Source organism: Durio zibethinus, chromosome 13 (assembly GCF_047325235.1).
Source record: "Durio zibethinus cultivar Kanyao isolate XHJ-2024 chromosome 13, ASM4732523v1, whole genome shotgun sequence".
Taxonomy (NCBI): domain Eukaryota; kingdom Viridiplantae; phylum Streptophyta; class Magnoliopsida; order Malvales; family Malvaceae; genus Durio; species Durio zibethinus.
The window spans coordinates 23,350,813-23,486,421 of NC_143174.1; the positions used below are offsets into that span (position 1 = coordinate 23,350,813).

The window sequence follows — 135,609 nt, forward strand, 5'->3', positions numbered from 1 at the left end:
TTGCTGTATGGTTTATGTCAAATCTTTCAGGGAGGAATTGGCGATGGGGTCTATCATTTATGTAACTTCATTTATGTAACTTCCATGGTCGGTGACAAAGTCCATCACCAGATTCTGCAAATTCAAGCATACGGCTTTCGCATGCATCCTAATGAACGTAAGGAATCTAGTACTATATATATGGTAAAATCAGCTCAATATTTTAATTTAGTTTACATTATGCATTCGTATAATTTTGTTTTTATTGAAAACAAAATTACAGTTTTATCACCCACTTTTAACGTAATACGTTATCCACGCTTGAACTTAAATATTTTTTATATAAAATTATATATGTTGCAAATAAAAATTATAATTACAATTAAATAACTTTTAAATATTTATTAAATAGTACATGATCATGAAAGAAATCAATGAAATATTAAGTACAATCAAATTAACTTTTAAATATTCATTAAATAGTACATGTTTAGATAACTGGGTATTTTCTTAATAATTTATACATCTGTCAATGAAATCTTGGTTTAATAGTAAAGATGAAACCCTAGAATCATAAGATTTTATGTTTAAATTTTATTGTGTTTGTAGGTTTAATTATTTAATTAAATTATAATTTATTAATTGATTATTTAATGATGTAATAATTTATTAAATAAATGTTAATATTTTAAGTTTAATATTCAAATATATTCTCAATCTTTTATACAAAATAAATTTAAATTTTCAATATTTAACATGCAAATTAATTTATATTATTTTATTTTTATGTAAATAAATTCATAAACTTTCAAAATTAATGTAATTAAATAAATTTTTGTTAAATTAAACTAATTTTAATAGTTAATCCGGGGACATGGTAAGTGATATCCACGTGGTATTTTGCTAAAAAAATATCTTTTTTTTTTCAAATCTATAAAAGTTTTTTTTTTCTTTTGTCATTTCATTATCCTTTCTTAATAAACATAACATTTTCTCTAAAAAGAAAAACAAAGCTGACAAGTCTCCCCTAAACCCACATTCCGGCGCGGTTCGCTGCCGGCCCTGCTGTCGGCACAGATTAACTTCTAAAATTTTGCCGTAGCTTTTCCTCAGCCCACTGATCACAGATTCGAGCTTGGATTTCCCAAAATCAAACCACAAAATCCTAAATCTAAAGTTGAAGAAAGTTGAAGACCAAAACTTTAGAGCCCTGAAAATTTCTCCTCCAACGTCCGATTTGGCCCAAACCAAGATATGTTCTTCCCCTTCCTTCGATCTTCTTTTTTACTATTGCTGGTCGTCCTAAAATCTCCCCATCGTACATCGCCGCTACTCGTTCCGTCGACGGTGGTGGCTTCCTTCCCCCCTTTTCGTTTTGTTCCTCACCACCTCTTTCTTTCTAAATCCAAAAGCCCCAAATCCCAACGTTCGGCCACCTACTTTAGCTCTTGTTCCTTTGTTTTGGTGTTGTTTTTTTTTTTCTTTTTTGTTTTTTCGACGTTGCTTCTTTCTTAATCCAAGGGATGTGGAAACTTAAATATTAAATTAATATCTTATTATGAGTGTAATTTCAAAAAAAAATTACCGTATCCATGTGGAAACTTCTTACTCTAGTACTCTGTGACTATCAACATCATTTCTTTTACTGAATAAATAATGGCATAATTAAATCTATTATTATCAATGTTTTTGCTACAAAATAAAATAAAAAGATTAAGACAATATAAAAAAAAATTCAGTTTCCATGCTTCTAATGAACAAAAAAGAAAAACGCATTAACAAAATTTGGAAGAAATTAAAAAATCTAATTAAATCTATTATTATTAGTCTTATTACGACTTAAGTAAACATATTGAAAATGATGTAAAATTGAAATTAATTAGCTAAATAAACCAAAACTAATTAATTAATTAATCATATTGGCCAATTCACTTACTCCCTTGAAGGACAATTTGCACTTTGTCTGAAAAATCAGTTGATGTCATCGAACCATATGTAGGACCTACCAAACCTTTATCAAAACCAAGATTTTTTGTTTTGTCTTGGTTTTTTTTTTTTTTTTTTGATACGTGTCTCTCGTCATTTTCCAATTTAATTTAGCTATTGAGGTCCGTGTGGGGTTGAAGCTATCATTATTTGTCCATTGTTCGATGAGTCCGTATATACAAAATTATAAAAAAAAAAACAAAAAAAAAAACGAGAAACATGTGAATAAAACTCAACCTGGGAAGTTTCACTTTTTTTAATCTTTTTTTTCCCTGTAAAATAAATAAATAAATAAAAGAATATAAAAACATGAAATTAAGCAACATGTGCATATAAAGTTGATACAAATCTCAAGTGATTTTTTTAATAGGTTCTATATCTCAAATTATAAGTAATTTTTTGTAATTTATTTAATATTTTAATAATAATATTTTTATATTTAAATTCTATCAATGATTATTTATTAAAATTATTTTAAATACACGATCTATAATCATTTATCTTAAATTATCAAATATGATATATTTTACTTTAATTTAAAAGATTGAATAATATATTTATCTTCAAAACTTTTTTATAAAAAAAAATCATTTTTAATTTGTTTCTAAAAGAATAATGCCTTGATATATAGTATATAATTAGAGATAAAAAAAAAATGTTTACAATGATTGATGACATACATATAATTTTTGTTTAGACAGCAAAATTCAATGTCCAAAATAACAGTTACAACTTTGCTAAAGCAATTATAACAAAACAAAAGGCCTTTGATAATTATTGGATGCTTTTATCATAGATAAGCATCGATCAATTTCAAAGCAAATTGAATTATTACTTACTGCTTAGAGAAATATTTATACAAATCTAATGATGCCTTGTTGCCTTTGGCCTTTCTTTAAATGATATTTGGAGGTGTTACTATATACACGTGCTGTGACCATAGTGAGCCGACATTCACTGTTCATTTGTCATCTCCTGCCTCCTTTCAACGCCATCACTTCCCTTCAATGGATATTTGTGCCATTTTAGACAGTGACAGCTTATCTGTCACCACCCCCAAACCACTGTTCCCCGGCGGCGGCGAGGCCTCTCTTGTCGCCGCTTCATCATGGAACTACACCATGATTATCTCAAATTTGTTATATTTAATTGAGAAATAAGATGAATTTAAGAAAATGGGTTTAATTTGATGATCACCATAAATCGATTTACCAAAAGTGTTGCTGTCCATCAGTAAAACATAAGAGGACAGATTTAAAAAGAGGAAAGGGACACTTGGTGGAGTCCGAAATTGGTGAGAATTAATATGCTTTTCGTCTCGGATCGATTTGGATTAGTTGGCTGTCATTGAGTACTTGATTTTTTTTTTTTTTACGAGTTGTCTTTTGTCATTGCAAGTTTTGTAACAACAGGTGTTAAGGTTTCCTTGTCTAATCAGAAAAATTACTCGAACTCCCTGTTTAACAATGTCGGCCTAATTACTCAAATATTGCCTCATTGGAATGACATAATTAGCAAATTTTTTTTTTTGCCACAAATATAATTAATTACACTTGAAGATATATATATATATATATATGGTTCTATTTTTTTATAACACAATCAAAGTAATTTTAGATTTTAATAATGTTTAATTTTTTTTCTAAAAATTTTTAAGGTGTATTTAGACTTGATATATTTAAAATTTTACTATTGAAATGTTTTTTTTTTTTTATAAGAATCGAATTTTGATTTATATATATATATTTTGTTTTTTATCAACTGGACAATTAGCTTCGTTGATATATATATATAAATATATATAATACTCTAAATTGCAAATTATAACCTTTGCTTTTCTTTTTCTTTTTCTTGGATATTTGGACACATTCTTTAAACTAAGAAAAGAATATTCATTTGAATCAAAATCTTAATTTGTGAAGAAACAAACACCAATAAAAAAAAACTTGTGGTATTTTAAAATTTATTTTTATAAAACACATGTAAATTTTGTCATCATACTAATTAAACAATGAAATTAGTTTTCCATAATTAATTATTATACATGCTACTGCATTAATGGAAACGAGAAAATAAATTTCAGGAAACGAGATAAGAAAAGTTAAAAAGTGAGCACTTTAATTTTTAATTTTGTATAACTTTCAAGTTTTCAATGATTTGAGAGAACCAGGTTTGCTAGAGTCTGTTCCTATACATTTTTATTTTTAGGGATTGACTTTGCTGCCTGCCTCTCAAATTTCTCTTTAGATACTGTGAATGCAAATTGGGAAGTATGCAAAGCACACGTTTTTCTTTTCTTTTGGTTAAAGCATATAGCTTTTTTGTAACTTCAAAATTCCAATCATTTGAGCATGCATGTATTAAAATTGGCCTTTAGAGTTAAAAAAAAAAAAAAAAAGAACTACGAATCTTATCTATTAATTAAAATTTTAGTCAAATTGAAGCAAAATCTGAAAATATCCTTGATGGTATTATACAAAAAAAAAAAAAAAAAGGGTTTTAATCAAACTGCCTTTGCAGCTAATTAGTGATTATACAATTGTAAATTTGTAATGCATATAGAAAAAGATTAGCTGGTAGGCATTATTAGTGAGAATGATTATGCTTGAGAAAAGTCTTCAAGCGCTTGACACGAAAAGGAGGATAGCCATTGCTGAATTGTGAAGTTGACACCCATGGGACAAATGACAACTAATTGATACTACTAATAATATTTAAGATAAATAATATTTGCATGATCCGATGATAATGCTGATCTCTTAATTTTAAAGATTAAAATTAAAATTTTAATAATTTTAATTACAAAAAAAATAATTAGCTACTATGCATGATAATACAAGTAAGATAAAAAGAAAGATCAAATATCACTTCCATCCATTTATTCAATCAAATTGAACAAAAGGAATAAGATGGAACTGTTCTCTTGGGCCAGAAGTAATGATAACTAAATATTTAGTTGGTTTATAGATGGATGAAATGCATTGGTTCATGGTTCAAATCAAAATGTTATGATTAGAGAAGCTAATGTTCGATCAACTTTGGGAACAAAGAACTGTTGCTTAATTGTTGTTGTTGTTTTTTTTTCCTTTTTAGTATAGGCCAAAGATTTAAAGTTATTTCCTTTTACATATGCGAAAAGCCCAAATTAATAATTATTAATTTTAATATAATTTTCGAGAAGACAGCTGAGCTTCAATTTCCATCATTGATGATTCTAATATTAATTCAATTATGAAATATCAATGATGAATTTTAATATTAATTAGTTACTCTTTTTAGTGGTTTTATATTCGTAATTAATGATTTTAAAAAAAGTTATAATTAATTAATGCTTGCAAGACATTATTAGAGAAAAAAAATAATGGCATCACACTTCCAAGGTTTTCATTCTTAAATTATCATTTCTAATAATTCTCGTTCGTCGCTCTGATTTATACAATTTGACATTTGTAATGACTTATTGAAAATGAAAGAATGAGAAAGAAGTACAATATATAAGAACTTAATTTAAATTCGAGATATAATTTGGTTGATTTATATAACTTTTTGATGAGACGATTTTTATCGAATTTAAATTTCAAATCCCATAATTTATAATTTTTTTCATCCATCCAATTGCTTTGACCTACCTACAATAAGCAAAAACAACAAAATTTGGCTTTGAGAAATAATAAATTATTCTTTTTTATAGTTTATTATTAGAAAAAAAGAGTTAAAATAGGTCAAATTTATTCATCTCAAATCTCAAACATTTGAGATGTAACTTTAAGATTTCAATTTCAAATACTATAATATGTGTGTTTAATTAATTTTATTTAAATTTACTCAATTATATGTTAGTTAGTGATTGGTTTCTAATGTGATTTGATTTATCAAAATTTAATTATATGCAATATAATTTTAATTATAATTGTAATTTTAATTTTGTATTAATATTTTATAAAAAAAAAACTATATTAATAAAATACAGCTTAGAAAGTGAAAGATGGAAAACCAATCATTCAAGGAAATACTCACTAATTAAACATGCAATTCCAAAAGTACTCCAATTAATGTGTATTTATCTAGGAATTATTAAACGATAGGGAACAAGCCACTGTTTATAATTTTAGGCCAGAATTGTAATGATAACCAAATACTATGTGCCACTTGATTTTGTTCGTGGGGTTGAAGCCAAAATGCTATGATGATTTATTGTGTATTGATAACTCTAGATTTTGTATCGTTTAATCGGTTTCATAGAAAATAAAATGTTATGATGAGAAGCTAATGATCGATCAATCTACTTTAGAAAAAAGAACGGTCACCGATTTTTTCCTCTTTTGATTGTAAAATTAGTATATATGCTTAATTTATGTTTGGAACTTAGTTACTTTTTCTTGTGTAATAATATGGATCCTCCAACTCCAACTAAATCATTAAATTTTGTATTATTACCATTTAATAATCTCTCTCTCGTATTTATATTTGAATGGCTCAACCAATTAATTAATCTTTATTCATTTTCCCTTATATTTGTTGAGTCTAAGACTTCTCTCTCTACATATATATTAGATGATATGGACAAAGGCAGAAAAAAGGAGAAGGAATTAGTATGTGAAATTAGCATCATGCGCCATAGGTTGGGACGGATCCATAATTTTTGGTTAATGTGGACAAATATTTTAAATTAATTTAAAATTTTTTGTTGAAATACAAATTAATATAAACAAAATTATAAATAAAATCAAAATGTATAAGATATTTTCTGTAAATGAAAAAAAAATTGCCATAAAAATAATGTTTGTATAGTTAAAATTAATTATATGATTCTTAACAAATATAACCTAAATACTATTTAGATAAGTCAAATTTCAATATAGAAATATATATATATTAATTTAATAAAATTTTATTTTTAAAATTCTTAAAAAAATATATAATATGTGAAAGAATAATATAAAAATTAAAATATATAATTTTATTATTCACGTTTAATATGTCTAGTTTTATCATTTACTTCAAATAAACAAATATATTTTATTTCTTATTCATTATAATTTAAAGAATAAAAATATCTCTTTTCTTACATACAATGAAAAGAAAAATGAAGATATAAATCTAAATAAATTTTTTTAATTACTTCAAATTTTATATGTTACTTTTTTTGTGTTAAAATAGTAGTTAAAAACATTTAAATAGTACAAACTCTAGGTTTCGTTACTCTTATAAGATTATCTTACATCAATATAAAAAATTATTATGAGAAATTTAAAATTTAATAATTTCAAATTTTTTAAAAGTAATTTATTTTTATTTTACAAACTTATATATATTATAACAAAATTGTTTAACACCCAAAAAATTAATACTCAATTTCTAAATAAACAATAAAATATTTTTTTGTATGAGCCTTAAATTAATAAGGGTAAATTTGATAAACTATTTTTAGTGGGGGCAATATTTTAAAATTTCAAAACTTTAGATAGCTTCTATGTACATCCGTCCCTAACCATAGGCCATAAATGTAGCGGCCATCCCTTTTTTAGTGCCTGCAGTGCCTCTTTGCCACGATAGTGGTACCTTCCTGGTTTAAGCTAGTACCTCTTGCTACACGTTAGCTGATGTCGGCCGGAAAGAATTTTGCTTAATAATATTAATTGAAACACGTTACTTTAGCTAGCTATATTTGAATTATTTTTAATACTTGATGCTCTCATGATTTAAATTTTAATTATTAAAATTTAAAAAATTTATTATTTTATTAATAAATTAGTTTTTTTAACCCGTATAATGTACGTAATTTTTTATTAAATTTTTCATAATTTTAAACTTATTTTTAATTATTTATCTAATATATAATTATATATTTATAAATATTAAGTTACAATTAAATAATAATTTATACATAATATATTATAAATGATATTATTCATCTAAAAGAAGTCTAAATTTTTGTAAATTTTCAAGAATTATAAAAAAAAAATTTTCATTAAAAAATATTTTCTTCAATTTATTTGCTAAATACTAAAAATTTTGCTGCTATTTTTTTTTTTGTTTGATAAAAAATCAAGAATTAATATTTAAATAATTAAGATTAATAATTATTTTTATCATAATATTGATTGGATGGTGTATATATATATATATATATTTGATTGAACAATAAATCACAATTATTACTTTTGTTATAATTATTTGCTTTTTATTAGTTTTTATTTTTGACATACTTCAAGTAATTAAACAAATATATTGGGCTAACAATTATGTCTATATATGTCAACAAAATAAAGTTATTTTTTAGATAAAAGAAAAATAATAATTTTTTATGTTATGCTTAAAAAATTTTTTTTAATTTTTTTAAAATTTTTAATCATTTTTAACATAATTGATAGTATTTTTTGTGAGTTAAATATGGTAGTAATAATCATTTTTCTCGTATCATTCATTATAGGCAAAGAAATTTAATAATAAAAAGTATAGCAAAAAGAAATAGAGAATATAAATTTACATATTAATTTGTCAAGATTAAATATATACAATAATAAAAGCAAATATGTTAATAAATTAACAAAAAATAAAAACATTAAAGAAATGAATAAAACAAAAAAATATATAATACAAAATGTTAATTATAATCAATATAAGCAAAATTAAAAAATGTTATGGACTAAAGAGAAACAAATAAATTAACCAAATATATAATATAAAAATATTTGAATTAGAACCTAAACAAAACATTATATTTGTTTTCAAAGTAAAAACATATTTTTATCTAACTTTTTTATTAACATTTAAATGTATCATATTTTTATATAATGATGTAAGCTTTTATTACTTTAAAAATACATGTTTTATAGTCAATAATTCATTAACCTGTCTAAAAATATTAAATTTAAATAATTTATTAAATAATTTTTAATTTTTTTATAGATTTTGATTTGAATTTAAATAATTATCTAAAAATATTAAATTTAAATAATTTACTGAATAGAATTATTTGACAAAAATAAAATTTTATTAAGTATATATATTTGGAACCGTTGTTAAATTTGAAAAGAAAAGATAAATTATGATTTAATACATTTCAATTCAAATCTTATGCAAAAATTTTAATGTTAAATAGATTTTGATTTAATTTAAATAATTATCCAAAATATTTAATTTAAATAATTTATTAAAAAATTTTATATGATAAATAAAATAATACAAATATTATCCTATACGTCATTAAAAGAGATTATTCACTTAGACATTCACATAAGCAATTTTGATTATGTAATCTTGTATGTTGTGGCATTCACATAAATAATTTTGATTATGTAATTTTGTATGTTATAATACAATATATATTAGATTATGCTTAGAGATAAAAAAAAAATGAGTTATAAGTGTTGAGAGAATATATAGAAAATACCAAAAATTAATACCCTAAAGTTTTGGGAAACGTATTATTAAATTAAAAATTTGGACCACATTGCAATTGATATAAAGGAAAATTAATTAAGCTTTCAATCCTTAAATATCATAACCAAAATTTAAAGAAGGCCGGTGATCAGAAGCTAATAGTATTCCTGGTTGATGCTAAATTATTTTAATGGCTGAAAGGCTAATGTCTTTGAAGCTCCAATATATATCTACTTCACCTAACGTTATTTTGTCATGCAATGCAGGTGGAAACCTGTTTAATGTTTTAAGAAAAAAAAAATAACAGCAATAATTAAAACCAAGAAATTGGGAACTCTGCTCAGCCTCGCATTTATAAGAACAAGAACAAGAACAAAAATATGAATATTACTGTTTCACTTTGCTGATGGCCCCTCTTTCTACCTCGTAGAATGGTTTCGACCCCTCCTATATATGTAACAGTATACTGAGTCATGAGCTATTTTATCCAGTTTAAGGCTGGTAAGGAATTTTAGGTTTTATACAGTTCATTTTCTCATCGAGTCGATCAGAACAAATTTATGAAAAAAAAAAAATTATCTTGTTACGATTAATTTAAGTTTGAATATTTTAATATTAGACTCTCAAACCAAGCTTAGAATAAATTTTAGTGCCGAGATTAGTTTTGTAATGAACTTCAAGCTTTCCATCGTGCCAACTTAATAAAATGTTACACATCTAAAGAAATTAGGTGGCAAAGCCTTGTTTCCAAATGAACCACCAAATTATCACAATTACCCAGAAAGCCTACCAAAAATTCCGACCAAATAAATAAGTGATCATCAATATTGTCCACCGAGAAAAATTATTATAAACCATTTAATTATTTCATCCAATTGCATCTAGTTTATTCTTGTGCATAATTTTTTTATAACATGTGGGAGTAGCTCCAATTTATTTGGCCACATAATTAATAGAGAATCAATCTGTTAGAGAACGAATTTAGATATTAGAATCCAAGCTCGCAGCTGGAAATTTTGTACAAAATATCTCTATCTGAAATCAAGTTGATACGTACCTGGCAAAAAAAAAAAAAAATCAAGTTGATAAGAATCTCTTAGTTTTGCATAAATGTTGTATTAATAAAAATTTCAATAATTTTTACTGTTTAATATTAATAATCGTGTTTGTTAGGCTAGGCTTTTCCTATTTCTTTTAGTTAATATGTGATTAACATATTATTATTTTAGATCGTTGAAAATTAAATTTTGATTGATTATTAAAATTAAAATTTTAATAATTTATCAGTAAATCATATGATTGTAATCGGTTAATATATTATTATATGTTGCTAATGTAAACTGCTAAACTAATTACCCAATTGATCAAATAATTGTGGTCCAACCTTTTGCTGACCATGTGAAGCATGCCAAAATAAAAATAAAATTAAAATTAAAAGGGCAGGGCTCTACTCATACCTATGTACGATGATTAGGAATTAACTATAAGAAAAAATAATGATTAATTAGCATATTGATATTGACTAAGAATCATGGAAAATGGTTATTAACATTGACATTTTTTTTTGCAAGAAACACTAATCTTCTAGGCTTAGGGCCCAAAACGAGGATTATTATAATAAATCACATGATTTTCATGTTTTATGGTGCTGATTAATGGTTAATTTGCTAGCTTAAACCAACAACTAAGGAACATTAGTAGTAGCTGGCTAGTTCACATCTGACCATCATGCTTTGGAGTAACAAGTTTGACACTTAAAATTTAATATATTCTTCAGTTTTCTATGAATTTGAACATGAAAAAAATTTGCTTGAAATTGTGATTCCCTAGTAATTCCACTTAGAAACTAAACGTCAACTATCTAATTAAAATGCATGTGTGACTGATTACGAGAAAAAATCACAAAAACTACAACAGAAAGAAAAATTTATCTGCATCTAAAACAAATCTACAATATTATTTACAATTAATGACATCTTATTGCTAGATTTAAGGTCTCCCAATTTCCAACCACATAAAATAGTAATAATTAATTTTTCACAAAAATAAAAAAATCTACAGTATGAATTAAGATATTATATCAGTACCAAAGCACATATACTGAGAGCAAAATGGGGTCCATCATTTATATTATTGTCTTTGCTCTCACGTCTTCCAGCTAAGAAATGGGTCATGGATTTTTTATTTCTCCAATGCTTTTCTGTACATTTTTAAAACAAATATAAGAAAACTTCCAGAGGTGGATATACGAGCCATGATATGGTGGATGGTCTTGGTTTTTTTTTTTCTATTTTGGTGTTTGTCAGTTACTGAAAAGTTTCAGTTTGTAATGGAGTAGTAGTACTCCACCAAAGCTTGCCTTTCTCTTTTTTTTTTTCTCGAGAACTTGAGGCTTTAGTAGACAGGAAATGACAAAAAGTCTAATGCAGTAGCTGATTCTTGTGAGCTCGATAATGAGCATGTAGGGAATGCTAATTATATTATTTGCAAGCTTGAAATTTCATTACAAAAAAAAAAAAAAGAAATAACAGGACAAAAAAAATTGTGGGTTTGCATTTGCCTGTAAATTATTGGTCAAAGTTTTCCAGCCATGAACTACATGGGACTTTACTGTTTCTTTGGCACTGCACATATGCCACCAGGAAAATACTGTACTTCGCCTTTTTTTCATGAACAATTTCATATAGATATTTTATAGCAGTATTATTTATTTTATTACTACTATCAATAATTATGTGATTTATTAAATTTTAAATATAAAAAATATTTTACTATAATGATTATTAGCTTAACGAGAGATACTAGCTAAAAGAATAAAAAAAACAAAATAGGAAAAGCTAACAACCAAACCAAGCATAGTTGAAGGGGTAAAAAGAAACAAAAAAGAAATCCTAACAAACCTGTTAGAAAATTCAAATGACATATGGTGTCAGCTGAAATTTGTAATAGGTTGCCAAAGGACAGTGTCTTTGGCAATTGGCATCATTATCTACGTCACAATTTATTATTGGTTTATTGCTAATAATTTAAGTCTTATTTCTCACATATAATCATAGAAGAAGTGGAATGATATATATATATATATATATATATATATAAATACAATTTGTAAGGACCTGCGAGAAGTATACGAACACGGTGGTTGAAATGCAGCTGTCAAAGGAATAAGCCTCTGCAACAGACCATTTATTATACTATTTTTCCTTTTAAATTTTTTTTTATAATAATAAAGAAGAGCAATGGGTTTCTGTTCCCAGTGTTTGCTTAAGTTTTGGGTGAGATTTATGAAATTTTTTTATTAAAATGTATTACATACAAATTAAAGTTGAAAATACAAATAAATAGATCAAAATAATTCATTATATAAATCAAATATATAAAATTTGATATATTTTTAAATAAATTTTTTATTATAAAAATTTTATCATTGAATAAGTATTAATAAAATTTTAATTACAAATGATGTTTTAATAATTTATATTATATATATTATTGATCATTTTATTAAATTTTATCAATTTATAAATTTTAATTTTTAAAATAAATTTTTATGTGTAAGAACTCCAGCTAACTCTTGTTCCGTACTGTGAGTTAGGTTGATACTTTTTAAAGAGGAAAATGTAGATTGGGAGAACATATTTAAACCAATTAAACCCAGACCATTATTTTGTAAATTTTCAATTTCCATGGCCAGATTGTGACAGATGAAATAAAACTTTTCTAATTGGTTTGGTTCTTTAATATTTCAAGGTACCCAACCTCTTTGTTTTTTAGGGCGAAGAGGAAAGACGGGGAATCTTATCAATCTTTTAAATTGTACATCACAATTTCCTTTCAACATTGCATTCTTTTCTTTTTTCAATAGTACAAAAAAAAAAAAAGAAGAAAAGCACAGTTTGTTTATCAATCTAATGACAGAACCCATCGTATGCATAACCCATGGGAAAATTTTTGACTTTATGCCTGTTAATGTTTCAATGGTTTTATCAAAACCCATTGAAAGAGCCCTGAAAATTAAAGGACTACAACCAGGAACATATGAGCTTTAATTACACCACAGCACTTGTCAATCCCAAAATCAACACAAAAGCTAGATCAAACAAAGAAAAAATTACTTCAAAGGCAAAAGAAATAAGAACCCATTGTCTTTGACCTTTTCTTTATTCTATTGAAAAAAAAATTAATTGTTCTTCAATCGTTGTTAACCATTTTTTCTTACCACATCCATTATTCTTCTTTCTCTAAAAAGTAAAAAATTTTGACCAATTGAAGCAAAGCAACTGTCATGCTAGATTGATAGAATATTAATCTCAAGCATAAAAAAACTGCATGCCAAAGCTCAAGGCCTTTGATGAAATTTACCATTTTTCTTTCAAGGGCTTGGTTCACCCAAAGGGACTACTGCTGAAGAAACAGGCCAAAATGGTGTCTTTTGCCCTTTCCTAGAGAAAAAATTTGCAAAAGGGCAATTTCGTAAAATAAAATTGATCATTTTTTTTAAGTAAAAAAGGGCAAACTTGGATTTTTATTTTCATATTTTTGGTCATGCATTAATGATCCCATAGTAAAGGACCAAACCAAGTTGTAATCACAGTTTGTTGCATTTGCATCGAAATTTCCTCCCCAAAATACCCACAATTTTCTTCGTTATACCAAGGCATGCCACTTGGATTGAAAAGCCACCCATCAACCGTGTCCACGTACACGAACTCGCTCCCTGACTCCGCAGATTCGTAGCTCGTCCCAAGACTCGGCAGCTCCACTATCTCGCTCAGCTCCTCCGGTGTCGACACGTCATCTACATTCGATGATGATGACGTGGAAGCTGATGAAGATGATGATGACGATGTGGCGTTGCTGGTGTTCCCATTACTTAGGTACTCCATCGAGGCAGCTTTAGCAGCGGCGGCTTGGACGTCACGGGGCGAGTTGGAAGCTGGTCGAGGCAGCGACTCGGCGAGTTCAGGGAAGTTGAGAATCGCCGAGTTACCTTTGATGCTTAAGGCTGCCACGTCATGGGCTCGTGCCGCCATTTCGGCAGTCGAAAAAGTGCCTAACCAGATCCGATTCTTCTTCCGGGGCTCTCGGATTTCGGATACCCATTTTCCCCACGTCCGCATACGGACCCCACGGTAATCCGGGTGCTTGCTATTATCCCTCGGACGCTTTGGTCTCTTCGGATCGGACGTCAGGTCAGTATCTAATTTCATTTTACCACCGTAGGAGGATGTTGAAGGTGGAGATAAGGCAGAGGCGTTGTTGCCGAGAGTGCTTGACTCCGTTTCCGAGTTTGGTGGGTCACCCATTGCCAGTTTCTGATTCAGGGTTTTCCTCAACACACTTAAAAACTGAAAAAAAACACCTATTCAATACAATGGTAACTGCTAACCAAGCAGACTGACAAACTATGTAAAGCAAGCAACTTTACAGAAGTTCATAAACAGAGCATGCAAAAAGTTAAGGTTTTTGCTTGTTTGGTTTTCTTATTTTGTTGTTAGTTTCAGCAGAAGGAAGAGACGAAGTAAATGAGAGAAAAGAGGGAGAGCCTTGATGTGTGGAGAGAAAGGGATAGAGGAGGAGGGGTTTTAAGTAAGGGAAGAGCAAACGAAAGACGAAGGAAAACGTGGGGTATTTAAGTGATCCCCACACTGATATACACACGAAAGGCCACCGGCTTTTTTAACCTCATCATTATCACCTATTAATGACTACATTTACTCACATTAACACATTATTAAAGTTAATATAGGATCAAAATATTATTATTTTAATTGAGAGAGAGAAGTACAGCCTAGAAGTTTAGGGGCGTCAAAGGCTACAATGTAAAGTAGTCTTAGGGCATGGGGGGTGGGGTTTTGGGTTCACAATTAAAACAGCTGGCACAGCCGCCGCCTGAGGATGCTGCGTGGTGGTAGCTAATTACGTACTTGAATGGGGCAGTTAACATTACTTATTGTTAGTTACTCTTTTCGTTAAAAAAAAAAACCTAAAGTTAAAAAAAACACATAAAATGGGAAAAAAGTACTATTTTTCTTAATTTAGTTTAATTGCATTAATATTTGATTGATTGATAATATATGGTTATATTTTATATATAAAATTATGATAAAATAATATTATAAATAAGATTAAATTAAATAATATTATTTTATTTTATATTTGATATATATAAATATTATAATAAAATAATTTATTTATTTGTCAAAATTTTTTTTTTTAAAGTTTATATAATCTAAATTATTAATGTAATTTTTAAGGGTATAATTTGACATTTAAATTTAATTTTATGGATTAAAAATAATCTTTTTCACTTAAAAAAGATTGAATAATCTTATATCAATAGAATATTAATTCTCTTTATAATCTTTATATTTTTTTAGATACAAATTTAATATGATATAGAATAATTATTATCCTATCATATTAATAATTTTATGAATCAAATATGATCTATGGTTATATTTGATACATACTATTATGATAAGATATGATAAGATAATATTATAAATCAGATTAAATTAAATAATATCATTTTATCTTATGTTTAATGTGTGTAAAGATTAAGATAAGATAATTTATTTATTGATCAATATTATCATTTATCAAAGTTTATACAATTTAAATTATTGATGTAATTTTTAAAGGTATAATAAGATATTTAAATTTAATATTAAAAATAATTCTTACTTTTTCAAATAATAGAGTTATCTTATTGGCATATGATATCTAATCATTTCAATAATCTAAACTTTTTATTCAAGTATATAACAAACATGTGATATGATGATTAATATCTTATCCTTTAATTAGTCTTATGTGTCAAACATAACATTTAAATATTATATATTATTAATAAATCATATGGTAATATTTTATTTATAAATAAAACATGATCAAATCTTTAAAAATAAATATTAATAAATTACATGATAACTTCATTCATAATTATTTTTAAGGATTTAATATTGTTTATTTGATTCATTAATAAAATATTAGTTTATAATTAATTGATAATATATCTAATATTTATTTATTATCAATACATCAAAATATTAACTTAGCGACGCTGACCTTCTTTTTTTTCTTTCTAAAATGTAAACGTTACCCAATAGGAATACCCTTTTTAGTTTTTGGCTTTCACCGTTCTAATCGTGTTTGTTTTAGTTTTTTAATTTCACCAACATTTCCTGTCCAGTATGTATGGTGATAATACTATATATATTCTTGTTCCAAGCCAAACCCTAAACGGATTGACTAATTTATCCCACACCTAGCTTTGGAGTTTTATATTTTTTTCTAGCTTCCCCATATTCCACTCACATCCTTCTTTTGCTATGTTACTCTTTTCAATGGAGACAAATATTGAGCAATTTGAACAAAATTTGCCGTTCCTGCATTTGGATCGGGGTCCCATATGATATCATATGACAGTGTTGATATCCCCAGTAATTCAGATCATCGCCTGGGGCTCTGCTTGGTATTTGCAAAGGGTCTTGGTTCTCTAAACCTTTGGATGAGATGGTGAATTCTCCCACAAGCTGTCAGTTATCATCTGCAAAATTCTGAATGCCTCCATCCCCCCAATTTTTTTCTCTTTCAAGAAAATATTATCAACAGGTTTGATTTTGCAGTTGTGATTAGAATTGCAATGCAAAAAGTTGTTATAGTTGTGATTAATCGTCAACTATTATGATCAAATTTAGCATTAATATTATTGATTCATAATACTAAAGGGAGTTCAAATATATATGTCCCATACAATGCTAAACTCTTTTATTTTATTTGATGTTTTTGAGCATCATGGTGAGCTCAGGCTCTGCTATCTGTGACTTAATCAATCAAAATTCATAATCTACTTATTGTGCACTTAACAAAGTTTTGAAAAAGCTTACCCACCATGATCCCCATTTTTTTAACTTAATAAATTACAATTAAGGAATACTTGAAACAATAATACAATTGAGAGGGTTGCAATCACAGATAATAGCATTTTAATAAAGTTCTGTTATTTTGATAATTATAATCCTTTATATATGTTCAAGAAATGATATTTTAAATGATCATATAGTATTTGTATTTTGAGAAACTCACATTCTTAACATGTATAATAATAGCATATATTTAAAGGTAAATTACAACACTCTCAACATCATTAATAATGAAAGTTGATGTGATCAATTTGTTTCATCCTTTATTTAATTTGCTCTCATTATCATTTTGTTACCATCATTTGTCCTGATTTGACATTTTAGTTATTCTAATGTGATAATGACATTATTGGAGGAGATTAATTCTGATTTATTTGTTTCTCTTTTTTTTTTTTTTCATGCTCACTCTTATTCTTCAAATTTTTTTTTTATCTTTATATTATAAATTATATAAAAATAAAATAATTTGTTAATAGCTATAAAATTTATTGATAAAGTATTAAAATTTTAATTTTAGTGATTAAAATTTAATTTTTAAAAATTTTAAATACAAAATAAAACAAGATATTCAAAACTTATGCAAATTATAATGAACTTAATTACCCATTTGACAAATCCTTTTTATTTTTCTCGTGAAAGATGTTGAAGCCTACTATAGAAAACCCCAATTTTTTGGTCTTTGACTTAAGCAATAAATAACAATGGCCCAATTGCTCTTATCTAAAGTCATGTTTTTCCACAATTAACATGTCTTGAAAGAGTACTATATTTATGAGCTGTCAAAAACCAAGATCTAATTTGATGAATTAAACTAGTTTACTAGGCCCTTTCCATTGTTAGGGAAATTTTTGAACAATTGATTTCCACACATTTCGAGCACGCTTTTGGTCCACAAATTGGCTGGCTAATTTTATCAAACACTTTATGTAGACACAGATTAATTTATATTTTAAAATTAAGTTTTAAATTTTTTTATATATAATATTGTATTTATTTTAAAGTTATTATTATTATTTAAAAAAAGATTTATTTTGTTGAAATTTAAAGAGGATTTAATTTTAATTGGATTGTTGAATTGAAAGTATTCTAATTAAAAAAAGGATTGTAATAGAGAATTGGTTTGAGATGTATATTTAGATTAAAAATCAAAAGTTTAAATGGATTAGGAGATTCAAACAAAAAAAAAAACTTATTTTTTTATTGTTATTGGGATTGGAGGCCTATAAAAAAAAAATCCAATTAGGATCACTTAAAAATAATCAAGAATCAATTAGAAAATATCAAAAAAGAAAGAGAAAAAAAAAAAGAGCAACAAAATTAAGAGTTTTTTTATAGTTTTTTTTTTAATTTTTTGGGTTTAGATAATTATAATTTTTTTTTTTTGGAGTTTTGTGTTAAGAAAAGAAGTTGAGAAAAAACACAAAAGGGAGGGAATTAACAAAAAATTTTGGAAGCAAAATATTCAAAGATTTCAAGTACATATATTTTAGGTTTCTATTTGATTTTTGTTTAAACTAGAAAGAAAGATAATCGTCATAGGCGAGGGGCATTAGCGAAGGCTTAGAATGTTTTGTAGAGAAATAAGAAAGAAGACAAGATAATTTTTATTTTTTTCTTCTTTATTTGTATATTTATTTATGTTACTTATTGTTTCTCTTCTTTTTTTTTATATATTTAAAATAAAATTTGTATAATAAATTTATAATTCCTACCAAATGATTAGAGGATTTAAATATTGAATTATGAATTCTATCAAACGATTAAAAATTTTCATAATGAATTTTCGAAAACTAATTTTTCAATCCTACCAAATGATTAGAGAATTCAAAATTTCGTTAAATTTTACCAATCTATTGGATAATTTAATGATTTTTTTCAAAAGAAATTTTCGAGGTTTTCAAATAAAAATCTCACAAAACGATTGGAGGATATGCATTGATATAAAATCTTACCAAATGATTGGATGATTTTATTGATTGATTTCCAAAAAATGATTTTATAAAAAATATGTTAATGAATCCGATGACAAAGCCTTTTTAAAGTAAGACATGAGTCTCTATAAATACTCTTAAGGTGAAAAAATTATCTTAAATTACTATCAAATGATTGAAGTAACTTAAGACCAATTTCTAATATTAAATTTACTTGGTAAAAATATAAACATATTCAAAGGCTTGGATAACACGAAATCAAACTGGTACTATCTTTCGATGAGCGTTGTGAGGATGTTATAAAATTTTTCATATGTAACTATATTCTCGGATCTAGATCTAATTTTGTAGACATGAATTTATCTTTTAAAGACACCTAAGTCAAGTTTGGGATTGTTTTTTAAAATGAGACAGATTCAATAGATAACCAATCGCACTTAAATAATGTATAGATCCATAGAGTTATCTCTAGATCTGAAGCTATTGCTAAATCTGATTTTAGGGAGTCGCTACTAATATTTTTTATTTAAGTGTAATTGGTCACCTACTGATTCTATCATATTTTAAAGAATAATCCAAAACTTGACTTAGATATTTTTAAAAGGTAAATTCATGTCCACAAAACTAGATCTAGGTCTGTGAGTACAGTTACATATGAGAAAGGTTATAGCACCCTCACAACGACTATTGAAGGATGGTATTAGTTTGATTTCGTGTTTTCCAAGGCTTTGAACATTTTTATATTTTTACCAAGTAAATTTAATATTATAAATTGGTTTTAAAATTACTTCAATCGCTTGGTAGTAATTCTAGATAATTTCTTTACTTCAGGAATATTCATAGAGATTCATGTCTCATTTTGAAGAGGTTTCATCGTCAAATTCATTAACTTATTTTCTAAGAAATCATTTTTTTTAAATCAATCAATAAATCCCCTGATCATATAGTAAGATTTTATATCAATGTATATCTCCTAATCATTTGGTGGGATTTTAATTTGAAAACCTCAAAAAATTCTTTTAAAAAAAATCATTAAATCATCCAATCGTTTGATAGGATTGAAAAATTATTTTTTGAAAATTCATTATGAAATTCTCCAATCGTTTGGTAGAATTTATAATTCAAGATTTAAATCTTTCAATTATTTAGTAAAAATCATGAATTTATTATAAAAATTTATTTTAAATATGTAGAAAAGAAGATAAAGAAACAACTAAGTAACATAAATAAATATACAAATAAATAAGAAAAAAATAGAAATTACCTTGTTTTCTTTCTTGTTTCTCTACAAAACAGCTTAAGACTTCGCTAGTGCCCTTCGTTTGTGGTGATTACCTTTCTTTTTTATTTAAACAAAAATCAAATAGAAGCCTAAAATATATATACCTAAAACCCTTGAAAATTTTGCTATCAAAATTTTTTGCTGAATGCTTCCCTTTTATATTTCATCTTAACTCATTTCCCTAACACAGAACTCTCAAAAGAAAATCCTAGTTATCTAAACTTAAAATATCAAAAAAAATTATAAAAAAAACTCTTAATTTTTTTGCTCTTTTTTCTAATCTTTTTGCTCTTTTTTCTACTATTTCTCTTATGATTTTTTCTTATTGATTCTTGATTGTTTTTAATTGATCATAATAAGGTATTTTTATAAGCTTCTAATCTCAATTACAATAGAAAACATGAGTTTTCTTGGTTTGAATCCCTAATCCACTTCAACTTTGGATTTTTAATCTAAATCCATCTCTCAAACCAATTCATTTTTACAGTCTTTTTTCACTTAGAACACTTTCAATTCAACAACCGAATTAGAATTAAACTCTCTTTAAGTTTCAGTAAAACAATTCTTTCTCCCTTTTTTTTTAAATAATAATAACTCTAAACTAGATACAATACAAAAAATAAAAAAAATTCAAAGCCTATCTTAAAATATAAATTGACCCCGGACTAAATGGGGGTGTCTACAATTGTCTTTTTTTGCACATTTTTTGTATAGCAGGAATTGTGCAAAGATATTGACATCAATTACGTGTGGATTTGACACAAAGAAAAAAAATCTAAAGATTCTCATCTAAAATAAAAATTTGTAATTCGCAACTAAAATTCGAAAGTTTGCAATTGAAAAGTCAAACATTTGCAATTTAAAATTCAAGGATTCCCAACTTGAATTTTAAAGGTTCACAATTAAATTCAAATATACTCAATTAATTTAAAGACTTGTAAAACATTCAAGGTTCTCCAAAAAGTTTACAAATTCACAAATAAATTGAATTCAAAGATTCACAAAACTTCAAGGTTTGCAAAAGATTCAAGACTCGTAAAATATTCAAGATTTACAAGAGTTTCACAATTTGCAAAGATTTAAAGATTAAAAAAAAAATTCAAGATTCACAAAAGATTTAATATTCGTAAAAATTCAAAAATTCGTAAAAGTTCAAAATTTCACAAGTTTCAAGATTTGCAAATGATTCAAAGATTCGTAAAAAGTTCAAGATGTACAAAGATTTTAAAGATTTGCAAGTGATTCAAAGATTTGCAAGAATAATCAAATTCATAAGAATTTTTAAATTCATAAGAGTTTGTAAGACTTTTCAGTTTTGCAAGAATTTCAGCTTTGCAAGAACTCAAATTCATAAGAATTTCAGATTTGTAAGAGATTCAAGATTTGTAAAGATTCAAGTTTCTCAAAAGATTTCAAATATTCACAAGTTATTCAAAATTCGTAAAAATTTTCAAAGATTCACAAAAGATTCAAGATAACGATTCAAAAGTTCACAAAAGATTCAAAATTCGCAAAACATTTAATATTTACAAATATTCAAATATTCACAAGAATTTAAAGATTCAAAGATTTGCAAGTGATTTCAAAGATTCAAAGATTCGTAAGTTATTCAAGATTCACAAAGATTTAATATTCAAATCCAAGATTAAGGTTTTCATTCAAAAGTCTTAGAGATTCACATTTAAGATTCAAAAGTTTATATTCAATTTTTTTTTAAAATTCTCATCAAAGATTCATATTTAAAAAGATTTTTTTAACAGTTTTAAAATTTCATCCTAATAAAACCCAATGGATAAAGGCTTAACAACTTTGAAAAATTTAAAAAAAAAGGCTTTTTTTATCAAAGGCTCAACAACTTTTGAAAATATAAAAGGCTTCTGTCAATAGAGGCTTAACAACTTTTGAAAATAAAAAAGACTCATTTAAACAGAGGCTCAATAATTTTTATAAATATAAAAAGCTCCTATTACTAGAGACTCAACAACTTTTAAAAAATGTAAAATGTTCCTCTTAACAAAGGCTCAATTAGTTTTGAAAAATATAAAAAGCTTTTATAAACAGAGGCTTAACAACTTTGAAAAATATAAAAAAGAATTCATATTTGAAAATGATCAAAGGTTATTCAAATATTCAAATCGAAGATTCGAGATTCTCATCGAATGGTTCTTGAGATTTACATAATTTTTTAATATTCGCAAAAAAAATTCACATTTGAAAAATTCAAATATAGAATTCAATATCTCAAAAATTAACATAAGAGATTCTCATCTTGTGATGAAAAAACTCCTCTAAATAGAGGTTGTGAAACTTTAAAAATTGGTAGAGCTATTTAACCAAAGTTTACCAACTTTTTTTGAAATCATTTCTTCATCCATAGGTTTCAAACTTTATCTTCACAAAGTTTTCTTCATTTAAGGATCAAAATATCATCAAAAGATCTTATTTTTGCAAAAATATTTCCTCAATCGAGGATTATTACCTTACTTATTTTTTTAAAAAATTTTCATCAAGAATCAAAATCTTATTTTTGAAAATTATCCTTCACTGAGGATTAAAATTTCATCTTTGAAAAACTTATCATCAACCAAAAATATTTCACATTCTCACCATTTCAAGATCTAAGATCATAACTTTTTACCAAACAAATTACATGAGTGTAATGCTTATGATGCAATGTATGAAAGCAATGCATGAATGCAATGTTTATAAATGCAACTCTAATTGTAGTAAAAAAGGTCTCAAGATCATTCTAGTGTCTTCATTTTTTAAGTTCACAAATATTTCTTTTTCAATCTCTTAAATGATTATAATCGCCTTATGATTTTTTTTTTTAATTTCATCATTCAATCTCATCATTCATAATTTCTCTTTTCAACTTCTTAATAATAATAATTTCAAAATTAACTTACAAATTCCATCAATTAATCCATTTTCATAATTTGCTTAAAACTTACAAACTCGATCGACTAATTTATTGCTGTTTTCATCACTTGGTTGCCATATATGCAAAATATTTTTTTTCTTCTCTTTGTCATTCTAGATTTCCTTTTAAATGGATGTAAGAATCTTTTATGAATATTATCATTGTAAGAATCTTTTATGAATATTATCATTCATTTATTTATTATCGTTTTAACTTATGACAAATATAATGCAATCATACATCTACTTAATTGGTTTTAGGGATGCAAAAGTGGGTAGAAAACAAAAAAAAAAAAGAGAAAATACGTATTTATTATTGAAAATAATAAAAAAATTCGATCAAGAACAAATCAAAGATGAATAATAACAAATCACTGTAATTGTTTAGGTGGGATATCAATATCTAAATAATGAATGTTAAGACAATTTTAAATTCTAATTAAAAAGTCTTTCTCAAAAACTCATTCCATTGAATTCTCAAATTATTGAGCTTATCAAACTTTGTCCTAGTTCAGTGAAATCACTAGTTGACATTGATCTTTTTGCTCAATTTTTTTTACCCAAATCGTCTTTTCGGGTTTTTAATTTGAGTTTTTCTTTTTTCTCATTTTTTGTTTCACATCTTTCACATTTTTTTTATTCTTTATTCTTTTCATTTCTTTTTCACTTCATTCATTATTGACATCCTCAACTAATTTCAAATCAATCCCAAAACACTGAAACAAAATTGTGGTCTCATTGTTTTATCACAAGCATGGCTTAGTTTGATATTTGACTTTTCAATTCAAGCATTCATATTTGATTAAAATGAATCTTTAAGAAACATAATATATGCTAAGGTGAAGGGTTATAAAGAAAAGATTAAATAGGCTTAAAATATATGTTTGAAGGGTATGAACCAAAAGATCAATTCATCATTTTAAAGCACATTGGCATTTTACCCCATTTTTTCACATTTTTTTCCTTTTCATTTTTTTCATCTTTTTATTTTTTCACATCATTTCTCTTCAAGAAGAATTTACTCACAAAGAATTCTTTCTACTTTACCCCTTAAATCATTTGTGGCATTAATTTTTCTTTTAATGAAGGGTTTTTTTTTTCAATCTTAATCCTTAAAATATTTTTTGATATTTTCTTTTTTTTTTTTTTTTTTTTTTTTTTTGCAAACAAATCTTTCCCAAAACTTGCTCCTAAATATGGAGAGTGATTTTTAGTTAGAGTTTTTTTTTTTTTTTTTTAAATCATAATAGACTAAAAGGGGTAGCAATGGACAAATTTCATTTTCTTGAAAGTTAAAAAAAGATGATCATTTCTTATCTCAAATATGAATATTTTCTTTTAAGATTATTTATTAAACATAGACTTACTTATGGATAAATTATCAAAAAAGATCACATGCTTATGAGACATCTCTATTTTGCTTTCTAATAAATAGTCAAACAATCTTCACAACTTGCTTTTGAACTCCTTTTACACAACTTGCACAACTAATCTTCATATATCAAGTTTATCAATATGAATGAGTTTTTAAAATTGAATCTCATATTTTAATCATTATTGTCTGAATATTCATTATTTGAAATATGAGAATGGGTATAAAAAAAGATATGAAAAGATAAAAGCATAAATGGTGATTCACATAAAAGAGAAAATATCATAAAAATGTATCATATTTATCATTTTTATTAAAATGATAAAAAATAAAATAAAATCCTAATACATAAAAGAAATCTTAGCATTATTCTAAAAGAAATCCTAAAATGACAAACAATTTTTAACCAGGCTTTTTGCATCCTTATCAAAATTATGTCCCTTTATGATCAAACAAAAAGCTTTCGTTGAAACTCATCAAGCCTGCTCAAATTAAACTTTGCACCTTGTGCTTCAAAGCAGTGTATGTTTTTATAAAGTGACCCATATTCCATTTATGATAATCACATATAGCATTAATATTATATCATTGGAAATATGGTGACTTCAATGATACCGATTGAACTTTAATTACCAGGTTATTCTTGATCAGTTTTAGGAATAACTTAGTGTAAGTCATAAGGATATGATCAATGCTAATCTTTTCTTGATTATTTCGAGATTTTTTCAAATCATTCTCTTGATTACTAGGCCTTAAAATTGGCATAGTGGTAGGACTAGACTAATATGCAGGTGTCTAAAAAGCTCGTTAGTAAGTGAATGGGTAAACTGATGGTGGAATAAGTTGGTAAGGGACAATAATATTAATTTTAGGGTAGAAAGCAAGGTAAATATATGGTGGATATAAAGTATAACTTCTAAATTGTTGCCCTTTATAAATCACAACTTGAGCATCTCCTTCATTTTTCTTTGGTGCATCATTTCTCTTTGCATCATTTGTATCACTTCCCTTAAGTTTGTCATTCTTGATTGTATTTTCTATCATCTTTTTAAAAATCACCATATCCAAAATTTTTAGTGGCATTTTCAATCATCATTTCATAATATAGAGCTTTGAAAGTATTGATAAACGAAACTGTGGTCTCTTTGTTAGAGAACGGTGGTTGAACTTGGGCAACAGTGTCCCTTCACCTCTGGACATATTCTTCAAAGCTTTCAGTGTCTTTCTTTTTCATGTTTTTTAAAGACAAACAATTTGGAGCCAAATCTATGATGTACTTATATTGTATTATGAATGCCTTAGCTAGTTTTTTTTAACCACAGATGTGAAACCTATCCAATTGGACATACCACTTAAAAGTAGATCTAATAAGGTTATCTTGAAAATTATGGATGAATAACTTTTCATCATGTATATGTATGTTTATCTTGTAACAATATACAATGATATACATTATGAGGCATTTGGTACCATCATACTTTTTAAATTTAAAAATTTTAAACTTAGATAAAATAACCAACTCAAGAACCAAACACAGTTTAACAGCATCCATTAAATCATAAAAATCCATTCTTTCAATAGCTTAAAGCTTTTTTTCAATAAAAATCTATTTTCTGTTAAGATTCAACACTTTTTTTGGTTTCTACTATGTTTGTCATCAATATTTCTTGTTCTTTTGGATCATCTAGATTAATAACTTTAGTTGGATCAAGAATAGGAGCTAAATGAGTAAGAGCAGTAGTTGCAAGCATGTCATTTTGCATGTAGGGGCAGCTTATAGTAAATGGCATTCGATATTAAATCTCTTGAGATGTCTGTTTGAAATATGTGCTAAAGCCCGACAAGTATATTGGATCATTAATATGTTTGGCCACTGTTTTCTTTTTGTTCAAATTCTTAGACAATTCAACCATATTGTCTAATTGCCTTTTTATCTTATTTTGTGCCTTTTCATCTTTTGAAAGTGAAAAGCTTGTTTTTCAGCCATAATTCTGGCTTGATAAGAAAATTGAGCTATCCTAAAACTTTTTTATCACAATTAGGATGATATGTTAATAAATGCCAAGAATCATCCTAACTTGTTGAAAACATTCTTCTATATGCATGAATGAATAAATGAATGCACATATTGAATATGGACACAACAATTTAATGATGTATAAATAGATAAATAAATGCATTTACATAACAATTTAATGATGCATGGATTGAAAAATGACTGCATGAATGGATGCATAAGTTAATGTTTGTCTTATAATGATGTATAAATGAATAAATGACTACATGAATAGATGCATAAGTTAATGTTTACCCTATAATGATGTATGAATGAACAAATGACTGCCTAGGTTAACATGATTATGTTATGATGTATGAATGGATGAATCATGCATTAGATGCTAGATACATAAAAATTCAATGATGTATGGATGAATAAATGTATAAATGCTACACAACAACGCATAAAAGAGTGAATAAAACTCAAACTCTTTCAATTTTATCACAAAATTCATACAAATGAAAATACAAAAGTTTGTTCATGTGTTTTAACTTGGGTTACATTCTAATAATGGGTGGATATGGTTTTCACCTAGGAAAGGCTTTTTAGGGTTAATTACATATGGTTTAAGTTAAATCTAAATATTTAAAAATTATTTCTTACATTATTGTTTATTACAGACTAGTAAGACACTTCAATTCTTGCTTATCATAGGCTATAAATAAAAAATGTTTAATTTGAGTGAGAGTATTTCGTTAGCCTAGGTAAAGATATGAAATCTCATAAAAGTATAGGTACCTTACTCTCTTATAAGGGATGAAGCTGAGGTATAGAGCTCATGTTATACACATGTAAATGGATGACAAAATATTAAAAGCTTGAAAAATAAATCATGAAAATAATCTTTTTAGGGAAAACATTCAGCTTGGATGACACAAATTCATTTACTGGCCTGACTTTTGACTTTACCAGTAGAGTTGTCAAACTATCATAATGTATACATCGATAGAGCTACTGCTTTGTCTGACTTTAAGGAGTCGCCATCAATATTCTTTATTTAGGTGTAATTGATCACTTACTAAATCTGTCTCATTTTAAAGAATAATCCCAAGCTTGAATTAGGTATTTTTAAAAGGTAAATTCATGTCTACAAAACTAAATCTAGGTTCGATAGTACAATTACATGTGAGAAAGATTATAGCACCCTTACAATGTCTATCAAAAGATGGTACCGGTTTGATTTCATATTATCCAAGCCTTTGAACATGTTTATATTTTTACCAAGTAAATTTACTATTAGAAATTGGTCTTGAAGTTACTCTAATTGTTTAGTAGTAATTTAAAATAATTTCTTTATCTTAAGAGTATTCATAGAGACTTATGTCTTATTTTGAAGAGGCTCCGTCTTTGAATTCATTAACATATTTTCTAAAAAATTATTTTTTTGAAATCAATCAATAAAATCCTTCAATCGTTTGGTATGGTTTTATATCAATGCATATCCTCCACTCGTTTGGTGGGATTTTTATTTGAAAATCTCACAAATTTCTTTTGAAAAAATCATTAAATCCTCCAATAGTTTGGTAAAATTTAATGAAAATTTGAATCTTCCAATCATTTGGTAAGATTGAAAAATTATTTTTTGAAAATTTATTATGAAATTCTCTAATCGTTTGGTAGAATCATAATTCAATATTTAAATCCTCCAATCATTTAGTAAAAATCATTAATTTATTACAAAATTTTATGTTAAATATGCATAAAAGAAGAAAAAGAAACAACTAAATAACATAAATAAATATACAAATAAAGAAGAAACAAAGTAGAAATTACTTTATCTTTTTTCTTGTTTCTCAACAAAACAATCTATGGCTTTGCTAGTGCCCCTCACCTATGATGATTGCCTTTCTTTTTGATTAAAACAAAAATCAAACAGAAACCTAAAACATATATATTTGAAACTTTTAAAAATTTTGCTATAAAAACTTTTTGTTGAATGACTCCTTTTTGCATTTTTTCTCAATTCCTTTTCTCAACATAGAATTCTCAAGAGAAAATTTTAATTATCTAAACCCAAAACACCAGAAAATATTATAAAAAAAACTCTTAATTTTTTTACTTTTTTTTACTCTTTCTCTCTTATTTTTTCTAATTGATTATTGATTGTATTTAATTGATCCTAATGGAGTCTTTTTGTAGGCTTCTAATTCAAATCACAATAAAAGAATATTTTCTTGATTTTAATCTCCTAATCAAAGTCAATTTAAAATTTTTAATCTAAGTTCACCTCTCAAATCAATATATTCCCTTTTTTAATTAGAACACTAGACTTCAAACTGAATCAAACTTTTCCTTTTTCCTTTGAAAAAAAATAAATCAGTAATTAACAAAATAAATAATCTTAAACTAAACAAAATACTAAAATCCTAAAATTAGATTAAAAAATACACCAAATTAAACGAGATGTTTACACTTTATGGTCTATTGGCCCTTTTTGATGCAACAATTTAAAAAAAAAAATTTTGAGTGAATTATTTTGATAATTTGGGGGTAGAAATGAATGTGAAGTCGAGGAAACTAAGACCCCTCTAATAGTTTTGTTTAGTTCATAGCATTTATTGGAGAACTAAAATATATATTGGACCATTTGATATATCTATATATATATATAAATGTTGCTTCATCTTTCTTTGGGGGGGTTTTTTTTTTCTTTTGTTTTGTTCTATGATTGACCTTCACAATAAAATCCCTCCCCCTCCTTTTCAATTTGATAATTATCCTCTCCATTTAAAACCATTGTTTCTGGTGTTGTTAAAAAAATGGTGAATCATTCTAAAAAAAAATCTCTTTTTATCATCTGTTTATAAAACTAACAATTTAGGGTAGAAAAGTTCTAGCTAGCTTTAATTTGTCGTTAAAATTTGATTCTGTGGGTAAGGAATGCACAACCAAAAACCTTTTTTTATTTTTTGTTTTATCATTTACCATACTAAAATATTTAAATTAATAGTAGTAAAATTCTCAAAAAAATCTTTAAAAAAATGATACTATACTGTTCAATTTCATTGGCTCGTGCTTATATTTCCTTGGAACATAGAAGAAGGCATATTATTATACTTATATTTTAACAAAGATGAGATAATTAATAATTTTTTGACAGTATGATAAGAGTTATTTTTATCGTATCATAACGACGTTTTTATGATTAAATTTCTAAAATTTTAATCATAAAATGACATGCATTGGCCGGCAAGAATTCTCTTAGGACGCAATTCAAATGAAATCTAAGTAGGTGGCTATAATTGAAATCTCTTTTCAATGAAGCTATTGGTGTTTGAGTTGGTCATTATTCTCTATTTAATGGTAATCTCTTCGGTAATTGGCCACTTTGAAGATATGAATAGTTAATGGGCTGGGAAAACATTTTGGCCTATCAAATTTATTGCTTGGACTTGGCAGAACAAGTATCATTTCATTATGGACCAACATAGAAACCAATCTATAAATATGTAACCTCTTACCAAATGTAAATTGCAATGATTTGTTTGCAAAGAACCATGGTCAATTCTCTTGGCTATTTTTATGCATTGTGGCAAGCACCAGGCTTTGCTTGGGAAGTTGGCTGTCGCAATTCAATTGGGAGGGGCAATGGGGTAATCTCACTATGTTCTTGTCGCGAAGCAATAATGCAAGCCTGGTTCTGAGGGCCCTTTTCAATCCACATTGTTGGAAAATTATTCAGGCCCACATTCAAACACCATCAATAGTTTGTCCTTTTCTTTTCTTTTTTTTTTTTCAGGTTGTGTAGTTTGAAATTAGAGAAAAAAATTTTAGGTGATAGTATTTAAGTGCTAAATATGCTAAATACCATCTTTAAATAAATTAAATTAATTTTTGATAAAATTTTGCTCATTATGTACCAAAGAAAAATAAGTACAAGAATTGCAACCATTATATTATAGAATTAATTAGTGGTACAGATACAAAAATTAAAAGTTGAGTAAGAGTCTAAGACGAAAACTTAGTCTTGTTGAATGTTAATGGACTATTTACCAGTTTCCTTTACTTAAAAATAGCATTTTACATGTGTCAGGATCATGAAGACTAAACCATTACCTGGCATGCATGGTCAAGGACTCAAGCTTCCTATATGGTTTGCCTAAAGCCTGGAACCATCAGTGCACCACAAGTGAACGCCGGCATCAAGACTTCCCGTCACAAATCGAATTTGCAGCCTATAAAGAGGGGACTACTTTCAGTGATATTCTATCAAGATATCATTTCATAATAAAATTGATTGACTTTTAATTTGTTTAGACCAATACATATAACCCACATTAACCTAAAATCATTAAATATAATCTACAATCATCCACATGATTCTTTCTTAAATTTCATATAGATTTATCATTAACTGTCAGCTATTATAATCATATCATTACCCTTCTTGCTTATAAAGTGATAAAGAAGTTCACGTGCGGTATGACTGCAAAAACCGGAAACTGAGGAGTTAGAACTGCACCAGGGGTGACTTGGTTGGGTATCTATTGAGTATGAAGCAAGCAAAGCATGGATATGGGGCCCTCAAATTTTGTTTTGTATTAATCCTGTATCAGTGGATTGGTCTTGTTTCCATGGTTGCACACGTGGCGTACTGGGAAAAAAAAAAATGGTAAGCGTGGACGGATGCCGTCAAGGAGTTCTCCATGAAAATTGAAAGACTTGTGTAAGAATAGAAAAACAAGGAAGAGCAAAAGCTGAAATATTCTTAGTCCTGTTTCTTACATTAATGATTGTTTTCAAGTGTTCTGTTCAGTTTCGTGCAAGAAATCTGATGTTTTGTTTGGTTGGCAAATGGATCAGGTCTATGATTGATCTCGATTTTGGATTCAGTTCAATCACTTGCAGATATTTTCAGGGTATCGAACGAAAAACTATGGGATAAACACCCTACCATCCATTGTTAGTTCATTTCTATTATATTAATAGGCAGCCTTCAATTATTGGTTAAAATCAATGGGCAACTAATAGTTTTCATGCCCTACAAAAGGTCTAGTGGAATCACTAAATTCTCTTTCCAACAGTAGCTTCCAGAGTAAACTAAGAACAGCCATTAATCTTACAGGAAAAGCAAAAGACATTTTGTCTGAACTGCACCATGCTTAGGCCGCATTAGTAGAAGAAATGTGTTAATTTCATCAAAGTAATACTCCTCTGAAATCTATGAAAAGGACAATGAAATCCGTTTAAGTTCCCTTGCTTGACTGACATTCACATTAGACTATGAGCATACACCCACGTGTAAGAATAATCAGTTTGGTTAAGAATTCAAGACACAACAGGATCGTCATATTTACAGCCAAGAAACTTGAAGAGCAGCTAAATAGCTGAAAAACAGGTGAATGACGGCAGCTACTGCATTGGCTTCACACGGTTGACGCATGGAAATAAGTTTAATATATGACAAACGAGCTATTGCCTTTTTGCACCATCAGTGACAACTGCAAAGGCCATACAACGACTGGTTCTCAAGTTGTTCACTGAACTTTTAATAATATCAGCCAGCTTCATTTCAAATACACTGAACTGAATAATTTGTACCTCTCAGTCTCCGTAAATCAGTTCATGGCAAAAACATCAGCAATTCGCTTATGGTTTATGCCCCCTTTCTTTATTTCCCAGTTCCAAGAAACTTCAAGAATAAAAACCTTCATCAGGTTTTTATGTGAAGAACTCTGTTGTACCAGACCGAGTGAAGGATCATATGGAATAAGTCATACTTCACTGGCTTTTTGTGCCAAAGGAAATGTCGCTGCACCAGCTTTAGTCTTGAGTGCATCTCCAAGTACTTCTCGTCAGGTATAAAGAGAAGAATGTTTCTCAAATTAGGGATATCTTTCTCCTGTACAAAAACTGCAAAGGTCTCCCAGTTCAACACCTCAAAGAATGGTGGCACATAGTTATCTGATATGATGACTGGCACGCATTCATAGTAAATTGCCTCAACCACTCTTGGCGTATGAACCTCATAACCCCTAGCACATACACAATACTTGCTGCTCTTCATATGCTCTCTGTAATTTCTTTTACCTTCAATATCGCGAGGCATTGGTCCAAAGATTTTCATGTCAGGTTCTTTATTCTGCCAGTACAGCAGCAGGATTGGTCGGAGATAACCATGCATCCCCCCAGCAAAGAAGGCCAGAGTGTTTCTCTCTAAGGGAGGCTTTCCTCCAAGATTTTCCAAAGGAGCCTCTGCAGAACGTATGTACGTAACTGGAAGAGTGGTATCCTTTCCTACTTTGAAGTCTTTAGCAGCATTGGCATTGCAAAGAGCTCTAAGACAACTTATGTGCTTTGTCAATTTGAGCGCCTGAAGTTCCATATGTCACATCAATTAAGCTACCACTTGGGAATTTGGCAAAAGAAAAATAAACAATAATATTAACAATACTTCCGCAAAATGCTACAAGTTTCAGATTTATTCAAGCACTAGGACTTCACTTTTCTGGAAGAAGGAAGAGGATTTTAAAAGATAGTTGATGCTTTTAGCAATAATCAAGTTGGAATTTGACAGTCTTGTACTAGTAACTGAGTATATATTACTAATATTTGTGAAACTCCACTAGACAATAAGTGTGTTGTAGTTCATGAATTAGGTAGGGTACCTTATGGCTTGCAAATTAATATTAAGAAATGCTTGTTGTTTATGGTACTCGAGATGAGGACATTATCTAAACCAAGTCTACAAGGTGTGTAAAACATATAAGTATAAGCTCTCAACCACTTCTATTTGTTACACACAAAAAGAATCCTAAAAGAAATGGTATCTATCAGGTTCTTACTTCAATGATTATAGTACTATGAGAGTTATATGCAGATGATGCAGGGATAGCATACCCAATCGTGACAAGCAACAAGAAAATGATCTGCACCACCAGTTCTGTTCCAGAAGCTATATTTTCCAGCAATAAATTCAACATAATCCTTAAGGTATTTCTGTAGGTCCTGGAAATTTTGAAAATCTTGTCCATACAGTGCGGTCCTTAGCATATTTGAACTAACGGGTAAGTAAAACAAATGAGCTCTTCTAGGGTCTTTCACAACAAACTTTTTGTTTCCTTCTATGAGTTTCATAAACCATCCTTCTGAGGCATAAATTCCCCTCATCATTGGCTGATGAAATATGGGCTTTGCTCCTTCTCTATATACGTAAACTTTGAGTATTTGTTCCATCACCTCATAACTCCTGCAAATGATTTGCATATAGCCATCAAAATTGTAGAAGTTAGCTTAAACATGGACATTTTGCAAAAATAAGTCAAACACTCACCTCTCAAACTTGGAAATATTCCAATAAACAGACGCATAAAGCACTGGAGTCTTTCTTGAAACATGAGCATTCTCAATCTCTTGTTTTGCAGATAGAAGTTCACGATCACGTGCTGAAAACCGTCTTGGTCTCTATTACCAAGAAAGAAATAAGTTAAAAAACCAGAATTTTAACAGAATCCTGTTGCTCATTTGAGAACTTGGGACTGTGATTCTTACCGAAGAACGAGAAGAATCAGTACTCTGAAGCAATAATGAATTCATCTGGGATACTGATATGGGCTTCTTATCCCATCTCTTCAATAAAGGAATAGCTTTTGTAGAATAATTGTCTATAAGGACTGATGCATTTTGCAGTGGTTTAGAATTCCGATGTTGTGTTTCAATAGATCTTTTGGTATTGCTCAGCGAAGATAAGTTGGCACCAAAAAATGAGCCAGAAGTCCCTGTATTAGGATCCAAGTTTTGTAGACCTTCAGTGGCAACTACAGATGATATAAACGGCACAATACCATAGCCAGTAGTGGCTTTTGGATGATTGCTCATTTTCTCACTGTTTTTTGTTTCTTCCACCATCCCGAAGTGATCATGCTGAATTTCTGCAGCCTTCACTTGAGTAGAACTATTATCAGTACTAGTATTGTATAAAGTCATCAAACTCTTACCCTGGGTTTTCCTCTGCTTTGATGTCAAATCATAAGAATTTTGATCCTTGAATTTATGAAAAGAATCACCAAGGTATCCGTCAACTTCAGAGGCCAAATCAGTATCCATATTTGCTACTGGTGTATTCCTCCAGTACCTAGCTTCTTCCTCGGAATCAGAGCCATTAGCATCATTTGCCACCACATTAACAAAGAGTTTAACCGTGTTCAAGTTATTTAAAATAGTGGCATTGCTAACTATTGAACTCTTATTAGCAGGTAATGAAGAAAATACTTTCCCGTAAGGAAGTGCAATACACTGAAAAATAATTACGATAGAAACTGTACCAATGATCAATAGCAGTTTTCGGATCTCAGCTCGAAACAACCTTAGAGTTAGGGCAAAGATATCCATACTAGTCAGCAGCAAAGTTGCATGAATTACCGTAGACACAAAAATTAGAATCCTGAAACCCTACATCTCATAGGCCATAGCCATGTGCTGAATGATCACAATGTGAATCAAGCATTGAAACTAGCAAATAAAAAACAGAGCTTCAGTTAGATATTTATATCCATAGACTCAATACAAAGAAGTCAGAGTTCAACATCTGCAACTCCATGAATCATTCGGCAATTTTTAATGTAGATTACAAAAACTACAAGAATGAGCAAAAGGGTGAAATCTTGCCTGCTGTGGCCTATGGAATTTTCTACATTATACTACAAAACAGTAGATTATCAAAGCTAGAAACGATAAAGAAAAGGCAAGCAACCAAGAAAATAAGGAATGAACCATGCCAAGACTCATTCTTGATAATGATCTACAATCTATTCATCTAGGTAAAAGAAAATTACAAAGGCTTGTGAGAACAAAAGCATAGCACCATACAAAATGTACCAATTTTTCTGAATATTTTCTCAAATCAAAAGAAAATGGTTGCAAAAGATCTGACTTTTAGTATGACAGACAGGAAAAAGTACCTAAATAAAATCTTCATGTTCAAAGCTTCATCCACCGTCTGTCAAGCTTTCACTTCAGCTTACTGGGAACTTCTTAGCTGAGCTGTGTTTTTAATCATACCGATAATCATTAATTGCCCTCATTTCCTCCAAATATTACAATCAAGCCATTATAAAAGGAGCCCCTCCTTCCATTTCCCACCATAAATAAGATATTTGCAGTTTTTCACCGAAGAGCTAAAACAAAAAAAAGGGAAAAATGGGTAATCTTGCAATACGACATCGTTGAAGTCTTCTTCCTTCATACTTAAAGCTAAAAGTAATGGCGCGAAAATTGCCCATCTCATTCCCAATTTTCCCAGCACCACTAACAAACGCTTATCCTAATCGGAGCCAACCTGTCCGTTGTTCACCGAAGGATGTCAGATTCTACTGCTGGAACAACGCCAACGCCGAGAAATGCTTCGATTCCGCCGCCAAAATTGCAACCACCATCGACTCCTCCTCCAACACACCTGCACCACCGGAAACATACAAATTCTTAGGCTCCCCTTCCTCTCCTTCTGTCCTTCAATTCCAGGCTAGAAATCTAAGTAAGCAAAACCCCCAATACACCCAACGTTTCGCAAATTCTCCAAAGCAGCAAACCCTCCGCCACCCACACAACTCCATAAGAAACCCGCGAATGTCGACGTCGGCGACTGTGGTTTCTCTTTAGTCACCGACGGTGCGCCATCCGAGTTCTAGTACAGTTACATGGAGACGCCGAAACTGAAGCCGACAAAGCTAAAGGAACCGCCGTACTCGCCGTTTGGACATAGAAACATGCTTAGGCCATAGACGGGCTGGGCTCCATTGCTGCCCACTAAGAAAAGACGGTGTTGGATTCTTTTGAGTTGCCTCCACATAATCAGAAATGGATCAAGCCCTTAAAGAAACTCGACCCATTTTTAGCTGGGACAGGCCCATTATGGGCCAGCAAGTATCGGTGCACGTTGTACGGAGAGGGTCTGCAGTTGCGCAAGATGATGCTACTTTGGACGCTAACACAAGCATGAAAGAGAGTTGCCTTTGCCCGGTCTGCTAGACGCTGTGGCTGTCCAAAAGATTTATAGTTAGGGGGAGGACTGAATATTTCGTTATAATTGTCCTCAATCTTTTAATATAGTGATTAAAGACATTTGAGTGAATATTAAAAATTTAGTTTCGAATCAAAATTTTTTTTATTTATATTAAAATTTTATCCTTATGATATAATAAAAAAAATTGTTAAAATTTAAAACCCGTTCTGTCATTAACCAAGAAAAATTGAGGGAGATAGTAATTATAATTAGACAAGAATATGTTTGTTTCAGATTGCTGTTAGTTTTATTAGTGAAGTTAAAATGCAGAAGACTGCAAATCCCATACTAAGTGGGGGTTTGGATTAAGGATGTCATAGAGTATTCTCTATTTTTATACCTAAATTTTTATATTATATTTATTTACGTATTTACATCAAATAAATATTTTAAATTTATCTTTATTTTATTTTTACGAATATTTAATAAGTACGAAAATTTCTTTTATCCATATCTTTTTAATTTTTTTATTTTTATCATATAATTTAAGTAATTTTTTATAAATATATTTTAGTATATATTTTTTAATAAAAATATATTGATTTTAATTAATTTAAAATAATAATTTATATTATTTAATAAAAAATTTATTTAATAAATATATATAAATATATATGTAGGATACGGATATGAGATGAATATTATATTATTCACTTTCATCTCTATACATAATAAAAATTTAAAATCATATCTTAAAATCATATCTATTCCCGTTCACATGCCAATAATATAATATTAATATCTATTTTTATTCAGATAAAAAGTTAGAGTTCTTTATTAAATATGATAAAATTGATATCCCTAATTTGAATTTGAATTCACTTTCAGTATGATACAATGAGTTCATTGTATTATTAATTGAATTCAATTTTTAATTTTAATGAGAGCTATTAAAATAAATATTTTTATAAATTTTTTTTAATTGCGAATACAATAATTTTTATTATTATTTTTAATTTCACGAAAACCAATCACACTATTCTAATTACCGAAACTAAAAATTTATATAATTTCGAATAAAGATAGAGATTAGATTGTTTTACACTTCTCCCGACTCCGAAGTCCTTAAAAAAATTACAGTAAAATATTTAATAGAGAATCTTGAAAGCAAAGGATGTGAACAAAGAATTTTCCTAGTGTTATACACTGGTGGGTTCATCAGCTTCAACATATTTCTTCCAGAACCAGTGATCCTTCCAGAGAAGATAGACTTCCTCTATTGGAACTTGCTTTGTTTCAGGCAAGAGGAAGTAAATGAAGCTGCTCATTATGAATATCAGGCCAGCGAATAGCAAGAAAATTCCAAATTTGAGATGACAAAGTGACACCAAGAAACATTGTGCTATTAAAGCTGTGAAAAGGAGGTTGACACAGACCACCATGCTTTGGCCGGCTGACCTAGTCTCCAAGGGGAAGAGCTCGCTTGGAACTAGCCACCCCAGAGGACCCCAAGACCTTCCATAAGCTAAAACGAACAAGAAGATAATAAATACGAGGAACGCACCAATGGCTTTAGAGAGTTGTTCTCCTTCTCCAAACTTTAAGCCCAGAGTTATGGCCACGATCACCTGGATCAGAAAGTCAAAGTAGTACATACTGATAAATAATAATGGTGCCTGCAAATTAGTTACAGAAAAGTCGAAAAAACAAATGCCAAAAAAATATTTCTAATTTACCATGCAGCAGAACATCTCTACACCAGCTTCTAAAAAGAATGTTCTTCTACCAAATCTGTCCACTAAAACCATTGAAATTAATGTAGCAAGTACAAGTCCTCCACTAGTTATGAGAGAGGAAATAAGGGATGCCCCTGAGCCAAAACCCAAGGTCTGAAACATGACAGGAGCATAGAAGAGAATGGAGTTCATTCCGGTGAGCTGTTGGAAAGCTGGGATTCCCAAAGCCCCTAATACCAACTGGGGACGATTCTTCCTCTGCAGAAGATTCCTGAATGGGTGCTTTATAGCCCGTGCTGCATCGCTGGCCTCAACAAGATCAGCAAATTCAGCATCAACATTTGGGGTACCTCTGACTTTTACCAACACCCTTTTAGCCTCTTCTAATCTACCTTGTTCTACAAGACTGTTAGGGGTCTCAGGAAGAGCAAGGCCCCCAACAAACATCATTGTCGCTGGAACTGTAGCTAAGCCAAGAGATAATCTCCAACCCCATGGATGGATCTTCTCAGTTCCGTAGTTGATCAAATTTGCTACAAGGATCCCCAAACAGGTGGTCAATTGGAAAAGCTGGTTCACAGCTCCTCGATGCTCTGCTGGAGACATCTCAGACAGATATAAGGGAACTGCCTGTGTCATTAGCGTAAGAAAAGAATTAGTGACTTGAGAAACTACCATAATATTTTCAGGTTAAGGAGCTTTGAGCTTTATTCTTACTTGATTGCCAAATCCGATGCCAGCACCAAGAAAAATGCGTCCTATGATTAGCATTGGGATATTCACAGAAGCAGCATTGATGACTCCTCCTAGAAAGAAGCTGACTGCACCAACGAGGATGCTGGCTCTACGTCCTTTTTTCCTGGTTAAATAGGAGGCTCCAAATGTTGAAATGAGGCCTGCAAAGTATAGTGAAGACGTAAAAAGAGTGAGGAGCTGATTATCATATTTGCAGTAGTCTGTTTCGCGAAGGCGTGCTTGTTTCCTTCTATATATTTTTGGAAAGAATTCCTTCAAGAAATCATCCATGGAAGTCACTCCACCTGCAACCAACATTAAGGCAAACTGTCACCACCTTGAAATAAGCATGCTACTGTCCTCGTGTGGATCAAAGTACGTAAATCTCCCCATAAACATAAAATAAAATAAGAGCACATAATCTGTAAGGGAAGAAAAGATAATATTGATCGATTTGAAAAATTTAGGTTCTATATGGTTTGAGAAAATATTTTTTATTTTTAAATTCTTGAAAATAATTTTTATTTTTTATTTTATGTTTTCTAAAAAATATATTTGATAAATGAAAATAAAAGTTATTTTTTAAAAATGTAAAAATGAGAAAATAAATAAAATATTCAAGGATATTATTATTAATATCATCTAATTATAAATATAATATATATTTATTAATTAATGATATTAAAAAGTGTTTAAACCTAGTAACTTGCAAAATATAAGAAAAACAAGTAATGTATATTTCTTATTTTTACAATTAAATACGATAATACTGTAAATTTGTTATAGTATTCAAAATAAATATAATCATTTTCTTCATGGTAACAATGAAAGACGGTTTCTTAAACATATATATGTAGAAAAAAACTATTAAAACTCCAACAAGTGATAATAGTTCTTTTACATCAACTTAGTAAATCTGGAAGAACATAAAAGATCAAAGGGTTCCAACATATTTGCTAAATTTATGAAACAAACAAAACCCAGACAAAAAAAAACAGCAGGATGAAAAGCTCAATGAGTTACAACAGTTGATCGGCCGAAAACATACCAGAAACACCAAGATCATATCCAAAAAGGGATCCTCCCATAGCTGCAACAAGGCAAGCAAAGATAAAATAACTGGTAGTCTTGTATTCATAGAGATGAGCTCTCTTCAAATTCCTATTTTCGTTAAACCCACCACCAGCCATATCTCCACTCTCTTCTTCCCTCTCCTAGCACCCTCTGAAATGCACTAACAGAAGAAAACTAGCAAAAAATAGTCAGTCCAGAAGGTGTTATATAGGCTAAGGATCAATCTGATGAAAGCCCAGACATGTTTAATTATTAAATAAATAGTTAAACTATGAAGAAAGATATGCAAGGAAGACTCTATATCTTCATACTAGACAACAGGAAAATGCAAAGGTCGTAGCTGTATTCTTACGGTAGTTTGATTTTGCTGAAACTGATGAGTTGTATTATCTTTAATCAATTAATATTTTTGAATTTATACCAATTTTAGCTGCTCACAACTATTTAACTGGATTAAGAGATAATTCATCCCTATTTTTTGGGTTAAATCAGCTAATTTATTGGATCAGAACCAATTATTTAGAAACAAGATTTAACCCATCCTATCCTGATTTACAGGAAATCAGCTTATCTACGAAAATCTTGGCCACATAATTAGGAAGGTTAAGATTTTTTAATCTATATAGATAACAAAAAAATCCAACAAAAATCTTTGAAAAAAAAAAGTCCATCAAAACGAGTTTACATTTACAAGTTTTCAACCAAATAAAAGCTTGGATAAAGATCAGGATGAGGATGTAGGTTTGACTTGATCTTAAAAATTTGACTTGAAAATAAATTTTAAAAGAATCAGGCTTGTCCATTTCTTGTAATTTTCTACTTTGAAAGGCATATGAAATTGATTCTTATATATTTTTACAAATTAAAGAAAATTTAAATCAAATAGTTGTTCCAAATTTCAATAAGAAATTGGGCATAAAAATTGAGAATTACCTTTTTCATTGGAGGTCCAAAACTTGTTATATATATGCAAATAATTTTATTAATTAAATTAATCAACGGTTGCTAATATCACTATTGATGAAAGTGTACAAATAGAATTTTTTACTCGTCACACGTTAATTTTTAATTGTAAATAAAAATTAACACCATAAAAATAACTTATTCATATAATAGATAAATGAAAAAAATGAAGTGCTAATAACATTTGTTGTGAAAAATTCTCTCAATCTTACTATGATTATATATTTATAAGTATTTCATGTTCCCAATTATATCAAATCTTTCTTTTAATATTCTAGATTGTTATATATTAAATCTTTGATCTCGGTTTAACAGACACAAATCTTTTGTCTTTGCTTCACTATTTCTATGTCCAAGGTTTTTTTTTTTTTTTTTTTCAAAAATTCAAACCTTTATCCATTTGTACAGATGATTTGCAGTGTTGAAAATTTCATTTTTGACCCGACTTGCCTTTAATTAGTTTATCTTTAACATTTTTATTTGGATAATTTCTAATAGTTTTCTGTTATCTAACATTTTTCTTGCTCCTTTTGCATTATTGTAACATCGTCCAATGCCCAATTCGAAGTTACAAGATAAATATTACAAAATTGATTGAATAGTTTCCAACATCAAATCTCATATATATATATATATATTACAAATTACTTAATAAAATTTGTTTACGTATAATCTTACATAGATAGTTTATATTATTAACGTATAAAATAATTATAAATAATTTTATTTAGTTAATTATTTAATTTTTAAAAATTTTAAATTTTTAAAAATTAAATTTATCCAAATCTTTCAATCTGTATAAATTTTATCCTAAATTTAAGTAACAAATCTCAAACCCAAATATATGAAATTTAAAATCCAAATACAGTTTTTAAAAGTTAAATCAAACAATAAAATCATATACCCCTAAATCATTATCTCATAAATTTAAATAAATAAAATTTATTGTTGACTTACCTTATGGTTTATCAACTTTTTTACCTCATTGTCCTATGATTCAAAATAAAAAAAATGTTATTTCAATTTAAAATCATATACATATCTTACTTTTTAATTTAAATTTTTATAAATATCTTTTATCTTATATATAAATTATATGCATTATCATTAAACTGTACTTTTTAACGAAACACTATTAGACTCATCGGTAAACTCAACCAAAAAGTTTGAAATAAAAGACAATTCAAGCAAAATAAAGGGCTTATTGGCTAAACCCAACATTGAAGATATTTAAAAAAAAAAAAATTATGCTTGTTGAAGGTGAAGTTTATAAATAAAGCAATTTTTTCTATCTATTAAGTTAAAAAGGCTTAATCCAATCACACAAATAGAAGCATAATTGAACAATCAATTAATCATACAAGAGATAATAATTTAATGTAGTTTGATTCAATTGATTTACGTCCACGGATGATAAATAAGATCCACTAGTTGTAAAGAATTATAAATATATATCAAATTAATTTCACTTAATAATCAATACTTATAGACCCTTTCAATCTCTTCTAGTATTATAGAATATTTTTAACCTAAACAAATACATATTTATGTGCATCTTTTTAACATAAATAAACATATACCCATATGTACCCATATATCATATCTATGTGGATCATCTCAATCTCTTTTAGTCCACTCACAAACATATATACCCATAATACATAAATCCGTAATATTCTTATGGGGTATCCATCCTATAAAATTTTATAACTCTCTTATATCTTTTTCTCATATCTAACTTTATAAAGATTTCACATATTTATAAAACATATAAATTTGCATATTAAGAATCCATTTCCTTTTATAATTCTTTTTTTGTAAGTCAAACTTGCCTTTTAAGAATATCTTTTCTCTTAGAATTCTTTTTTTGTAAGTTTTTTTGTCCATCAAGTATATCTAATTAATTCTAAACAAATCTGTTACAGGATTTGAGTCATTATTCCTAGCAATCTCTACCTTAAATCAAATTATATCAAATATCTGTTTTCATACAAACATGCTTGGCTTTACTTGTAATGAAAGTCTCACAATCATCTTTTTTGTGTGTTTTCACACATTCGTAAATCAATCTATCAAAGCATGAACTCAAATTTCTCTCTCTAATTGAGCTTCTCTAGGCTTGCCTCTTCTTTTTATGGCTCGAACCATCGACTTTTCTCATGTCTTAAACCTTTAGCTCTGATACCACTTGTTAGGGATCACCACTGTTTTGATACCACTTGTCAGGCTAAAAAATCCCAATCAATCACACCAGCAAAAGCATAATCGAATAATCAATGAATCATATAAAAGATAATAATTTAATGTGATTCAATTTAACTAACCTACGTCCACGGATGGGAAATAAGATCCACTAGTTGTAGAGAATTATAAACATATATAAAATCAATCTCACTTAACAATCAATACCTATAAACCTTTTCAATTTCTTTTAGTCTTATAGAATATTTTTAACCCCAACAAACACATATCTATGTGCACCCTTTTAACATAAACAAATATATACCCATATGTATCCATTCGTCATATCTATGTAGACCTTATCAATTTTCCCTTTTAACATAAACAAACACATACATATATGTACCCATTCATCATATTTATGTGGATTTTCTCAATTTTTTCTAGTCCACTCACAAATATACACACCTATAAGATATAAATCTTCAGTACTCTTATAAGATGTCTATCCTATAAAACCTTACAACTCTCTTATATCTTTTTCTCATACCTAACCTTATAAAGACTTCACCTATTTATAAGCATATAAATTTGCCTATTAAGAATCCCTTTCTTCTTAAAATTCTTCTTTTGCAAGTCAAACTTATCTTTTAAGAATCTTTTTTCTCTTAAAATTTTTATTCTGTAAGTTTTTTTTATTCATTAAGCAATATCTAACTAATCCCAAATAAATTTATTATGGGATTTAAGTTATTATTCCTAACACTATTGTGTATCCCTAATTAATGTAATCTCAAATACTTCAATTATTGATTTGAATATTGAGCAAAAGGTTACACCTTTAAGTCTGTATTGTGGCTCAACCCTACTACACTAGTACTAATAGGCGACATAGAAGAAGAAGCACTACATCTAAAAATCAACAACATGAAAACTTTGTTATTGTTATAAAGGATTCCCTTTCTTTATCGGTACAGGCTTACTAATCTAGGTATGGTGGGGAAAAATGTTGTTTATATTGATTTTCTCATGATTGTTGGTAACTAAAAGTGCTTCAATTTTTTTTGCCTCTTTCTTGAAACATACACGTTTTACTACTAGAGAGTGGAATGTAACTTTTTGACTTTTAACTCTTAAGCGAATGATTAAGACAAGATAAAATGTAAGATAAATTATAAGAAGGCATAAAATTTTCAAGGATGTAATCTCTAAACTGTTTAGTTTTTTTTTTTTTTTTTTTTTTTTCAATTGATAACACACTTGGGACACAAATAAATCCTTTGATGTACACAAGAATGAATTGTCTTGATTATTGTTGCAAGATTTTGGTTCTTTTAGTTTATTACATACTTTCTGTTAAACACTTATTTGCCTTTCGTATTAATATTATTTTTAAAAATAATTAGTGGATATAGTTTTTAGCACATTATGTTGATTGTTTTGTAATATTGAGAAGTAGAGTTGGCTCATATAGTTCAGTTTTTATTTTTTTTTTCTTTTTTCCTATTAGTGAGCAAATTGGATTGTTTTTAATTGTAATTTGCATTGCCTTCTTTAATTTCTATCTTTTTTCTCCAAATTGCCCCAAGCAGTCCGAACACATATTTACATAGTATAAAAGAAATAATTATACCATTGAATCAAATGGCAAAAACACAACGATAAATTAGAAGGCATATGTAGTATGTTATTTTCTTTGTTCACAAGATAGATTCATATATATTACTCATAAATATGCGTACAATAAAATAAACTATCATAACTCACATCAATTGCTTTAGAAAGCTCAGATTTGAATTCCAAAAAAATTGAGTCGCTTGCTGCCAAATCAAGTTGAAATGATACTTAGTTCACATTGACAAAATTAAACTAGTAAATTAACAAAAAAATTTGACTATATTAATCTAAATAAAATGATGAAAATAAAGAAAAATTTACCTTTATTCACTACTACAACAAGCTTCTAAATATCACAGAGTTTTTTTTTTATATTTCTGTATAACCTTTTCGTATTCTTTTTTCTTTACATGCAAAATAAAATCAAAGATATATATATATATAATATATATTATATTATATTATAACATACATAGACATTTTACATTGATGTTTGTGAGGACAACTATTTCGAATGACACAAGAGGATAATCTTTTAAAATAGTAAGACTAAATTACCTACTTAGTAGTTCAACGTCCATCTGATCTTGGTCATGTTTAAAGCCGATCTTTTCTGTAAATCATGGTTAATCTCTACTTTTTCAGTACTGCAAGAGCCATACACCCCGCCAATCATCCACACCTTTGATGATTGGATGAAAAATAGTTTTTTGGCAAAAAAATGTTTAAAAAAAACTCATACACCCCGCCAATTATCCCCACACCTTTGATGATTGGATAAAAAATGGTTTTCTGGCCAAAAAAATGTTAAAAAAATTTTTAAAATTAAAATTTAAAGGAAAAAATGTTAAGTATATCATTAAATAAAAAAAATTCTTACCTTGTAATTATTTTTAGTGCAAAGTCTTAGTTTTTCACTATTTTGGGAGCCAACTTTTCAAACAGCTCAAAAACAATTCTCCTCCGATTGTAATATCCATAAAAACACCTAGATTGGCATTTTACAAATATACCTTTGGTATTTTACAAATATGCTTTTTCCATTGATCAAACAATACATCAAAAATTTTGTTTAAGATTTGAATAAGTCTATTTATGTAAATGAAAGGAAAATTTTAGATGGAACTTTTAATGTGAAGTTCGTTAAATTTTTTATTAAAAATGATTAAATAAAAAAAATTAAAAAATCAAAATTAATAGATTAAAAGATTTTATTATATAGATTAAGTATATTCACTATCTATTTATTGCAGTTTTGAAATCCTTGTAAACTTAATTTTACTCACCCATTTAATAGAATGATAAACCTTTCTCTTTATGGATGGATGGAGTCAAAATGGTTGAGAATGGTTATGTTTTTTTTATACAACTCCCATATCAAGTAACAGATTAGTTATTATAAATGACATCCATCAAGATAAGATGGACATTGAACTACTAAGTGTTAAAGTACCGCATCCTATTAGAAATATTCAAATTGATCTCATTGAGTAACAACCTCTGTAAGAAATGGCTGCTATAAAGCAACAACCTTCATAAGAATGGGTGTTTATAGAGCATCAATCTCCACAATAGATGAATCTTGTTAAGTCACAAACTCAACAAGAGAATGTTGATATAATATTGAAGAGATCAACTAATATGAAAAAGTTAATAATATCTAGTGATTATGTTGTGTACTTAAAAGAATTTGATTATGATATTGGTATAGAGAATGACCTTAAAATATGCTTTTACAAGCTATAGATAGTAGTAATTCTATGTTGTAATATGATACTATGAGAGATGAAATGGATTCTATGACAAAGAATTGAGTTTGGGATCTAGTTAAGTAGAAGGCCATCGACTGTAAATGAATTTTTTAAAACCATAGAGATTCAAAGATATAAAGTAAAACTCGTTGTTAAAGGATTCACACAAAAATGAGTTAATTATAGGGAGATTTTTTTTCTTGTTTCTAAGAAAGATTCTTTTCATATCATCATGGTATTAGTTGCCCATTTTAATTTATAAATACATTAGATGGATATGAAAACAATTTTTTTCTATGGTGATTTAAAGGAAGAGGTTTATATGAAGTAACCTAAGGGTTTTCTGTAGCGATAAAAATTATTTGGTTTGCAAGCTCAAGTGGTTTATTTATGGATTAAAGTAAGCTTCCCTTATGTGGTACTTGAAATTTCATGATATTATTTCTTCATTTGGTTTTGTCTAAAATATTATGGATCAGTGTATATACTACAAGCTCGGTGAGGGCAAGATAATTTTTTTGATTTTGTATGTTGATGATATTCTACTTACAACCAATGATATGAGTTTGTTACATGAGATGAAATAATTTCTCTTTCAACATTTTGATATGAAACATATGGGTGAGACATCTTATGCATTAGTATTAAGATATATAGAGACAAATTTTAATATGTATTGGGTTTGTCTTAGGAAATTTGTATTAATATAATTAATTTGGTCTTTCAATATAAGATTTTAAATATTGCATTAATTATTAAAAAAAATATTGAATATGCATCACCTTAATTTAGAATATTATTCACATGTCAAGTTTGACTTGATTATCAAATTAAATGCAAAAAATGAGGAACTAAATCAACAATAAATAATAAATATAGATTAAAATTATTGAGAAAAAAATTTTTCATGACAGTTTCAACTTTAAAATTAAAAGATATATCCAACATAGAATGGTAACTTTTAATTTGTAACATAGACGTTTCTTCATTTAAAATTGTGTTGTCTATTTCGTCCATTTCACTCAAAGTAAATCAAAGAAGAAAAAATTAAATGAAAAATAGAAGAAAATTAAAACTTGTAAAGTAAAAAAAAAAAACATGTTGGAGACAATTACCAGTAGATGATAAAAAAACCAAAGAAATGCAGATAAATAAAATACTTGAACAAATAAGTGAATAAACGAATAAATGAATTTTTTTTTTCGTGTGGGATGCTTGAACAAATAAATAAAATAGAGTCGATATAAGCAAAAAAAAAAAAAAAAAAACAGAATGTAGAAACAATTTTAAAAAGATCAGATCACATTCAAAATTAGAACATGTATAAATTAAATATGGACTACAAACAAATAAAGCAAATAAAAAAAAATAGTTTAAAAAATTTTAAAAAGAAAAATGAATTGGAAAGAAATTATGAAACATACCTTCAAACGCATATTTTAACCATATGACTGTAAACTTATATTTATAGTAGTCAAATTAAATATAAAAAGTAATAACATTGAATTGGTCCAAACTCATATTCTAACCCATATTTATGCATCTCAAATTTAGACATTTTAAGTCTAAATTTGGTTTAGGAAAGAATTTGTAATTAAAGAAATTAGTTTTGGAAAAGGTTAGTAGTAATTGTAATAAATTAGTGTATGATTTCAAATGTATTTAATTTTGTCTACCTATTTAATATTTTCCAAATAAGAATAAAGTTACAAAAAGTAAAATAACAACATACATTTAAAAAAAAAAGGTGTAATTAATTCAATAAATCAAATTAAAATAATTAATTACATGAAATGTTACATTTATTCAAGACTATACATGTATAAAAAAAATAAATCATCCACTGATTTATTTTTCAAAGACTTTAACTTTTATATCTTTAAAAAAAATTCATAACTAAATCTTACAAGGCTTAGACTTTGCTGTCAATTCAATGCTATTTGGAGTTATTAACTCATAATTTTAAAAGATAAATTTTGCTCATTGTACGTATTATCTTAGACCTGCCATGTGTTGCTTTTATAAATTTTTTGTTTTTTATTTTTTTAATATTTAATAAATATTTTTAAAAATTAAAAAATATTTTTTAAAAAAAATTATTTTTCTATATGAGATTTATTAATTAAAAAAATATTTAAAATTTTTTTATGTCACTCACTTGACATCTATCATTTGTCACAAAATTTTCTTTATTCTTTTATAAATATTTGTAAAGACAGATAAGAACAAATGATCATTGCTTTATGTGAAATAAAAAAAAAAATGGATGGAGTGAAACTACACAGCAAAGATGACAAAAATGAGAACAAGTCCTTGTTCAAATGATATAAGATTTGGTTATAATTTAGTAAAATAATACTACTGCTATTTAGATAATCTAAGATTGGGATATAATTAGTTAAACAATCAACAGTGCTCCAGTCAATCCAGTGTATTTGGGACATGAATAGGAGGACAAAAAAACAAAAAGATGGGGTGAAATTGAAAATTATCAAAGATTTTGGACAAGGGCAGATATAAGAATAAAAGAAATAAATATGTACGGTTTGGATGATAGCAGCAATAAGAATATATATATACATGACAATCACATGGTATAAAAAATTTTAAAAATAAAAGTGGGTAATTTAGAACATTTTCTCCCATTTTTCAGTGTTCTGTTCTCTTTGCCTGTGCGTGTGATGTGCAAAGACAACCTTGGCTTTGGTTGTTTTGATCTTTTCGTTCTTCACTCAGGTAAGTCTCTCTATGGTTACTGGTTTTTTCTGTATAGTTCTAAAGTTTTGTGCTTTCTGCAGTTTTTTTTTTTTATTTTTATTTTCCTTTCAAGTTTTTTTTTTTTTTTTTAATCTGTGGAGGGTTTTGATGAAGTTTTTTCATTTTTGAAAATGGGTTTCTGGTTTTGTTTGGATCTAATTATGAATTTTTGTCTAAACTGTTTCGGGGTTTGGTTCTATGTTCTTAATCTGTTCATTACTGGGATTTTGATTTCATTGATTTTGCTAATGAATGGATCTGGGTGCGCTTTTTTTTGCTGATAAATGAATATAGAAAATGAATAAATATGGACTCTTAGTCTCATGCTCGTTTTTTTTTTAACCTCTCAAGAAAGAAAAAGAAAAAAGGAAACCTTTTAGCTTTTTTAAGTTTTGTATCTTCAGCTATCATCATGGAGAATTTTATTTTGTTGAAATTTATTTGTTTTTCCTAGCTTTACTTCGCGAATAAATGGAGCCTTGGCATTGCTCTTTGATCATATGAATGTTTTTGGAGTAACAGTCCCATTAGTTGTTTTACTCACCTATATTAATTTATGAGTAGTAATCGTTTGTACTCCTTTCTTCAAGTGTTTGGTTAGTGTAGAGTACTCAGAATTTTGTAAATTTATGCCATGATTTTAGTAGTTGATCACAGCTTCCATTGGCTTCCATAATGCTTTTGTTTTTGTGTTTCTGGATTGATATCTTTCAACCATTTTTTTTTTCTCACATTAGAGTATGGTAAGACTACTATGAAAATGGTTTTGTTAAATTCTGGTAGATTGAATCGGGTTGAGCCTAAAGTTCCTGTTTTTTAGAGGCCATTGCCAAAGATTAATAATTTTTGTTTTGTTTTTGAGATTTTATTTATAGTAATGTTGCTTGGAACTAGGTTCTTTTCCCTCTTGTTTTTCCCCTGATAAATCCTACTTTTGTGCAGGAATGTATCTTTAAGATGGTTATGGCATGTGTTGAGGTTGTATTACTTATTTTATGATGGATGTTCTGTAGAGAGGATTAGCAGAGGTTATACTTGAACCAGAGTAATATACTGTGATTCTATGAAATGGAGGATGACAATGGGCTTGAGCTTAGCTTGGGTCTATCATGTGGAGCATCATCTGCCAAATCCAAAGGCAAGATTGGTAGCTCCTCAGATACTAGGACAGAAGGAGGTGATAAAGCCATCAGAATAGTGGATGACTTCAAAAACTTTCTTGAAGCTGGAAATCAGAAACAGGACCCCAGTGTTGGTTCTCAGAGAAATGATCCTGTGAAACCTTCAGAAAATTTCTTTAATGATCTTTTGAAGGGTGCTGCTGATGCAGAAGCTTCTGAGAACTTGAATGATAGAGGCCTCTGGGGTACAAACAATAACAGATCTGCTGAAATTGATGAAGACAAGAGGTCAGAAGCTGGCAGTAAACGTAAGATGTTGTTTGATGAGATAAACAATCAAAAGAAGCTTGAAAGAGAAGCTCTTCATACTGATTTACATGAAAAACCCATAACATCACGCATCTCCATAACAACAGAAGATGGCTCCGCAGCTGAGAATGAAGATGTGGCAGAGTCTGAAGTAGAGGGTTCAACCTCGAGGCTGGTTTCACACCATGATGATGGATCCAAGCGATTTATTGGAGTTGGTGGTTCTTCTGAGGTGCCTAAGGAGCTTAAGCTTGCCAACTTGAATTATGGGAACCCATTCCCGGTTCAATCAGTAAATGTCATGAATGTACCTTTCACATTACCTATGAAGGATGGTAACCCTGTTGGAACCCCCAGTTCATCGGGTCATACATTACCTGACATGATACAGATTATGCCTACAGGAAATAGTGAACAGTCTGGGACCCGGCCAGTGAATCCTGGAAACTTGCCAGTTATGTTTGGCTACTCACCTGTCCAACTTCCACTGTTGGATAAGGATAATTCCTGGGGGATGGTCTCTCACCCTCCACAGTTCCACCCTTCTTATGCGAGCAGGGGTCTACCTAATCCAGATAAGCACAGTGATGGATTGAAAATATCACAAGGTATCTCTTTCTCCCTTTTCTAGAAGAAAATATAAAGGAGGGAGTCAATGTAATGGGTTTAATGGATGGATAGGATTTATAAAATATGCCTAGTGATCTGTTTCTTCTACACTTCATAGAGAGCTATAAGCTATCCTGATGTCTGGAACTTTCTTGCCCAGACAAGAGAACAAGATTAATAAGTGCAGTTGACTATTCGTGAAGCAAAAGGAAACTGAGCTATTGTCAGTCTGTCATGGTATAACCTAGTACAAAAACTATGAAGGAATTTTATATGGTACTTATTTCAGCATTGGATTCTAAGTATTTATCTTTTCAGATTCATGCTGCCAATGGTTTTCAGCTCTCTAGAAGTATTATATTTTGACCTCTAACATCAATAATCAGTTGGCCGTTTGTTAATTTGAATACTATTTTACCTCCATGTTATCATCAAGGCTAGTAATTGTTAATGAACTTTCCCTTTGTTGATGTAGCTTCCATGCATACAATTGAGCACAATTCCTTAGAGGCTGCACAACATGATGGCAGGACATTTGGACTAGTCAAAGGCGAGGGTAAACAGCATGCCACAGAGGAAGGCTCCTCTACTCAGGCAGAGGAAGATGTAAAAGCCAGCAGCATGAATCTCAGAACAAATGCTGCATCTGATCGACCGACAGCAGAAGGCTTATCTCTTGATTTTTCAGCCATAAAGCCTGGTATTGCTGCAGACCTGAAATTTGGGGGATCTGGTTCTTATCCAAATTTACCTTGGGTTTCAACCACGGGTACTGGCCCACATGGTAGAACAATTTCTGGTGTTACTTACAGATTCAGTGCAAATCAGATAAAGATTGTTTGTGCTTGCCATGGTACTCACATGTCCCCTGAAGAGTTTATTCGACATGCCAGTGAAGAGTGCCCTAATCCAGATAATAGCAATGGTTTGGCAACATTTCCAAGTACCAATCCTTCTGCCTCTGCTCAGAGCTGAAGTCTAAAATCGTTTGCCAGCACCATAACATACATTGGCATGCAATCAAATTTGTCTTTACTATGGCCTTGAATATACTAGTGAGAGTCCTATCTTTTCTTACTGAGTTTGGTTATTTGTTTCCCATTCGCCTGTATTAGCTGCTGCAGTTAAATACTCCATTTGTATGTAGTAATATCTAGCATCTTTTCTTGTTAAATAGTAATGTTAAACATTTTACTTGTGTAGTTGCAGCTCCTCCAGAAAATCATTTTCTTTTCGTTGTATTATATTTGCCAGCGGTTTAAGCTTCAGATTCTGACATGCTCTCATAGCATGAGGAAAATTTTCAACCACTTTAGTACATATGTAAGTTTTAGTTTTTATGATACTACTTTCGAATGCAATGCATGTATGCTGTCATAGTTGCTAATGTTGGCAGAATGAGGAGATCATGGTTTTAATTTTGGAAAGGTTATTGAAAGGATCCTGTAGGGCTATCATCTGCTTGGATTAATCATTTTCCAACTGCAGCATATCCTTGCAGACTAAATTCTTGAGCAGTCGCTATAGTGAACAAGCAGTTAAGGAGTTTTTTTTTATTTTTTAATTTCTTAAACTAACCATGTACCCTTCCAACTTCACTAGTTATATAGCTTACCTTATACTTAATTTCTTACCTGCGGGATTTTATAGAACGGTTACTGGACTTGACTTATAAATCTGTTTAACTTTTATTTTACGTCAGCATGACATGTACTGTTAAAATTCTTTTTTCGGATTGACAGACACTGTGTGGCTCTTCAAACCCGTCATAATGCAGTGCTTTTAAGCAAAAAGAGAAACAGAAAAGCTCAGAGTTGGAGAAGTGGATGGATTTCTTGAAGTTTCATACGTAATAATATATTTGTATATAATGAAGACCAAAATTTCGTATTTCCTGTGATGCTTGTGTTATGGTTATTGACTCTGGGTTTATCTCCACATTCATCCTCAGAAAAGACTACCGGGTTTCTCGTGTCTGTTTATTCCTCTCAGCTTGGTTTCCCAATTTAGTATGAATGTCCACTCGAATGTCCGTCTTCCTATATCTTGGACAACATGGTGAAATGATAAAGACAAGTCGTATCAATCATGAAGCCATCGTTGAAGTGTACTCGTTTCATATTAGAAATTCAAACTGCAATATATCATTCATTGCCTTCATTTTAGTAAACATATACAAATTATAAAAGGTTCTTGTTTCATATGAATTTCTGAGACTTTTAGCTGGCTAGATCAGCTGATGGGATGCTCAGTTGGATAATCACCTAAAACAACCTAACCTAGAGCAAAGATAGACTAGATGCAACCCCTTGACTTTCTAGTTATCTTAATGGAAGCAACATTGACTTTTTTATTTACAATTTGATCTTTTGATATTCCCTTCACAGCCACCAAACTAAGCTAAGGACGACACTTCTCTTTTTGAGAAAAAAAATTACTAACGAAAATTTTAGAAGCAAGAGATCTATCCAATTAGAAAGCTTGTTATTAAAAATGTCAAACACATTAACTGCTTCAAGTTTCACAATGATTTTTTTATATGGTTAGAAACCCTGTAATATAATTAATAATTAGTTATTATGGATGATAACAGATGTTTTTCTTGTAAGGAATATTGTTATCCAAGAAAACAAGCTCCCAGGTCAGAGGCTAAATTTTGTATTCAATCAAAAGGCTGTCCACCATGTCGTCACTTCTGAATTTTTCACATTTAAACGAAAGCAAGGAAACTGACAAACTGGAAGGATGCCCTTTTGGGGGAGTGACATTTTGGTCAGGACTATTTATAACTAACCCATATCAAACAACTCCCCTTGGACAATTAAAAGTTCTGCTCCGAAAAGAAAAATACATTTTCCAGCCGAAATGCCAGCAGCAAAGCTATAAAATTCTGGGAATTTTGAGAAACAAATATTCCGATGAATCGATTAACGGTGATTAGTATAGTTCTTTTTTTCCAGCTTTTCCTTGTCGATGCACAATCCCCCTCTAGAGAGATGGATCCAACTTCAGGAGATGCTGTCTCAAATTTCCAACCAAGCCTCGCAGTTGTCATAGGTATTCTCTGTGTCGTGTTTTCCTTAACTTTGTTCCTGCTTGTCTTTGCCAAATACTGTCACAGGAGAGCAACAGTTCATGGTGATCATGACCCAAGAATACTCCATCGAACAAGGTCACGGTTCTCTGGAATTGACAAGAAAGTTATAGAATCACTTCCTTTCTTTAGATTCTCTTCCCTTAAAGGATCAAAACAAGGGCTTGAATGTGCTGTCTGCCTATCAAAATTTGAAGATATTGAAATATTAAGATTGCTGCCTCAGTGCAAACATGCCTTTCACATTAATTGTATTGATCAGTGGCTAGAAAAACATTCGAGCTGCCCTCTTTGCAGGCAGAAGGTCAACGCTGAGGACCCAACAATCTTTACATACTCAAATAGCATGCGGTTCTTATGGAATCAATCTGAGCTAAGAGAGGACTCCAACATAGAGCTCTATGTCCAGAGAGAGCAAGAGAATCATGGCTCATCAAGATTCAGAATTGGAAGCAGTTTCCGGAAAACTGAAAAGGGCAATATCGAAAATGAAGTTCTAATTAAACAAGAAGATGCTGACAACGAGGATGATGATGATGATGATGATGGGAGGGTCCTCCATAAGTTCAATCACAAGATCATCGTATCTGATGTAGTTTTGAAGAACCGATGGAGCAGTGTGAGTTCTTCAGACCTGTTGTTCTTGAACTCCGAGATGCTTAACGATATGTCGAGCAACAGATTTTCTTCCCTGGAAATAAATGATGGGCAGGTTACGAAAACAAAAACAATTGAAAACGAGCAAATCATGAAGATTAAGGAGGAGTTGGAGATAAAGAGATTGTTTGAGAGCAAAGTTGGTTCAATTAACAAAAACAATCCAGTTTCAGCTCCTGTTCTTCCTTCAACATCAAATTCTGAAGCCACTTCGAGTCATAAATCAAGGATTATTAATCAAGCTGAGAAGAGATCAATGTCAGAGATCACTGCTTTATCGAGGTTTCGAGATATCAGTACAAGAAAGAGAACAAGTGAGTCTTCATTTTCTGATACCTATACAAAGGAGGAAAGAATAAGGCGGCTTTGGTTGCCAATTGCCAGAAGAACAGTCCAATGGTTTGCCAATAGAGAAAAAAGGTCTCAACAATCTCAGGATACAATACATCATTTAGATGTTTGAAGATTTGTTGATTGATGGAGAAATTTCATGTAGGTAGTTGCATTTTGTGCATAATTTCAATAGGCAGAGCTAAACACTTCCGTTTATTATTTTCCCTGATTTTACACAATTTCATTCCTTTTTTTTTTTTTTTTTTTTATCTCAAGGAATATATTCCTGTAAAACACGTATGTGCAAAAAACGTATATAGAAAGTGACAGGTATAATTATCCATTCCATCTGTTGTAGGATTTTGTTTACACAAGCAACAGCAACCAAAAAGCTACCTTCTTAATTTTTCTACCATGTTCGATGTTTCCTTCTTGGCTATTATTTAAAAAAATAATAATAATAATTTTTTGCATTATAAATCATGAAATTTAAGAATCCAAAATTTACTTTAATTGATTCATATAATTATTTTTATTTTATAGATTCAAATTTTAATATTCATAATTTTTTCTCTATTTTCATGCTTCAATTTCTTTTTTTTTTTTTTTTTTTTTAAATCATGGAACTCAAGCAAAAGATCCTGCTTGCCAACCTGGTTTTCTGAATTAAGTATGTTAATTTTTTTTTTAAGTTTCCTTAGTGGCAGACTTAAGGAATCTGGATTATGTCATTTGTTCAAGTAACTTCCCCCCCCCCCCCCTCCCCCCCCCAAAAAAAAAAAAAAGAATTTCAAAAGCTTGGTTGCTCAAAATACATTACATTTTTTAGCCTTACCAAATCGAGCAAGGTCATTTTGTATGTAGAACCTTCAGTGTTATGATTTATAATAATATGAGGTAGAGCTGTCAATTTTAAATATAATACAATAATATAATATAAAATAATTTAAAAAATAAAATTTAAAAATTTTAATAAAAATATATAAATAAATTCGATAAGAATCAAAAAATATATTTTTATGTTTCATATATAGACATAAATTATAATATAATAGTTTTTATATTTTATATGTTTTGACAAAACAAAAAAAATAAATATGACATAATTATATAAATTACTTAATTTAATTTGAAGAAAAATAGAACAAAATAATTCAATTCTTAGACTATTGGCAGAAACCCACATTTAAAAATAGACAAAAACAATGAGAAAAAGATATAATTAATCAAAGTTTTACCTAAATTTAAAACAATAGTTAAGTTTCCATATTGTCAACTTGCAAAATAATGGCCGCATATTTATTATTCTTTATACAACAATATAATTGCAATTGTTATAAGTCAAATCAGAAGTTACACAGCAACAATTTTTTGGCCTAACACACCAACTGATTTCACTTAAATTATTTGTCATCTTTGTTTGGGTCAATTCGCAATTTAACATAAACCCACAAAAAATAAAAAAATCTAAATAGAATAATGTTCAATTCCGCGGCGGTTTCTCAAATTCGGCCATTTTAATAATATGGTTTACCTGTCTGAATCGCCGGCGCAGGATCTGGTATTACGTTAATCTGCTGTAATATTAACGTAAGAGCTGAGTCCCTCTTTCTTGTCCTGCTTTGCTTGAATGATTCAAGCACGGTAAATCACCTGCGATTGTTCTTGTCCATGTCATATAAACTTAAGCAAATCTTGGTATTTGCAATCTCTTTAAAAAATGGAAGGCGCTATCACTGTTGGTTTGAAAATATTCAGGGCAGTGGTCATTTGAAGGAAGACCATGTGAACAGAAGCAATGACCACCCACATCATTAAGCGAATGGACTACCACCTGATCGAATTCTCCTTGAGCTTCGAGGGGCTTGTCAACACTACTGTGATGCTCATGGATGCTAAAAATCCAATGGAGTCCCACGCCAAAAACCAGGTGAGGCTATTGGGAGAAATTTCTCGTGCAATTGATTTTCCTGGTCGGTGACCATGCATGAACCTAGTGACATTAGAACCAGCAGGACCCCCATCCTGCTAAAGTCCTCCAGGAGGATTATTTGCTACTTCGAATGTCACAGTAGCTATTAGTACTGCCATTACCATGATTCCTCGTCTCATTTCTCCAAGCCATTCCGAAGAATTTGTGGCATCCTTTTTAAGGTCAAGACTTTGGACTTTGTGTCTACATCAATCAGTCTCATTAGATTGAGATGGTTCTGGTAACACTTGATTATCAGGTTTTGGCATGCTTGCAAGATGGAGTATCTGTACAATTTCTTATCGTTGGATTGCTTAGGACCATTATGCAAAATATCCAAGGTCTTCATCTCATTGGAATTCACTACGTTCACATCAAGTTCAGGTTATGGATATACACTAGCAAGAATTTGATTACCTGCATGAAGAGAATTGAACATAACTTCATGTCCACTAAAACTGGATATACTAATTATGAGAATTAATCTCATGCTCGATCAGATAGATCAGGCTTCATTAAACAACAATTCTAAAATCCCAAAAGTCAACTAGACTCAAGCACGCTTCATAGATGGGCAGATAAAGATAAACAAAACTGACACAAAAGCCACGATAAGTCCCCGCCTCACTGCTTTCAGGTGTCAAATCTAAGCAAACTTGATGCAACCAATCAATGCAGAAGATAAATTTCAACTGTAAAGCTAATGGATGACAATATATACCCCATGCCAAAGATTATTTTTCTTTACATATTGTCTAGAACAACACTTCACTTACATATTTTACATCAGAGGAGCTGTTAAATGGAGTAGGTAATAGAAGTAATGTTTACCACCTGGCTAGAAATGCTGCTTAATTTTCTTGAAGCAGATTGGCTGCGCCAGTCTGTCAATCGATCTGTCGTCAATGCCCCATGTTCCTATATTTTGTGTTTGAAAGTGCGTGTCCTTAGCATCTCATCATAATTGTAAGTTGACAAGTTTCGTGTAGAACTTGGTTGAGAAGTAAGAAAATCAGGAATATGAACAGATCGAAACACTCTTAATGTAACAACCACCAGAACAACAAGCGGCAAGCTCCAACTCCACAAATTCAGCTCAGATATAGACTTCACCTCAAGTCTTTCATACTTGTCTTCTTCCCCAATTCTTAGTAAACTGGATCAAAAACGCCTGGGAATTTTCCTTTAGGAGCAGGCCTTTTGTTATGGTCAAGCCTTGGTATGCCTCGATCCCATCATGACTGATTCTGAGTTGAGCAGCGGTCGAAGCATTGTGATCAGAACAGAGGTCCTAGAGCAATGGGCTTGCAGTATTAGCCCAGGAACATGTTGAAGGGGTGGTATGAGCCCTAGTCCCTAAGATGTGTGGATAAGTGCCAGTCAATGGCTAGGTGCCTTGGAATCAGATAGCCAGTCGGATGCTGTAGGTCAAAGTCATATCCATGCACTCTCGAGTTGGTTGGTGAATCAATGAGTGGAATGCTGGTATTATAGTAGTTAAGAGATAGGTCATTGAACCCTTAGTTTAGCTTAAGAGAACCTTAAAATGGCTAAAGTGAAAAGTATCTCAATTTCAGACAATCTTATGTTTCTTAGTACAATGATTGGGAAGTCTCTTATACTCTTTATAAGGGATGTCTAGTGTTAGCTCTTCACTACTTCCTTGATTAGTGAGCAAGCAGAGGCTTGGTTAGTTTGAAGTGAGTTACTCTTAGATATATGTGGTGTCTAGGTAAGTTGTTGGGTCACAAATGTAATACGATGTCTCCTTGGGTCATGATATATCCAAAGATGGTTGAGGCCTTCGAGTTTCATATCATGCCTTTGCATTAAACCGTAGGATTAGACGTTAACATTCGTTATGCTCCTCAATTTTTCTACCTTGAGTTGATTCGATAAGTAACTACAGATTATGAGATGATATTTGCATAGGAGAAGTATCGTCAAGCCTAAAAGATGAGCGGCTAGCAAGCAAGCATGATACTAGACCCTTGCGACCTTTCAATAAAGGTGTGTTGTGGTTGAGTTAGCACACCCGAATCTCTTGAGGTGGGATGGGCATGATAATAAATATTCATCATGCATGCGAGTAACCTAAAGGAAGGCTAAGAGGCGAAGCCCCAAAATATGAGTTTCGTTGGATGAGATGAACTTAATGTGATTTCGGGCTGGTTGTTTATTAGTATTGGTGTTGTGTTTTTTAGTTTTTGGCACTAAAGCTTATATATGGTGCGTGCAGGCATAGTATTGAGTTTTCATAATGTTAAATTGAGATAATAATGAGAATTGAGGTTGCATGTCCCTATGTGAATTCGAAAAGGGTCGATGCTCGGGACCTTGTGTTTGAGGCCAAAGACAGGTGCTCGAGATCACACTGAGACTTGTGGATTGAGAAAAGTGATGGGAGTTAGATTCTTCCATATAAAGTTAAAGAATGTGCGTGCAACATTATGGGATTAAAATCAAGAAGGGTTCACGAGTATAAAATTTGAAGGATTAGTAAAGTGTTGTTCATAAAAAAATAGATTTCAGAAAGGTGGACCTTGATTATGAGTAATTTTGATATAACACAAATACATGATTTTGATATAAAAAATACGTGACCCGTGACATTTTTTTTAAAATAAATAAAAGACATTTAAAAAAATTAAACTCAATATTGTCCTCCCATACTAAGGATTTATTATTATTATTGTTATTCTTAAGATAGTCAAATAAATAAAATCAGATATCTCAAAATGATTGAATAACTTTGTAATATGAATAACAGAGGTCAGTCGTAGAGCAGTTCTCAAACAAAATGACCCAAACGGCCACCGTCACCGCGAACGGCCAAACGGTCAATTAACTATCTACCGCCACCGCAAAAGTAATGGTGGAAAGCTTGAATTACAAGGAACCCTTATTTACATATTTACCTATTTACAAAAGTGGGAAATATGTAAACAAAAAAGAAAAGATTTAAAAATAAAAAACCTATTGACTGAGCTATCCACTAAATTGGTTAGATGGCTAATTTGGCAACAGAGCCCAAAAAATTCACAGAATTATGGGCAAACCAAGGCCTGCAAACTTTACAATTGAATTACTGAAAATGATTTCTCTGCTCCAGTTTCCGATTATCGGCACGTTGCGGAATGGAGCTCAACCCGCAAAGCATTGGCAAAAAAGTAGAATGATGGAAAACTATATAGATCATTCATCAAGCCGCTCATCAAGCCACGATCCAAATTGCATTTCACCATGCAGCAAGAAATAGATCACGACTCCCAGTGCCCACCTGCATGTTAAACAGTTCAAAAGACTGATAATGTCATAGAAGAGGGCAGAGAGGAAGAACACAACATCAACCTGAACAAACCATTTTTACTCCGTTGGTAAGAAAGAGTAAATTAAAACCCACCACCCAACCCAAATATCGGGTCCTCCATGATGGAAATTCATCCTTAAAATCCACATAAAAATTTCAAGAACTAATATATGAAAAAGTGGCAGATAAAAGAACTAACCAAAGTCCTTAATTTCTTTTTCAATTTCATTTTTACCCTTCACTAAGCGAAAGGAAACAACCCCAATGCACTAACTAAACACTAATGGTTAAATTAAATTTTCTTTCTTTATAATATTGGTTATTAATCAACATTTTAAACCCAAATCAGGTTCTTTAACAAGCTAGCAATGTTGCAATTCTGAATTACTCAAATTATGTTCCTTTACATGCTAAAGCAATGTTTTAAGGATTGGGGGAGTTGGGTGGGCCAGCTAGGAACAAAATGCGTTGAGAGTCTGGGAGATCATCAAACCTGCCAAAAACATTGCGGATTTGAACTGTTTTAAGGGTTCTTTTAGTTTTAGCTTAAAATTTTTATGGGATTTTTGTGTGGAAAGTGTAACATAAGAGTTAAAAGAAGGCATAAGATATCAACAGACTATAAACAAAAGAGTGTGTTAAATACTGCTCATCTCTATATAGATTAAATTTGAATATATTGAAAGAGTGTAAGAATTTAATTTCTTATAAATCGTTAAATTTGATAAATTTATTTGAAACAATCCAAAACAAAAGTATTGAGAAATCTAACACAATACATGGAGCAAATTGTTGCCTTGTTCAGGACATTTGGGTTCTGAATGGCACCTAAATTGAAATTCATAAAAAAGTTCTTTAAACTATATTCAAGTATCCGGCCATCACTTTTTTTTAAGTCAAATCAAAATTTAAATTGAATAATTTCAAGTTAGGTTTTAGAATTTTAATTTATTTTGATTTGAATAAAACATATTTGCATCTTTAATTTTTTTAATCAAATCGAATTGATTTGGGTTTGTATTCAAAAAATTTGTACGAATTTTTTATTAATTGTATCATCTCGAATGCAACATCAGTTCAACTATTTTCGACTCTGATTGCTAGAAAAGAAATTTTATGGATTTTTATTGGAATTTTGGACTGCACAAATAGATTACAGTACGTATTTTTTGAAGAGCCCAGTCCAAGTTTTTGTTTATTCCAGGGGAAATTTCTCTACTCCTGATAGGCCCAGCTTAATTTTTCCGATCGTCTCCAACTAGAGATCCAATCATTGGCCTAAATTTGAGGAAAAACTTGTAAACAGATAAGTCCAATTGTCCACGATTAATGGGCCAAGCAGTCAAGCATTTCATGATAGTCTATTATTAAGCAGCAAGGGATTTTATTCAAAGTTATAAATGATACATTATTATTATTTATAAGTTATTTGAATTTAATTGAAATAAAATTTAAATTTAAATTAATTATTATTGATTCGAATTTATATGTTTTAATATTTTATTCAAATAACTCATAAATTTAATTAGATTTTTATATTTTAATATATTTTAATTAAAATTATTATTTTATTTATATATATATTAATTCAAATTTAAATTTAAATTTAAACACAAATAATCAAATTTGAAGTTGAGTATAAAAATTAAGTTTATTTATTTATTTAAATAAATAAGTCTAATTTAATAAATTTAAATAATTTGATATTTATTTCAAATTAATATTTGATCTAATTCAAATTAAAATTTGAAATCAAGATTGAGCTTTTAATTATATCGATTTGATTTGATTATATATCTAATTCTACTTGTTTTTATTAAAATGTTAAAATATTATTTTAATGATTAAAATTTAATTTTCAACAAACTTAAATAAAAATATTTATTTTTGCCAAGATGAAGAATTATTAAATTACAATATTAACTCGTTCTACAAAAATAAATTCCATATATAGTTAGATTATAAAATAATAGATTAAAGTTTGAGGTTAGCATAAATACAAAAATGGTGCACATCCTTTGCGTGAGAAACCAAAAGCAGAAAAAAGGGAGAAAAAGAAGGAAACGTTAAACAGAGTGTGGATAACAAAAGGAAGGGAAACAAATGCAACCCCTCGAAAAAGAGTTCTCATTTCGTGAACCACGTCCAATGGTACCGCTATTTTGCAATCAAAAGACAAAAAAAAAAAAAAAAAAATTATAGCTGTTTTATTTTTGCTTTTATTATTATTCCTCTTTATATTTGCATTTTTCTTTTTTCCTTTTTTAAATTTAATTATTACTGTTTTTCGCATCTCGAAGATAATAAATAAAACTTGTATCATCGCAAACTCACAACCTCACTCTCTCTGTTTCTTTCACTGCAAAGATAAAACAGAAGAAAGAAAAAAAGACAGATAGACAGGGAGAGAGAAACGCTACGGATACAGTTACAGACGGGTGACAGCTGCTAGAAACATCTTAGACTCAAAGTTTAGAAGAGACAGAGAGAACCGCTTTTGATTATTATTTAAAAAAAAAAATTAGTGTTATATACAAAGAGACAGAAATTCACGAAGATGGTGAGGATAATTCCCATGGCGTCCTCAATACGGCCTTCGCTCTCGTCGTTTAGGCTCTCCGGTGGTGTTGCTTCTACGGGTTTTGGCGTTTCCCTTTCTCCTCTTACACTTCCTCGACGCCTCCTCTTCTCTCATCTTGGCAGCAGTAAGCACTGCTTCTTCTTTTCTCAATTCATTTCCCTTGCATGCCCTAGAATTTACTTATTTATATTGTTGTCTTTTTAGTTAATTGGGAATTTAATTACCAATTGAAGAATTAGAAGGAATCGGGCATTGCAATTGAACTTCTGGAGTTCATTGTAGAGTGTTTTTACGATTTAAATATAAGATTTTTACGGAATTTAGGGGCGTTTGATTACATTGCAATTATATTACCTAGTTGAAAGAATCATTACTTTGTCAAAATAACAGTATCTGGAGATTCTTTTGAGTTTTATAGAATGTGAGAAATGACTTCAGATGGCTTTGATATAAATAAATTTATGTTTTTTGTTTGAAATTTTATCCAGCTGTTCCGCAGTCCCAGTTCTTTGGTTTCAAAGCTTCTAAGATGTTTAGAGCTAGGGAAAGCAGGGTAGGGATGCCTCTGGTCAGGAATGTGGTACAGGCAAGCACGGCTGCTGCCCAGGAAACTGCCCTAGAGTGGGTTAAAAAGGACAAAAGAAGAATGCTCCATGTTGTTTATCGCGTTGGGGATTTGGACCGGACCATCAAGTATGTCATTTCTAGATATATTACTGTTTATGTTTCCTTTGTTAATCTCATGAGCAGTTAGCGAGATAGATTTATTCTTTTCAAAACAATCATGTGGTTGAATCTTTGAACCAAACTTGAATGTCATGGTGGTTGCAGATTCTATACTGAGTGCCTAGGAATGAAGCTGTTGAGGAAACGGGACATACCAGAGGAGAGATACACAAATGCCTTTCTTGGATATGGGCCAGAAGATTCTCACTTTGTTATTGAACTCACTTACAGTAAGCTCTCAAACTACTATTTTGCTTTTCTAAACTATAATAAGTCTGAAATTTCGTTACTAATTAAATATTTATGAAAATTTTCTTTCCCACACATGAATATTAGAGTAGAAGTATATATGAGCTCAGCTTGGATATTAATTTTCCTTGAATGGTGCTACCAGATTACGGAGTTGACAAGTATGATATTGGAACCGCATTTGGTCATTTTGGCATTGCTGTTGAGGATGTAAGTTATTATATTACCTTTTTCCATTTTTAACAAGATGATAGACTGTTAGGAATCTTGGAACTGCTAGGTTCTGGTTTTGAAAGCTGAATGCTTATGTGATCCACTATTAGGTTGCCAAGACTGTGGAACTTATAAAGGCCAAGGGTGGAAAAGTAACCAGAGAACCTGGTCCAGTTAAAGGTGGTAGTACTGTAATTGCATTTGTTGAGGATCCTGATGGTTACAAGTTTGAACTGATTGAAAGGGGGCCAACTCCTGAACCTTTGTGCCAAGTAATGCTCCGTGTTGGTGATCTTGATCGTTCCATAAATTTTTATGAGAAGGTGAGAGTTGCTGCACAACATTCAGCAATGATATCTGATGCCATTTACAATCTTTTATATGAACATTTCATTTTTTGCGGGGTTTACTATGGTTTAAGTCATGTCATAGGTCTTAGTCTCAATGTCTTGTTGCTGCAGGCATTTGGCATGGAGCTTCTTCGCACACGAGATAATCCAGAGTACAAGGTAAATAACTATCCTTCATTTCACATGGCAAACAGAACCAGTTAAAATGTGTATTCTGGGGAGAGAAGTGGAAAAAGAAAGCAACAAAATGTAGGAGAATGATGAAGCCCCGGGGGGGGGGGGTGGTGGTTGTTAAATGGATGCAAAGAAGGATTCAAGTGCATACATTGTGTGTTTGTATGCTTGCTTTCTTGAGGGTTCTGACTATCTTCATGGCTATATGTTTTAGTTTGATTGATGAAAGTATTCATCCCAACCTTTTAGTAATTGGTAGTCAGATATAAGCACTGACATTTGTTTATGAATTTTCCTTTTAGTATACAATTGCCATGATGGGCTATGGGCCTGAAGACAAAAATGCTGTGCTTGAGTTGACTTACAACTACGGGGTTACTGATTATGAGAAAGGAAATGGCTATGCTCAGGTAGAAATATTTTTGCTTTCTTTTCACTTCAATGTTGAAAATATTTGCTTCTTTTGTTTGCAAAATGTAACTGCATGCAGTATCTTTTATGATTCTGCTTTGTTATTTTTAACCATTTTTTATTGTATATGGGAACAAGTTACAAGGCATATTACTGGCATCTCTGCAGATTGCAATTGGCACAGATGATGTTTACAAAACTGCAGAGGCAGTTAAACTTTTTGGTGGAAAAATTACCCGGGAACCTGGACCTTTACCTGGTATTAACACCAAGATCACTGCATGCGTAGATCCTGATGGTTGGAAGACGGTATGCCTTTTGAAGGTTTTATAGATTGATGCTTGATCTAAGGGTTGAAAATTTACTTTTGAATTGTTTATCATTCAACTATATCACCAATATCTCAAATAAAAAAACATATATCAAGAATGTTTGCTCATTCATGTGCATAAGTTCCAACACCAAGTTTTATCAGCTTTATGGAGAAAGGTTTCTGTTTTTCATTAATATGTCATTTTTTTCTTAATGTTTATGCTTAGAATTAGGAGGCAACTTGTGTTTCTTTTTCCTTTTATAATTTTGTTTGTTTAATTTTGCAGGTTTTTGTTGATAATATTGATTTCCTCAAGGAATTGGAGTGAGTTTTGGGCGCATTCTCTTACTATCCTTTTGACACTGAAATCTGAATCTGAGCTGAAAGGATTTGTTGAAGTAACTCCCCATAAGAATGCAGCCAACCCCATTTTGTAGATAAATCTTTTACAGTGACAATCGCGCAGGCATTAGCTTCACGGAAGTGAAGAAATCTTGAGATGTCAGTTTCTGTTTAGTTATCTTTATCTTTTTATTTCAACGAATTGTTTTCACAAAAAACACTTTTGTTTGATTCAGCTACCTGTTAGGAGATGAATGTACAACAATAAACAGTCTGCTATGTTTATGCGTTTGAAGATGATTCTCAATTTTTTTAGTCCCAATAACTGAAAACATGTAAGAAATTAGATATATGTCAATATGTCTGTCTCAGTTGAAATTTGCTTTAACATAGGCAGCACAAATAGCAAGGTTCAACGGAAGTTTTTTCTTTGTTTTGATAGCAGCGTGCTCTAACTCTGTCTGTCAGTTACAGAAATAGCTCAAAATTGGTTTGCTGTACGACTCTGAAAGTTTCATGAAATTGGCATCAATGACCTAATATTCTGAGTATCGGAATTCTTGAGCCACACATTGCATATAACTGAAAAGTGAAAAGTTGCAGGTGCTCAATCGCAGTAGGAGCATGCTTCTTGAATTGAACCAAGCTGTGGGCATTATGATTAACTTGTAGAATCATTAACAGGTTACATCAGGAGAGCCTTGTTCTTTTTCCATGTGTACTATGTTCCTAATTGCAAGAACCTGAGGTAATTATTTAAGCAGTTTTTTTCCTGGCTAAAGTAACGTGAAAAAAATTCCAGAACCAACAATTTTACGATGAAGTGGGAGAGTCGAAACACTTTTTATCAAAGAAAACAATTTAGTTTAATTTAATTATTTTATATAATCATTTTTAAAAATAATATTAATAAATTTAAAATTTAAATTTCATCACTTATAAATTTTTTTTCTCAAATTATCATCGTTCATAAATAAAATTATTTTGGAAAGATAATTTTTTTATTGATATTAGTTTCAGCTCTAAAATTAATGTTTTGTTTAATTTTTACGAGCAACATTAGAAAATTATCAAATAGGAGTGTTTATTAAGTCGTAACAAAAAGTTTAATAAATAAATATAGGACAATCCTGTAAAACTTGGAGAAGTTAAAATTTTTCATTAGCAGAATAATAATGGGAAATGTCAAATCGTTGCGTTTAGTAACGATGACGTGGTGGGATTTGATTGGTTTTGAGCTGGCGCAGAGACCGATCGGTTCCTTTTCTATTAGAACCATTCGTGCGGCGCGGTTGGGTTCACTTTTAGAACCTGAAAAACTTCTGCGGCACGTCCGGTTGCTGCTCTGCTCCTGTATAAAATCATTTAAACCCTATAAGCTCATCCCCTAAAACCCATAAATTTTCTTTTTAAAAAAAAAGATTAGCAAAAATTTTAAAGACGCCGTTGTGTTCCTTTCTAGCTTCTCCTTCCATACAAAGGGAAGCTATGGCCGAAGAAAACGAAAACAAACGCAAAAAAATGGAGAAACCGCAAAAGAAGAAACAGAAACGTGAGAGTGAGAAAGAAGAAGAGCAAGAAAGCAAAGAAGCAGAAGCCAAAAGCCGTGTCCAAACCCAAGTGAAGAACAACTCAAACAAGAAACGCAAACAAGTTTTTCCTTTCGGCAATTACAAACACTATTACGGCTACCGCGTAAAATTTCCTTTCCTTTTCTTGTTTATTCAGAAGTTAACTTTTTTTTTTTAAAGGGGGTTTTTTAATTGTTTATGTACGTGGTTGTTTTAGATTGGACCAGGCCGTGAAGTAGAAGAAGATCCTCGGATTAAGGTATTGAAGAAGGAGTGGTTCGAAGGGAAGGATTGTCTGGATATTGGTTGTAACAGTGGCGTTGTTACAATCCAGATTGGTACTTTTACTACATTCCTCCATCCTCATCATTTATTTGCTTTCATTTGCTTTATATTGTTTTTGAATTGTTAAACTTTGCCGTCGGAACGTATTTATGCTCTGATTTCTTGTCAAAGATAAAGTTTTTTAATGATGGAAAATGAGTGGTTTTTATGTGAATTATGAACAAGTAATCTTGTGGTATTTGCTTTTCTTTTTTATTTATTATTTATTTATTCTTTGCGATCTGGGGGATAATGTTGTGGTGCCATGCTTCCGTTTTGTCTTGTATCTTCTAGTTTAAGATTTTGGCATAATTTGCAGTGTTTGGCTTGTATTTGTTCACGTTTTTATTCATAATTTTGTTCCTACTTGTGCAGCAAAAAATTTTAAGTGCAAGAGCATCCTTGGACTTGACATTGATTCTGGTAAGATTCTAATAGTAGCAGCCTAAATATCGTGAGAAGATTGACATTTTGTCTGTGTCTATATTTTAGTTTGACCTATTTGTTGGATAAGTTGAGTATGTTGAACAAAACATGAGAATTTGTTTCTATATATCTCTTCTTAATTATTCCTTTGTGGTATTTTTCAATGAGAATTAAGATGCTTATATTTATTTCTTCCATCATCGGAGTCAAACAAACTGATGCTGTGCTGGAACATTGTTAGTTATAGGTGTATGTCATGTTCAAGCATGTTGAACATAGTCAATATACGTGCAAGAAAACTAATTTGGGAATCATATTTTCTGTTGTGCCAGTAGGGCCTACAATTGATATAATTTTCAGTTTAATATTATGGTTCTACCTGCATGTGCTGCTCCAGTTTTGAAGCTTCTTTTGTCAGGTTGAAACTGAATGAAGACTAATGCAAGTTTTCTATTTTTATCTTCAGGTCTAATTGAGGATGCATTCTGGTGCCTTAGAAAATTTGTGAAAATGGAGTCTGCTCAGAAGAAGCAAGCAAGTGATTCCAATGCAAAAGCTGTACAAGAAGTAAACAGGTCAGAGCAGTGTAGTACATTGTCAAGTGAAGGCACAAGCAAAAGTTCAAGCCATCATTCTTCTGAAGAAAGAGATCTATCTGATATAGTTTCTTTTCGACGGGAAAATTTTGTGCAGAGTCATCGTCCACTTGATAAGTATTATGATACAATTCTTTGGTAAGTCTTCTCTTGTATTACGTTACTCCCTTTTCATTTTGTAATTTTTTGCCAGAAATTTTTAACTAAAGATTACATTACATTACATTAAAATGGAAAAGAGGGGGGATGGGGATTAAAGAACTTCCAGAAAATAATATTTATAGATGTCTTGGAAAATGATTCATGCATCTGTATCCCTTCTGTTCTTTTTTTTTTGTGAGTGGCCCTGCAAGTTTGAAAGTCTTTGTATTTGCTTGTGAATGATACATCTTTAATTTGGATTGTTGTGAGCCGGGTAACTCCAGTAAGGTGCTTGCCTGTCTTGCCCTGGCAATACCCAATCAATCTTCTAACTTCAATTGTGAGCTTAGCTGATACATTATTTTTGAATTGTCCTCTTGTGCTGATTTTGTTTTCAAATGGATTCTTCCGCAATGCAGTTTGAGTGTGACAAAATGGATTCACCTGAACTGGGGTGATGATGGATTGATTACTTTATTTACAAAGATTTGGAGACTTCTCCATCCGGTAATTATCACACATAGCCTTGTCATGTCAGGGAGAAATTCTTTTCATCAATGAGTATCAATTTTCATTTCACTTGTACACACACGTGGAATAATGCATCTTCTTGGTCATCATGTACTATCAGTTGTCTGAACTGCATATGATCATGAGCAGGGTGGCATTTTTGTATTGGAACCTCAACCTTGGGAATCATATGAAAAGAACCGTAAAGTCTCTGAGGTATAGCTCTATTCTTCTTAAACAAATGTGAACAATTATAGGGTGAGAACTTTTAGTACAATGAGTGTGAACCGCATTGCTGACTTGGTCTGAGATGTGCACCACTTTACTAGTTTGTTCTTTGCTTCTGTTTATAAGAACATTCTGCGATTATACAAGACAAATTTTTTATGGCACTTACAAAAAAAAATTGACATGTTTGATCAGTGTAATTCAATTTTTTTACTAGATCCTCTAATTAAACATTTTTCTACAATATTTTGCAGACAACAGCAAGTAATTATCATAGTATTATGTTCCGACCTGAGCATTTTCAGGAAATTCTTCTAGATAAGGTATGCGTTGCGTCTTTGTTTTGTGATGCTGAGGTTTCAGGTTGGATGGAAGATTCAAATTTGTAGGCTTCTGTCAATCATTATTACTTTGGATGCTTAAGCATTTTGCATCTCATTTGCAGATTGGATTCAGAAAGGTAGAAGATGTCACTTCAGGGTTGTCGGGCACTAGAACTGGTTTCGATAGACCAATTTTTGCATTCTACAAATGACTTGAGACGACTAAAGGCTTCATCAAGGACTTTACTACCTGGAAACAGAGTGGATTTACAATGGAATGGGGGCAATCGACAGCTGCCTCCCACTGAAATTCTGTAATTTTTTGTAATATTGTGTAATCACCGCAAGTTTGAATTTCGCTGTCACTGAAATCTAATACGTACCATAATTTAATATTTGATGTGTTACTGTTACACAACTTCGCCCATTTCTATGTTTAAACTGATCAAACACTCGTCTGAAAGCCTATCCATGTTCGGGTTCGAAAAAATTTAAACATGTAATATATTCTGAGTTAATTAGATAAGGAGTGAAAGTTAAGCACATAATATATTTTAGATGGAGATTGGAAGTTAAGAGTAGATAAAGAATTAAAAAAAAGTAAGTATATTGATTATTTGGATGAATCAAATTATTAAATTAAAAAGAAAATTTGTCCAATTTTACCTGGATTTATTGTAATACCCGACAAGTAACGTGCTTAAAATTTGATTTTAAATCAATAATTTGTTGGAATCCGAACAACAAATGAACCCACTCATGTCATTCTAATTTGATTGTATTTTGCTACAAATCACATTAGGTTGGACTATTTCGATAAACGGTTGATTCTTGATTCAAACCACTTTCAAACTGATCATTCCCATTTAAACCCAGAAACTTAAGCCACATTCAATTTTATCATAATTTCTTTAAACTCTTTCAGTTTCAGAGTTTTAAATACTTTATAACGGTCTTTCTTTATGGTAAATTCAAAGACATGGATGATAAAATGTTTTACTCTAGTGAAAAGCAGCAATACTTAATCTTTGATTGTTCCAACCATTTCATTACAGCCTTTTGCTCCAAACTCAAAGACCATTGAGGAAACTTTGATCGATTAAAGTGAGTGGCTCTTGATGTTCTTGAAAATACTCGAGCTACGAAGAAAACCAAGTCCTTGATTGATCTGGATACTGTAAGTGGTGCCTCAATCGAGTTTAAAGAAGATATCTCTGATGAAGATTCTAATCTGAAATCCGATGCTGAATCATTGCCTTGTTCTCAAATAGATGCAGGTGCTGATGTTTCAGACGATGAACAGTGTCTGAATAATCTGTTTCATGAAGTAACTCAAAATTATTGGCAGGAATGGTTGGAGCTGACAGCATGGAACCTGGAATTGTGTATGCCAAAGTCGTGACTGTTTTGAAAGACATGACGAGGAGCAACGGATGTTAGCTATTTCTTGTATGCTAACCCCATGAAATGGTAGATCTTGTCTTCAATGAACCAAAATCTCAAAGAAATGGATTGAGATATCTTCCAAATGGTTATCTTTTTCACAACTGAGTGTGCTCTATTCGCATTTCAACAAATGCCATATCAACATAGATCCTTCTCGATTTGTTCGCTTAAAATCGGACCTCAAGCTTAATTCAAAAGATGATGACACCTATTGTTTAGATATGGTGTAAGAATAATTAATTGTTGAAAAGACTTGCTAAAAAATGAGCATACCATACTTAGAAGGTAGTGATCAGGAATCGACCAAGGCTAGAGAAGGATCACGCATTTTTGTCAATGACTGCAACGCAGAACAGATCCGGTAACGATTATGAACTTAAAAGTATAAATGATGAATTCTTAAATAATTGTTTTTTGACGTTGAATAATTGTTCGATTATAATAAAAAAAATTATACATGAAAAATTCCTTTAAACACGGGAAGCTGATTTCAAAACCACACAAAATGATACGCATACACATCTTTAAAAATAATATTATATGCAAATAAAGAAAAGGAATAAATTACAATAAACAAATTTCATAGAGGGATTAACATAATTAAAAACCCTATCTACAATATTTACACATAAATACTCGGAACAATTCCTTACTACACCCAGGCTGAACTTGGAAACGTCCAGAAGTAGAGAAGTCCCACAAAGAACAAAGGAAAAGCCCACACTGAAAGACTGCAATAATAAACGCAACGACGTTTGATGGCCGTTGAGCTTGTATTAAAAAACAAAACTTTTGAAATAGAGAGAGGTTTCAGTCTATGATCCCATAACGCTCTTCTCATACCAAAACACTGGACTAACTGCCTTCAAACTTGCCTTCCAGATCTTTTCAGGTCCTCCGCTCACTCCTCTTTCCTCTTCAAGGAATACCAAAAATGTACCCTAAAGGAGCCCCCCTTTTCAGGGCAATGAACAATGTTTCTGATCATCCAACTTAAGGTTCCCCAAAACTCCACCAATGGCATAAATTGCGACACTTTCTCAGACAGAATATTTATCAGAAGTGGATTATCAGCAGCTGTACATACCTGAAGGAGCTTGAAGCAATGCTATAGTCATCTGGTTTCAGATGCACAAAATCTTGAGACCTGACTAATACAAGTGTCAACAAACCAAAACAATTGGGGAATGGGAATGTTTTATCCCCCCACCCGGTTCAAACTTCAAACCAGATATAAAATGCTCCCACAGTTCAGCCTAGCCACATAAAGCTCTTCAGATCTCAAGAACCCAAGTAGCTACAGCAAATGCAAATAGTAGCCCACTTTCTATCTTCCCTAATTATCCCAGTATTTACGTAATAAGACAAGCTTGGTAGTCATATATTGGTGGCATACTGTCCTGTCAACATTCCAGTCTAAGATGTGTTCCCTGTAATAGACTAACCAATTCCACAAAATCAAGTTGAAATCAAGGTACAACTCAATTTTACTGCACATACACTGTTGATACTTGCAGAATTGAGAACTCAAAAGCAAACATATCAACCATAAATAGTTTCTTCAGTGTTCAATATTCAGCATTTAGCTGCCCTTAATAGATCTGCCGTGGTTAGCATGCACAGAGATATATGTTTTATAGTCTTAAAATGCATCCCTGAACCTTAATTTCCCTATTCCACCATTCCAACAGTACTGAGGGCAGAAATGCATCCTGCGAATTGGAAAGTATGAACTGATGATTGAGATCATCTAAAATTAGTTTTAACAATGAATATGATCAACAACATGCTAGAAAATTTTCATACCATACATTTTGATGGTACAGAACAGCTATTTCCTCATCATTCTTATAGGAGGAACAATTGAATATTCTGGTTTTCTCAAGTCCAAAGACGAGGTTATTGAAGTTATGAACAGAAACAAATAGGAATTGCAAAGGCTTTTGACAAAACAATTAATGAACCAAGAAGAAAACGTGAAGCCAAAAAATTCCATGACCTCAACAAGTCCCTCAAAAGGAGTAGATAAAATCATAAATCAAGCAAATAAAAGATTGCCGTTGTGCCAATCAGATGTCAAAATGAAATTGAATTATCTTGTAAATAGCAATATAGTCCCTCACAAATAATTCACGTTTATATAAAACAATGGATACAAAGGTTACTATGGGTCATTTATGGTAGCACATGAATCAAACAAGCTTCAGGTATCTGTATTTCATAACAACCAATGTTTGTATTAAGGGAAACTGGCATTAAAGGTTAGCTAATACAAATCTTCATGTTTGAAGGCCACCATAAAATGCACAGTAGCAGCTCTCAACTAGATACAAGGCGAGAAAGCAAAACATGAAATCACCAAAATTCATTGACTCCATATATTTATCACTAGAATCTCCTTGACCAAAATCATAGCAAAAGTATATTTTGAATATTTGGTCACTGATACCATGATAACAGCATTAATTGCATATGGATAAAGTCCAACTTAATAGAAACTGATCTATGGGCTGATAAATTACCGTTTTCATCATTTGGCAGATGAAATACGCTGCAATGATTAAATCCAACTACTGGAAGGTCTGATTTTATTTCCATTTTCATGGCCAGAATTGATAGCTTCAGTGGGCAACATTGATTTCTGACCATTTCTTTTATAGGATCCAGCAGGTGCAAACGAGGATGAGGGTGTATGAGGGTAAAAAATCTGCCAAAATCAACATGAAAATTAATAACACAAGGAAGCTACATCGCATTCCAAGATCTAAAAGCATGAAAAATAATTCCTAATTAAGACAAATCAAGGATAAAGCACACTAACCATAAAAATCTATACAAGCAAGAGTTTGATTAAGAAGCAAACAAGAATACTTGGCATAAATTTTCCTTATTATTTTGAAACACAATCATGAACTTACATTTTTATCAACAGTACTATCAGAAACCAAGTTCTTTCCTGTTGCTGACTTAAATTGCAGGCGAACACCTGGACCCGTAACATTGCTTGATCTAATGCGCTCCGTGACATCAGTTGAATAAGTAGCATTGAAGCCTCCTGGCAGTTATAAAATGACCAAGTCTTAATGTTATTTCTAAGTACAGCTAACATCAAGAATAACAGAAATTGAAATCTCTCTAAAGATAATGGCAGTGAATGTTTTTATATCTCAGCACAATCTCCTTGTTTTTATATGATACAACCACATGGCCAACATAAAGAATTTCTACATAAATGATTTGTATTATGTATAAATTTCATAAATTAACATCTATTTGCTTCAACAGCATCTGGATAGTCATTCCAGTCTCCCATTATTAAAACTAACCAGGCATCTTGCATCTACCTCAAGCCTCCCCCCCCCCCCCCCCCTCCCACCAAAAAAAAGGTCAAACCATTGGAGAAGAGATGTGACAAATTTTGGTGACAAGTTTTCAATGAGGAAATGCAGGTTGAGCAAAATGGTTACCCAGCTTCAGTAATCTAAAATTGATATTGTCTCCAAGGAATTGCACTATTTTGTTCTTTATATTATCTTTTAACCTATGTAACCTTATGGATATATAAAATCCAGTCTCAGTCCCAGAAAGAAAGACAGCAAAAAAGTACTTTAGGCATTACCTTAGACTAGCTCCATTCACTTATGACTTTCAGGAAAATATAGCCTTTAATAATAATGCATGTGCTTAAAGGACAAGCATGCAGAGAAAGAAAAGGGAATAATTTTGCAATTTTATGGGTTTTTATTACAATGCTATTGCTAAAATATCCCCACTGCAAGGAGAGAGGATAAATATTGGTTAATTTTTATGGTATACTTTCTACTCTTTCCAATGCAACATATGTGACGAAAATTTTAGAAAATCATTTTTCAATAAAAGATTTTGTTCAGCAGGGAAAATAAATCCATAAAGTTTAAAGTTTTCTTTCAGAAGGGAAAATAAACTCATACAGTTCCCTGACCAAAAAAAAGGAAAAAGTGACACCAAGATTAAATTTCTTCTGACCTTGATGGCAAATCCAAATCCCAAAGCATAACTTAGTTACTAAAGACATCATACTCTGACACAAATATTAGGAGGTCTCTGCTTTTGATTTATTACAGGTCTCCTAGATTTCTTTTATCCAATAGATAAATTCCTCAAGACACCATTCATTCATTTGAGCACAAAGCGCATCAACAAGAGCTAACCTTGATGTTTATCCACATCCGCTGATAAATGGTGACTACTGCTACCACCAGGAACTGGCTGCAATTTGGGGTAATACAAACTTGTAAGAAGAACAATGTTCCATTTAAAGAATAGAATACCAAATTACTAAGGCAGTTTCTACAATTTAAAATATTATACCAAATATATACAATTCTAAATACAATGACAAGCAAATTTTGTTATAAGTTTAAGGAAATGGAGCAAGATACTAACTGAGAATCGGGGCTGAGATCTAATTTTCTGGGCCTGCTGGTACTTGATGATTGTCCAATCAAATATGTAGTCAAACTCATTACCTACCATATAAAAGAACCAAAATTTAGTTTGCAGTAAATTCTATACAAAATCATTCATCTACGTCAGGTTGCCATCAATTTCTAGTTCAACATCCTAATACTTAGTCCATCAAGCCAACCCTCAGTAGGCATTCTCTTCCCCCTTCAATAGCATATGTTAACCAACAATATCAACGGACATCACCTTAGATCACAACCAGCTTCTTCAGTAGCATTCTATTAAGCCTCAAGCAAGATAATGTCAATGTACAACCTATGCAACTCAAAATCCTCTTTTTAGATAATTAAAGGGTAGAATGCACCCAACAATACCTTCACGAGCAAATAAATCACGGAACAGACGCTTCAAGAATCCATAATCAGGACGTTGATCAAACGTCAACGAATGGCAGTAATGAAAATATGATGCAAACTCCACGGGATGAGACTTGCACATAACCTTGATCAACAAAAGTCAGAGAAAACAGAAGCAATGTTAATCAAATCATGAGCCACAATACAGAACTGAAAGATCCATTAAATGCAGAGATACCTCAATAGGAGTAGACAACTTTTTCTCACAAATTTTATCATATTTCTGCTTTTTTGTGGCAGCTTTCAGACCTTGCCAAGGAAGGCTATATTATGAAATATTCTAGTCAGTTTAATACACAAAAACAAATACCAAAATAGCCAAAGGCTAGAAATTTATTTGCATTAAAATCACTGAAAATGGGTTGTCTACCTTCCTCTGAGAAAATATAAAAGCACATAGCCAAGTGACTCCAAATCATCCCGCCGACTTTGCTCTACCACAAATCATTAGACATAAATATCCAAGTAAATGAATAAGTGGTTAATTCATCTTGATGAAAGACCAAGAGAAATGAAGTCTCTCCTTACCTAGTCCAAGATGAGTATTGCAACTTGCATAACGAGCTGTCCCCGTTAAATTCTTGTTTTCTCTGTAAGAAGCAAAGTCAGTTATGTAGTAACAACAATTCAAGATTGGCATATGGCATAACTGCTCAAGTAGTGGTTTACATCTAGCAAGTCAAAGAAACAAGAAGGTAAGTTATAAATAACAAATTAAACCTGAAAACTACCTGTAGGGAATATGGCGATTAGTTGTGGAGTCTCGGTATCTTTTCGCAAGACCAAAATCAATTATGTAAACCTGATTTGCTTTCCGACCAAGTCCCATGAGGAAGTTATCAGGCTTTATATCTCTATGAAGAAATCCCTTAGAGTGAACATATTCAATTCTTGTAATCTAAAACAAAAATCAACAATTAAAATACAAAAGTAAGCAATAATTTATATTACCAAAATAAAATGAGTACAAAATGTCATGACATGCAGCTCACCATTTGATCAGCCAACATTAAGACAGTTTTCAGCGAAAACTTCCTGCCACAGTACACAAATAGATCTTCCAGACTCGGTCCGAGTAAATCGAGAACAAGTACATTATCTTCCCCATCAACACCTGACCATTTTATGCTTGGAATTCCACCTATATACATTAATTAAAATAAAAAAAATGAACTCATTATTCATAATTCTTATAATATTTATAAATTTAATAAATGAATTAATTTAAGTATGGCACTTACTTCCTCCTTGAAGAATATTGTACAATTTTGCTTCGTAAAGCAGTTGCGGATGCTTTGTTTTATGGTTCTCCTGTAGCCGGCAAAATTAAATTAATAATAATATAATTTAAATGTTTTTTTTTTTTTTAAATCTAGTGATTTTTCAATTCTAGCTCTAATTTCTACACCAAGAAGATTAAACGATAATCAGATCGTAAATCTACAAAAAAATTAAAAGACACTTACGATCTTAACAGCGACGATCTCAAAAGTATCGATATGCGTAGCTGCCGAAACAAAAACAAAATTGTTATAAATCACTTTTAAATATACGTACGCAAAAAAAGTGAAAAAAAAGTTAAAATCGATGACGAGACGAACCGAGATAAATTTCACCGAAGGATCCACTACCGATCTTACGACCGAGCTTGTATTTGCCACCGACGATTCGTTCCATGTTTCAATTTGATCAACTACTTCGATCAATCAGATCATCAAAGCTAGAGAAAGATAATCGAAGGATTTTGATAAAGACTTTTTTTTTGTTTTTGCCAGAAACTGAAACCACAAACAGGAGACGACTCGCAACAAACAACAGAAAGGAACTGCGTGGCTTTTGAGAAAGAAATGGAAAGAGGATAAGCAGAAATTTATAAAAATAGTTCGAGAGAGGGCTAGTTTGGGAATTTACGTAATGTGTGAAGTAAGCACTTTGACCTGTTGACTAGAGTGATGGCTTATTGGCTTTCACGCGATACAAAGAGGGGTAGGTATGTAATTTAGGGATTCGCCGCCGATAAGGTTGAGATTTGAGGGGTTTCGTCAGGGTATTTTGATAAATTAAATGGTTTGTACTATGTTTTTCCTTCTTTTTTTTCTTAGTGATTACTTCCTAATGGACTAAGGTATAAAATAGTAACGGCAACATCAAACGTGTGTGCTTTATCATGCCCTGGCAATCTGGCTTCTGCGCCGCTGTTGGCTTTTATAATCATCTGCACACGGCCAAGTTGTGAAAATGAAGGCCTCATTATATAAACTAGAAACAGAATCGCCCCGCGAGTCTTTTTTTTTCCCCCCTTAATTTTCATATTTTATATAAATTTTAATACAAATGAATTTTAACATTAATTGTGTTAACGGTGTTTTTGGTGTCTTTGCTAAAAGAAAGTGAGTAAAGATTGATGATAAGATGATCTAAATCTGCAATCTAAAAATACAATCAAAACATGTTGAAATTATTTCTTTGGAGCTCGCTCCGATGCCCAAACAAGTAAAATTATGGGGGTATGAGTAAGGAAGATGAAGTTGAGGCATGAGTAAAAAGATTCAATTGAGGGAAAATGTTTAGGGACAAAGTAAGGGTGTTTTCTCTTATGTGCTGGATTTTTTTTAATTTTATATATGACATTATGAATAGTGATTTGATTGAAATAATTTATAAGAGATATGTATTAAATTTGATAAAAATTTACATAGATGATTGTGAACTATATTAAATAATTTCATATAAAGATGAATTATATTTAATAATTTCAAACAAAAATAAATTGTATTTAATTATTTAAAATAAGTTAAAAATTAAATGTTCAATTTAAAAATGATGTCATAACAAGATATCAATAAAATATTGAGCAAGACCTTCCCTTGACAAAAGACAAGCCGTATTTTTAGATAAGATTACATGACAATACGAATATATTTTATCTAAATGATTCAAAAATTTAATTGTGTTAATTAAATTTTGATCAGATTAATTATTGACTAAATAATTAGGTGTAACAAGTTGTAACCATAAAAATAAAATGATTATTATAAATGTAACATTGATTGATTGACGAATAACCCGTTTGTTGCATTATATTTTAGTTATTTTTAATAAAAATTCAAATTGATTTAAGTGTATTAGTTTTAGCCTACAAATGACTTGTTGGAGGACAATAGTTCGGGATTCGTTGGGTTTTGGGTTAGGTAGGCTCATTCTGGGCTTGAAGAATTTTTGGACTTCGATCACTGGGGCCTGTGGCTGGTATGTGTAGTCATTCGGGTCTTATTGTTTTTGCGTGTTTTTCATTTTTACTCTATTTTTCCCTTTGTTATTTATTTTTTTCAATTTGTATTTAGGTTTATTATTTTATCTACAATTGTGGAATTTAAAATTTATTCTAGCTGATCTATTTATACGCCATATATCCTTTTAAAAAAATAAAATATTTTTTACTCTACCATAACTCCAAATCTTTTGTTACCTCTTTCTCATGATTCATCTTGTGGCTCCAAAATCTTTTACTACCCTTTTGTTTGTCACTTTCATGGCTTATACTCAATTGGAAACAGAATAAAATGCAATACAATTGAAACACAATAAACCGTACAAATTTTACTCAATCAAAATAATAGGAAAAAAAAGCAAAGAATTTCGGGATGTAACAAAATTATTGTTTCGTTTATGTAGTAGGAAAATAAATCTGATTCCAGGATTTTCATCCCTTTAGAAACTTTGTGAGGGATCTCTTCACCATTGGTTGATTGAATGATTGCTGGTGATATGGGCTAGAACTTAGGAGTTAGAAGAACTGCTTTTTAAAACATTCACGAGGCATATGCCCATTGAATCTTTTAGTATCTTTGCAGTAGTCATAGATCATGAAGTTATCTCTGACCCACTTTATCTGACCCAACTTGCTATTGCTCAACTGGCTGTAAGTAGGGGAAGTCCACCAGTTAGCTTGGGATATGGCGGCACATTGATTGATGCTCACTGGCCCATCCCACTTGCAAGCTCTTGCCCTAAACCTGCGGAGTCTGGCAATGAAAGGTGCACTATTCCAGTCAATCTTGACAAGCCCACCTCTTGTTGCCCAATTGTCCGCATTCCATAAACTGGAGTGTACCCTCATCCCCTGCTTGTTTGGAAATGCGATCCCCTCGTTCTCATAGTTTCTAAAAACACGAATCGGAAGGTTGTCTATGTACCACCTGAAACCATCAAGTATTTTTTGTTAGTTTCGTGAGGTGAAATGCCTTAAGATTTGTAATAACTGAAAGGAGAGTTAACTTACACGACTTCGGTGGGATTTCAGTGGATGGTGTAGTTATGGAAATCAGCAGTTGGGTCAAACCACGGGTAGAATTGCTGTTCTCTGCTTCCATTTCCTTGAGTGTTGGTGTTTGTGTGAACAATATATGGCTGTCCAGAAACATTACCTAAGAACTCGAAGTCGATCTCGTCGTGCTTGTCCCCTGTAGATGACAGCTGCATTTGTTTAAGAATGAAACGTTACAATGTTATGTTCATTATGTAATTTTGTTTGATTTTCACTTATATTTTAATTACCAACTTTGATCTTGTTGAATGTGGTTTCTTGGAGGAAATCGTTTTTGACATGTGTTAACAGGATGAAAGACAACTGAATATAGAAGATTTGCAGACAAAAATCAAAGTTGATGGCTATGGTGTATTTTATTTTATTTATACATGTTTGCTTTACCCTGTTGCACTTACATAGTACGCTGTGACTGTTCCAGCTGAGTTCCCAGGTACCAACTTGATTAGCATTTCAACGCTTCCAAATAAGAATGCCCGCTTTGATTGAACTGCAGAACCTGAAAATCAGAGGGAGCATTGTAATGTCAAAATAGCAAACAATATGATTAATCAAGCACGAGGGAGGTATCTGAAAACGAAAGTCGGAAGAAATAAATTTATCGGAAATTGGATAATATATAGGTTTACCTGAAGTTTGATCCAACACAAGTTGAAGGTCATCACCATTGCCTGAAAAAGTTGAATGATTACCGCCCCAAGTTATATACATGCTCTTAGAAAAATTTGCATCAACAAAACTTCGATTAAGTGCAACTGCAGTGATGAAAAGAGCCAACAATAAAACTTGTAATCTAGCCATTTTCAACTGCAATGAAGAAAGCTGGCTGTGTATTTGTCAATCAATGCCTTTGAAAAGGTATGCTTTTGTCCATTGTTGTCAATGGCTTTATATAGCCTGTACCAGCAAATGTGCCTTACTAGGATAACCATTGTGTTATAATTTTTTTAATTACAATTTGAAACATGTTGAACTTGTCTTGGTTTTTGACATTCCTATAAAATTATTTGACAGATCAAAGAAGAACGAAATAAGGGAAATAATTAATTACAAAATGACGGCCTGGCATATTGTAGAAACAGGTAGTTGAGCAGTTCATTTGCTGTAATCATACAACGACTTTTAATTTTGTCATATTTGACAAACCTAAAAGAGAATTTATGTCCAAAGAAAAACCAAAGTGAATTTGGTTCGAAAAGCGCACAAACTAGAAATCGAGTAAGTATTTGCTGGCAACCTAGTACTTTTATATGATCTGTTTTCTTTAGTAGATGTTTATCAGAAAGTAAGGTCAGTTGAGACGTGAGTCCAGCTAGCACGCGGAGGGAGTAGAAAGACAAATGAAATGTCCTGCATGAGACTAATTCAAAGAATCAAAGGCCAAAGCAGCTAGCAGCTGGTTCTGTTGAGTGATAACCGTGACTTAAAAATATCAATGTCTTTCTTCTCCTTGGCTTAGACTTGGAACATGGTTAGAAGTGCACGCCTATTGACAACCTTAAATAATGTCATCAAGTTTTCATTTTTCTGTTGAAACAGTTTGTCTCCTGTCATCACCTCAAAATTCTAATTGTTTGGCGACGTGGATGTTCGAGCAAAGCAACATCTATTTTCATGTCAAATATTGCAAAAATGCCCAAAAAAGAAAAAAAAATTAAAGAATTTAGATTGAGTAACGGAACACAAAAAAATTGGTCCACGTTATATGGTTTCAACAGCCAATACTACACTTGGCTAACAAAATGTGGACAACGATTTATGATTCATATAAAATCAATAAATTTAGAAAGGTAGATTAGCTGTTGAGATTTTGAGCCATTCTCTCTTTTTGTGTCGACGTCTCTTTAAACTGGAGCTTGAATTGAGGCCTAGAGGAGCAGCTGAACCCACATGGCACGACGGCAAGGCACCCCATTATAAGTCACGAATAGCATGTAATAACCAGGAGGAGCTATATTACCGTTTATGGGAGCTTGAAGAATAATGTTGTGGGTTTTTGGAGCAACGTTTTTTATCACTTGAACAGTTCCCAATTGAACCAGCCTTTGATTCATGGAGATACCATGTGTTGTGAAAGCCGGATAGTAAATATTTACTTGGAGCTTCTGCTCGTCCAGGGCCTCATCATCACCGCGTATTTGCACCGTGAATCTCTTTCCATAATTTATCTGATTGGTGGACTGGTCAAGTACGATCTCTAGCCTAAACTTGGCCAATTTTGGATCTAAGTAATGTGGCGAGAATTTTTCTACGCGAACCTCAGTGGGGAAGAGGGCATTATCCATGTATCCCGGGTTTGTGTTGCTACCAGCTATGAGGATTTTTCCATCAGGAAGAAGTACGGAGGATGAGTGGTACAGACGGGCAATTTTTGAAGGTGCAAGCTCTGTGAACTTGGAACCACCTTTTTGTCCACGGACATGATACACGACGGGGGTGAAATTTGGGTCCCTGGCATCGTCCCATCCGGCTGAACCACTCTGGGCACCGTTTATGAGAAGCACATCTCCCGTTGGAAGAACCACGGCGTCTCCCATAATACGAGGCGATGGCATAGTTTGGATCTTCCATTTTCCATTCCTTTTGGTAATATCTATGCGGGCACAGTCTTTGTTGGCTGGGACGAACACTTTCGGGCGCTTTAAATCTGCCAATGTAAATGCCTCGTGTGACGTACCACCACATATCAAGACCTCAGCAGGGATGAGTTTACGTGTTTCATCAGGTTGAAGTCTAATCGGAAGTAGACAAGAACTTCCCGACGCTGGATAGTTGCGGGCACCGCCTGGGAGAACTGGGAACTCGTGGAGGATTTGCTGCGTGTTTGGATTGAGCAGAATGGAACGGTTGTTGGCAAAGATGAAGAGATTTCCGTCAGTTGAGAGATAGACAAAAGGGTACAAATTGTTCTCCACCGGATCATGGGTTTCTGCCAGGAATTTGAAAGGGAAGACTTGGTTTTTGGCATTGCGTTGCCCTTCTGGTGGAACGAATTCGTAAGTTGGAAAGTTTCGACCTCCAAAAACCATGAACCTACCATCTCCTAAGGTTACCTGTGTCGCGTACCTTCAATGACAGGGCACAAAAACAACTCAGCTTCAACTTCGAAATGACATGAAAATGAAAAATTTTGTAAGTCTACTCAAATACCATCTTCCATTTCCAAGTGCGCCTGGATATTCTTGCCATTCACAGTTGGGACATATGTCGAGAATCCTGACAGTATCTGATCCGTTATTATAACCACCAGTACTCACTAACCGTCCATTAACATCAAGGGCACCAGATGAACACCAAGTGTCATAATTCAACTGTTACAAACAGAAAATGTTAAATCTTAAAAAACATAAATGTAACAAACCATTGTAAAAAACACATCCCCCTTTCCACCACCTTTATCAAAGGCACCATAAATGTATGAAAAAATATATAGGAGGACCTAATTGTACCCTGAGTGGCCTAATCTTTGCGGTCTCAATGTCCAGGAGAACTGAATGGCAAAAGCAGTCTTGCTCATTGGTTCCCTCGACGATTCGGCAAGGCGGGCCTGGCAACTTTAATTTTGACATCTTCCAAACCGTGGCGTCAAACATCAAAGCCTGGTCAATCTTGGGAAGTATGAGCAAGTGCATGGCCGAGACGCCGGAATTTTCAGTAAACAGCTCCCACTTGCCCTTGTATGCAGTCTCAACATTATCCTGTGCAACGCCTTCCTTGGTTATGTCGCCGTCGCTACCAAAGTTGAGGCCGTTGCTTGCTGGATTATCGAAATGGAGGAAAGGGAACAAGAATTGACAGTTCCCGCAGAGAAAAAGGACAGGTAGAATCAAAAGGCCTCTCCGAAACATCGTCATGATTGTACAATTTATTTACTTTTTGTCTTTTTGAATCCCTGCTGGGGGCTTCTTTATACAGGCTCCTTCCTCCTTTTAGTGTTATTGTCTTCCTTCCAAATTCCTGTCCCCTCATTGCTCTCCGCATCTTTTTAATCCAAGCCAAGGCTTTCCAAAATGTTTCAGTCAATCTTGGAAAATTAGCGTTGGCTCCTTGTTTAGAGGAAACTCAAAATACAAGCTATTTATAGAAACACTGTATTATTTCAATTGTTGCCCTCGAAGAAGCCTAAGTTGGGAAAGAATTCAGCCAAATTTAATGGGCTTAAGCTCATTAGCAAGAAGAATACAGGCACAGCCAAGTTTTTAACTGTGGATTTTCATCTTATATATGTATAAATGTCAGTTATAAGAAAATCAAAGTAATTTGTCATGAAGTATATCATATATTTCAAGGGAGAAAATAACAATTCAAATAATTAGAGCAGTAAACCATACCAGCTAATTCTAATAATTTATGGAGGGATTTTTTCGTGCCTTTTTTTTGGGGGGGGCGGGGGGCGGGGGGGTTTGATTGGTCATGGTCCTTGTTTATTGGGGACTTAATTAGTTTCTACTGGTTATTTATGCTGTTTTTCTCAACCTAAGGGGATTCCCAGAATTGTTGAATTCACAATTGAAGTTGACTGACTTTACCTGATTTTCATTCACTTGGTTCTAAGGTCTTCAAATAGCTGGAGTTTTGTTGATAATTGGTAATTAAGGCCTGCCCGGTTTTGTTAATGCATGAATTCAGAAAATCAGTCGATCTATTTATATTCACAGAATTAAAAACACCCAACCCTTACTGCATGTCAGCACAACACAACACTAACCCAGATCGGTGTTTTAATTGCCATACACTGATAAAAGCTCAAACTCGTCTCCCAAGTTAATCCTTAATTCTAACAGCTAGATGATTCCGTTTTGTTGAATAAATGACGATTTCTCTTGTCTATTAACGCCAATTAACCACTTTTTCTAACATGTTAGAAAGCGCCTGATACATGGCAAACAAGCAGAGCCGAATTAGCCCCCAATCAAAATAGGAAGAATGGCTGCTGGCTTCTAACCGTGCATTCCTGACCATCTGGACAAAGGGTTGAAAACCGTAAAGAAAGACAGGACCATTCACAGGAAGCTATGCGATGGCCGGGGCTTTTGAATGATTGAGCATCAGAAAAGTCAAAGGATAAGCGAACATTTGGCGCCTTTTGTCTTAACCCTTTGTGCCTTGTCGTCTCCTTTCAAATATCAGCAACATTTATGGCAACAGAGTACATTGCACAAGGTCTATTTCAGTCTCTGATTAAATTTTCTTTGTAAGAAGGCATTGATCTTTTTTTTTTTAATTCTTAATTTACTTGAAACACCTACTTTTATAATTATTTAATTAAAAAATATGTTACGCATATAAATTCGTTCTCATCCCTAAACTCTACACCTAATTTTCAATATCATAACAACCTAATCTAAAAATAAGTGGACAACATGTCATTGAGATTAATCACTAGCGACAAAATACTCAGAAGCCAATTTCTTGCAAATTTCAATGGAAACAGTTTGATGGGCAATTGGCAAATGGTGTTGCCCACAGGCTCGAAAAGCAAGAAAATTTAGCTGTGGTAATCACTCCTTTGACTGGGCGGTCACAGTTACCCACTTCCAAGCAATAAGTATGCGATTGAATTACGTTTCGTTATTTTTTAATAATATACAAAAATTATAAATTTTTAAATTTTAATTTTGATTTAAATTAAAATTTTATATTATTCAATTTGAATTAAATTTTATTGATTTAAATTATCAATTTTTTAAATTTAATTTTTTATTTGATTTTTAATATATTTAAATAAATTTAAGTATAAAATAAATAATTTATTTTATAAAAATTTGAAAAAAAATATAAAAATTAATAAAAATATATAATTCATTTTTTAATTTAAAATCTAATCTAAATTTAATATCTAAACTAAACTAAAATAAATAAAATTAATTTAAATTAAATCAAATATTATAATTTTAAATTAATTTTCGATTTTTTAAAATTTTTTTCTCATCTGCCCACTTACCACCTATCCTCCAGCAGATTTTAGAACTTTCTTATCTTTTAGGTTTTGAATGACATTTCCTCTGTGCGCGAGGTAGAGTCTCAGATGATGACCAGGCAAATTTGCTCACTGTACATGAACCACCTTCTGGAATTAAAATGATCCTCATCGCGGACGCTGCCGCCTCGGTGTTCTGACATCATATCTTTTGCTAGTCGGGTTTTTGCCCCGTATTACATTAAAAAAAAAAAATTGCTCTCTGTGCACATGCCTTCCCAAAAGTCTTCATTTTATATATTATCAGTAGTTCCAAACTTTTTTGTTCAGGGGCTTGATGGATAATTGCAATGGTTTGTATTGGAGATTCTACTCATACCCATTTTTTATTTTTCACATTTTTTATAAATTATTTTTAAATAAAATAACTTAATTGTTATTTTCTTTTCTCTTGATATTCTTTTCTAGTCTTAAGTTTCCGGATTTACATATTCAACATTTTAAAAATTTTTATGGGATTTTTTTAATTAATTTTTAAAATCTAGATATAACTTTTTTTAAAAAAATTTTGGTAGTTATGAAAATCCTATAAGTTATATAATTTATCCAAAATACATATCCAAAAATATTTAAATTGAAATAAAAAATAATTAAATAATTTCACTTAAAAATTTTGATAAAAAAATAAAATGTAGAAAAAAAAATGGAGGTGTCTTGTAGGTAAATTTAGAACTAAATGAGAATCCAGCAGGCTAAAAGCTTGTTATCTATACCAAAAGTGCTTCCTAAATCACTATCTTTTCCATTATTAACAATTTATATTGGCTTTGCAATGAAATCTGATCCTTTCTTGTTCACATAAAGGGGCACATATTCCTGTTACTTTCTGTTTGGGAAATTAAGGTTTATTTAGCCAGATGTCCTGTTTTCTTGTTTGGGAAAGTAAGATTTATTTAACAGACCCTCATTTTCCCTTTAAAGGTTAATCTGTCTCTTCCATGATGAAAAATGTGGGCAAGTGAGTTTGTTTTATTGATACAAGCCAAGGTAATGCCAAAAATCACCCCCACATAAATATCTGTCCTTTTATCCAATCGTTCCCTTTAATATTGTCGTTAGTGATGATGTGTTTTGCACAATTTGACGAAATCACCTTCGATTGCTCTCAGGATAAGATTATATTAACCTCATCAGGAGGGTGTTTTTGGCTTATGTTTATGATTTGATTACCCAAAAGTAATCTTAATTGATAAGCTTTTTGGTCTTCATGACTGATTATCACATATTCATACAGCTGTTTCTTGGGGTACATTCATAGTTTTTACACTGCATATTAAAGTGGGCAACTTTATGTATAGTGAAAGCAGACAAAACAGGTCAAGGTCACTTGTGATGCAGTACTGCTCTTGAGGCAAACAAGCAAAATGTGATATAAATTATAAATGAAGATTGGAGCCAGTTAAATTTTAAGCTAAGGGCTAAGTTTCAACTCAGCAGAAGAAAGGAAAATCAAAGAAATTAATCAAGTTATAGGGTTTTTATCTAGCTAGGCTTGATAAAAATGAGGTTTGATCTGACAGGCCATCATATTATAGCTTATAAAAGGGAAGCATTAGGGATAAAGAGATTGCTTTCTTCAACACATGTGAAAAATTACATACACAATGCTGCTCCATTAACAGTTGATTGATGAGCAATATTGAACAGAAACATTCTTCTTTTTACTATATTATCTCTGAATTAATCATCCAAAATGGTCAGAACTGTTACATGATTTATTGGCGCAAGAAAAGCCATAATTCAAGAGAAAAAGCTATGAAATTCATGCAGGTGATTTTGCCTCTTCGTCTGAGCCTGATTAATCTAGGGCATGTGTAATCAACTTTATGATCGAAACAAAAAAAGTGATATTGCTTAAAAAGAATAGTGATCTATAGACTTTAAATAAGGAATACATTACTCCACTAATGCGTACGGAACCTGATCTCAAGCAGTACCGACACTTCTCTTTGTGGGCATTGTTGAAGATTTGACACATTTCATATGAAAAATAAACCATATAGCTTATATCTTCTCTCTCACTTTCTCTCTGATAAAGATTTCATTGTTCAAAGCATATACATAAATCAGATCAAATTAAGATTCCAAACCAAAACCAAATTAAAACTGTTAATGCAGCTGGGAGCCACTAGGAAAGCAAATCGCATAACATTGAAAGTATCGATTCCCTATAGTAAACTAACTATATAGTTCACCTTTTCCTTTCTCTATTAATTACTACCCCCCATTAAATCTAAAACATCAAAGTATTATAGTATAGCCGGAGCTTTTGTTTAAAGTGAAGAAAGATATGTTTTCTTCTTGTTTGACATAACCCTTATCTAGTGGTTTTGATCTTAGTTTCATTTTCATTGTCTAATGGCAAAGCACCTAATTGACTATGAGGTCAGTTGTTTGCAACAATGCCACATGGTAAGGTCATGTATTTGAAGAAAATGATGTGAAAGACATCCAAAGTTATTCCTGATCGATCACTTTTATCTTAATTGAGAACATTTAATCCCCACTTAGACAGTACGTACTTTGGTTAACTACAGTTTCCTTGACATGTTTTATTCTTAATTTCCATTTTACCTTCTTAATTGAATAAAGTGGCTAACTATATTTGATTTTCAAGAAGTTGCTACAGTTAGATGCTGACTGCTAGCGTTAAAATAATTGAAATTTGTGAGAATTATGACTTTAATCCTCATTTCTTTGAAAATTAATGAACACGAAGATCAAATTTTCACTATATCTCATGCAGCAAGTCAATCTATATTTAATTACTAAAGATTCCTTTCAAATGAAATTCAAACAAGTTCATCAACTTGCTCAACTTGTATGTGAACTACATATCTTGAACTTACAATTCTAAGGGAACCATAAAATGCAATCCATGCTTTTAAGTGGCAGAAAATTACTGATTACAATGACAGTCTGAGCTCCAAATCTAGCTCTTGCGTGTCACTTGATTCAGAGCTCTGACCGCTGGATCCCAATGAGTTGCTCCGGTGTGTCTTGCTCTTTTTTGGTTGTGAATCCTTCAAGGACCATAGGAAAAGGAAGGAAAAAAAATAATTAAAGTTGATACAAAGCAGAATCTTGAGAGCTAGTTTTCATTTTAACATTTACATGAGGATGTGTATAGCACCTCAACATGTGGGTTTAGAAGCTGTCTAGTCATGTTTGGTTGTGCAAAATGTTGACAGTCTAAGATTCCACTGCCGGGGTTCCAACTGTTGCAAATGATCGGAAACATTAATTCTAAGCAAAAAAATATTTCTAAGAGGAAATCAGATTTGCACCAAAAGGGCTTCTTTTAAGAAGAAACTGCAAAGTTGTAAATATGCACCTTGCTGTAGTACTGGGTTGGGAATCACCATATCTGATATTTGCTCTTTGATCATATTCGCCAAGCCCCATCTGTAATATCAGGTAAAATTTTGACTGACTGTAGAGAATACTAATTAATGCAGAAATACATAAACAATCATCAATTCAGCTTCATTTCTTCTTGCCCTCATTGCAAGACTTCTATTCACCAATATAATTATTGATGGATAATAATACTGGGAGAACTAGTGTCTAGGGTTAGCACCAAAAAGTAAGCAATATTATTAGCAGCTTCAAAGGATCCATGTACAAGACTATTTTGATAAAAATCAGAAAGAAAAGAGAATTGTTTTTGTAACTATTTCCATCTAAACTTGTATGCTGCGATCATGATGATGATGATGGAAAACATATATATTGCTATATCCACCAAAAATTTTTTGCCATGTTTTCTCCTCTACAGCAAAAGACTATACCTCATCATTTGTTAGGAACAGCAGTTGCAAATGGGTGACACGCAGAAAATCACGTGAAAGACCCAACAATTTTTTGGATGGAAAAAAGAGGAAAAAGAAATTTAATGGTATACTCTTTAGAGACAACAAATTAGAACAAGTTCACCTACCATCATGCTGGGGTACTGGAAACCATAAGAAGCTGAGGAAGTTGATGGAGATGATGATGGCACAGATGGATAAGCTGTCTGCACTCTCATGTCTTCCTGCATACAGAAACATTTTTTCTCATTAAATTTATCCCACAATTCAAATAAAAAACTTCACCCTGATATAGTCTGATATATAATCATTGAATCAGAGAACAAAAAAAACCAAGAAAGGGTTAAGGAAGGCAAAAGACAAAAGAGTGAAAAGTTAATTACCTGGTTGAAATTTCCAGTGTAAGGTCCATGAAGAGAAGGATGGTAACTACAACCCATTTGTCCATGTAATCTGATCTTCTCCAATTGAGCAACACCAAGCCCTCTCTGGGGTTGCTTAGGCTTATCTGAATTACTCTTCTTGCCTTTTCTTGAAGACGACGACCCTCCTCTTTCATTTCCCATGTTTGGTTCTCCAAAATAACTGCTATCCATCTTCTCTTTTTTAGGGATATTTATGTCAAAGAAAGAGAAACAACAACGACAAGAGATTAAGAAGAGAAAAGACAGATAGTTTAGCTTTGCAAATCCCAAGTTTTCTCTTGCAGCAAAACTTTCTGGCAATTACGAGAGCTGCTGAAGAATCAGAGATCTTCACTGCCCTTTTTAAGCTGCTTGCACCTATATAATTATTGCATCGCTGGATCAGATTTTGTTAAGAATTATTAGATATATATATCACTCATAAAAAAATAAACTATTAATTATAATTTTCTTTAATTTCTTACTAGTTTTAAATGGACTTTGAAGCGATTGTCTCTTTCAAAATTGCGTTAGCCAAAAAATTATAACCCTACGCGCCATTGAAGTGCATTGAGTAATTGATAGCTTCAACGTCACCTATGCGGCAAGAGTGCAATTCACGCTCCTTAAGAAGAACGTAACGCTAGCATTTTTGAGAGTAGAATTTTCATGTCTAAGTGAAGCTAGAGATCTATGGTATTTGCTTGTATTTGCTGTTCATGTAAGAATTTTTAGTTTTGATTTTCTATCTTATCTTCCTCAGAGAGTCCATTTTTTAAATGATAAGATATCAGTTTTTAAGCTGGCAAAGCACAAAAAAACTGTGTGTTAATTAATTAGGCAAAGGAAATTAATTTTTTACTATAAAATAAAGGCGTAGGGAAAAAATTACTATAAAGTTAGACCAAATGACATTTAATTATAGATTATGGAAATAATGTTTGCATTTTACTGGGATTCTCTTTCTTGAGAAGAAATTAAAGAGATATACTTGGGATTATATCCAAAGTTGTATCAATCTCGAAATTTTGTTTTGAATGTTTTCACAAAAAAGAGAGCCTTCAATGAAATAATATTTCTTAAAAGAGTTAAATTCTCCAAATATTAATTGTGGCTTATTTGACCAAAAGATATAATGTTAATAATTAGAATTGGGGAAAGGGAAGCAAATCTAATTGAGCTGTTTAACACATGATTTGTGGGTCATATTTAATGAGTTGTTTGTGTGGTGGAAAGTGAGAATCTTCCAATTTCTTATAATTAAAGACATGTGAACTCTTGCAATTACCAAAGAAACCCCCATAGATCCCTCCCAAACTATGGAATTTGCTGTGCAAATGCAGCCAAAATCTTCTCTTTTTCCCACTAAAAAATATATATGATCTTATAATATGTAATACCCACCGCCTAAACTCATCATACATTGGAGACTTTAGTAGTTTTGCCATATATAGGTTTTGAAACTGGTCACACAAGCTCATCCCAAAGTCTTCCAATTATTTTTTTAAAAAATATATTTGAATTTTGCTTTTTTAAATAAAGAGATTATGTATTAATTATCGAATCAAATGTCAAAATGCTAATTTTTTAAAAGTGTTAAACACAAAATAGTTAATATATCAAAATTATTCATTATAAGTTCATATCTCTTGTTTCTTAATTTGCAAAAAATAAATCTATTGGTTTTTAGACTTTTGAAGAAAAAAACAACTAAAATTGATTGTAACGTTGTGATTTCTTAATTAATCTATTAATTTTATGAAAATGCAGATAAACCAAACAAAGTTTTATGATTGTTTCAAAATAAAAAAAAACAAAGGCTTTATGATGGAGATTTTATGCCATGCATCGATATATGAGATTTCATTAAAATACATACATTGAATGGGTACTTATACATAAAGAAGATAAATTTTGCTATTGAATTTTACAACATTAAAAGCTTTAAGTATAAGTCAAATAGGGGCGTGGATTCATTGGTCAAATTATGAATCCCAATTCAAAGGTTTATTAATTAATTATATAAAATTGAGCTTCTCCACTCTCCACGTCATTTTTGGTTTTTTTTTTTTTCCCAAAGATGCTTGAAACAAATGAGCATTCGGATATTATTAATAAAACATCCTAAAAATATTGGTTAAAACATGTATCACAGAAATCCAACACTTACTTTGTTTCATGAATTTGTTATTCTTATGGTCTCTCTGCATGCGGTCCAATAAATAAAACTTATTCGATTACCAATGCTATAGCTTTGTTGCAAAAATTATTATTTTCAACTATACTTTATTTAATTTCATGTCGTGAATAAGATTATCGACAAAAATATCTTTTTAAAATAATGAAATTATTAATTTATCATGAATTCATTAATAGCATTTTGTCACGTGTAATCGTTCGATGATGATGCATGAATATTCTTTCAAATTTCAATAAATCCAAGTTAACAATCATTAATTAGAATAAATCATATAAAATTATAGGCTAAATTTTAATGAAGAAGTAAACATATGCAGCTGATAACCAATGTAAAGCTTAACCTAAGCCTAAAACTGCCAGAAAGTCTTCATGGGATTTAACTTGGTAAGACCAACCGACCCCCAAAGAATATATATATATATATATATATATATAGGTAAGAAATTAGAAATTAATATATTTTGGGATGGCTTAATATTTTAAACCACATTGTAATAATTATATGCTTAATATAATGTTATATAGAAGTAATAAATGTATAAACAGAGTAGAAAAAAAAAGGGGATTATGTTGATTTGGTGTTGATTTGATGAGTGATGTAGTTAGAGCAATGATAAAATATTAGAAAAAAACAAAGACAAAGTGTAGTGGAGAGAGATGTAGAGAACATCATATCTACTATAGATTTGTGGGCACATGCAAACCCTTACAGGTTGCATTACTTCACACGATTTGCAAAGCAAATGTAATCCCTAAGAAATCGCTCTGTGTATATAGTTTATTTATTTATTACTATTTATTATAATAAAATCATCCAAAGGAAGCAGCCTCTCACTCCGGCCTCCTGAATCCCATTTTATATGAGATTCAACCTTTCTTTGGGACTTGCTCCAAAATATTACTCTTCTAATTCAATAATAATTTTTTTTTTTTATAAAAGAGGTCATAGGATAAAAATAAAAAGAAATTGCAAATATTAGAATTCAAATTATTTATTCATTTGATGTAATCTCTTAAGAATAATTGTATAAATATACTAAATTAAGTTTTTATTTTTTATTTTTTTTACTTTTCTTTATCTGTTTATTTCTTTTTCGTTTTTTTCCTCAAATTTACAGTTAAGGTTAAGAGATGTGGGAGAATAAAGTCTAGGTATATATCTTAGCTTTTAAGGTAAAAATTATATGCAGGACTTGAAAACCTAAGATTCTTGGAAGAGATTGATCCACCATCACTTAGTGTGATATGTGATCTCAACTTTTAGACTATTAACATTCTTTTTTGCATTTAAACTTTCTTGTTTAAAACAATGTATATGGTCGTTTCTTATTGCAAATGGGTTTTCAATTGACATGATATGGAAAAGTGCATAAAAAGAAGTCAGATCATGCATGCCATTGCCCCATTATTTCGCAAGAAAGATATGTACCATATTTATAAAAAAAAACATTTAAAGCCATAACTTTGCAATTTTTTTTAATCTAATACATATATATATATATATATGTTTGAAAATGAAAAGTTAGGCCCTTTATGAGAGGAGGATCAGTTGTTCATTGCACCAAAGCAGGGAATTGCAACTTTAAGTCTCTTCTAGAAGTTTAGAATATTGATTTTCCATTTTGGTGTGCTTTGATTTCCTCCAATTAAATTACATTAAAATAGTAGAAGCTATGTGAAAAAATTCTGATCAACCATGCAAATGTCATGGATCATATTTTATACCATAATGTGTCACTAACAAAATCTAAACTCAAATTTTCCTGAAATGTGGAGATTAATGTCCTTAATGCATGTGTTTAATATGTTACAAAAATTTTCTTCTTGAAGTTTGATCTTGCAGCAAATAAAAGTGCTGAGGCTTAAGTTTTGTATCTTTGAGCCACATTTATTTAAGAATGGTGCTATTCAACGTTGAGTCTCCATGGAGTAATATCTATTGGATTCTTCATTGTATATCTTTAAATTTAATTTCCCCATTGTTAAGATTCCTGTGTTTATTCCTTCCTAGCTTGCAATACAATGCCAACAACTCCAAATTCTTAATAAATTAGAAATTATCCACAATATTTGCATGTGTAAAAAGCTATATTTTATATATATATATATATATATATATATATTCAACTAATTGTACAGGTTATATGTTTGGTGGATCATGTGCGTTTTAACAAAAATATATACTAAAATGCATACTTTGAGGATGCCTAGATCTCTTTAATCAGTTCTGCAGAGAGCTGAGCCAAGGAAAAATAATCCTTAAATCCATGTTTAGCTTAGGTGGAAGATTTTCTTGCATATTTTTTATATGCAAGAAGTCTCTAAGAATTGTATGATTAAGCTGATGGAGTGTTGGCACACCTGGAAAATGAGGTACCTTGGAAACTGCAAGGAGAGTTCCTAACCAACATGTGGAAGATAATGCAGAAATTCAACACCTGTTTCTTTTGGATATGGCAGCTTATTAATTGGGAGGAAAAAAAGACAGAAAGAAAACCCTTTTCAAGGGCCCCATTGATGACTTGGAAATGTGGCACTATCAATGAATTCGGTCCTCATTGTCTCCCTATATCATTGAAAATACCACCGATAAAACCAACATCCCAGTACTCTTATGATCTATATTGGATATGGTTTCTGATGTTATTTGATTTAAAAATCCTGAATGATTACCTAAATCTCTTGGTTTAAAATGCTAGTAAGTATTGATTCCTTCCAATTACCATTTATTTGCTATAACTATATACTGCGGGTTGCCAATCAATTATGTCAAGAAAGGCTTTAAAAATATTGATATTTGCCCACTTGGGAGTTTTATTGTATTAAAAACAATTTGCACCACGTATATTTTGATAGCTTCAATACAAAATTTTTAAGTACATATGTCAATCCAACTAGCTTGTATGCTTGTTTTATTTATTCGAGTAGGCATGTAATTAATTTGAGGGGAACAAGTCAAATTTTTGTGAAAATATAATTGGTTATTTCTATGACTATCAATAAGTGGGGAATAATTCACAAGTCGGGTATATATAGTGCCTAAACATAAACAAGACGTTTTTTTTTTTTTTTTTTTTTTTTTTTAACAAATAGAGGTTCAATCATCTAAAGGTATAATAATTAAGCTCAAGTGAATAAGTAAATGTTATTTTGCTGCCTCATGATAGGGACAATTTTTTAATCAATTAAATAAATAAGGGAAAACTATCTCAATCATTAGATATAGATTTGACAATTTAAAATATGATATAATAACACGATATGAAAATAAAATACGTGATTTAAAATTTTAGCAATAATTATATATGAAATTAACATAATTAAAAAAATAAATTTTATATTTTTATGTTGATATAATTGTGATATATAATTTTTGTATAAAATACGATATAAATGCATGAATTTTAATATTTTATATAAAATAAATATGCAAATCATCGAGTTTAATTAGATATGTTGCAAGTTTCAATAACAACTTATATTAAATTTTTTATTCATTAAAAAAGATTGTTAATAGTAAAAATCAATAAAAATCAAATTTAAACCTTAAAAATGAAATATCTTATCATTATCAACTCAACTAATATCAATTGCAAATCATAAAGTCAATTTATGTAATTAGATAAGTGGATAAAGTATTTTATTTTTAGTCTTATACCTAGACTTGTTTAAGGGCCAGGCTGTTTGCCTAAACCTAAAAGCTCGTTTAAAATTTTAAAAGGTTTGGTCATGAATATTAAATTCGTTAAAAGAGCCTAAACAAATAAATGAGGTTCGATAAAAAAAAATCGAGCTTGGGTTTCATTATTTAAAACTAAAGCCCGATCCAAAAATTTTAAAAATATTTTTATTATAATAGGATAAGATTCATTTGCTTTATTATTTATAATAGGATAAAACCTAATTTTTTTATGCAAAATATTAAAATAATGATTCAATTTTAAATTGCATTTAACAAAATTAAATTGGATCCAAACTCAAATGGCTAATAAATTTAATTAAAATTAATTAAATTAATAATTTATAAAATAAAATAAAAAAATTATTTTTTAATTTAAATACTAATGTTTTGGACGGACTTGAGTTTTTATTATTACATTTAAGAATGATTTTAGACAAAAAAATAAAGTTAAAAAAATTAAATCGAATCGAATTTAAATTTATTTAAAATATTAAAATATCATGCTAAATCTAATTTAAACCTATCTAACCTATAAACAATGCTACTTATACCTTTAGCCTTTTCTTTTAAACAGATTTCAAGTTCTCAAGCTCAATAAACATTTGATAATTAAAAGGCGAGGTGGATATATTTTCAAGGTTAAATTTTAGATTATGTAGGGAAAATAAGGAAAACTAAAAATTTTGTTTTTTTTTTTTAAGAAAAATGCTATTAATATTTAGATCTGCATTAGCCTTTAAAAGGAACTTTTTTTTTTTTGTTTTTTGCTTAAGCCTTTAACTAGACTCAAGACGAGCAAATTGCAGGCGGTTCTGACAAATGGAAATGAGCCACAATTTGTCACCTTCCCACGTGGGCAGGTTTATATAAAACTCTGATATCTAGCAATGGGAACAAAAGCAGTATCAGCCCTACAGGGCTGAGAAAGCGTATCAGCCCTATGTATGAACTTCAACAAACTTCAAAATTTATAATGCGATTGCACTGTTATGCTTGGTATATGAGGTCATTCTCCTCCAGCCTCCAAGTGTTGAAATATTGTTTATAATTTCTGCCCATGCTCACATTATTAGTTTATTATACTTTGATTATGAATCTGTGGAATTTGGTTTCCGCTGCCTAACTCTAGGTTTTAAGGTACAAAAAAGCCTAATATATAGCTAGCTTGCACGCATGCATGTGTACAAAGAACAAATATATATTATAGTTTTTATGAGTTCAACTTCAAACTTTGCAGCTCTTTACCATTATAATTTATAAATGTTTTAGGTGACAAAAAGGAGTTTTGATTCATCACAAAAATAAGTCAAGAAAGTGACAGCATTACTCTATTTTTTTTTTTTAAATATTGCCATCACGGTTGATGTGGGAAATGTGAAAATGGTTTAAAAGAGCTTGTTTCTCAGTTTGTAACCTTAGCCACGTCTTTTTGGGGATTGACCTGACTTGATATACATATATGAATGTTGAGGCAGATCGAATCAAAAGTTTGATTTTTAAACTCTCTCTCTCTCTCTCTCTCTCTCTCTATATATATATATATATATATATATCAGTTCCAGTGTATGAACTGACATTTTTGAAGAAATATGATATGATTTTCATTGTAGATACTTCATTTTATTTAGGGTTTAAATTTTATTTTTATTTATTTATAATTTATTTATTTTTTAGTTTAATAAAAAAGTATAAAAAATAAAAAATGTTTTGTCATGAGAAAGATGAGTGTTATCAAAATTATAATGAGATTTAATATGTAAAAGATAAATATTTTTTTAACGTAAAAATCTTATTGAAGATTGAATCATAGTCAATAAAAAACTCTTCTAAATGTCTCTATAAATAGACATGTTATTAATAAGGAGTGGGGACGGAGAAACAAAAAAATACCAAAGTAGTTAGTAAGCAAATAAAAATTTTTGGAAGGAAAAACAGAGTTTTTGTTAGGGATTTTTTTGTAGATCTTGTGCGATTGTGAATTTGATTAGGTTGAAAAGTGGTTTAGGAAATGAAGGGTCAAAATTGGTATTTCTTTTTAATTTTTTAAAATTTTGAAAAATTTTAGAAATTTTTAGAATTTGGTTAAATTTTTCAATAAGATTTGAATTTTTCGATGACTTTTCAATGAAAAACCCAGATTTCGATAAGAAATCTAGTTTTTGGCAACCGTTTCTAAAATTTGATGATCAGATCCAATTTTTAGCAAGACTCCAGTGAGCTTTAGATAGAGATTAATAGAAATCAGCGATCAGCATTCATCCTAGAGAGAGAAGCAAAAAAACAAAGTTAAAGAGAGAGTTAAAAAGGGTATTCTTAAAAAAAAAAAAAGGATTTGGGCTTTATATACTAAGAAGAAACGACGCTATTTTAATCATAAAACTTATTCAGACATGTGTGTTTTTTTCATTTTGGGACCTAATTCAGTCGCAATCCACCAATTACCAACATGTTGTTGAGTCGAAACTATCCAGCCATTAAACTGAGCTTCGAGTCGCCTTATCTTGAGCCGAACCTATCCAGCCGTTGAGCTGAGTGAGCCGATTATTTTGATTTATTATTTATAATTTTTATTTTATGATTTATTTGTATAATATTATGTATGATAAAATTTTAGGAAAAATTAGAAAAATTAGAAAAATAATTATAAAAAAATATAAAAATAAAAATTTAATAAAATTTTGAGAATAAATAAATAATTATTCATTGATAAAGTTTTTTAGAAATTACAAATGATTAATTTCTATAAAATTCTTAGGTAATAAATTTTTCTAAATTTAACTCAAATGGAGAAAAAATTTAGATTAAAATTCCAATAACATTAATATTTATTTTCATTTTTTTTAAAAAAATATAAAATAATAAAAATTTAATAAAATTTGGAATTGAAATAACAATTATTCCAAAGATAAGTTTCTTAGAAATTTCAAATAATAAATTTTCTAAGAGATCTCTAAATGAGGAATTTTCTTTAAATAGACCCTAATGATGGACAATTTAGAAATAAAAATAAAAATAAAAATAAATTAAATAAATTAAATTTCAATGAAGAAATTCTTAGTAATCGTAAATGGATGATTATTTAAGATCTTTTTAGGTGAGAAAATATGTCTAATTTAGGCCCAAATGGTGAAAAAATTAGATATATATTTTGTAAATAAAAAATTGATTAAGCTTTCTGACTACGGAACCTCTTCAAGAAAACAAATAAAATTCTTGAATATTCTTGAGATGAGGAAATATTTTTAAGAATTTTGTCAAATTGATGAAGAGTTTTAAAAGTTATTTTCAATATCAAATTTAAGACCATTAGAACTATAAACCTTTGGAATAATTTAAAATTAAATGGTACCATCTTAGGATGAGTATTGTAGGGGTGTTATAACCTTCATCACACATAATCGAACTCTCAAATCTTATTCTGATTAGTAGATTGAATCTTATTCTTTAGGGATCCTTAGTTAAGCTTAGGATCTTCTTAAACGGATAGATTCACTTAGGTGGCCAATCACACTTTAAAAAAATATTGGTGGCGACTCCTTAGGTTGCGTCTAGTTATAGATCTATGAATCTATATGTTAAAACAGTTTGATGACTCTATTGGAGACTCTGAAAGTCAGGCCATTAATTAATTATCCTAATTTTTGGTTTGCTTGGTCTTAAATTATTCATCGTTTTTGTTTGCATTTATTTTCATTCTTTTATTTTTTGACTTGGCTTGTGAAAATTGTAAATAAAGATATATGTGTTCTTTCACACATACACTATGAGCTCTATATCCAAGCTCTGTCTTTCTTAGAAAGGAGTAAAGTATCTACGCTCTCGTGAGATGATAATTTTCGTGATGGCTAACGAAATACTCTCATTCAAATTAAATATTTTCTATTTATAACCTATGATAGGCGAAGATTTGAGTGTCTTACTAGTCTAAGATAGACAATAATGTGAGAACAATTTGAAAACCTTTAGATTTAACCCAAGCCACATGTAATAAAATATAAGAAGCCAACCTTAGGTCAGAGCTTTATCTACCCATCATTAGAATGTAACCCTAGTTAGGACATGTAAGTGAACTTTGTTAGTTGATCGTTATCTATTATTAAGTTGTTGTATGTTATATGTTATGTTTTAATCCAACTTCACTAACATATGTATTCATCCATGCATCATAATGTGACACATCAGTACATGCATTCATACATTATTTAGGTATTCATTCCTACACATAGGATTCTTTAAAAAATTAGGTTAAAAAGCTTTTTCGCATACACATTTAGTAATAAAGCATGCTAATTATGGTTTAAGGTTCAAAAATAGCTCCATTATCTAAGAACCTAGTTCAACCCATTCACCATCAATACAATATCAGAGTTTGAGCCAGACAAATAGAACAAAAAATGTAAATCATCTAAAAAATAAAAAAAAACCCAAGAAAAACTTGAAGAGGAGTTGAATGAAATTTTAGAAACCCTAAACAAGTTAAACAAATAGAAGGTCATAAAAGAAGATGCCAGCCAATAAAACCATCAATCACAGGATGTTGTTGATCCTCTTTTTCATCCTAGTTATGTGCCATATTAAGCCCAATCTACATAATATACACCACCACAGTAGTTTACATACCCTATAGGGTATACACACCTGGAATGCCATCAGTTTCTAATCTAAAGCATTACCGAAGTTATGTAAATTTTATTTTTACTGAAAAGATAATAGAGCCAGTCCAAGTCCCTAACCTAGATGTTTTAAGAAAAAAAACTAAAACAAAAGCGATCGAGTCGTCAGAGAACTCAATAGCTGATAAGAAAATAAATATGCTTAAAGAAAGGTTGTAAGCAGTAGAGAGAATTAGTTTTTATGGTTTATAGATGCTGCTAGATTTTGTTTAGTTCCAGATGTTGTTATTCTTTTAAAATTCAAAGTACCTGAGTTCAAAAAATATGATGATACAAAATGTCAAATAACCCACATTACTATATATTGTAAAAAAATGACTGTCTATGCTAATAATAAAAAGCTACTAATGCATATATTCCAAGATAACTTTACTAGCTCTGCTGCTAGATGGTATATCCAGTTGGATATGACCCACATTCATTTCTAGAGTGAGATGGCTTATGACTTTATTAGTCAATATCGACATATAATAGATCTAGCTTTTGATCATGTTTTCTTGTAAAATATATAAAAAAAAAAGAGACTGAATCATTTAAGAAGTATGTCCAAAGGTGAAGGGACATGATTGTTCAAGTTTAACCACCTTTGACTGAGAAAAAATCATCGTTTTGTTTGTTAATACCTTCAAAACTCTTTACTACGAGAAAATGATAGGGAATGCAATGAAAAACTTTGTTGATATGATGATTTTATGAGAGATTATTGAAAATATCATTAAAAATGGCAAGCTTAAAGAAGAATAGACCACCAATACCAAGAAAAAAAGGTTGCCGAAAAAGAAAAAAATCAAAGCCCAAGCTGTGAATTTCGATCGGCAACAATTCAAAATCTATGCTCTATATCCACTACCTGTTTATCTTGTTTATTACCCATAATTAATGGTATTGTGTAGCCCCTTATCAACCTATTCCACAATCATTTTACCTACCAACCTATCAGTAAATTTTTTAAATACCTATATATGGATCTAGTCATATCACTACATCAATTTTAAGGCCTAACAACTAAGTAAATGGTTTGAAGAAATCGTAGAATAACTAAAAAAGGGCCCACATTGATCCTATTCCAATGATATATACTAAGATATTTTTAAAATTGATCAAGAATGACTTGGTATCTTTAGTTATTTTAGAACCATTGAAATCACTTTATCCCAAATGGTATGATGCTAATGCCACATGCGATTACCATAATGGAAACATGGGTTATTCTATTGAAACTTGCCATGGTTTTAAATATAAGTGCAAAGTTTGATCTAAAAAGACTTAGTGAGTTTTGACGAATCAAGGAGGCCGAATGTCAATGAAAACCCTTTGCCTGATCACATTAAGGCATAATTTTAGAAAAGATAAAGATGTTAAAGCTAGTTAGATGTTGCTTGTCATTTTGAGATTTTCTTTCAGAGTAATGTTAAGATTTTTTTATGTAATAAGATTTCATTTTTTATCATTTTAACAAAAGGCAAGTTAATGCATTTCATTATATATTTTTTTTCATTCCAACCATGCTTAGTTTTTTTTTCATGTCTTTTTATTCCCATTCTCAAATTCTAAATGATGAATGTTTAGACAATGATAAACAATAATTTTGAGATTTAATTTTCAGAACTTATTCATATTGATCTGTGGAGACTATTTGAGCAAAAAACTAAGCTGCTAACATATATGAAATAGATATGTCTTGAAAATATATAGTCTTTTATAATGATTCATGAGTTTGTCTTTATTCAATAGATGATTTTTAAAGAAAATATTCACATTTGAAATGAAAAATAATCATCTTTCTTTTACCATTCATAAACCATCTATTGCTACCCTTTTTAAGCCTATTATAATTTTTTTTCTAAAAGAACGCTAACTAAGGATCACGCTACATACTGGGAGATAAATTTTGAGAATAACCTATTTGAAAAAGGAAAATACTTAAAAGATCACAAAAGACTTAAAAAAAAAGAGTTAAAAAAAAAATGAATGCTACAAATTATTTGGAGAAAGTAATGAAATTTTTTTTGTAAGAAATAAGATGAATGAAAAAAAGAAACAAGTAGTGAAATGATGTAAAATAGGTTAAAGTACCAAGTTGCTTCAAATGATAAGTAATGATTTTTTGGTTTGAACCTTTTAAACATAAGTTTTGATCCTTTATCTATTTCTTTCATAATCTTTCACCATAACTTACATTACAACCCTTAAAAGTTTATTTTGATTAAATATGAATGCTCGAATTGAATAACTATGTATTGGGCTATGGTATACTTATGATAAAGCAATGAAATCAAGCTGTGTTCTTATATTTTAAAGATTGATGTGTAAAAGATATCAAAAATAAATAAAGTAAAAAAATGAAAAAAAAAAGTGAAAAATGAGAAATGTGAAAAAAATGAAAAAAATAGAGAAAAAGAATACTTAAATTGAAAGCTTAAAAGGGCGATTTGGGTAGAAAAATATTTGAGCTGAAAGTTGGATGGGTAATCAAATATATGGAAGATTAAAGACATCTAAAGATTCTCTAAAGTTGAGAAAAAGTTTGATGAGCTCAAAATAATTTTGAAAGTCAATAGAATGAGTTTTTGAAAAAGAATTCTAAATTAATGTTAAAAATTATCTAAGTATTCATTGTTTGGACATTGTTGTACCATTCAATACTTATCCCTAGTAATATGTTTTGAGTTTGTTCTTTTGCCTATTTATTTTTATACCAAACTCATTCTTATATTGATTATATTTCTTCTTATTTCATCTTATACTATCTTATTTTTACATCCCTAGAATAAATTGATAAAATGTATTATTGCATTATATTTATCATGATTTGAAATGATAATTAATGAATGATAATGTTCATAAATGATTCTTGCATTCCTTGCAAAAAAAATTCAGTAGGTAAAAGGAAAATAAAAAGATGAAAAAAGCCTGAAAAAATAATTTGAAAGGACAAATGGGATGACCAAGTGATGAATTGGTCGACCTAACCTGTGAGTTGTGATCAAATGATGGAAATAATAAGGATTAGTTGATTAAATTTGTTCTAAAATTATTAGTGCTGAAAAACTAAAAAGAGAAAATATGAGATGATGGAGTCTTGCAAACTATATTACCATAATTAATTAAAATTTAATGACATTAATGTTAGTGACATATGCATTACATGCATTACATTTGCATTGTTATTTGAACAATAAATGTACCTAATTTAGTGAATATTTAAAACTTTGGTTTGACTATACATTTGCATAATGCAATGAATATTTGAATCATGGCTTAAAAGATGGCATCTGCATTATTATGAGAATCTAGACTGTTACATTTGTATCATTATCATGATATTCTTTATATACAAAATTTTAATTTTGATGAAAGATTGAGAATTTTCATGACAAAAAATTTTGAACTTTTTGAGGAAAGCTTTTTAAGATAAGGTTAAAATCCTTAAATGAAAAAATATTTGATGAAGAAAACATTTAAAATTCTAAAGTTATGGAGCCTTTTAAAAGAGCATTTTTAATGTTAAAAATGATGTGAATTTTTAAAAAGTTTTAAATGAGAATCTTTAAAAAATTTTAAATGAAAATCTTTAACGAGTTTTAAATGAGAATCTTTGAGCTTTGAATGAGAATCTTTAAAGAGTTTTAAATGAAAATCTTTAAGAAGTTTTGAATGAGAATATTTGATTGAAAATCTTTGTCTTTGAGTTTTAAATAGGAATCTTGAGAATTTATGTGAATCTTTAAAGTTTTTTTAATCTGAATCTTTGAAGTATCAAATGTAAATCACCAAAAGTTTTCGAATGAAAAACTTTGAAATTTTGGATGTAAACCCTTAAATTTTTGGAATATAAACCTTTGAATTTAGATGTGAAACTTAAAAATTGATTGAATGTGAATCTTTAAACTCGAATGAAAATCTTTGAAATTTTGGATGAAATCCTAATGTTTTAAGTTAGGAATATCGGATGTGAAACACTAAAATTTTTGAATGATAATCTTTAAAATTTTAGAAGTGTTAAAAAAAATAAAATCATTAACTTTTGGGTGCAAATCTCTAGAATTTTAGAATGTAAATCTTTAAAAGTTGGATGTAAACCTTGTAATTTTAATGTGAATCATTGAATTGAACTTTGGATGTGAATCTCTCAAATGTGAAATAGAAAATCTGTAAATCTTTGTCTCTTACGAACTTGAAAATTCTTGCGAATCTAAGTTTTTGTGAATATGAGTTCTTGTGAATCTAAAATTTTGAGAATCAAATTCTTGCAAAATTGAAATTTTGAGAATAAATTCTTGTGAAACTAAAATCTTGATAATCAAATTCTTTGCGAATTTGAAAATCATTATGAATATGAAAATTTTTGCAAATATGAAATTTTTGCGAATCTAAAAATTATTATGAATTTGAAAGTCTTACAAATCTTTAAATTGCGTACCTTTGAATTTCGAAATGATGATTTTTTGAACTCAAATTGTGAATATTTGAGTTTTAACTTGCATTACTAATTGTTGGATTGTGAAATTCTTGAATATTTTAAATTATGAATCTTTGGAGTTTCGAGATTTTGTAATTGTTGTTAAGTTGTACCCGGATGTAATGAATGTCTATATCCTTACATAATTCTTATTGCTCAAAAAATGCGCAAAGAAGGACAGTTGTAAACAATCCGTTCTATCCAAGGTTTAAAATTTAGTTTTATTTTATTTATAGTTTATTTATCTTTTCAGTTTAATAAAAAAAATGTTTTGCCATGAGAAGGATAAGTGTTATCAAATTAGAATAAGATTTAATCTGTAAAGGATAAATCTTGGTTTTTTTAACACAAAAATCTTGTTGAAGATTGAATCATAGTAAATCAGAAACTCTCCTAAATGTCTCTATAAATAGACTTGTTATCAATAGGGAGTTGGGACACAGAAACAAAAAATACCAAAGCAGTCTGTCATAACGTCTAGATTTATGGATTTATTGCTTGACATTGACTTAAAGAGTTACCACCAATCTTTTTTGTTTAGGTACGATTGGCTACCTAAGGAATCTATCCTTCTAAGGAACACCTAAGCTTGACTAAGGATCCCTAAAAGAATAGGTTCGAGTCTATTAACCATAACAAGGTTTGAAGTTCGGTTGTGAGTGAGGAAGGTTATAACACCCTTATAACGCCCATCGAAAAATGGTAAAAGCTTAATTTCGTGTTATCCAATAACCCTTAAAAATTTTACCAAGTAATTAATTATTGAAAATTATTCTTAATTAACTCCAACACTTTTGGCAGAAAATTAAGAAAAATTCACTCACCTAAAAAATATGCAAGAAAATTATTGTTTCATTTACAGAGGCTCCATTGTCGGATGATTTAATATTAAATTTTTCTAAGAAAAGAAAAGGATCAAAGGAAAAAGGAATGATAATTCGACTTCGATATAAATCTCTTTTTTATTTTGTAAAAAAAAAACTCATGTTTTTATACAAAAAAATTGATACTTTTAACTTTTTCTCAAAAATATTTTAAGTTTTTATTTTCAAGAAAAATTGATACTTCCAATTTTTCCTCAAAAATGTTCTTTTTTAATAATTTTATTTTCAAGAAAAATTGGTACTTTCAACTTTTTCTCAAAAATATTTTTTTTAAAAAATTTTATTTTTAAGAAAAATTAATACTTTCAACTTTTCCTCAAAATACTTTTAGAAATTTTTATTTTTAGAAATTTTATTTTCAAGAAAAATTGATATTTTCAACTTTTCCCTAAAAATATTTTTTTTGAAAATTTTATTTTAGAAGAATCATTGACAAAAAAAAAGATAAAAATAAAAAAAGAATATCAAATAATTCTAATTTAATCAATAAGAAGAAATAATAATAATAATAAAAAATAAATAAATAAATGAAAAAAAATCTTGACTCGACTCGACTTAACGGATTGGTTTGCGAATCAGCTCGACTAGAGCTAAGGGCATAAAAGTGGGTTACTAGTGTGGGTCACGTTATGGGTCAGGTTACCCACTTAAAAACACGCGGATCCTGCTTTTAGCTAATATCCAAAACGACGTTGTTTTATGTGGCTATATAAGCCAAATGTAAGCCCTTTATTCTTAAATTCTCACTTTTACACTATCTCTTTACCCTCAATTTTCTCTCCCTCTCTTTTTAAGGATAGAAAACTCGATCAAAAACTTTAAAGGTTTACAGATCTCGACATCGATGTCGTTGCACTCTGTCACATGCGTCACTATACTCCGTTACTGTCTGGCAACCTGTAAAGCCAAAATTTTTCCCACTGTTGCTTCTCACTCTACTTGTTTCGAATATGGGCTCTTTTTTAAAAAAATCACTTCCTAAAGACGTAGATATGAAATTCAAGTTTTGAGTTTTCTTTTCTTCATTTCAGCATTTTCCACCGTCGGATCTTCTTTAACTTTCAGTATGTTGTTTCTGTCGTCAATCATTTCACCTCCACTGTATGAATTTTTTAGAAGTTACGTTGATTGTCGTTTGTCACCATTGCCACCAGGGTAGGTTTTAGGTTTCCCCTTTTTCTCCTCTCTTTTTTGTTTTGTTTGATTCTCTACTTTTCGTTTTTTGATATTTGGTTTCTAATTTTGCCACGTTTCTGAATTGATATTGATGTGGCTGACTGACAAGGGGTGACTATCCAACAAAAATCTGATGGTGGTGGCAAGTCTTGTTTCCTGTGGCCGACAGCTTCTGTATGTGGCTTTGGCGCAAGCAAGGGCTGACTGGTTTTTAGATACTTTAGAGTGGTATGAGAAGGGCTCTAGACTGCTGTTGATGTTTCTATGTTAATGGTGAATTATGGGTGTTCATTTTCTATTTACAGGTTTATGGTTTCTTGAGTATTGTGTGTGGTGTTGAAGAAGATAGGTTTCTGAAAATATTGGTTTTGATTTGGGGGCAGAGGTTCTTGCAGTGGAACTGGTGTGGAGCTTTTGGCTGGTTGCTAGTAGTATGGACAACAGTGGGGAGTTGGTGGTGGAAAAGTTGATTGGACGTAAGGCTGAATTGTGAAATTGTTTACAGGCAATTGGTGGAAAAGTTGATTGGATGTGAGGCTAGATTGTGAAATTGTTTATAGGGAATTAGTGAATTGGTGGAAAAGTTGATTGGATGTGAGGCTCGATTGTGAAATTATTTACAAGGAATTAGTGGAAAAATTGATTGGATGTGAGGCTGGATTGATTGCAATGGAACTCAGTAATAGAGCTATGGAGAGATGGCAATGGCAGGAAAGGCAAAGATGGGTGAAGATTGTGTAATCTATTTTTTTATTCCCCTAATTTTCCCTGATCCCTTGTTGTTGTCCATTGCTGATGAATCACAATGATTTATAAAACCATGCTGATAGAGTTTCAGTTTAATTCTGATTAGCATCCAAAGCTAAATATTAACATCTAGATAACAATCATCACAATCACTAAGCCTAATCTCGATCTTTCAGCTTTTTTCTCTTTTTTTTAATTAATTAATCAAATAATGGAGAAAAAAATACAATAGATAGACCATAAAATAAAAATAAAAAAGTGATAAATACGAAAGAAAAATCTGAAATAAAAATGAATAAAAATCCCTACAATCGAGCTTCGATTAGTCTCAATTGATAAAAAATCTCGGATAAAATAGGGTGCCTACAACTGTCTCTTTTTGCGTAGTTCTCGTGCAACAGAAATTGTGTAAAGACGTAAACACCCTTCATATCTAGATAATCAGCTCGACATGTTTTTTTTTTATTTTTTTATTTTTTTAATCAAACACTCAAACTTGCTGAATGGCACAAAACTCTCATATGCAGAGGCTGACAATTTTTGAAAAGATAAAGGCTCTCATAAGCAGAGGCTCAATAACTTAGAAAAATAAAATGCTCCTCTAAATAGAAGTTCAACGATTTTGAAAAAAATAAAGGGCTCCCCTAAGCAGAGGCTCAGCGACTTTGAAAAATAAAATGCTCCTCTAACTAGAGGCACCACAACTTTGAAAAATGCTTTTTGACAATCATGTCTACAGGAGTCGTAAATTAGATCTAATAAAATTTATAATAGAAACTCAAAGATTCACAATTTGAGTTCAAAATTCAAAGGTTCAGATTCGTAAGAACCTTTTAGCTTCATAAGAATCCACTAAATTTTGGTTCTCAAAATTTTAGTTTTACAAGAGTTTGATTCGTAAAATCTCAAGATTCACATTTACAAATTACAAGACTTGCATTTAACATTTAAACATTCTCATTCAAATTTTAGAGATTCTCATCCAGAAGTTCGAAGCTTCTTATTCAAATTCAAAGGTTCACCTTAGGATTCACATCCAAAAAGTTTAAAGCTTTTTGTTTGAATTTTGGAGATTCATATCTAAGAGTTCAAAACTTTCATTATAGTTCGAAGATTCTCATTCAACGAACTTTAGGGTTTTGTATCTCAAATATTATTATTTGAAACTCAAAGATTCTCATTTGAATTTAAAGATTTTCATTTGAAAACATCTTAAAGATTCTCATTTAATACTCAAATATTATCATTTAACATTCAAAGATTCTTATTTAAAGATTCAAAGATTCTCTTTTGAGGATTCAAAGATTCTTATTTGAAATTTAAAGATTCTCATTTAAGACTTAAATATTCTCATTTAACGCTCAAAGATTCTCATTTGAATATTCAAAGATTTTCATTTAAAAATATCTTAAAGATTCTCATTTAAGACTTAAATATTCTTATTTAACACTCAATAATTCTCATTTGAATATTCAAAGATTTTCATTTGAAAACATCTTAAAGATTCTCATTTAAGACTTAAAGATTCTCATTTAAGACTTAAAACTTTTCATTTGAAAGTTTTAAAGATTCTTATTTGAAAACATCTTAAAGATTCTCATTTAAGATTCAAAACTTTATTAAAATACTTAAAATTGCTTTTCTAGATGAGCTTTAAATTTTACCAAAGTCAAAATTTTGTATGTACTTAATGTCATTATCAATTACGCAAATGCTTTCTTAATGATGCAAATACAACAATATAGATTCTTTAAGCTTCAATATTTGCTGTGGATCAAGATGCACTTATAAGTCCAATGTTGAAATAAGAAATCAAAATTGTTATGTTTTTTATGAATAGTGAAAAAGATCCTGGTCCTTATAGATACACAGCCCATTTCTTCAAGCAATCTTGATCCATTGTTAGTGAAGATGTTACGAATACTATATTGCACTTTTTTCAAACTGGGTATATACTTTCTGCATTTAACTTAACCATTATCACATTAGTTCCAAAGTGTGCAAATCTAAGCAGGATTAGAGATTACAAGCCCATATCATGTTGTACTATTATTTACAAGTGCATTAGTAGGATTTTGGCAAATAGGCTTAAAAATATCCTACCAAATATCATAAGCAAACATCAAAGTGCTTTCATAAAAGGAAGAAGATCACAGATAATGTGCTTATGGCACAGGAGATGGTAAGGGGATATGGTAGAACCACATTATCCCCAAAGTGTGCTATAAAGATTGATTTGCAAAAGGCTTTTGATACATTAGATTGGAATTTTATCCACAACATTTTGGCAGCCATTGGATTGTCTTCAAAATTTATAGGCTAGATCGACAATTATATTATAACCCCAATGTTTTCTATATCACTTAATGGAAGGCTAGTGGGCTATTTTCAAGGTGTTAAAAGAATAAGGCAAGGGGATCCACTCTCCTCATATCTATTTGCTCTAGCAATGAATGTGTTGTTAAGAATGCTAAATGAAGCTACCAAGTTTGAAGTGTTTACCTATCATTCTAAATGCAAGAAGATCAAGCTAACACATTTATGTTTTACGGATGATTTGCTAATTTTTACAAAGGGAAGCAAGGATTCAATCATTAGTGTCAAGAAAGTTATACAAGCTTTTTACTTGTTCTCAAGGCTATAACTAAATTGTGAAAAGAGTGAGATATATGCCACAGGAATAGGTAGGGAAGAGATCCAATAAATTCAACAAGTCACAGGATTCAAAGTAAGCTTACTCATTGTCAGATACTTAGAAATCCAATTAGTCACTAGAAGACTTACTGTAAAAGATTATGCTTCATTGCTTGAAAAGATCATAGCTATGATTAAATGATAGACTAATAAGTACTTATCTTATGCTGAAAGACTACAGCTAATCCAGTTAGTACTTTTCAACTTACATAATTATTGGTGTAAACATTTTATGTTGCCTAAGCATGTGTTAAAAGAGATCAATCAGGTCTGCTTTAGCTTATTTTAGAAAGGCCATGAGAGAACTGCCAAAAGAGCTAAAGTTAGTTGGGAAACTGTTTGCCATCCTAAGTCTAAATGAGGATTGGGTATAAAAAACACGCTAACTTGGAACAAGGCATGCATGATGAGAAATATTTATTCTATTTTCTCAAAAATAGGATCTATATAGATAGCTTGGATCGAAGCCTATGTCTTAAAAGGCAGAAGTATATGACAAGTTAAACCACAGTAGGGTAATAGTTGAGGCTGGAAGAAACTACTTCAACTCTGAACTATTACACACCAATTCATAAATTAAGAAAATGGTATTGAAGTGTGGCCTGTCCCTAGCAATGGCTATTCTATTACAGCGGTTTGAAATGAGATAAGGTCTAAGCAACGAAAGGTTGAGTGGCACAGACTAATCTGGTTTCAATATCATATCCTAAAGCACTTAATGATTGCATGGATGACTATACTAAATAGGCTTCCAACAAAAGATAGATTGAAAAATTAGAGAATAGAGGTAGATGAAAGATGCTGCCTATGTCAACATGAAAGGGAATCTAGAGACCACCTATTTTTTTATTGTGAATATGCAAAAATAGTGTAGAGAAAATATTGTAATCATGTAAGATTGACAAAGTAGTCGAGGAGTGGACTGAAGAATTGAAATAGGCAGTGACAAGGATAAAAGGCAAGGCACTAATATCAATAGTATTGCGCATTATTTGGAATGCTCATATATACTATATATGGAGACAAAGGAACCAAAGATTATTCAAGAATAAAGAAGAAACGAAAGACCAAGTGTATGAGCTGATTAATGAAGCTGTTAGGACTTGATTATATAGATTGCATTCGATTGCTGCTGACCCAATCAACAAGATTTTGTGTGATGCGTGGAATATAGATAAAGCTATATTGCATAATAGTTAGAATATGATTTGATTGTATATATGAAATGTATGTACTGTAGCAATTTTATTACTTCTTTTTAATAAATAAAATACAACTTATCCAAATATATATATAGATTCTCACAATGTCATATTCTCAACCATGATTCAAATATTTACTGCATAATGTAAATGCATAGCCAAACCAAAGTTTCAAATATTCTCCAAACAATAATGCAAATGCAATGCATGTAATATGGATATCCGTGTCATGAAATCCTAATCAAAATATGGTACCATGATTCTCAAGACCCCACCATTTTGTAATTTTTCATTTTAGCTTATCAGCACTTTAGAACGAGTTTCATCAACTGATCTTCATCATTTTCATCACTTGATCATCATTCATAGGTTTTTCAGCATTAGCAATTTCAAAACAAGTTTTTATCTTTCATCATTAGGTCACCACTCACAGACTTCTCAGTACTAACAATTTTAAAATGAGTTTCATCCATTGCCCTATACCACTTAATCATAATTCATACGTTTTTTAGCACTAGAAATTTCATATTATGTTCGTCACTCGTTCACCATTCATAAGTTTCTCAACACTAACCATTCTAGAATAAATTTCGCCCATTGATCCTTATTAGGTATCACCATATTCATCTCTTGATCACATCATCTTTTTAGATTTTTTCCTTCTATTCATTTTGTTGAGCAATTTATCCTCATGTTCATCATTTGGCCATCCTATGTGTCATTTTCTCAAGTTTTCACCATATTTTCATCATTTTTGCCTTATCATCTTGGATTTCTTTCAAAAGAATGCACGAATCTTTTATGCATATTATCATTTATTCATCACCATCTCAATTCATGACAAAGATAATGCAATTATACATTTTCTTGATTCATTCTGGAGACGTGAGAATAAAATAGCACTGGATGAATTAAGAGAAAAGTAATCAGTGAAGATGAGTTTGGTACAAAAATAAATTGAAAAAGAAACAAGTTGGATGCATATCATTGAGATGAGTGGTATATTCAAACAATGAATATTCAAATAATTTTAAACACTAATCCAGGATTCTTTTTCAAAAACTCATTCCATTGACTGTCGAAATCATTTTGAACTAATCAAACTTTGTCCCAGCTTTGGAAGATCTTTAGATGCCTTGATCTTTCATATATTTGAATTGTTCATCCAATTTTCAGCTTAGAGATTTGTTTACCCAAATCGTCCTTTCGGGTTTTCAATTTGAGTTTTCTTTTTTCTTTTCATCTTTTTTTCATTTTTTTCATTTTTTCTCTTTTTTTTTCATTTTTCATTTTTTTCATTTTTTTCATTTTTTCATCCATTTTTTCCTTTTTTATCATCCTTCATCTACTATTGATATCTATCACACATCAATCTCAATATAATATGATTCCGTTATTTCATTATAAGCATGCCTTTACCCAATATATGATCATTCAATTCGAGCATTCACACTTAATCCAAATGAATTTTTCAAAGTTGTAATGTAGGCCATGGTAAGGAGTCATGAAAGAAATGGATAAAATAGGCTCAAAATATGTCTTTAAAAGGTTTAAAACCAAAGAATCATTCAATATTTGATGTAACTTGGCATTTTGCCCCACTTTACATTATTTCACTACTTTTCCTTTTTCATTGATCTCATTCTTCACAAAAAGATTCTCCTTATTTTATCTCAAATCATGTGTGATATTTATTTTTTTTTCTTTTTTTTTTGTTTTACTTTTCTTTCTTTTTTTTCTTTCTATCTTTAAGACTTTTATATTTTTTTTACCATTTTTTTAAAAAAAATGCTCTCTAGTGTAAAAGATGATCCTTAGTCAGGGTTCTTTAGAAAAAAAATCATAATAAGCTCAAAGGGGTAACAATGAATGGTTTTTCGAATGACAAAAAAAAGATGGTCATTTTTCATCTCAAATGTGAATGCTTTTTTTGAATTTCATCTATTGAAAAAAAATAAACTAGTAGATTTTTGCATATTTTTAAGACATATCTATTCCATATCTGCTAGTAGCTAGTTTCTTTTACTCAAATGATCTCTTCAGATCAAGGTGAATGAGTTTTCAAAATTAAATCTCAAAATTATTGTTAGCATCATTGTCTAAACATTCATTTTTGAGAATAGGAATGAAAATGAAAAGTTATGAAAAGTGACAAAGCACAGAACAATGGTTAAATGAAAAAAAAAATGTAATGAAATGCATCGAATTGTCTTTTATTAAAATGATAACAAATGAAATCTTATTATATAAAAGAAATACTAACATTACTATGAAAGAAATCTAAAATGACAAATAGCTTCCAACCAGCCTTAACATCTTTCTCTAAAATCATGCTCCTGTACAATCAGGTGAAAGATTTTTATTGACATCTTGTCCCCCTAATTCATCAAAACTCACTAAGCTTTTTTGGATAAAACTTTACATTTTATGTTTGAAAGTAGGGCAAGTTTCAATAGAATGACCCACATTCCTATTATGATAATCGTACGTCGCATTAGCATCGTACCACTTTAGATAGGGCAGTTTCAATGGTTCTAGAACAACTAAAGATACCAAGTTATTCTTGACCAGTTCTGAGAATAACTCAATATAAATCATGAGGATAGGATCAATATGTGCCCTTTCTTGGTTATCCCGAGATCTCTTTGAATCACTCACTTGATTGTTAGGCTTTGAAATTAATGTAGTGATATGACTAGAATCATATGCAGGTACTTGAAAGACTTATTGGTAAGTTGGTAAATAAGCTAGTTGTAGATATGATTGATAAGGGTAATGTGAGATATTGTTCATAACAAGATAGCATAGGGCGTAACCTTGTGGATAAGATTGATATCCCTTGAACTGTCTATCAAGGCTCGCAGCTTGAGCTTCAATCTCTTTCTTCTTTAGTAGCTTTTTGGTTTCTCCTCCTTTCAACTTGTCATTTTTAATGGCATTCTTAATGATTTCGCCTGAGATTACCATGTTGATGAAATTTTTCGTGGCATTTCCTATGATCTTTTCATAATAAAGAGATTTTAAAGTGCTAACGAATAATACAGTGGTTTCTTTTTCAGTTAATGGAGGCTGCACTTGAGAAACTATGTCCTTCAATCTCTAGGTATATTTTTTGAATGATTCAATTACTTTCTTCTTCATATTCTATAAAAAAAGATGATCATGAGCCAAGTCTATAATATACCAGTATTAATTAATGAAGGCATGAGTCGTATGGCTTCAAGAATGAATACGGGTCTTATCTAATTGGACATACCACCTAGCAGTAGAGCCCATGAAGCTGTCTTGGAATACATGCATTAATAGCTTCTCATTATTAGTATGGGTAGCCATTTTTTGACAATACATGGTAATGTAGATCTTTGAAAATTTTGTACTATCGTATTTCTCAAACTCTAGCACTTTGAACTTCGAAACAGAGCCAAGTTGCATCCATTGAACCATAAAAACTAACTCCTTCCATTACTCAAAGCCTTTTCTCTAACAGGTTCATTTTTTATTCAACTTTTGAGGTTTTTAAAATCTCATTCTCTTTAGGCCTCAATTTTTTTTATCCTCTAGATCATCCAAATTAGGGACTAGTATTGATCCTACTGCCAGTAAAGACAGGATTTATGTAGCTCTGGTACTGTGGTAGATTTAAAACTGATGGCATTTTAAGATATGTGTACCTTATAGGATATGTGAACTGTTGGAGCGATGGACCTTGTGCAGATTGAGCTTGAAGTAGCCCAAAACTAATAGGGTACAATGGGTCATTTTTTTCTTGTAAGGGATGGTCTTGTTGACTAGCATTCTTTTCTATTGTTTTCCTTTTATTTAACTTATTCAAGGCCTTTAGAATTCTGTTTAATTCTCTTTCAAGCTTCTCTTGGGCTTTCTTTATCCTCTCAAGACTATTGGAATTTTCTTGTTCCATCTGTTTGACTCAAGCCCTTGTATTGTATTGGTGAGATAGGTTACTTGGTGGACTATCTTTAAACTTTAAGCACCATAATTATGATTAAAAATGCTATGATATGTTGTATAATATGCTGATGCATGAATGAAATGTGGATCTTCATGGATGAAATGAGAATGATACAAATGATAATGTTAAAACATGATCATGAAAATGATGCATAGAATGAAATAATGCATATGTACCAAATCAGATAAACAACGTGGTTAGTTTCATAAATGAAATGAAAGTGATACAAATGTATAATGTTACATATGATAATGAAAATGATGCACAAAGTCAAATAATTAAAATGATTAGATAAACACCCTTATTGTGTCCTAGTTTCAGGGTATATCTATCATTGGGTAAGAAATGCTTTATCTTAAGGTTAACCTCTTAAGTGTACACTATATGCTGGGTTAGACAATTTTAATCACTAAAAGTTCTCAAATTGTTTCTTACATCATCATCCATTATAGACTAGTAAGGCAATTCAAACTTCACCCATCCCAGGCTACTAACAGAAAGGATTTAATTTGAGTAAGAGTATTTCACTAGTCATTGCGGAGATATTAGAATCTTACAAAAGCATAGGTACTTTACTCTCTCATAGAGGGACGAAACTTAGGTATAGAGCTCATATTATGCATATGCCTATGAATGACATAGTTTGCAACATAAATAAATAAAATGAATAGAAAAGAAAGCAAAAAAAAAATCCTTACAAAGAATTTAATTTTATTAAGTTTTTTGGATAACACGAATTTATTTGCTAGCTGACTCTCGACTGTCCCCAGCGGAGTTATCAAACTGTCATAACTTCTAGATCTAGGGATCTATTGCTTGACATTGACTTAAGAAGTCACCACCAATCTTTTTGTTTAGATGCGATTGACCACTTAAAGAATTTATCCTTCCAAGGAACACTTAAGCTTAACTAAGGCTCCCTAAAAGAATAGGTTCAGGTTTATTAACCATAATAGAGTTCGAAAGTTCAGTTACGAGTGAAGAAGGTTATACCACCCTCACAATACCCATCGAAAGATGGTACCAACTTAATTTCATGTTATACAATAAGCCTTAAAAATTTTATCAAGTAATTAATTATTGAAAATTATTCTTAATTAACTCCAACACTTTTGGTAAAAACTTAAGAAAAATTCAATCACCTCAAGAGTATGTAAGAAAACTATTGTTTACTTACACATGCTCCATCGTCGGATGATTTAACATTAAAAATTTTTTAAGAAAAGAAAAGGATCAAAGGGAAAAGGAATGATAATTCGACTTTCGATATAAATCTCTTTTTTTTTTTATAAAAAAAACTCATATTTTTATACAAAGAAAATTGATACTTTCAACTTTTTTTCAAAAATATTTTAAGGTTTTTATTTTCAAGAAAAATTGATACTTTCAACTTTTTCTCAAAAATATTTTTTTAAAAATTTTATTTTTAAAGAAAATTGGTACTTCCAATTTTTCCTCAGAAATATATTTTTTAACAATTTTATTTTCAAGAAAAATTGATACTTTCAACTTTTCTTCAAAAATATTTTTTAAAAAAAATTTTATTTTCAAAGAAAATTAATACTTTCAACTTTTTCTCAAAATACTTTTAGAAATTTTTATTTTTAAAAATTTTATTTTTAAGAAAAATTGATACTTTCAACTTTTTTCCAAAAATATTTTTTTAAAAATTTTATTTTAGAAGAATCATTGACAAAAAAAAAGATAAAAATAAAAAAAATACCAAATAAATTTAATTTAATCAATAAGCAGAAATAATAATAATAATAATAATAATAATAATAATAATAATAATGATAATGATAATAATAATATAATAATTAATAAATAAATGAAAAAAAAACCTTGACGCAACTTGGCTCAGCTGGAGCCAAGGGTGCAACTTCAGGTAGAAAGTGGCTCCAAAAGCTCGGCTTGGTAGCTTGGTTTATGGATCGGCTCGGTTGGAGCTAAAAGCATGAAAGTGGGTTGCTAGTGCGGGTCGCGCTACGAGTCGGGTTACCCACTTAAAAACACATGGATCTTGCTTTTAGCTAATACCCAAAATGACGTCGTTTTATGTGGCTATATAAGCCAAAGGTAAGCCCTTTATTCTTAAGTTCTTATTTTTACACTATCTCTCTACCTTCAGCTTTCTCTCCCTCTCTCTCTAAGGATAGAAAACCCGATCGAAAACTTCAAAGTTTTATAAATCTCAACACCGATGCTGTCGCACTTTACCACCTGTGTCGTCATACTCCACCACCGTCCGATGACCGGTCAAGCTAAAATTTTTCCCACTGTTGCTTCTTACTCTTCTTGTTTTGAATATGAGCTCTTTTTTTTAAAAAAATCACTTCTTAAAGGCGTAAATCTGAAGTTCAAGCTCTGGGTTTTTCTTTCTTCATTCTAGCCTCTTCCATTGTCGAATCTTCTCCAACTTTCAGTATGTTGTTTCTTTCGTCAATCCCTTCGCCTTTCTTATACGAATTTTTCAAAAGTTACATCGATCGTCGTCTGTCACTGTTGCCATCAAGGTAGGTTTCGGGTTTTCCTTTTTTTTCCTCTCTTTTTTGTTTTGTTTGATTCTCTATTTTTCATTTCTGATATTTGGTTTCTAATTTTGCCACGTTTCTGAATTGATGTTGATATGGCTGACTGACGATGGGTGACTATCCAACAAGAAGCTGATGGTGGTGGCAAGTCTCGATTCTTGTGGCTGATAGCTTCTGTATATGGCTTTGGCGCAGGTAAAGGCTGACTGGTTTCTGGAGACTTTAGGGTGGTATGAGAAAGGCTCTAGACTGATGTTGATGTTTCTGTGTTAATGGTGAATTGTGGGTGTTCGTTGATTCTATTTGTAGGTTTATGGTTTTTTAAGTACTGTTTGTGGTGTTGAAAAGGATAGGTTTATGAAAATATTGGTTTTGATCTAGAGCAAAAATTTTTGCAGTAGAATTGGTGTAGAGCTTTTGGGTGGTTGCTAGTAGTATGGACAACAGTGGGGAATTGGTGTGAAAAAGTTGATTGGACATAAGGCTGGATTATGAAATTGTTTATAGGAAATCGATGGAAAAGTTGATTGGATGTGAGGCTAGATTGATTGCAATGGAACTCAGTAATAAAGCTATGGAGTGATGGCAATGGTAGAGAAGGAAAATATGGGTGAAGATTGTGTAATCTATTTTTTTGCTCCTCCGATTTTCCCTGATCCTTGATCCCTTGTTGCTGCCCATTGCTGATGAATCACAATGATTTATAAAATTATGTTGATGAAATTTCAGTTCAATTATGATTAGCATCCAAAGCTAAATATTAGCATCTAGATAACAATCATCACAATCACCAAGCCTAATCTCGATCTTTCAGGTTTTTTCTCTCTTTTTTTAATTAATTAATCAAATAATGGAGAAAAAAAATACAATAGATAGACCATAAAATAAAAATAAAAAAAATTATAAATACGAAAGAAAATTTTGAAATAAAAATGAATAAAAATCCCTACAATCGAGCTTGGATTGGTCTCAATTAACAAAGAATCTCGGATAAAATAAGGTGTTTACACAATCTGTAAGCAAATAAAAATTTTTGAAAGGAAAAATAGAGTTTCTGTCAGGGATTTTTTAGAGATCTTATGCAATTGTGAATTTGATTAGGCTAAAAAGTGGCTTAGGAAAATTCTAAATGATTGAAATGTCAGAATCCGTTTAAATTTTCTAGCAAGATTTGAATTTTCTGACAATTTTCCAATGAAAAACCTAGATTTTGATGAGAAACCTAGTTTTCAACGACCGTTTCTAGAATCCGATAATCAAATCCAATTTCTGGCAAAACTCTAGCAAGCTTTCGGCAAAGATTGACAAAAACCGATGATTGGCATTCATCCTAGAGAGAGAAGTAAAAAAACAGAGTTAGAGAAAGAGTTACAAAGGGTATTTTGAAAAAAAAAAAAACAAAAACAAAAAGATTTGGGCTTTATATACTAAGAAGAAGCGACACTATTTTGATCCTAAAACTTATTCAGACTCGCACGTTTTCCCATTTTGAGATCGATCAGATCACAATCCACCCATTACCAACATGCTATTGAGCCAAAACTGTCTAACCGTTGAGCCGAGCTTTAAGCAGCGTTGTCTTGAGCCACTTCTATGTCTTAAGCCAAACCTGTCCAACTGCCAAGTAGAGTGAGCTAATTATTTTGGTTTATTTTTTATGATTATTATTTTATGATTTATTTATTTTATGGTTTATTTATTTATTTGTTTATATAATATTATGCATGATTAAGTTTTAAGTAAAATTATAAAAATTATAAAAATAATTATAAAAAATATATAAAATTAAAATTTTAATAAAATTTTAAGAAAAAATAAATAATTATCTAATGATGAAATTTTTTAGAAATTACAAATGGTTAATTTCTATAAAATTCATAAGTGAGAAATTTTTCTAAATTTAACCCGAATGAAAGAAAATTTTAGATTAAAATTTCAATAATATTAGTATTTACTTTCTATTTTTTTAAAAAATATAAAATAATAAAAATTTAATAAATTTTGGAATTGAAATAGTAATTATTTCAAGGATGAGATATTAAAATTTTCAAATGGTAAATTTTCTAAGAGATTTCTAAGCAAGTAATTTTCTCTAAATAGACCAAAGTGATGAAAATTTTAAAAATAAAAATAAATAAAATAAAATAAAATAAATTTTGATGATAAAATTCTTAGTAATCATAAATTAATTATTATTTAAGATATTTTTAGGTGAGAAAATATTTTTAATTTAGGCTCAAATGATGGAAGAATTATATATATTTTAGATAAAAAAAATTGATTAAGCTTTTTGACGACAGAGCATTTTCAAGAAAACAAATGGGATTATTGAATATTTTCGAGATGAAAAATTATTTTTAAGAATTCTGTCAGATTAATAGAGAATTTTAAAAGTTATTTTCAATATCAAATTTAAGAGCATTAGAATTATAAACCTTTAGAATAATTTAAAATTAAATGATATCATCTTAAGATAGGTATCATAGGGTACTATGATATTTCTTACACGTAATCGAACTCTCAAATTCTGTTCTGATTTAGTATATCAAAACTTATTCTTTAAAATCTTTAATCAAGCTTAAGATTTTCTTAAAATGATAAATTTATTTAAATAATCAATCACATCTTAAAAAAAATTAGTAATGACATTTTTGTTTAGCTATAAATTTACGAATTTATATGTTAAAACGTCCATTAACCTATAAGAAATATTGTAGGTGAATCTTACTTCAAAACTCAGTCAGCTTCCTGTCTATTTCCATACACGTCATTTGAATTCAGTAACTGATAAAACAAAGAAAACTTGTGCATGTTTGGGTTTGGGGTTTTTCTCTCTGAAAAGACCGAAAGTCCAATTTTTCTCTGAAAGAAAAACAAAGAAGGAGAGGGCCACTTCAGTTTCTAATACAAAAGGTTTGGGTTTTACTTTGGCCCACCAATAAATGAAAGTCCATCTTAACCACCTTGGCTTTTATCTTTTCAGCCAATCAAAAACTAAAGGCTGAGAAAAAAACTTGTGCAAGAGCCGAGCGGAGACCATAATCATCATCGTATATTTTGAATTTTTTCCCATCCATGAATGAAACCAAAGATAAGGATTTAAGCCGCACCCTTCATTATTTCCTCTTCTTCTTCTTGTGATGAATAGGCTCTACCACCAAACAACACCTTGGGCTTTTCTCTGATACTAATTTTTTTTAGTTCAGTTCTGAAACTTTTCCCCAGAAAGCTGTAGCTCTTAAAAAGGTATAATTTTTTGCTTGTTATAAGCCAATGGGTCATTGGTTTTAAGGCTGCTTTCTGTTTTCTGTTATTTCTAATGTTGGGTTGTTGTCAATTTTTCTTCCTGTTTTGCTTCTCTTTGGCAGAAGTCATGTCAAGGTTGAATTTTTATGGTATTCTGGCAATGAATTTATTTTGCATGTTTATTGAATTGGAAGGGATATGTTGGGTTTTAGTTTTTGAGTGAAATCCTACTACTGTACGAGTGAACAAAGTGTATAAAACAACCCACTTATAAAAAAAGAAAAAAGAAAGGAAACAGTGAACGAAATGGATTTTTATAGGGCACTCTTCTGTTCTGTTAAGCAGAATTTGGTTAATTTTCATCTTAAGTGTTTTATTGGTTCATAATGCACTTTATAAGAATTGCTCATTGATATGTCTTTCCTTTGAAGGTCAAGGCTTTTGCTAGTTCATAGAATGTTGTTCAAATGCACAATGTTATAATTTGGTTATTGTTTCTTTGCTTTGAAATCCCATTCAAAAGAAAAAAATTCAAATTTCTTTCTCTTTGTAGTTGATGTTACTTTGTTAATTTGAAGATAGAGATTTTTCCCAGCAGCTGGAACAGTTAGATGAAAGATGTTATGTGTGTGTTATGTTTTAAATTTACGATTTTGGCCAAATATGTAGAGAATATGACTAGTTGAGAATCTTCTAGTCAAAGCTAATTGAAATATTGAACTATCAAATCTCAATGATTTGTGAAATATCTAAAAACATAAATTACCACCTAAATCCATTTGTCTTCATTTTCAGAAACTTATGTATTTTCTGCAAAACAACTAATAAACACTTGCATTTTAGTATGCCTGGCATATCATGCCTTTAGTTGAACATGAAAATTTGATTTGCATAACAAGTTTAATCACCAGAATTAGGTCTGTGATTGAAATTTCTGCTTGCTGAATTAAATTACTGATTATTTCTGTATTAATAGAAGATATTAGCCATATTGGTTTTAGCATGCTGGTGCTTGGGTATCTCATGCCTTATCACAAACTCCGGGGAAATTTATATGTTTGAGCACAGCATTCATGTTCTTGCAGGTGAAAATACAGATGAAACACTTATTTTAGTGCAGACTGTACTTTAACTTTAGCCATTCAAGTTAACATGACTCCCGTGATCCCATGTTCTATTAACAACGTTACACTCATTCCCGGAGCTGCCTTTTCAGTAAGGAAGAATGCTAGTCTAACAAGATGCAGATCGTCAATGAAACACACAAGATATGCTTTACCCTCACAAAGATTTATCCTACCTCTGTCAACCTGTGTTACATCATTTCCACCATACAGAACAGGGTATGCTTTACATAGAAAACCGGGAATCCATATATCAGCCACAGGGACTGATGTAGCAGTGGAGGAATCTGATTCTTCTCTGACAGAAGTTTCAAGTGGAGGCTCAGAAATACAATTGGATGCAATTGAAACAAGCGAAAAACCGACTAGCAAATCAGATTCTAGTCCTGCACCAACTCAGTCCAAACGAACAAGACCTGTTAGGAAAAGTGAGATGCCACCTGTTAAGAACGAGGAACTTATTCCTGGTGCAATGTTTACTGGGAAAGTAAGATCGATCCAACCATTTGGTGCTTTTGTTGATATTGGAGCTTTCACAGATGGATTGGTGCATGTTTCCAGGCTGAGCAATAGCTTTGTTAAGGATGTCGCAAGTTTTGTTTCTGTTGGCCAAGAGGTGAAGGTGAGGTTAGTTGAAGTAAACACTGAGAGTGGGCGGATATCTCTTTCCATGCGTGAAAATGATGATGCTAGTATGCGCCAGCCAAGGAAAGATGGTCCTGCCACTATTGATCGGGCAAGGCCTGCCAGGAAGAATGCTTCAAGGTCCAGCCAGAAAAAGGAGGAGGTGAAAAGCTCAAAATTTGTCAAGGGACAGGACATAGAGGGCACTGTGAAGAATTTAACTAGGTATGGTGCTTTCATTTCTCTTCCTGAGGGGGAAGAAGGATTCTTGCCCACATCAGAAGAATCTGATGATGGATTTATGAGCATGTTGGGAGACTCATCACTTCAGGTTGGCCAAGAAGTCAAAGTCCGTGTGTTGCGCATCAAAAGGGGACAAGTAACCTTGACTATGAAGAAAGAAGAGGATGATGACAACTTGGACTTACAGTTCAGCCAAGGTGAGGTGCATGCTGCAACAAATCCCTTTGTATTGGCTTTCCGTAAGAACAAGGAGATTGCTGCATTTTTGGATCAGAGAGAAAAGTCAGAGAAAATAGAGGTTCAACCATCTAGCAATGATGAAGAAATGGCCACTGTCTCTACTGCAGTAGATGAAATGGTTGAAAAGGAAACAGATACAGTAGCTGATATTGCAAACAAGGACGAGGAAACCACAGAAAAGGAAACAGAGGAGAGTTTTGAAGTTTTGTCTGCAGAAAGTAGTGCAGAAGTTCCCTTAGTGGATGTGGTGGAAAGTGATGAAACAGCTGGATCAACTAGTGAAATAATTGATCAAGTTATGACTTCAGAAAATTCAGTAGTTGATGAAGATTCCACAGCAAAAGATGAAGTACAAGTAGAAACACACCTAGCTGGGGATAAAACTCCTTCTCCTGCATCAGTTCAAGATGAAGAAATTGGAGCTATCCCTAATGAACGAGTAGAAACACCCCTAGCTGAGGATAAAACTCCCGTTGCATCAGTTCAAGATGAAGAAGTTGGAGCCATTCCTGATGAAAATGGCTGTGTTGCCAGCACAGGTGTACAACCTGATGTTCCTGATCCCAAAGATTCCAAAGGTAGATATCCCAAAGATTACAAAATGATGATTGGAAACAGAATATCTGTGAACATGCATATAATAAACAAAGGCATTACTAATTATCTGAATGCATACACACATGCATACACACACACAAACACTGACGCACAAGGCATTACTTTCTGATCTGTGCAATATTAATGAAGGCTAAAAATCTATTTTTCAGACTGTTAGCGTATGGTTATTGGCGAGAGAATACTCATAAGATGGGTGCAGCTCAAGATTCTATTAAATTAGTTATAGAGTCAAACACAACCTTTTTATAAGTACTATATATATATATATATATTTTGAACCGCTTGAGAGTTGAGGCATATTCAACTCCATTAGTTCATTTCCATCTTTCTTTTATTGAAGTTTGGGGAGTACAGTTTTTAACGCAATATAATGATTAGTGTGTCTTTTTTGGAGTTCCATTATGCTATAAAGTTGTCATCCCTAACTAAGCGATAGTTCTTTGGTGAGAAAAATTAGAGAAAATGAGGATATGTTATTTTAATTCACTCTGCTTTAGATCTTTGTATTTCTGATTGATGATTTTGCTCTGATACAGTGGAAAACAATGTAAGTTCTGATCCATCTCAAGAATCGGCTGATGATCAGATTAAGTCTTTGGGAAGTGAAGCAATTGAAGAAGCAGAGAATCAAGTTGAGGATACCAAGGATGAAGTACAGATAGAGAAACCAGCTCCTAAGAGCGAAATTTCTTCTACTTCAGAAGTTGAAGAGGCAGAACCTGCATCTCGAAAGAATGGCGAGGTTACTGATTCAAATGGCTCCACCCCTAAGGAAAATGTGACTAAAGGTTTAAACTTCATTCACTTTGGCAGTTGTTTTACCTATTAAAAGCATCTTACAAACTTTTGAATTAAGCTCTAACCCAAATTGAATATTCACTCTTCCATTTTGAGATGTCCCGAAACTTTACCCTCCTTTTATATTTCAACTCCTAAAACTCTTATTCCATATTTGCATTTTTTTGATTTTTTTTTATATAACTTTTTGATGTTAAAAACCATTAAACATCAATTTCATGATAAATTTTAATATAGTAAACCCTAAAGTCAAATACTTCTAATAAAATATTATGCCAAGTGAAATGTGGACGTTCAATTTGGATTAGTGGGACTGTGTATGTGTTGAATCATTCATGATTTTTTTGTGGTTTTATATGATATTTATATATTTTTAAGACATTTATTTTGTGTTCCTCTACTTATTGATTCAGCAGCAACTATATCACCAGCTCTTGTAAAGCAGCTCCGTGAAGAAACAGGAGCAGGAATGATGGATTGCAAGAAAGCGCTCTCGGAGACTGCAGGGGACATTGTTAAAGCTCAGGAGTTTCTCCGCAAGAAAGGCTTGGCAAGTGCAGAAAAAAAAGCCAGTCGAGTCACAGCTGAAGGAAGAATAGGTTCTTATATTCATGATAGCAGGATTGGTGTCCTAGTAGAGGTTAACTGTGAGACAGACTTTGTCTCCCGGGGTGACATTTTTAAGGAGCTTGTTGACAATCTAGCCATGCAGGTCGCCGCCTGCTCTCAAGTACAATATCTTGTTCCGGAAGATGTTCCTGAGGAGACTGTAATCAGGGAAAGAGAAATAGAGATGCAAAAGGAAGATCTCTTATCAAAACCTGAGCAGATCAGATCAAAGATTGTTGAAGGGCGGATAAGGAAGAGGCTTGGGGAGTTGGCTTTACTCGAGCAGCCATACATTAAGAATGATAAGGTGGTGGTGAAAGATTGGGTAAAGCAGACTATCGCAACCATCGGAGAAAATATAAAAGTGAAAAGGTTTGTGAGGTTCAATCTTGGAGAGGGACTGGAGAAGAAAAGCCAGGATTTTGCTGCTGAAGTGGCTGCCCAAACTGCAGCAAAACCAGTTTCTACCACTGGAAAAGAGCAATCGGCATCAGTGGAAGTCAAGGAAACCAATCAGAAGTAAGTGGCTGTTTTCCATGGTTCTCATTTCTTACTAATACAATATCATTATGTTCAATGCTTTGTCTATATTTTGAAATTTCTCAAGTATTTACGAACTAAACATGATGTGTGTGAGTGTTTGGTAGATTAGACGGTAGGTTGAGAATGAAAATCAATTGTTAATCAGACAATTCCAAAATTTTCCTTTTATTTTTGTTCTATTGGATGGCCTTTTTCACGTGTGCTGGAACTACTTGTAGAAAAGAAATGTAGCCCTTTTCTTTTTTCCGATAATCTCTTGCATGGTTTACATTGATCCATTTCTCTTTTGCAGACCAACAGTAGCTGTTTCTGCCGCACTTGTTAAACAACTACGTGAAGAAACAGGGGCTGGGATGATGGACTGCAAGAAAGCTCTGTCTGAAACTGGAGGTGACCTCGAGAAGGCTCAGGAATACCTTAGAAAGAAGGGTCTTTCAACCGCTGACAAGAAATCCAGCCGACTTGCTGCTGAAGGCAAAATTGGTTCCTACATTCACGACTCTCGGATTGGTGTCTTGATTGAAATCAACTGTGAGACTGACTTTGTTGGTAGAAGCGAAAAATTCAAAGAGTTAGTTGATGACCTAGCAATGCAAGTTGTGGCCTGTCCACAGGTGCAGTTTGTATCCATTGAAGACATACCGGAGAGTATTGTGAGTAAAGAAAAAGAGCTTGAGATGCTGAGAGAAGATCTTGCATCAAAACCAGAGAACATTAGAGAGAAAATCGTCGAAGGGAGGGTCTCAAAGAGGCTTGGAGAGCTAGCCCTTTTAGAACAGCCGTTCATTAAGGATGACAGTGTCTTGGTTAAAGACTTGGTGAAGCAAACTGTTGCAGCACTTGGAGAGAACATAAAAGTCCGAAGGTTTATTCGATTTACTCTTGGTGAGACAAGTGAAGATACTACTAAAACAGGAACTGAAGCATGAACTTCCATTAATGATATCAGTGGGAAGCATTTTGAGTAATGGAGGTGACTGAGATCCGGTTGGGGGTAGGAATTAATTTTGGACAAAGAGAATAGTCTGATTCTTTTTGTATGTGATGAAGCAGCAAGTTTTCAATGTAGTGGTCATCATTGTATGCTTTAAATGGGATCCTAAGGCTACTTTTGATTTTGTAAGATGAGAAGTGTATCTTTTCCAATTTATTTTTGCAAAATGGAAATACTGTAATGAGCAACGACTTATTGAATTAACTCAAAGGCTGACCTGGTACAGTGGTACTTATAAGAGAACAAAGCTGACTAGGTACAGTGGTACTCGTAAGAGAACAGAGATGGGTCCAGGAAAAAAACTTAAACCACGCTGGCTTGGGCCACACTTTCGGATTACCAGCCGTTAACCGTAAGAGAGAATTACTACCCCAAATAAGAACATTCCGGCCTGTTGGACACTAAAAATCAGATGTTGTATACAGTAATAGTTATTACTTAATTCCTGTGGGTTCTTTAGACACTTCAATTTATTCGAAATTTTACTTAATTTGATCTGTTGATTAAATAAATAATAAATAAAAAGTATGAAAAAAACTTGACAAGTTGAGTTAGTGCAAGACTTTGAGTGAGGTGTTTAAATTGGATTTAAATACTGAAATTGAAATTAAAAAGGAGTAGAATTTTGTTCAGATTCTGTAGATTAGAACCCTATAAATAGATACTCTCATATACATAAGAATCAGAGAGAAAAAAAGAAAACAAAGAGGTGAAACAGAAGCAAAAAGTGTTTTGAGGTACTATAGGATTTTTAGAAGCTTTTTTTCGAATTTTTGGAGTACTTTTTTTGGAAAATTTTTGAAAAATTTTCAGAATCCAACAAAATTTTTTGACGAAGTTTGAATTTTCTGATGAGTTTTCCGGCCATATTTCAAGTTTCCAGTGGCTTTTTCCAGATTTCGATAGGAATTCAATCAGAATCTAGAATCATCTAAAGAGTGGAGAAAAAAAGAGAGAAAAGAGAGAAGGATGAGGAGAAGTTTGAAGAGAAATACCAGATTTATGCTTTTATACCAGGGCAAAACGACACCATTTTAACGTTAGTAGATACCCAAGATCTGCACGTTTTTGTCTGAGTTAACCCGACCCGATCGTAACCTATTTGATTGACTCGAGTTTCAGCCAACCATTCCAGCCGAGTTGAGCCAAGCCGCATTCTTCAAGCCACGCCTTTAAGCTATTTTTTCTGTCTCAAGCTGAGCCGATCTTAGCCGTAAGCCGAGCTGTTTCCATTTTTTGGTATTTTTTATTTTTTTAATTATTTTTTTATTTATGTGTTTATTTATTTTATGAGTATTTTTTACATGATAAAATAAGAAAAAATAAAAATTTTGAGAATAAATATTAATTATCCAATGATAAAATTTATAAAAATTTCAAATGATAAATTTTTATAAAATGTCTAAGTGAGAAATTTTATCTAAATTTATCCCAAATGGTGGAATAATATAGATAAAATTTTAATAATAATAATTAATATTTATTTTCAAACCAAAAAAGAAAAATTAAAAACATAATAAGCATAAAAATATAAAAATATAAAAATTTTAAAATTAAATACAAATTACCCAATAATGAGAGTCTTAGAAATTTCAAATGATAAATTCCTAAGAAATCTTTAGGTGAGAAATTTTCTCTAAATTTGGCCTAAATTGTAGAATGATTTAGATGAAATTTCAATACAAGTAATTGTATTCTTTTTCAAATAAAAATTTAGATTGAAAATATTTGATAATTATCTAAATATGAGATTCTTAGAAATTTCAAATGGTAAATCTTTAAGAAATCTCTAGGTGAGAAATTTTCTCTAAATTTGATCCAAATGGTAGAATAATTTAGATGAAATTTTAATAAAAATAATTGTCATATTATTTTCTTTCTAAGGAAAAAAAAAAAGAGAATTTCTAAATATATCAAAATGGTGAAAATTTTAGAAATTCAAAAGAAAAAATATTTCTAATTTGACCCAAATAGTGGAATAATTAGATTTATTTTCAACAAAAATGATAATAATAAAAAATAATAAATAAATCTTTTTTCGACGACAAAGCCTCTTCAAGAAATCAAATGGGATTCTTGAATACTCTTGAAGTGATGAAAAAAAATTTTTTAGAGTACTACCAGATTGATGGAGAATTTTAAAAATTATTTTCAATATTTAACATAAAATTTGAAGCCATTAGATTCTAAACCTTTGGATAAATTCGAAATAATATGGAACCATCCTTTGGATGGACATGTGAGGGTGCTATAACCTTTCCTACATGTAATCGAACTCTCGAACCCTGTTCTGGTTCGTAGACCTGAACCTATTCTTTTAGGGATTCTTAGTCAAGCTTAGGAGTTTCATAAAAGGATAGATTCCCTAGGTGACCAATCACACCTAATAAAAGATTGGTAACGACTCCATTCATTTGTTAAATCTAGCTATAGATTTTTGAATCTATATTTTATGATAGTTTGGCGACTCCGCTGGGAACATTAGAGAGTCAAGCCATAATTTCTGAATTTATCCTATCCTTTGAACTAATGGCTTTAAGTTATTTGTTTACTAACATTTTTCCTTTTTTGGTTTCTTATTTGATTTATGAGATTGATAATTTTGTGTTCTTTCACACACACTATCACATGCATTTGCATTACATGAGCTCTATACCCAGGCTCAGTCCCTCTTAGAATGAAGTAAAGTACTTATGCTCTCATGAGATGATGATCTCCGCAATGGCTAGTGAAATACTCCCACTCAAATTGAATCCTCTTCGTTGGTAACCTGTGATGGGTGAGGATTGGACTGCCTTACTAGTCTGTGATGGACAATGATGTAAAGAACAATTTGGAAACTTTTTAGTGGTCAAAATTTTCTAACCCTGCATAGTTCACCCCTAAGAAACTAACTTAAGCCCTTCCTATCCATCAATAGATACAACCTAAAATTAAGACACAAGAAGGAACAATTTGTTATCTAACCATTTTGTCTGCTTGATTTTGTGCATCTATATGTCATTTCATTCTCATGTTCTAGCATTTCATTCTATGCATCATCTCTATTCTCATGTTCTAGCATTATCATATCATGATCATATTTAACACTATCGTTTGCATCATTTTCATATAGAAAATATTTATTGCATATCAGTTATTGATAAATCAGATCTCACACTTACATCCATGGAAAGCTAAATGCAACCAAAGTCTACATCAGTCCACTATAATTCTGCTCATCAATTGAAAATTAAGTCAGAAGAATGTCAAAAAAAATAAGGAGATTGCTTGCCTAAGGATTTTATTTCATCATTATCCGAAAGAGTTCATCTAGAGCTACAGTAAAATGATCTATCTGACTTAAACAGTATATGGAGATGCATGAATAAAATAAGATAAGAGGAATTTAAGAATAAATATGGAGACATAACTTCACTGCTACAGGTGCAAGTGGATAATAATTTGATTAGGACTATCATTCAGTTTTAAGATCTTTCATATAGATATTTTATTTTTAATGAAGCAAATATGGTGCCCACAATTGAAGAGTATATGGTCCTACTTCGTTTCGATCTAGCAAACTCAGACAAGATTTACTAGGCCAACAAGGTAGGCTATCATAAAAAACTAGTGCAAATGCTTTGACTTAGTTTGCCTCAAGTCGATTCATGTGTCAAGATAAAGGGTGAAAGTAAGGCTATTCCATGGAGTTTTTTACGAGATTTCATCCAAGGGCACATAGATAATGATCAAATATTAGTAGCTATGGCTATAGCTTTATATGGATTGGTGATCTTTCTGAAAGTCATCGAATATATTGATGTTGCAGTGATGGATTTTGTTGATCAGTTAGCATATCAGGTCAATGCAGCACCAACCATTTTGGCAGAAACCATTCGATCTCTAAACTTTTGTCGTAAAAACGGTAAAGGTCGATTTAATGGATGTTTACAGTTGCTTTATGTATGGATCAAGAGTCACATGGAATGTAAAAAAAGTCAATTTTATAAGTCATACCTTTGTTCCAGTATCCCCATCAAAGAATTCTGTTACGGCATATGACCTCAAGTAAAGTCAAAAGAGGAATGAGTTTTTTTTATTTTCGAGCATTTAATAGTCAAGGGATAGTTTAGATAGCACCTTGGATGCGTCATGATACGGTGTTATACAGTTGTGGAAATCAGCCCTTGGTATTTTTATTAGGCCTATAGAGTGCTGTTACTTATGCTTCAACTTTAGTGAAAAGACATCCGGATGTGAGCAATTCATTCCAGAAACTTATAGACTTAACCAAGGGGAGTTCTCATTCACTGATAAAGGGGCATATGGAATGGTTGAAAAGATTAAGAAAGTATGGAAGCAAACCACTAGGGTTAACCAAGAGAGGTTTACTTATGACATCACTCCAGAATATAGTGTATGACATGCGAGAAGGAGAAAAGACATTGTGATTCCTAGTAAACAGTTAAGGCATTCCCCAAAATCCATTCTTCAAGATCCTTTGCTTAAAATGGAAACAGCTAAAAGAAAACTCTAATAGGAAAAAGATGAGTTAGAACAAAAAAATAAGCGATTGAAGATAGAAATGAAAATGTGTTTACAATTTTAAGAACTGAAAATCCAGAGCCTTACAGAGTAAAAAGATCAATGGAGAACCTTATTTAATGATTTAGATATGGCACATTCGTCAATCACACCTGAGCTTGCCCGACTTTTAAAAGAAAATAAATTGTTAAAAGCGAGGATGAAAGAAGAACAAAAGGCTACTGCTATGGTACATAGACAAAGCCAAATGCTACAAAAAATAGTGGATCAGCGCACAGCACAAGTAGAAGCTTTGTCTGATGAATACAGAAAATAAGCTCAATAGAATGAGTTATGGAAAGACATGTGTACAGAAAAATAAAGGCATTTAAGGTATTTGTTTGATCAGATAAGCATTGTTGCAGACAAAGCATCAGAAATGAAAGAAAAAGTGAAAAGTTTGAAGGCTATGGTACAACCAGTGGGATTGCATAGGTGACATTTACTTGATTTCCTAGATAAGGCACCAAATCATTACCAACAAGCTAGGAATTTATAAGGAGGCATTAGAAATAAAGAATGATGTTTAGGACTTTAAAATATTGCTTTAACTTTATTATGATGTAATTTTGAAATTTTATTTAATAAAGTTTCAAATGGAGATTTCTTTTATCAATATCGATGATATGGCAAACATTAGTACATTTCATGCATACATTTACATATCATACATAGTTTCTAATTATAATTGTGAGGCTAAAGGTTCAAAGATAGTTCTATCCAGTAAAAACTCCATCCACTGATATAATACAAGAGCCAGGGTCAGACAAATGGAGTAAGAAAATTCTCATTCGATTTGAAAAACTGAAAAAAACTCAGAAAAAGATTGAGAATGAGTTAAGTAAAATTTGGGATGTTCTCAACAAATTAAATAACAGGAAAAGAGTAGAAAAGAACATAAGCCAACAAGGCCCTGCATCGCAAGAAGTGACTGATCCTTTATATCCACCTGATTTTGGTCTACCTCAAGCCCAGTCTACACAAGAGGTTTTACCATAACACTTTACATATCCTACATATCCTGGAATGCCATCAGCTTCTAATCTAAGACATTACCATAGCTATGTGAATCTTGTCTTTACTGACAAGGTAGTTAAACCAATTCAAATCTCTGATCTGGATGAACTGAAAGGAAAAGACAAGAAAAAGATAAAAGTGAAAACTCAAGAAAACTCTAAAATTAGTATGTTAGAACAAAAGCTACGGACTAAGAAAGAAATTGATTTCTATGGTTCAGTTGATGCTGCTGGGCTTTGCTTAGTCCCTGTGGTCATTCTTCCTAAGTTCAAAGTACCAGAATTTAAAAAATATGATGGCACAAAGTGCCCAAAAACTTATATTACTATGTATTATCGAAAGATGGCAGCCCATGCTCATGATGAAAAGCTACTAATGCATATTTTCTAAGACAGTCTTACTGATTCTACTATTAGGTGGTATATCCAGTTAGATAGTACTCGTATTTATTCCTGAAGTGACATAGCCCATGATTTTATCAGTCAATATCGACATATCATGAATTTGGCCCTTAACCGTTTATCTTTACAAAACTTGAAAAAAAAGGCCAATGAGACTTTTAAAGAGTATGTTTAGAGGTTGAGGGATATTGCTTCTCAAGTACAACCTCTTCTGACTGAAAAAAAAATTATAATACTATTTGTCAGCACTTTAAAATCTCTCTATTATGAAAAGATGATAAGAAATGTAATAAAAAATTTCATCGATATGGTGATCTTTAAAGAAATTATTGAGAGTGCCATCAAGAATGGCAAGTTGAAAAAAGGAGAAATCAAGAAGGCATCAGAAAAGAAAAAAATTGAAGCTCAAGCTGTGAGCTTTGATAGGTAACAATTCAAGCGTTATCAACCCTATCCACCCCAAGGTTACTCTCTATACTATCCTGCTATGAATAATACCTCATCTTACTTATACTAGCTAGCTCCACAACCATCTTATTCATCTATATACCGATCAATTTTTAGCCCTCAAGATCTTACATATAGCCTTAAAATTCAAACTCTTACAAGACCTCAAATTCGTCCTACTAACCCAGCAAGTGGTTCACGAGAATAACGAATTACTCAAGAAAAGCCTATATTTGATCCAATCTCTATGACTTATGTAGAGTTATATCGAAAACTCTATAATAGCCACTTGATTGCCCTCAACCGTGTGGAACCACTCAAGCCATCATATCCTAAGTGGTATGATCCTACAATCTATTACGACTACCACTATGGAATCGCTGGCCATTCTACTAAAAATTACACTGCTTTAAAGCATAAGGTACAACAGTTAATTAATGATGAAATGATAAGTTTTGATAAAAAAATAGCAACAACACCTAATGTTAATGGCAACCCATTACCAAATCATAATGTTCTGAGTGAAAATCAAGAACACATTGGTCAGAAAGTGTCCGGAGAGTCACAATGAATTAAGAGGCAAGATATCAATAAAGATTCTTC

General features: G+C 30.9%; 10 protein-coding genes, 1 long non-coding RNA gene and 2 pseudogenes across 21 annotated transcripts; 6 read left to right on the forward strand and 7 right to left on the reverse strand.

Annotated features, from left to right (window-relative positions):
- Positions 1–13,483: 13,483 nt before the first annotated feature.
- LOC111303179 (dehydration-responsive element-binding protein 3 pseudogene) lies at positions 13,484–14,971 on the reverse strand (annotated as a pseudogene). The gene has a single exon (XR_016326696.1). The product of XR_016326696.1 is annotated as a dehydration-responsive element-binding protein 3 pseudogene (transcript).
- A 16,986-nt stretch (positions 14,972–31,957) lies between these two features.
- On the reverse strand, positions 31,958–35,809 carry LOC111303180 (putative glycosyltransferase At3g07620). Its single transcript, XM_022899260.2, has 5 exons — positions 35,746–35,809; positions 34,337–35,296; positions 34,119–34,249; positions 33,686–34,034; positions 31,958–33,158 (listed from the first exon to the last, which is right to left on the reverse strand). Exons 2-5 carry the CDS (start codon positions 35,174–35,176, stop codon positions 32,499–32,501), a joined length of 1,980 nt encoding a protein of 659 aa, XP_022754995.2. The 5' UTR covers positions 35,177–35,296; positions 35,746–35,809; the 3' UTR covers positions 31,958–32,498.
- Positions 35,810–37,860: 2,051 nt separating this feature from the next.
- On the reverse strand, positions 37,861–40,650 carry LOC111304199 (sugar transport protein 14-like). The gene is made up of 4 exons (XM_022900717.2): positions 40,305–40,650; positions 39,239–39,561; positions 38,522–39,151; positions 37,861–38,413 (listed from the first exon to the last, which is right to left on the reverse strand). The coding sequence occupies exons 1-4, from the start codon at positions 40,444–40,446 to the stop codon at positions 37,985–37,987; spliced, it is 1,524 nt and encodes a 507-aa protein (XP_022756452.2). The 5' UTR covers positions 40,447–40,650; the 3' UTR covers positions 37,861–37,984.
- An 8,661-nt stretch (positions 40,651–49,311) lies between these two features.
- On the forward strand, positions 49,312–53,845 carry NINJA (Putative interactor of JAZ). Of its 3 annotated transcripts, none has more exons than XR_016326697.1 (4): positions 49,432–49,578; positions 50,542–51,637; positions 52,114–52,693; positions 53,381–53,845. XR_016326697.1 is itself a non-coding variant. In XM_022899262.2 (3 exons), the coding sequence occupies exons 2-3, from the start codon at positions 50,668–50,670 to the stop codon at positions 52,611–52,613; spliced, it is 1,470 nt and encodes a 489-aa protein (XP_022754997.1). In that variant the 5' UTR covers positions 49,312–49,578; positions 50,542–50,667; the 3' UTR covers positions 52,614–52,879. The 3 variants fall into 3 exon arrangements, 1 of the variants encoding a protein (XP_022754997.1); XR_002691726.2 differs by lacking the exon at positions 53,381–53,845 and adding an exon at positions 52,842–52,958; XM_022899262.2 differs by lacking the exon at positions 53,381–53,845 and having other exon boundaries at positions 49,312–49,578; positions 52,114–52,879.
- A 249-nt stretch (positions 53,846–54,094) lies between these two features.
- Positions 54,095–56,070, forward strand: LOC111303182 (E3 ubiquitin-protein ligase ATL42 pseudogene; annotated as a pseudogene). Its single transcript, XR_016326699.1, has one exon. The product of XR_016326699.1 is annotated as an E3 ubiquitin-protein ligase ATL42 pseudogene (transcript).
- Positions 56,071–63,287: 7,217 nt separating this feature from the next.
- LOC111303184 (putative lactoylglutathione lyase, chloroplastic) lies at positions 63,288–66,670 on the forward strand. The gene is made up of 9 exons (XM_022899264.2): positions 63,288–63,709; positions 64,074–64,278; positions 64,417–64,541; positions 64,706–64,770; positions 64,884–65,096; positions 65,235–65,282; positions 65,600–65,707; positions 65,877–66,017; positions 66,308–66,670. The coding sequence occupies exons 1-9, from the start codon at positions 63,562–63,564 to the stop codon at positions 66,347–66,349; spliced, it is 1,095 nt and encodes a 364-aa protein (XP_022754999.2). The 5' UTR covers positions 63,288–63,561; the 3' UTR covers positions 66,350–66,670.
- Positions 66,671–67,659: 989 nt separating this feature from the next.
- On the forward strand, positions 67,660–70,900 carry LOC111303185 (S-adenosyl-L-methionine-dependent methyltransferases superfamily protein). 3 transcript variants are annotated; one of them, XM_022899268.2, is made up of 8 exons: positions 67,660–68,058; positions 68,152–68,272; positions 68,634–68,681; positions 69,151–69,418; positions 69,841–69,928; positions 70,053–70,147; positions 70,414–70,482; positions 70,605–70,900. In XM_022899268.2, exons 1-7 carry the CDS (start codon positions 67,852–67,854, stop codon positions 70,475–70,477), a joined length of 891 nt encoding a protein of 296 aa, XP_022755003.2. In that variant the 5' UTR covers positions 67,660–67,851; the 3' UTR covers positions 70,478–70,482; positions 70,605–70,900. The 3 variants fall into 3 exon arrangements, with proteins under 3 accessions (XP_022755003.2, XP_022755002.2, XP_022755001.2); XM_022899266.2 differs by having other exon boundaries at positions 67,663–68,058; positions 70,082–70,147; XM_022899267.2 differs by lacking the exon at positions 68,634–68,681 and having other exon boundaries at positions 67,661–68,058; positions 70,082–70,147.
- A 328-nt stretch (positions 70,901–71,228) lies between these two features.
- On the forward strand, positions 71,229–72,010 carry LOC149515445 (uncharacterized). The gene is made up of 2 exons (XR_016326700.1): positions 71,229–71,659; positions 71,754–72,010. It is a non-coding gene; the product is annotated as an uncharacterized LOC149515445 (long non-coding RNA).
- Positions 72,011–72,449: 439 nt separating this feature from the next.
- Positions 72,450–78,714, reverse strand: LOC111303186 (casein kinase 1-like protein 3). Of its 2 annotated transcripts, none has more exons than XM_022899270.2 (14): positions 78,392–78,714; positions 78,257–78,297; positions 78,032–78,101; positions 77,783–77,931; positions 77,522–77,688; positions 77,319–77,380; positions 77,161–77,224; positions 76,969–77,053; positions 76,749–76,875; positions 76,354–76,436; positions 76,119–76,176; positions 74,847–74,983; positions 74,451–74,635; positions 72,450–73,368 (listed from the first exon to the last, which is right to left on the reverse strand). In XM_022899270.2, the coding sequence occupies exons 1-13, from the start codon at positions 78,465–78,467 to the stop codon at positions 74,489–74,491; spliced, it is 1,266 nt and encodes a 421-aa protein (XP_022755005.2). In that variant the 5' UTR covers positions 78,468–78,714; the 3' UTR covers positions 72,450–73,368; positions 74,451–74,488. The 2 variants fall into 2 exon arrangements, with proteins under 2 accessions (XP_022755005.2, XP_022755004.2); XM_022899269.2 differs by having other exon boundaries at positions 72,450–73,640.
- A 1,794-nt stretch (positions 78,715–80,508) lies between these two features.
- Positions 80,509–81,918, reverse strand: XTH26 (xyloglucan endotransglucosylase/hydrolase 26). The gene is given in 4 exon segments (XM_022900718.2): positions 80,509–80,989; positions 81,073–81,266; positions 81,516–81,616; positions 81,747–81,918. Coding segments are annotated over 4 exon segments (879 nt in total). The 3' UTR covers positions 80,509–80,577.
- A 305-nt stretch (positions 81,919–82,223) lies between these two features.
- On the reverse strand, positions 82,224–85,103 carry LOC111302588 (aldehyde oxidase GLOX1-like). The gene is made up of 3 exons (XM_022898425.2): positions 84,567–85,103; positions 84,268–84,428; positions 82,224–84,183 (listed from the first exon to the last, which is right to left on the reverse strand). Exons 1-3 carry the CDS (start codon positions 84,969–84,971, stop codon positions 82,986–82,988), a joined length of 1,764 nt encoding a protein of 587 aa, XP_022754160.2. The 5' UTR covers positions 84,972–85,103; the 3' UTR covers positions 82,224–82,985.
- A 4,728-nt stretch (positions 85,104–89,831) lies between these two features.
- Positions 89,832–91,714, reverse strand: LOC111304201 (protein SPEAR1-like). Its single transcript, XM_022900719.2, has 5 exons — positions 91,293–91,714; positions 91,038–91,133; positions 90,432–90,502; positions 90,231–90,315; positions 89,832–90,120 (listed from the first exon to the last, which is right to left on the reverse strand). Exons 1-5 carry the CDS (start codon positions 91,503–91,505, stop codon positions 90,004–90,006), a joined length of 582 nt encoding a protein of 193 aa, XP_022756454.2. The 5' UTR covers positions 91,506–91,714; the 3' UTR covers positions 89,832–90,003.
- Positions 91,715–122,539: 30,825 nt separating this feature from the next.
- On the forward strand, positions 122,540–128,779 carry LOC111303187 (polyprotein of EF-Ts, chloroplastic-like). Of its 4 annotated transcripts, none has more exons than XM_022899274.2 (5): positions 122,540–122,782; positions 123,851–125,591; positions 126,168–126,419; positions 126,843–127,557; positions 127,874–128,779. In XM_022899274.2, the coding sequence occupies exons 2-5, from the start codon at positions 123,935–123,937 to the stop codon at positions 128,508–128,510; spliced, it is 3,261 nt and encodes a 1,086-aa protein (XP_022755009.2). In that variant the 5' UTR covers positions 122,540–122,782; positions 123,851–123,934; the 3' UTR covers positions 128,511–128,779. The 4 variants fall into 4 exon arrangements, with proteins under 4 accessions (XP_022755009.2, XP_089598266.1, XP_022755008.2 ...); XM_089742140.1 differs by having other exon boundaries at positions 126,846–127,557; XM_022899273.2 differs by having other exon boundaries at positions 123,868–125,591.
- Positions 128,780–135,609: the final 6,830 nt, after the last annotated feature.

Bases quoted from the DNA above. Each gene is read 5' to 3' on its own strand.
- LOC111303180 (XM_022899260.2), bottom strand. From the start codon at position 35,176: ATGGATATCTTTGCCCTAACTCTAAGGTTGTTTCGAGCTGAGATCCGA. The intron at 34,035-34,118 runs GTGAGTGTTTGA...AATCATTTGCAG, and splicing joins AATATTTCCAAGTTTGAGAG to GAGTTATGAGGTGATGGAAC. The intron at 33,159-33,685 runs GTATGCTATCCC...ATGGAACTTCAG, and splicing joins TTGTTGCTTGTCACGATTGG to GCGCTCAAATTGACAAAGCA.
- LOC111303184 (XM_022899264.2), top strand. From the start codon at position 63,562: ATGGTGAGGATAATTCCCATGGCGTCCTCAATACGGCCTTCGCTCTCG. The intron at 63,710-64,073 runs GTAAGCACTGCT...AATTTTATCCAG, and splicing joins CTTCTCTCATCTTGGCAGCA to CTGTTCCGCAGTCCCAGTTC. The intron at 66,018-66,307 runs GTATGCCTTTTG...TTAATTTTGCAG, and splicing joins ATCCTGATGGTTGGAAGACG to GTTTTTGTTGATAATATTGA.
- LOC111303185 (XM_022899266.2), top strand. From the start codon at position 67,852: ATGGCCGAAGAAAACGAAAACAAACGCAAAAAAATGGAGAAACCGCAA. The intron at 68,682-69,150 runs GTAAGATTCTAA...TTTTATCTTCAG, and splicing joins TGGACTTGACATTGATTCTG to GTCTAATTGAGGATGCATTC. The intron at 70,148-70,413 runs GTATAGCTCTAT...AATATTTTGCAG, and splicing joins AGAACCGTAAAGTCTCTGAG to ACAACAGCAAGTAATTATCA.
- LOC111303187 (XM_022899274.2), top strand. From the start codon at position 123,935: ATGACTCCCGTGATCCCATGTTCTATTAACAACGTTACACTCATTCCC. The intron at 125,592-126,167 runs GTAGATATCCCA...GCTCTGATACAG, and splicing joins TGATCCCAAAGATTCCAAAG to TGGAAAACAATGTAAGTTCT. The intron at 127,558-127,873 runs GTAAGTGGCTGT...TCTCTTTTGCAG, and splicing joins GTCAAGGAAACCAATCAGAA to ACCAACAGTAGCTGTTTCTG.
- LOC111303186 (XM_022899270.2), bottom strand. From the start codon at position 78,467: ATGGAACGAATCGTCGGTGGCAAATACAAGCTCGGTCGTAAGATCGGT. The intron at 77,932-78,031 runs GTAAGTGCCATA...TAATGTATATAG, and splicing joins CAATATTCTTCAAGGAGGAA to GTGGAATTCCAAGCATAAAA. The intron at 77,689-77,782 runs GTGAGCTGCATG...TTTTTGTTTTAG, and splicing joins TAATGTTGGCTGATCAAATG to ATTACAAGAATTGAATATGT.
- LOC111302588 (XM_022898425.2), bottom strand. From the start codon at position 84,971: ATGACGATGTTTCGGAGAGGCCTTTTGATTCTACCTGTCCTTTTTCTC. The intron at 84,429-84,566 runs GTACAATTAGGT...TGTTTGTAACAG, and splicing joins CAAAGATTAGGCCACTCAGG to TTGAATTATGACACTTGGTG. The intron at 84,184-84,267 runs GTATTTGAGTAG...CTGTCATTGAAG, and splicing joins GCACTTGGAAATGGAAGATG to GTACGCGACACAGGTAACCT.
- NINJA (XM_022899262.2), top strand. From the start codon at position 50,668: ATGGAGGATGACAATGGGCTTGAGCTTAGCTTGGGTCTATCATGTGGA. The intron at 51,638-52,113 runs GTATCTCTTTCT...TTGTTGATGTAG, and splicing joins TGGATTGAAAATATCACAAG to CTTCCATGCATACAATTGAG.
- LOC111304201 (XM_022900719.2), bottom strand. From the start codon at position 91,505: ATGGATAGCAGTTATTTTGGAGAACCAAACATGGGAAATGAAAGAGGA. The intron at 91,134-91,292 runs GTAATTAACTTT...TTCTGTATGCAG, and splicing joins ACACTGGAAATTTCAACCAG to GAAGACATGAGAGTGCAGAC. The intron at 90,121-90,230 runs GTGCTATACACA...TGGTCCTTGAAG, and splicing joins TTCTAAACCCACATGTTGAG to GATTCACAACCAAAAAAGAG.
- LOC111304199 (XM_022900717.2), bottom strand. From the start codon at position 40,446: ATGGCTGGTGGTGGGTTTAACGAAAATAGGAATTTGAAGAGAGCTCAT. The intron at 39,152-39,238 runs GTAAGAATAAAG...CTAATGACACAG, and splicing joins GCATCGGATTTGGCAATCAA to GCAGTTCCCTTATATCTGTC. The intron at 38,414-38,521 runs GTAAATTAGAAA...TTTCTGATCCAG, and splicing joins TAGAGATGTTCTGCTGCATG to GTGATCGTGGCCATAACTCT.